General features: G+C 44.6%; 1 protein-coding gene across 1 annotated transcript; it reads left to right on the plus strand.

Moving 5' to 3' along the window:
* Positions 1-7,887: 7,887 nt before the first annotated feature.
* On the plus strand, positions 7,888-114,518 carry HHIPL2 (HHIP like 2). Its single transcript, XM_073628973.1, has 9 exons — positions 7,888-8,214; positions 39,888-40,537; positions 54,456-54,599; positions 55,957-56,288; positions 71,087-71,213; positions 74,142-74,287; positions 79,672-79,753; positions 103,372-103,454; positions 113,202-114,518. The coding sequence occupies exons 1-9, from the start codon at positions 7,888-7,890 to the stop codon at positions 114,101-114,103; spliced, it is 2,793 nt and encodes a 930-aa protein (XP_073485074.1). The 3' UTR covers positions 114,104-114,518.
* The last annotated feature ends 29,661 nt before the right edge of the window (positions 114,519-144,179 follow it).

Consider the following 144,179-nt stretch of genomic DNA (forward strand, 5'->3'; position numbering starts at 1 on the left):
GAACTCCTAAACATATCCAACAAGTCGACCACATGTTAGGTATCTATTTACTTGACATAACATCATCTTTCACATTATACAAAAAAATGGGGCTAACTTTAGGTTTTTTTTTTTTTTTTCTATTCATGAAACAGTTTTTTTCCCAAAATATAAAACAAGTTTGAAAAATTGTTGCACACCACCATTTTATTCTCTAGGGTGTCTGCTTAAAAAAAAAAAATATATAATATATATATAATGTTTGGGGGTTCTGAGTAATTTTCCAGCAAAAAAATTATGATTTTACATGTAGGAAAGAAGTATCAGAATTGGCCTGGGTGGCAAGTGGTTAATTACAATAAGTAAGTAATATACAAAAAATTATTGTTTTTAACGTAATTTACTATATTTTCAAAAACTGTACTCAAGCAAGTGGATTAACGGACAAATTACTGAAATTTGAGGTTATAATTTCAAACCAGTAATTTCACAGTAAATAGATAAATAATAAAATATTATGTCATAGCATATAGAATAATAATATATTATTTAGCTTGATTAAAACAGTAAGCAAAAAAAGGAGCTGCGCTCTTAAATGACACGTGAACCCAAATATGATAAAAAAAACATATATAAATGAATAAAATGAGAAATTTTGACTGATGATAAGTCCCAAAAATAATAAATCATGTGACATATATAAAGTCCTCCAATGTTGGACTTATGCCGCGTACAGATGATCGGACTTTCCGACAACAAAACCGTGGAATTTTGTTCGAAGGTTGTTGGCTCCAACTTGTCTTGCATGGTCACACAAATGTTGGCCAACAATTACGAACGTAGTGACGTACTAGATGTACTACAAGGTTTTTCAGCTCTTTAGCGCCACCCTTTGGGCTCCTTCTGCTAATTTCGTGTTAGCAGAAGTTTGGTGAGTGTTGATTCGCGCTTTTCTTTTTGCGTTTTTTATTCTGTGCTATTATTATTATTATTATTATTCTTGATATCACTTGAAAAAAAAAGCCTTTGAAAATTAGTTTGCAATAACTCCATCAGTATCACCAGTAAATGAGCCTCATTATTATCCCATTAAAGAAGAAGAGAATTGTGTGCTGCATTTGGAGATGTCCTAATTTGCCACGTCACTGTAACATTGCCACGAATGTTAATTCTCCATTACGAACGCTAGTTTACAAGACCGGCCGCTTCTGCTTCTGAGCATGCGTGGACTTTCGTGCAATGGACTTGTGTACACACAATTGGAAAATCCGACAACAAAAAATTGTTGTCGGAAAATTTGAGAACCTGCTAGCCAACATTTGTTGGTGGAAAGTCCGACAACAAATGTTCTATGGAGCATACACACGGTCGGACTCCTCCAACAAGCTCATATCCAACATTTGTTGCTGGAAAATCCGATCGTGTGTACTGGGCATTATTCTGTGAAAAATTCAGTAGTATGCGAGAAAAAAAACAACAAACAAAAAAAATTATATGAACAAAAAACAAATCCTGGAGTCCTCAATGATTGTAGCAACACAATAAAGTGAAATCCTCTCCGACTTTTGAACAACAACGTGAATCCACCACCAAATAAAGTGCAAGCTTACCATCTGCACAAGCTGTTCGAGCTTGTGGCTAATACCCAGCCAGGGCCTTTAATCCTCCCTGTGCCTCCGATGGCAGATGAAATGAGCGTTACTGGATACTGTGGATACGTTCAGCGGTCAGCGGCCAGCCATCAGAGACAGCTCGATGCAAGTGTTCATAATGGTCAAAAAAAAAAAGATTCTTTGCACGCTTTAACAGCGGAACTCTTGGTAATATGAGAGTAATATGGATCGTCTCTGATTGGCAAGTCGATCCATATTACTCTAATAAAAGTACTGCTGTTAAAGCGCGAATGTCTAGGTGCAGGTCGGATCAATCGCGCAAGCCGTCATAGCTGTATGTCGGCTCCTTTAAGCAGGATAGCACGCGCGCTGCATTACGTGAATGCCGATGCTCGTGGCCGGCGGTCGCGCACAATCGTGGGCACGAGAGGCAGAACAGGGTTGTGTGTGTGTAAACACACAAATCCCTGTTGTGTGAGGAGAGGCAGATCGTGAGTTCCTAATAGCAAGGAACCACGATCTGCCATATCCTATAGTCAAATGCCATAAATCTATCCCCTATATAACTTTTGCGCAAACCAAAACCAAATCAATAGACGCTTATTACCAAAAATATGTAGAAGAATACATATCGGCCTAAACTGAGGAAAAAATTAGCTTTTTTTAAAAAAAAATTGTGGATATTTATTATAGCAAAAAGTACAAAATATTGTGTTTTTTTCAAAATTGTCGCTCTTTTTTTGTTTATAGCGCAAAAAATAAAAACCGCAGAGATGATCAAATACCACCAAAAGAAAGCTCTATTTGTGGGAAAAAAGGATGACAAATTTGTTTGGGTACAGCAATTGTCAGTTAAAGCGACGCAGTGCCGAATCGCAAAAAATGGCCTGATCATAGAGCAGCCAAATCTTCCGGGCCTGAAGTGGTTCAAGGCCCTGGTTGGGTATTAGCCACCAGCTCGAACGGCTTGTGCAGCTGGTAAGCTTGCACTTTATTTGGTGGTGGATTCACGTTGTTGTTCAAAAGTCAGAGAGGATTTCACTTTATTGTGTTGCTACAATCACCCATCTCTTCATTGAGGACTCTAGGATTTGTTTTTTGTTCATGTCATTTTTTGTTATTGTTTTTTTTCTCGCATACTACTAAATTTTTCACAGAAATAGTCTAAAATTGGAGGACTTCATATATGTCACATGATTTCTTATTTTTGGGACTTAACAGTCAATTTTTCTCATTTTATTAATTTATATTTGTTTGTTATCATATTTGGGTTCACACATCATTTAAGAGCGCAGCTCCTTTTTTTGCCTTTTTTTTATATGTGTGTGTTTCACTTTGAATTGCAGCTAGGGTTATTGGGTTTGTACACAGCGCAGTTTTCTTTTTACAATTATGATTAAAACAGTACCTTTTCAGCAGTAGAAGATTCTCCCTCTTAACTGTGTGAGAAAAACATGGGATTATGGGTAAATCTTATACCCATAAACCTATGTTTTTTCCTTCAAGTTAAGAGGGCTGGACTCGAAGGGAGGATTTGTCTTTTAGACACATGCCCCCTTCTATGACACTGCAGTGAGAGGACAGCCTCCACTGCAGCATTTTTATTGGACAGCTTGTTGCAATGGTGCTTTACTATTGGTCCAAGGCTCCAAGCTGTCCATTAAGCTCAGTCCTTCTGACAAGAAGTGAGGAGAGGCACTCTGAGCTCAACCTCTCAGTCTGCTGCAAACAGAGTGTGCCAGCCTGTATTTAAACTGGTGCTCTGTATGTAGCTTCTGACATGCTGTGCAAGGAACCCTGTATCTCCAGAACTATAGGTGGCAGGAGCCCCACATTTTGACCAGTGGTGGGGTAGGACTTAAGCTACCCACCCCCCAAACCCCAGGTTGCCGAGCTACCACTCTTGAAGCTCATTCGTTTTTTTTTGGGGTATTTTTTTTTTTTATGTTCATGGCAGGTGAGGCTCTGCTCCCCTGCCTCCCCTGACTGCACGTCCCTGCTTTACATCCTTTTCACCATGTCTATGTGTGTCCCCAATCCCAGAAGGAGGACATAAGCATACAGTTCTTTAAGCACTCATACTGCCAAATACCATCTTCACCAAAACTGTCCAGCAGCACCAAGTTCTTTTCTAGATAAGGCTTAGAAGAAGGAGATACTAATCCATAGAGTTTTCAATATTACTTAATAAATTGACCTCCACCTAAAATCCGTACTTGATTTTCACCCATCAGATCATCCCCTGCAGCTTTTACCTTTTGTACCACCTCCCCCTCCCTTTAGATTGTAAGCCCCATGAGCAGGGCCCTCCTATTTCTTCTTTATTTAACTGTGTTGTAATTGTTCTGTCCCCCTTTATATTGTAAAGTTTTGAGCAAATTGTTGGCGATATTAGGGTTGCCACTTGTCCAGGATTCACCCGGACAGTTCGGGTTTGGAATCATGTGTCCAGGTTTCAGACTGCCTGTAACCCGGACACATTATTTAGACTGGACTGTGGCTTCCCAGCAGGGTTGCTGGCTGCAGTTGTCTAAGCTGAGAGTGTCTGTTATACTCTTTAACACTGCTCAAAGCCAGCGCTAACAACCCCCCCCCCCCCCAAACACACACACAGACAAGAGAGGAGAGGGGGCGTGATCTGCGCCTCTTTCCCCCAAACCCCTACCCCCTGTGCCGCAGAATGGGAAAGTAAGTTGGGGCCAGAAATTTGAAGTCCAGAAGCCTCAGATACATCTGGATGAGAGGTGCTGACTGCCAAGGGATGAGTGAGCTCACCATCCATACCTGTCTGTGACTGAAGTCTCCCCCTTCTCTCTCCTGCCTCTGAGTGAGTACATAAAGGCAAATCAGGGTTCTCAGAGCACAGCTTACATCAGATTTCCCCTTTACACCAGAGGCAACAGTGTTTCCCCTTACATCAGAGTCTTCTCTGTATATCAGAGTTCTCAGTGTTCCCCCTTAAATCAGGGTTCCCAGAGGATCCCTTATGTTAGAGTTCTCCCTTACATCAGAGTCTGCAGAGTCCCCTCTTGCAGTGAAAGGGAACTCTGCGAGTTCAGATGTAAAAGGGGAACTCTATGGACTCTGATGTAAAGTGGGGCTCTTGTTCTTAACTTCATATGATTAGAATGGTTATTTAAAAGCAAAATATATGTATAGATTATACTATAAAAAAAATTGCCGTGCGCCGCTAAAGTGTTCAGGGTTTGACTTGAAGAAAAGGTGGCAACCCTAGGCGATATATAAATCCTGTATAATAATATTCTTCATAGCGGTAACACAGATGTATTATTACTTTTTCATATTAACATACATAATGATACAAAGGCAGTACTTCACTTCTATGGTGGTTCTTCAGCACCTTCCCCTCCAGTGGGTCATATCTGTCCTGTCCCTTCCCTGAGGGTTGCAGGACCTTAGAAGGCATCCTTCAGCTAGGGGATCCCTCTGACTGCTGAGGCTACATGGCAAGTAAATATGCCTTGACCGAAGCCTGAAGCTGCTACTTCTTCTTCTTACTACTTTTCCACACCTAAATAAATACCAATGGAAGCTGGCGGAGTACGTGTTTCTAGCAGCCTGGCAGACCCTGGCTAGGGCCTGGGGACGACAGTCGATAAATTTAGCTGAGGTCAAGCAAAGGTTCCTGGGGACCATGGCACATGAGAAATTAACCTCTATACTTGCCAATATCAACATAAAGTACCTCAGAGTCTGTGGACCATGGCTGGATCATATTGAGCACCTGAGCATTGACCCCTTTCATCTTTCTTTGTGAGCACCGGACATAGACCAGTGGGATGGCGCCACCAGTTGGACCCTATAAAATATCCTTTTTTTCCCCTTCCTATTCCCGGCTTGTCCACCTCCCTCTTTTCCTCCACTTTTCTTTTTTTCCATCTAGCTACCATTATTTTGCACATGAAACCTCACCAATTGGACACCTTGGGAGCTCCTTCTTCCTTATTTCATATTGCTGCTTATTGGCTGGTTGATGGAGGACTCGTCACAGGTTTCCAAATTTTGAACCATTGCAACAAGTTGTGTTTCACAAGCCACCCATGAGAATCTTTGTCGTCCACTGAACTTATACTCTTCTTGCTTTAAAGTGTTTGTAAAGAAAAAAATAATAATAATAAAAAAATAACAAACACATCATACTTACCTGCTCTGTGCAGTAGTTTTTCACAGAGCAGCCCTGATCCTGCTTTTCTCACATCCACCGCCAGTGCTCAGGGCCCCACCCCCTTGCCGAGTGCCCCCCATAGCAAGCTGCTTGCTATGGGGGCACTCGTGTGTGCTCGCTCCCGAGCCCGCTCTGTGTCTCTATAAGACACACAGAGTGTGGCTCAGCCCTGCCCCAGCTCCCTCCTCACTGGCTGTAATTGACAGCAGCAGCCAATGGCTCCTGCTGCATCTCAGGCAATGTGGAGACCCGAGAGAGCAGCTGCTCTTGTGCACATTGCTGGATCGAGATCAGGCTGGAGTAAGTATTGGGGGGGGGAGACTGAGGAAGGAGGTAAAAAAACCTTCAGCCTATGGAACCACTTTAAATTGTGCATAGCTTTACTCCCTTTGGATGTGTCCTGCCACCCTCCTACAAATGTTTCAGCGAATCACACTGCTTGATTTGTTTTTTACAACTGGTAAACATTGTAGTGACACTTCATTCATGTCACTGCAAAGCAGCAAAATGCATTGCTATGCAGTGACATGCAATGCCATCCAGTTCAGTAAAGAAAAAAAGCTGACATGCTGCATTTTTCCATCCCACACCACACTAAACATCACACCAGCATTGTAGTGTGAATGGGGCACATAGAAAACAGTTATTTTCTATGTGACCAATGTTTATCCAGTGTGGAAAAATGCAGGTCACTCTAAATAGCATGAACAAGCTCTTAATAATTGCTTAACACTTTGTCAAGCCCTCCTTGTTAATGGGGGTTTCCAGGTTCCAATAAGCCCCCCACCAACAGACCCCCACAACCCTGGCCCCATCAACATGGGGACAAGGTGCTTTGGGGTGGAGGGGGGGGGGGGCAGAGCTGTTGCTGGGTCTCAGCCAATCAGGAGGGAGAGACTACCAATTCACTTGTGGAGATCGCTTGACAGATATGGGGCTCAGGTAAGTATTAGGGGTGCTGGGGAGGCTGCTACATACAGAAGGCCTTTTATCTTAATGAATAGAATGCATGAAGATAAAAAAAAAACCTTCTGCCTTTACAACTCCTTTTAAAAAAATCCATACCAGGCCCATTGAAAGGGAGACCCATGCCGATTTTTCTTTTCATTTATTTTTCATTGCCGGCATTCTTATTTTGCACATTCAGCTGTCAGTGGGGAAACCCGCTGACAGCTGATGAGTAATCGGTTGCTAAGGATGCGGCGACCAGCTTCCCGGCCCGCTCCTTAACAACCAGCACAGAATTTGAATCGGTCGATCAATTTTAGACCGATTCAAATAATTCTGAAAATTTGGAATTCGTTAAAAAATAAAGAAGCAAAATTAAAGAAATGTTTCCATTTTGCACATGTATAACGACTTTTTGGAGCACAAACAAAACGATCACATTGGTCAAAGACATAAAGTCACACTCATCCAAAGTCGCATCAAAAGCGCATCAAAGTTGCATCAAGTTTTAGAGTAAAGTTGCAATGGAACCTTTGTTAAAAAAAAAAAAAGTTCTGTTTTTATTTTGCACTGGTGTTTTCAAGGCAGTTTATAAAAAAAAACCCATGCAGACCCAGTTATAGAAACCCCTCTATGGATTATCACTGTCAAACCTAGTGGACACATTTTTGGAGCTTTCTCATTGTACTGATTGAAATGTCAGAGAAGCCACAGCCATATAGAACACACATGCAAAAAAAAGGTGAATATCACAGAGGAATGTTCTTTGCCAGCTGTGAATCAAGTCAGGAAAATGTAGATAAAGCATCATAGAGGGCATTTCAGGTGTTTCCAGTTATTGGCATTGATGTTAAAAATTTGTGTGGGGAGAAAACTTTGGAAAAGCAAAAGCTGTGGGAACGTGTAAATGCAGATGGAGCTGGATGCTGAGGAAGGAATGAAGTGTGACAAACTGAGCAAATGCTAGAAACTGCAACAGATCTTTGAGAGGGTTCATGATGAAAATGGATGAGCAGGACATGTAAAGATCAGGAATGGATGAGACAACGTGGAGACGAAGATTCTGGAGTGGTGAGGGAGTGCTCAGGGCTGGTATAAAAAGAAGCACACACAAGCTGAAGTGTGGGGGCCACAGGATGTGAGTAGTAGATGTCAGTAAAGATGACTACATGCCTGGCAGCTCTTGGATGCTCCTTGTTGTTGTGTCCACACTGGGGAGAAGGAACTTTCTTCAAAGGTATTTATCTTCTATCATCCTTTATAATCCTCATCCAGACAGGAGTCTTCAGTCATCCGCAGTGCCTGGATTCTGGACCCCCATTCAAGCCCCCTGTACACTTGGAGTTTTGCTCCTTGTATCAAGAGTTTGGATGCTGTGACCAGCAAAAGGACAACATCATAGCGGAGAAATACTGGTCGGTCATGGACAACTTTGACTATAAGGAGCAGGAACTGTGTGGAGATTATGTCAAGAATATTTTTTGCCAGGTGAGTTCTGCTGTTCAGAAGGGCCAGTCCATTCAGAGCATTTTAAGTTTTGGTTGGAAGCTAAAGAGCTGAGCCAGTCAACACCCCATGGGAAATATGTCAGTAAACTCACTTTTGTCCAACATTTATGCCCATTATCAGTATTAATTTTGACGTCAAATTGCGATTAGTTTTAGTCATAGTCTTTTGACTAAAATTACATTTTAGTTTCAGTCGTATTTTAGTCATCTGAATTGTTTTATTCTTAGCCGTATTTTAGTCGATTAAAATCTCCAGTACATTTTAGTTGACTAAAATCTAATGGATTTAAATTGTAATGCATTATTTAAGCATTTCTCTAGAATTGCCAAACATATTATATAGTCCTGTTATTATTGATGGTATTAAGGCTTTAACATGCACTACAGACACTGATTTACCTGTTGTGATATATAACAAGTGCTAATTTTGACATCAAATTTTGAGTTTTAGTCATAGTCTTTTGATTAACTAGTTGCCGCCCGCCCACCGTCAAATGACAGCGGGGCGGTGCGGCCCTCGTTCTGGGACGCCGTCATACGAAGGCGTCCCAGAACAGCCGCTCTCGTGTTGCTAGGACACGGCGGACCCCAATCTCTGTAAAGAGCCGCATCCGTGGCTCTTTAACCATGTGATCACAATCACAGCCGGTCACATGTAAACACGGAGATGCCGGTAATCGGCGCTCCTCGCCTCACACTGACAGAGTGTGTGGTGAGTAGAGCCAATCAGCGGCATCTCCACGCAGGGGGACATTTACACATGTAATCAGGCACTGATCATCAGTGCCCTGATTACAATATAGCGCCAACAGTGTCACCAATCAGTGCCCACCAGTGGCAGCAATCAGTGTCCACCACTGCCCACAAGTGCCACCAATCAGTTCCCATTAGGGAAGCCAGTCAGTGCTGGCTATCAGTGCCGCCTATCAGTGCTGCCCATTAATGCCCATCGTTGCTGTTGATCAGTGCCCATCAGTGTCGCCCATCAGTGCCACCCATCAATGCCCATGAATGCCCATCAGTACCGCCTATCCATGCCACCTATCAGTGCCCACCAGTGCCATCTATCAGTGCCCACCAGTGCCACCTAACAGTGCCCATCAGTGCCGCCTATTGGTGCTCATCAGTGCCAAATATCAGTGCCACCTATCAGTGCCCATAAGTGCGGCATATTAGTGCCCCCTCATCAGTGCCACCTAGTCAGTGCCCATAAGTGCTGCCTCATCAGTGCCCATAAGTGCGGCATATTAGTGCCTCCTCATCAGTGCCACCTAATCAATGCCAATAAGTGCCGCCTAATCAGTACCCATAAGTGCGGCATATTAGTGCCCCCTCATCAGTGCCACCTAGTCAGTGCCCATAAGTGCTGCCTCATCAGTGCCCATAAGAGCCACCTCATCAATGCCCACCAGTTCAGCCCATCAGTGCTGCCTCATCAGCGCACATCAGTGAAGGAGAAAAACTACTTAGTTACAAAATTTACTGACAGAAACTAAGTAAAAAAAAATTTTTTTTCATAATTTTTGGCCTTTTTTTTTTTTTTTTGTAAAAAAAACAAACAAACCCAGCAGTGATTAAATACCACCAAAAGAAAGCTCTATTTGTGTAACGAAAATGCTAAAAAATGTGTTTGCTTTGTGATAGATAGATAGATAGATAGATAGATAGATAGATAGATAGATAGATAGATAGATAGATATGAAATGTGCTGCAAATTGAAGGAATTTTCGTCCATAATATAATCCAGATCCTTCTACAGATCAATAGTAAAATCTTTTTTTTCACAATGAACTGCCCTACATACAGTATGTCCACAACGTGAGATGTGTACATATGATTTTCCCACATATCTAACAGCGGTATTCAATAAACAAATCCCATATTGTGTGCATCCGTCAGGATCGTGTCATTCCTTATGATGATGGAGCAACACTCTAGATGCATCATGCTGGTTCTACACCATCAACTTGTGTGATCTGCATAGTTTATGTGGATTGAGACTTGGCCCGATGCCCACCGTAGATTCCATTTGCAGCTGAACGTTCCATTAGTGAGTCTCACGCACAGTTCAATATCATGGAAAAGACATAGGTGTACAACGATTGGCTGCTGATACAAAATGTATTTTTACACCATCTGCTATAATGTGTCTATGGTGAAACAGCATTGCCACCCTAGGACAAGAAGTGTGTTAGGACTACAGAATACCTCCTCCTTGTCTTATTTCCAAAACGTGAGCGGGAAGGTGGGTCTGTAGTCCACAGTGAGAACATGGGACAATACTAACTGATAACAGTGTAGTTACTATATAACAAATTGCTTTCTGAGGTATATTATAAGAAAGGTTATTGTTAAGATTTACATACAGTTTTAGAACACATCCACAAAATCTGTTTGTGAAATTCACAGACATTAGAAATGATTTTCTAATAGGTTGAGAATCTTCACTTAAAAAACAAACACCTGTGAATAATTACCTTAAAGTGGCTGTAAACCCTTCTATATACCCAGTGAAGTGACTGGCCACAGGAGATTAAATAAATTCCCCTGCATAAATTGTACCTGTTTATCTGAAACCCTCTCTTCTCAAAGTGCTGACTTGTCTGAGAGTTCAGAAAAAAGGGGATGGATAGCTGAAGTTACATTCTGCAGAGCTCAGTGAGGAGAGCTCTGAGAGCTGATTGGAGGAAAGGGACACACCCCCCCTTCACACAGCACACATGAACAGAGCTGAGGCTCTGAGCTAGGGATCCGTCCCCTGTCACCATTTTTCTCTTGGTGTCAGGAAAGTTTCTCAATTATGTGAACACACTAAGCAGAACACATCATGGTTTTCTAGCTATGCTGGGAAATCAGCCTGATCTCCTCCAATGATCAGTTGTCCCGACACGCCCTCCAACCCCCCCGCACAGCCATTGATATTTTTTTATCTATACACAAATATTTTGCCTCTCATTTCAGTTTTGCACTGAATGGGTTATTTTACAAGGTGATCATTTACAATCACTTTTAGGCCTCATGCGCACTGGATGTTATAATAACGTTATAAAAATGCCAGTAGCTTTGCAGTGAATTTTTCAATGTTTTTCAATGTTTTTGCAATAGCCTTTTTCAGCGTCTTTTAGAGTTAGCTAAAAAAAAAAAACTCTGGTAAGCCACGTTTTTGAGTGTTTATCGGCATTTTTTGGACATTAGAGCGTTTTTACAGCTGAAAAACTCCTCTCAGAGCGCACTAGTTTTGGGCTTTTTTACAGCCAAGAAACGCCCCCGCCAAAAACAATTGCTAACAGCCTATATGTGCATGGACACATAGGATAACATGATGGAGAGTTTATTGACTGTAGAAAAAAACGTCTGAAGCCAAAAACAGCTGCTGTAAAAATGTCCAAAAACGTCCAGTGTGCATGAAGCCTAATGAGTCATCCAAAGAGTCTACCATGGATTGCAGGCCAAGGATTAATGGCCTGTACAAACGATCTGAATATCGTACGACAGATCGTACAACTTTTGACACTTAATAGTTGCAAGTAGAAATTGAATAGGTTACAAAAATTCACATACGGCAGAAAAAAAAAAAAAACGGAAGTGATGTCATGTGTTGCAATGTATTTGTATTGTATTTTTGGACAACAACTGTACTGACTAAGGGCCAGTTCACACCACATGCAGTCCAGTGCGTTTTTTTTCTGCATCAAAAATGCATAGAAAGTAGGTTTTGGAACAAAGTCCCTCTGTCCCTCTTTCCTTCTCATTGGTCCCTCATTTTGGTCTGATCTATATAGTTGCATATAAAATGCATTATTTTCCCAGTGCTAAACATTTTATCCAATTTCTAAATCGCTGCATTTGTAAACTTCAAAAGCCACTATAAATTAATAGTAGTGGTAAAAAAAGCATTTGTGGGTTTAACTAATACTTTTTTTTGTATAATTATGCTTTCAGGGGGTGTGGCAGGGGGTGTGTCCTATGCCTATATACTTTTGCTAATAAGTTTCCCTCGTTCCCATCTCAAAAAGGTGGGAGGTACGCATGTTTGATATTTGTTGGCTGTAGATATATGACTGGACTTAAAAATTAAGGATTATAAGGTTTTCCAATATATTTCCCTAAATCTATAAGGAAACCTGAGGAACATTTTTATCATTTCAAGTACTCTCTGATGGACACGTGGCCATCTCATATATATATTTCTTGTTCAATATTTTTCTTGTTCAATATACTTTATTGGCCAGCTACAGTAGTTTGGCTGCCCAAGCATACCTCTATGAGGTGAGAGTCCATCTTAGCATTCTCCATGACTTGGATGTCTCCGAAAGTCCCAGGTGTCTTCAGCGGACTGCAAGGTGCAGCAGTCCCAATACCACTAGCAGAACAGAACCAACCAAATCGACTAAGAAGAAGGTCTTGGACCTTAAGCTTCCCCCTTTTATAGCACAGGTGGGCTGGCTGGGATCAAAAAGCTTGGGAACTGAGCTTACAACAGTTAACCCTTTCTTCTAGCCTGGGCCAGCGGCTAACTTACAGGTACCTACATATTTCAACCTGTCTACATGCATGTCATTAGTAATCATTGCATGTAGTGAGAATATATGCAGATGGCACAATAGAGCATAACCACATGTCACATGAGGAATCGGGAAGGAAAGGAAAAGGGCAAGGAAAGGATCAGCGAGAAGGGGAAGGGTAGGGCATGAGTCAGGTCGGAGAGGGTTCTGGGCGACTGAGAACAGAATGCAGAAGTATTAAATGTATCATAAGTCCAGCAGCCCACAATCAAAAGGCTTGGGAGGAGTTCTGTGACCCAAGGGTCCCAAATTTGCAGGACTTTGGCATTGTGTTTTGGAGTAGGACTGTCAAGTTTTCGTTTATCAAGGTGCAATGCACTTTTGACTTAACTGCTGAGAAGGGGATGTTCAGTGATAATCAGGCCTTGGCCTTGGCTTTAACCAGCTTAGTGGCATTCAGTAAATGGGTCATAAGAGCGAATTGGGAGTTAGTGGTTCCCACTTTATATATATTTCTGAACATCTGGAAACACTTTTTTCCAGAGACGTCATTGAAAGCATACCAATATGAAGGACAATTATGTTTATGACCAGTATATATGAGTTTTATTATAATATGTCTTTATTCTTGTATTCTTGAGCATTTATTGATACATCCTGGCAGATATGATAATCGTTTACATATTTTGGAGGTTCTAAAGAGGTTGTATAGTGGTATCTGTGATAAGGACATGCATGCATGAGGTGCGTTACCCAATATGTGTCTCCTAAGGAATGTGGTAGTATAGTATCTTGATGTAAATTGAAGCAAATTTACTTTCAAGATGTGTGTCAGGTATTTCCACTGATCACTAGTCCAATCATAGAAATAGATAGATAGATAGATAGATAGATAGATAGATAGATAGATAGATAGATAGATAGATAGATAGATAGATAGATAGACAGCACAACAAATCTGGTAACATTTTATCCACTCTTGATGCAAATTCCCAAGATGTGGCAGACATTTCCACAGATCAATGGTCCAGTTATCATTTAAAACTCAACGTAAACCAGTTTCCCATCTCCAGCATTGATCGAAGTTCTTATTACACTGACAAATGTCTCTATGATCTCCCCCACCACAGCAAAGCTTACAGATGTCTAACACTGTATGTGAACTTCTGTTTCCAGATGTCAGCCATTCTCCTCTGTTATCTGTGGTTTTGACCTTAAGAAATTTGTTGCGTCAATAGAATCAGTCTGCTGGCCAGACAGTAAGGCCTTGTTTAGATGCACGCGGTTGCGGAACGGTTACATACAGTTTACTGGAGTTGTAGGCTGTAGCTCTGCTCTAGACATTTGTAGGACTTTTGCACACTAGCGTTTGTATTTTGCTACTGACCTGTTGTTCGCAAAATTTCTGAAGGATCTGAGCTTCTGTGTTACAGTCCTATAAACAAGGCATATTCTGTTTACCTGATATGTAGTGGATTAATATCTTTACAAGCAGATGGCAATGCAGTGTGCATGCATTGCATCTGTTTGCCAAACACAAATGGTAAGCACATGCTAAAGGCACATATAATACTATTCAGTATTCACGTTCTTGGCAAGTATTGTTCCAACCATCTGTATAATAAAGAAGTTTGCTTAAAGGACCTGTTTACCCCCAAAGTAATATAATTTAGGTACAGGTAAAGCCTCATAGGCTGAAAGAGTCCCTAGTTTCGTATTCCTTTGAAACCTCAACAGTAATGGTTGGTGAATTTGCTTGAGTTTGATTTGCAGGTACATTTAGGAGATGTAGCACCCTCTAGTGTGTGCTAGGAGTGAGTCTAGGCAAACCATACTCTGACTCAGCAGGGGCAGTCGGGTGGAAGATGGAGATTCAGTGTTAAGGAGGCTGTTGGTGGCCCCCAGGGGTGTCCCCTAGCCTTGGCGGGGGGGGGGGGGGGGTGATCTGCCTGGGCTCGGGTGCTGGAAGAATCCTGCTAAAACACACAGGAGGAGGTCTTCCCCGAGGCACAGGAGCAGGAGAGGACAGAGTGAGCAGTCACTCTGTGGGGACTAACAAAGGGGGGAGACTGCCACATGTAGCCAGTCTCCCTTGAAGACAGCGGTGGGCTTAAATCTTCAATCCTTCCCTGAGTGATCTCCTGAGAGTCAGCCATGTGGGCTGGTGAAGAGTCAGTTGGGAGGATTGGTGTGGAGAGGCAGGCAGGAGGGCTGGTGAAATGGGCAGCTGGAACCAGGTGGGTTGGCAGTGCCTGAAGAGGTGGTGCTGGGATCAGTGGCCACAGAGGAGAAGTTACATGCTGCTTCACTACATTTGAGCTACACTAAAAAGGGGCCTACGGGTTCCTGCCTGTAAGGGGCTGTTACTAAGATCTGACTGGGAGCCTGTCAGATCATCTTAGAGTGATTCAGCTGGGGCAAGCAAGTGTGTGTGTGTGCAGGAGGAAAGTGAAGGAGACTGTATATAGATATATACAGATGCATCTCATAAAATTAGAATATCATCAAAAAGTTAATCTATTTCAGTAATTCGATTCAAAAAATAAAACTCATGTATTTTATATAGATGAGTTACACGCAGAGTGATATATTTCAAACATTTCTTTCTTTTAATTTTGATGATAATGGCTTACAGCTAGTGAAAACCCAAAATTCAGTATGTCAGAAAATTAGAATAATACATAAGACCAATAAAAAAAAAAGGATTTTTAATACAGAAATGTTGGCTTACTGAAAAGTATGTCCATGTACATTATAGTATGCACTCTATACTTGGTCGGGATCCTTTTGCATGAATTACTACATCAGTGTGGCGTGGCATGGAGGTGATCAGCTCGTGGCACTGCTGAGGTGTTATGGAAGCCCAGGTTGCTTTGATAGCGGCATTCAGCTTGTCTGCATTGTTGTATCTGGTGTCTCTCATCTTCCTTTTGACAATACCCCACAGATTCTCTATGGGGTTTAGGTTTTCAAAATAACAGAGTGACAGAGATCAGAATAGACACAGCTCTTCTTATATTAGCAACTAAACTGTAGGTCATTGTCATAGATTGCAAGCTCTTGGGCATAAGGATCAACATTCTGACAGCTATTCAGGCCCCCCCCACTGACAACGCTCTTTCAATCCGAGCTCCAGTGACACATACATCATAGCGCCCAACTGTCCCTGATTTCGAGGGACTGTCCCTGATTTGGAGCAATGTCCCTCTGTCCCTCTTTCCTCCTCATCTGTCACTCATTTTGGTCTGATCTATATAGTTGTATATAAAATGCACTTTTTATCTATCAAAAAGTGTTTTCCAGCACTAAACCTTTCATCTGATTCCTAAATTGCTGCATTTGTAAATTCGAAAAGCCAATATAAAGGAATAGTAGTCGGTGTGGCAAGGGGTGTGTCCTATCCCTGCATACTTTTGCTGATAGGTGTCCCTCATTCCCTTCTCAAAAAATTGGGAGGTATGCATACATGCATATGCACGGGGCCTGCCCCCCTCTCCAGAGCAGCCTAGGGTGTGTTAGTGGCGAGGGTGGGACTGGATGCAGTACTCCCGCTGATGTCATATATCAGCTGGCACGCCGCTCGAGTCTACAATTTTTCTTGACCCGAAAAAAAAATTATGCGCATGTGCGGTGAAGCCGTGCTAACAGCTCTTTTCTGACGTAGCCTCAACGGGAGCGACGCGGTTGAGGTGCGAACAGCTGTTTTCTGACGTAGCCTCAACGGAAGTGACGCGGTTGAGGCTGAGCACGTGCACAAGAAGAGGTTTGTTGTGCACGTCAGATTGTCACGTAAAAGCCATCAAATACACCAACTGCTCTCGCCACCGCATCGCGCCTGAACTTCACAGGCTAAAAGAATCCTTTCAAATACTGGAAGTGAAATCGCAGCAGTGCGCCTGCGTGGGAAGACTGACATCCCCTGTCTGATCTTCCGATCGGCTCTTTCACATATAAAGCAAAGGAGATAATTGGAGGGTGCAGAATAAACACAGCAGTTGGAGTATTTGATGGCATTCTTTTAGTGTGTGATATGCAGGATGCGCAGGCGCGCTGCGGCGGCAAGAGCAGTTAGTCTATTTGATGCCTCAGTCGCGCTGTGGCAGTGAGAGAGGAGTTGGTCTATTTGATGCCTCAGTCACGCTGCAGTGGCGAAAGAAGTTGGTCTATTTGATGCCTCAGGTGCACTGCAGCGGCAGGAGCAGTTGGTCTTTTTGATGACTCAGGCACGCTGCGGCGGCGAGAGCAGCTGGTCTTTTTGATGCCTCAGGCACGCTACGGCGGACAGAGCAGTTGATCTATTTGATGCCTCAGGTGTGCTGCGGCGGCGAGAGCAGTTGGTCATTGTGATGCCTCAGGCGCGCTGCGGCGGTGAGAGCAGTTGGTGCTTTTGATGCCTCAGGCACGCTGCGGTGGCCAGAGCAGTTGATCTATTTGATGCCTTAGACGCACTGCGTGGCGAAGAGGTTGGTCATTTTGATACCTCAGGCGCGCTGCGGTGGTGGAGAGCAGTTGGTCTATTTGATGCCTCAGGCGCGCTGCGGCGGTGAGAGCAGTTGGTCTATTTGATGCCTCAGGCGCGCTGCGGCAGCGAGAGAACAGTTGGTCTACTTGATGCCTAAGGCGTGCTGCAGCGGTGAGAGCAATTGGTCTTTTTGACTCAGGCGCGCTGCGGCGGTGAGAGCAGTTGGTCATTTTGATGCCTCAGGCGCGCTGCGGTGGTGAGAGAGCAGTTGGTCTATCTGATGCCTCAGGCACGCTACAGCAGCAAGAGAGCAGTTGGTCTACTTGATGCCTCAGGCTCGCTGCAGCAGCGAGAGCAATTGGTCTTTTTAACTCAGGCGCGCTGCGGCGGTGAGAGCAGTTGGTCTATTTGATGCCTCAGGCTCGCAGCGGTGGTGAGAGCAGTTGGTCTATTTGATGCCTCAGGCGCGCTGCGGCAGCGAGAGAGCAGTTGGTCTTTCTGATTACCCAGGCACACTGCGGCAGCGAGAGAGCAGTTAGTCTACTTGATGCCTCAGGTGCGCTGCGGCGGCGAGAGCAGTTGGTCATTTTGATGCCTCAGGCGCGCTGCGGCGGCGAGAGCAGTTGGTCTTTTTGATGCGTCAGGCACACTGCGGTGGCGAGAGCAGTTGATCTATTTGATGCCTCAGGCGTGCTGCGGCGGCGAGAGCAGTTGATCTTTTTGATGCCTCAGGCGCGCTGTGGCGGCAAGAGCAGTTGGTCTTTTTGATTACCTCAGACGCGCTGCGGCGGCCAGAGCAGTTGATCTATTTGATGCCTTAGGCGCACTGCGGCAGCGAGAGCAGTTGGTCATTTTGATAACTCAGGCACGCTGCGGCGGCGAGAGCAGTTGGTCATTTTGATGCCTCAGGCGCACTGCGGCGACGAGAGCAGGTAGTCTTTTTGATGCCTCAGGCACACTGCGGCGGACAGAGCAGTTGATCTATTTGATGCCTCAGGCGTGCTGCAGCGGCGAGAACGGTTGATCTTTTTGATGCCTCAGGCATGCTGTGGCGGCAAGAGCAGTTGGTCTTTTTGATTACTCAGGCGCGCTGCGGTGGCCAGAGCAGTTGATCTATTTGATGCCTTAGGCACACTGCGGCAGCGAGAGCAGTTGGTCATTTTGATGACTCAGGCGCGCTGCGGCGGTGAGAGAGCAGTTGGTCTACTTGATGCCTCAGGCTCGCTGCAGCAGGGAGAGCAATTGGTCTTTTTAACTCAGGCGCGCTGCGGCGGTGAGAGCAGTTGGTCTATTTGGTGCCTCAGGCTCGCAGCGGTGGTGAGAGCAGTTGGTCTATTTGATGCCTCAGGCGTGCTGCGGCAGCGAGAGAGCAGTTGGTCTTTCTGATGACCCAGGCACACTGCGGCAGCGAGAGAGCAGTTGGTCTACTTGATGCCTCAGGTGCGCTGCGGCGGCGAGAGCAGTTGGTCATTTTGATGCCTCAGGCGCGCGGCGGCGAGAGCAGTTGGTCTTTTTGATGCCTCAGGCACACTGCGGCGGCGAGAGCAGTTGATCTATTTGATGCCTCAGGCGTGCTGCGGCGGCGAGAGCAGTTGATCTTTTTGATGCCTCAGGCGCGCTGTGGCGGCAAGAGCAGTTGGTCTTTTTGATTCCTCAGACGCACTGCGGCGGCCAGAGCAGTTGATCTATTTGATGCCTTAGGCGCACTGCGGCAGCGAGAGCAGTTGGTCATTTTGATGACTCAGGCGCGCTGCGGCGGCGAGAGCAGTTGGTCATTTTGATGCCTCAGGCGCACTGCGGCGACAAGAGCAAGTAGTCTTTTTGATGCCTCAAGCACACTGCGGCGGACAGAGCAGTTGATCTATTTGATGCCTCAGGCGTGCTGCAGCGGTGAGAGCGGTTGATCTTTTTGATGCCTCAGGCATGCTGTGGCGGCAAGAGCAGTTGGTCTTTTTGATTACTCAGGCGCGCTGCGGTGGCCAGAGCAGTTGATCTATTTGATGCCTTAGGCACACTGCGGCAGCGAGAGCAGTTGGTCATTTTGATGACTCAGGCACGCTGCGGCGGTGAGAGCAGTTGGTCTATTTGAAGCCTCAGGCACGCTGCGGCAGCGAGAGAGCAGTTGGTCTTTTTGATGACTCAGGCGCGCTGCGGCAGGGAGAGAGCAGTTGGTCTACTTGATGACTCAGGAGCGCTGCAGCGGCGAGAGCAGTTGGTCTTTTTGATGACTCAGGCGCGCTGCGGCGGCGAGAGCAGTTGGTCATTTTGATGCCTCAGGCGCACTGAGGCGGCAAGATAGCAGTTGGTCTATTTGATGCCTCAGGCGCGCTGCGGCAGTGAGAGCAGTTGGTCTTTTTGATGCCTCAGGCACGCTGCGGCGGTGAGAGCAGTTGATCTATTTGATGCCTCAGGCGTGCTGCGGCGGCGAGAGCAGTTGATCTTTTTGATGCCTCAGGCGTGTTGTGGCGGCAAGAGCAGTTGGTCTTTTTGATTCCTCAGGCGTGCTTCGGCGGCCTGAGCAGTTGATCTATTTGATGCCTTAGGCACACTGCGGCAGCGAGAGCAGTTGGTTATTTTGATGACTCGGGCGCGCTGCGGCGGTGAGAGAGCAGTTGGTCTATTTGATGCCTCAGGCGCACTGCGACGGTGAGAGCAGTTGGTCTATTTGAAGCCTCAGGCGCGCTGCGGCAGCGAGAGAGCAGTTGGTCTTTTTGACTCAGTCGCGCTGCGGCAGGGAGAGAGCAGTTGGTCTACTTGATGCCTCAGGAGCGCTGCAGTGGTGAGAGCAATTGGTCTTTTTGATGACTCAGGCGCACTGTGGCGGTGAGAGCAGTTGGTCATTTAGATGCCTCAGGCACGCTGCGGCGGCAAGAGAGCAGTTGGTCTTTTTGATGACTCAGGCACGCTGCAGCAGAGAGAGAGCAGTTGGTCTACTTGATGCCTCAGGCGCGCTGCAGCGGCGAGAGCATTTGGTCTTTTTGATGACTCAGGCGCGATGCGGCGGCGAGAGCAGTTGGTCATTTTGATGCCTCAGGCGCGCGGCGGCAGCGAGAGCAGTTGGTCTTTTTGATGTCTCAGGTGCGCTGTGGCGGCGAGGGCAGTTGATCTTTTTGATGTCTCAGGCGCGCTGTGGCGGCGAGAGCAGTTGGTCTATTTGATACCTTTTACGTGACAATCTTACGTTCAGATTGCACAGGAAGACTCACATCCCCTGAACTGGCAAGATAATGTACAGAACAATGTGTGGATATGTATGCGAGTGTGAATGTTCTGCACATTGTTCCGTACATTATCTTCCCAGTTCATCATGTTCATTGCTTTGAATCTCGTATGATAAAACTCTGTATTTTTGCTTAACTGTCCATGTATCTCCTTTGGTTTAAGTGTGTGAGACAGTCGGGAGATGTGACAGGGGAGGTTAGTGTTCCCACGCATGCGCACTGCTGCCTGATGGAATTATTTTCATGTGTTACACGAAGACCGCGCAAGTGCGGTGCGGTGGCAAGAGGAGTTGGTGTAGTTGATGGCTTTTATGTTGCAATCCGACGTGCAGAAGAAAGTCCTTCTCGTGCCCGTGCTCGCGCATGTGCAGTATAAGCGGTTGGAGTTTTTGATAGGTTGGAGATTATGACAGAACACCGGCAGCACCTGCCTTCCCGTAATTGGTACTCACCCCCGGGAAGGAAAGCATTCCCAATGCTGCTGACTCAGTGAAATCTCACTGAAATACAACTTCCTGCCGCACAAGGAGCGGAGAGCCGCAATATCCCCGATCTGATATACCCGATCTGATAGGTTTAATTTCTCTGCCAGGCGTGACCATATCAGATCATGTCATTTGATTGGAAGAACACAGAGACCGCTTGTTTCTCCTCATTGCTGAACTCCGCCGTGCTGTTCAATGCCCGATCCTTGTCCGGGCGGGAAAATTAAAGTAGGTGGGGGGCTGTTTTTGCTGGGCAGTACACGGCGCGGTGGGAACCGGACAGAGGCATTAGTGGAGTCAAGTACCGAAACGTGTTCCGGTACTTGGCTCCACTGCGGGACTCAGCGCATATTTGCGGGATTTACTTGAAATCCAGGGCCGGTCCCGGTGAATCCAGGCTGGTTGGGAGGTATGTTACATATACCCAGTGAAGTGACTACTGATACAATGAGATGAAACAAATCCTCCTACATAAGTTATAACTGTTTATCTGCAGCCCTATCTTCTCTACAGCCATTCAAAGTTCATATTTACAGCTTGTGTGAGCTTTCAGAAAGCAGGGTTCGCACAGGCTGGGTGCTGGAGCTCCCTCCTTTGTCACCTTTTTTACCTCTTGGTATTAGAAAAACAAGTACACGCTATAGAGGGACATGCTTCAGTCATTTTCCATGTCTGAGGTTTACAACCACTTTAATGTTGACATGTCCCCCACAGAGTTATGAGAAGAGTGAGTTTTAATAAGAGGTCCTCTTTAGATCATTTTTGGGAAGCAGACAGTCTGGAGGCCCTTAAGATAATGTTCTGGGTTTACACATGACTTTACAAGGACGTATATCGTTTGATGGACCCTTTCAGGTCTTACAACGTCATACAACATTCACACAATGATTGTGTTTAGCTGCATAATCCTCCACCTATGCGCAGACCTGATTACAGGAGGTTTGTAACATCCACTAATCTTCTCCATATAAGCTGTAAATAAATCTGAATTTGGCACAAGAACATGAATTCCATGTGTTATACAGTACTACTACAGATAAACTTCTTTGATGAGTTATCAGTGATTGCTGTGTTATTGCATTTTCTTTTTTTTCTCTCTATATTGATCATATAATAAAAAATCTAATGTGTTCCATTCACAACAAATTTAAATTGAGGCCAGCCATAAACAAAGCATTAAAACTGTTATTTAGCGTTTTCTTGTTGAGAGTGAAAAAATTCTGTAGAAATATGACAGTTGTAGCACAAAAAAAAATATTTCATAATAAAAATCGGGAAATAAAATTCATACTTTACACAGATTATTAGATATTGTAGGCAAAGTATTCTGTTTTAAAGAAGAATTCTAGGTATGGAATTTAATACATATAGTAGTTACATTGGTCCAGCTTAAACCAATGTAACTATGCATAAACCATACCTGTGGGATACCTCTATATTGCCCTGCTACATCATGAACAGAGGGGGTCGGCCGCTTGGCATGGGTGCCATTTAGAGTATGTGTTGAGTGCAAATTGTTCTCTGATAGGAAGAGGTGGAGAGGCGGGACAGTGCCAGTGCCACACTCTCCACCTCATCCAATCAAAGAATGCTTTGGTTTGTCCCAACTGTTCCTTTTTCGGGCAGCTTGGTATGTCAAATAAAAAAGGAATTCATATGCTGAACCTGAATACAATATTCTTTGGTATAGAAATCCTTTAAAGTATCGATGGTTAAATTGTAAAATCAAATACTAATTTACACCCTGAATTTCAATGACACTATATTATCAAAAGTATTGGGAAGCCTGTCTTTACACGCACATGAACTTTAATGGCATCCCAGTCTTTGTCCGTAGGGTTCAATATTGAGTTGGCCCACCCTTTGCAGTTATAACAGCTTCAACTCTTCTGGGAAGGCTGTACACAAGGTTTAGGAGTGTGTCTATGGGAATGTTTGACCATTCTTCCAAGTGTATTTGTGAGGTCAGGCACTGATGTGGATGAGAAGGCCTGGCTCACAGTCTCTGCTCTAATTCATCCCAAAGGTGTTCTATCAGGTTGAGGTCAGGGCTCTGTGCAGGCCAGTCAAGTTCCTCCACCCCACTCTCGCTCATCCATGTCTTTATGCACCTTGCTTTGTGCACTGGTGAGCAGTCATGTTGGAACAGGAAGGGACCATCCCCAAACTCTTCCCACAAAGTTGGAAGCATTGAAATTGTCCCAAATGTCTTAGTATGCTGATGCCTTGAAGTGTTACTAAACCCACAACAGTAAAAGCAGTCTGTATGTGCAGTAAAGAATGCTTGTTATACTCACTGTGGAACCTAAGGGGTTAATCCTGTGCATTGTGTAAAAAGGTTGTTTGATCCTGTCTTCTCTGATCCTCCCTCCTTCCACAGTCCCCAATCCATCTCCTGATGGGACAGAGGCTAGTGGATAAGCTGCAATGGCGACCCTAGGGGGGGGAGGCAGAGGGGGCCCTGACCCCCCCAACATTATGCTGTGCCCCACCATGTGCCCCCCCAAAAAAAAAAAATTTTTTTTTTTTTTTTTACAAAAAATCAATGTCTAAGAGGGAGAGAGTCCCCAGTCAGCTCCTGCGGGTGATTCCTCCCCCTCCCCTGCTCGCTGAAACTGCATAATGCGAGCGTTCACACAACCATGGCCGCCTGATCTGCTCCTTCACCTGCATCCTCATTGGCAGGGAGAAGAGTGAGTTGCAGGAAGGACTCCACCAGGACTTTCAGTTACTGAAAAAACAGACTGATTTCTCCCGTCCTTAGGACAGGAGGACCAGCCTGTAAATTCCAAGAGATGCCAGACCAGCGCTGTCAATAGCAGGGGCAGGACAGCAAGAGGAGGCTGGGGAACCCCACAGAACACCAGGGCCGGGAGGCAAGACAACCTTTGCAACCCTGATAGTTCTCCCACTGCTTTGGATCCTTATATTTTCTTGATATGCTGGTGACATATATCTCTTGTTTTCTGCCACCCTGGGGGACCCCAATACAGTAGGAAGGGATCTCACTGCAGAACATGTGAAAGGGCCCGTTGTGGGGTCGTAGTAAAGGGCCCCAGGATATATATATTTATATATATATATATATATATATATATATATATATATATGCATTTTATAGTTGCCCCCCTACTTTTGTCCCTGTCCCCCCATGTGCCCCCCCTAAATTTGAAAGCTGGAGACGCCACTGATAAGCTGCACATGCTCAGTTTGGTGTGTATTGCTAAAGCGTTTTTTTCTTTTTCTTGGGAGAGTGCATGTGATCAGCACAGGGCCGATCAGCACTTTTCAGACAGAGGGTCAGGGATCCTGCAGCCTCGTAGGACAATCAGGGGAGAACAACAAGCTTTATTTAACCAGTGATTTGCTGGACATTGAAAGACGTCACAAGACTATAGTGAATGCAGGGTCCTGGGTTTATTAACTCTTTAAATCTTAGTTGGTATATCTTCAAAGAACTCTGTTCCACTGTCAGCTTCTGCTAGGCAGGGGTCTCAAACTGATGGCCCTCCAGCTGTTGCAAAACTACGAGTCCCATCATGCCTCTCCCTGTGGGAGTTGTACTTGTAACTGTCAGCCTTGCAATGCCTCATGGGACGCCAGTTTGAGTCCCCTGCGCTAGAGGGTTAGTTTGTTTTTTTTCTTCCCTTGGGAGGGTGCATGTGATCAGCACAGGGCCAATTAGCAATGTCCAGACAGAGGGTCAGGGGTCCTGCAGCTTGATAGGCCAATCAGAGCAGATTGAAAACTCCTCCTACAAGCTTTAACCAGACACTGAAAGAAGTCATAAGTCTGATATAACTGCTGATGAGAAAAGGTATTTAGCAGTTTGTATTTACTAAAACTATTGCATTTCCATGTTCTATGTACTGTGGGAAACCAGATATAGTAAATGCAGGGTCCTGGGTTTAGTAACACTTTTAAGAGTTCTCTTCACTGGGACTTACGGGCCAAGCTCAACCCCTGAAAAACAACCCCACACCATAATCCCCCCTCCACCAAATGATTTGGACCAGTGCGTAAAGCAAGGTCCATAAAGACATGGGTGAAGGTGTTTACATGCAGCTGCTTCAAAGCTCACATTGTGTAGTGGTAATCCATACCTCACAACATTTTGAGATTGGAATAAGGGACACATACTAACAAACGTATGAAGGCATAGGACACGCCCCCTGCCACACCCCCTAAATGAGAATTAACCAAAAAAAGGTTAATTAAATCCACAAGTATTTTTTTTTTTACCACTACTATTCCTTTATATTGGCTTTTAAAATGTAAAAATGCAGCAATTTAGATATTGGATAAAATGTTTAGCACTTGAATACACTTTTTGAAAGATAGAGCATTTTATACACATCTATATGGATCAGACCAAAATGAGGGACAAATGAGGAGGAAAGAGGGACAGAGGGACATTGCTCCAAATCAGGGACAGTCCCTTGAAATCAGGGACAGTTGGAAGCTATGGTAATAAAAGCATGTATAAATAATAAAAATGGAAAGCATTGGTCGGTGGGATGGATCAGAATTTAACCAAGGGCCCCTAAGTTGCGTCATGGAGCAAAATCATGTAAAAAAAACTATTTACTACAAAGAAACAATAAAGAAAATTACTGAATTAAATAAAGATGTGTTTACAATTAGTACATGCCTCTCCTTGGATGTAGTATCCTGAATCAGAGGGGTTAATAGAAAACATACATTTCCAGCTCAACATGTGGCAAAAGTTTGGTGTAACTGTTTTCCCAAATATGATCTTTGATCCTTTAATAGGAGACTCACTTTCATTGTAGGAAATCACTTAAAAAAAATATGGAATATAAGGTTCATCATAATCCTGTGCATTTTCTACACGGGATATAAACATAACATTTATTATTGTTTCTCTAAAGCCCTGTACACACGACCGGTTTTGCCGTCGGAATAAACTCCGAAGGTAACTCCGAAGGTAACTCCGACAGAATTCCATTCAAGCGGTCTTGCCTACACACGGTCAAACCAAAGTCCGACTGTCCAGAACACGGTGACGCACAACACGTACGACGGGACTAGAAAAAGGACGTTCAATAGCCAGTAGCCAATAGCTTCTGTCTCGTACGTGCTTCAGAGCATGCGTCATTTTTGGTCCATCGGAACAGCATACAGACGAGTGGTTTTCCCGATAGGAATTGGTTCCGTCGGAAATATTTAGAACATGTTATATTTCTAGGTCCGTCAGAATTTTCTAAAAGAAAAGTCTGATGAGGCATACACACTATCGGAATAGACGATGAAAAGCTTCCGTCTGACTTTTTCTGTCGGACATTCCGCTTGTGTCTACGCGGCATAAGAATTTTCATATATTTTTTTTTTTATTTTTTTTATTCTTGTTAGCAGGTTTTGTATATCTTATAGTGATGGCTGTGCAGTGCCCTTATTATCATACTCTGTCCAATCGTAGAGTGTAATTCCACTTTTGTTGAGAAAAAAAAAAAAAACAATTCCCACTGGGTGATCTATGTAGAGTAAAATCATTTTTATAATGCTTGTTGAAGATTCCTACTTTTTTCTGTTCTGAAGAAATAGCTGTGTTTTTCACCTTGTCCTTTCCAGACTGGTTCCTGAATGGAAGTGTCAGCACTCATTATAACCACCTGGGGCAATCTCAGTGTCCTGATGAGGAAAACTATGGCGTTTGCATCCCTTTAGAAGAAGTTAACCTTTATGGCCTGTTCACCCCAGAATGCATTGCAGGAAACCTGAGTTCTGTGCGTGTTTCCTGCACAGCGTTTAAAACACACTGCAGTTGCAATATGCAGCGGGTGTCAATACTTAGTTAAAGGGTAACTCCAGTTTCATGGGTAAAAAAAAGAGCAAATAAAAAGAAAAAATAATATAGCGTATACAATTGCGACTCAAATCATATTGTATTTGAATGTTATTAAAAATGACCTTTCCTTTTTAATCTGCAGCTCTGTAATTTTCTGTGAAATGCAATGCAGTATTGTTCCCTGGAGGTGTTCTGTACACAGAATGTGTACAGAACGCCCCCTAGAAACATAATTTTATGTTTGTGTGATTGGCTCACTGATTTTCCCAGAAGTCTGCACTAAGTCAGATATCGGACATCCCCTGCAAAAAAAGGCAATTTTTGGTGAGATACTCCCAATAGGAAATCAAGTCTAAAGTGATGCAGACCCTGACAATTTCCTCACTAGAGCCGTGCAGGTGCAGCAGCTGATTGATAATTATGAAACCACTCCCATTAGATTTACTTGCCACATGGACACAGACAAACACACACGGATTTCTTCAGAATAACAAAAGGTAGGAATCTGCAACAAAGTTTGCTAAAATCCTTGCACTGTAAATAAATCACCCAGAGGGGAATGTTTTTTTCTCAACAAAAGTGGAGCTACTCTTTAGTCACACCCCAGATGCAGAAATACCATGCAATCTGTTTGCAGTGTGTTTTTTTTACAGTAGTGCATACACTCCTTTTTGGTGTGGTTCAATGTGATTCAGCCCATTCAAATGAATGGGTTCAAATCACACCTCGTGTTAATTGCACAGGAATTCGCAGCATGTTCCTGTGTGATTCCTGGTGTGAACTGGCAGTTAGGGAGTATCATCAAAACTGAAATTCCTATTACAGAGGATGCCTAAGATTTTAAATGTATCTTGGCGCAGACTTCTAAAAAAGTCAGTGAGCCAATCACAGGCAGGTAATCAGGAAATTCGATTTCTGGGGGCAATCTGTGCACCAACAGTATACAGAACACCTCCAGGTTGCCACGTTGCAATTAATTTTTTGGACAGTTTTAGAAAATAACACGGCTGCATTGAAATTGAAAGTTAATTTTTTAATAACATTACATGGCCTTTGCAGCAGTTGTATTTGCTATATTATTATTTTTAACTAGAGTGGAGTTCTCCTGTAAGTCGACAACAAACTATCACTATCTTATCTGTCTACTTTATCTTATTATTATTATTATTATACAGGATTTATATAGCGCCAACAGTTTGCACAGCGCTTTACAACATGAGGGCAGACAGTACACTTACAATACAAATCCATACAGGAGGGATCAGAGGGCCCGGCTCGTTAGAGCTTACAATCTAGAAGGGAGGGTCAAATAGAAACAAAAGGTAATAACTGTAGGGGATGAGCTGATGGAAAAAAATGAAAATACAGTTGTTAGGTGTGGGTAGGGTAGGCTTCTCTGAAGAGAAGGGTTTTCAGGGATCGTCTAAAAGCTAATAAAGTAGGAGATAAGCGGACAGATTGGGGTAGGGCATTCCATAGGATTGGAGAGGCTTTGGAAAAGTCCTGGAGGCAATCTTAGTCTTCAAACTATATATTGTGACAGACCTAGCCGGGAAAGAGACTTTTGGAGGGGACTGTATGCTAGCCTCTTGCCGATCGATCGGGGGCCCTTGCATTTGGGGGAACGGTGCTCTTTGTGAGCTGTATGTCTGGGGACCCTGGATTTGCCATATTGGAATAGTGGCTGATTCATAATGCTGGGACAGATACTGTTAGGACATGCTGATGTAAATTCCAACACCTGTCTGTCTATTGTCTGCTAAAATGTGTATTGTAAATAAGTCTACTATGGGATCTAAGAGTCATTAGATCCCCATTGTTATTTGTGTTAATTAACTCTGCTATTGTGTGAAGAAGAGTCTATGTTGATTGTGATAATGTTGATTGGATTTTCTGAACTACAAGAAGGACAGTCTGGCCTAATGGTCATGTCTGAGTCATCTAGGCTGTCTAAAGGGATTAGTTAATTAGCTCATGTTAATTAGGTTAATTAGGTTACAGCTGTATTGTTAGAGTAATATGAGCAGGAGGTCTGCACCTCCACGTTGAGTGTATAAAAGCCTGTATTTTGTCAATAAAGATAGATTCCTGTTTGAACTTACATACAGCCTGCCTGGTGTTTGTTCTGAGCTATCACAACTGGGTTAGAACGGCACATAGCTGAAGTTCTAATCCCGGAGCACTGGATGACCGAACCATCAGGCGTTGCAATCTGATTCTATATAGAGTGTTGGGAGAGTGGAACCGAGCGAAAAAGGGGCTTGTTACATTGGTTGGCAGCAGTGGGATTTACTCTCCAGTTACTGGGACACTCCAAACCAGCCTGCAGGAAAGCCATGCTGAAAGACTTACTTGAGAGCCGTGGAGGGAATGGTGGGATCGTGCTTCCTTGCCGTGAACACATCCAAACCATCACCTGGATCCAAGGTAGCAGGATAGCAGGAGAGGAGAGATACCAGCCACCATGGATGAGAAATTCAGAAGGAGGTTGCGAGAGGAGATACAGCACAGAGGACCAGTATCAGAGCAGGTCCTGCTAGGATGGTTTGATTCTGTCCGCTGTGAGCTCTGGAAGGAAGCGCTATCCCATGAGCAGCGACACCAGGGAAAAGTTCTCCCCTCCGTCCATGTGAGGTACTGGTCGCAGTATGAAGTGCAAATGCTGTTTTTGGGGGAACAGCCGAACCATCAGTGGACAGCCGAGTTAAGCAGGCTGATCCGGGCAGAAATGCGGTTGGACGAGAGCTACAGAGCCCTCCAGTGGTATGTAGCCCAAGTGTGCCCATGGACAGCGGATGACAGCCCCACGGAAGGCTTTGACTACGATGGCCTGGGATTGTTACACTGGAGGCTGTCCAGGGACCCTGACTTTGGAAGTGATCGGGAGTGGCGTTTAGAGGAAATAATGAAGCACAGAGAGCGGAGACTGAATGTCTCAGAAGTGCACTGGGCACTGGAAGATTTGGAGTTTCTGGCCGTTCAGGAATGGAAGTTGGAGATCGCCTACAAACAGCTGTTAGACTCTGCTCAGCAGCAGGGTGGTGCTCCCTTTGCCTGGAACTATCATGAAATGCCAGTTGACAACTCTGAAATCCTGGCTGAAGAGTTGACAATGTGGCAGAGTAACGGTGTACTTTGCCAACCTGCCCCCGCAGCTATGGAGGCGGAGGTCTTATGGCGGATGCAACAAGTGCTGACTGACCTTGATGAACCTGTTTCTGCATTGGATGATCTTGAATGGAGGAATGTGCCTGTCCAGCAGAATGCCAGAGAATCGTCAGTGGAAAATCTGAAGATTGCCGTCCCCAAACCTGAAGTGCTGACATCAGGGCAGAGCTCTGCTAACCTCTGCCCAGCACTGATAGCATCTTCTGGGTTCCACGGAGAGGAGATGGTGAACCTTTATCTCCAGACACCAGTTGCAGAGACAGGGGATTTGATAGACTTTTCTGCTGAGGAAGAACAACCTGGTGAGCCTCCAGCAGAAGAGGAGCTGTTATTAGGGCCAAACTTCACTATGCTCTGCCCAGCACCAACAGAAGTATCTGTGAAGTTACAAGGAACTTCCCCAGCTGAAGCGCTGGCAACCGGACAGAGGGTCCAAGATCTCTGCCCTACACCTGCGGTGGTTCCGGAGGCTCAGGGTGAGAAGGAGGTGGTCACTTCCCAGCAGCAGATCAGGATACAGGGGGAGAAGGGAGAGGAGGTGTTCGTCGTCCCTCCCCAACAGTTAGCCGGAGCAGATGATGTGGGGTTTCCAGCAGAAGGGCTGGCAACAGGGCCGAGTACTGCTGGACTCTGCCCTCAACTAACAGAGGATGGATGTCCTGTGAAGGTGGATGGGACTTCAGTCTCCACCTGTATACCCCAGGGATGCTGGGCAGTCGGCCCAGATCCACAACAGCATGACGGAGTGAGCCCAGACACCCTGTCTTCTCTCCAGCGGCAGAAAGGACTCCAGGGAGAAGGGCCAGTCCAGGCCTCTCCCCAGCGGCAGATATGGTCTCTGAGAGAGGCAGAGGTTGGCTGGGTGAGTAATACTTTGTTTGGAACAATTTGTTTGGGGTACTGTGTGGGTACAGGCATTAGAGGACTGGAACTACTGACTAACTTCGGAGTCAACCCGTCTGGGGTCTCCTCCTGTGTGATGCCCCGTACACACGGTTGGACTTTGTTCGGACATTCCGACAACAAAATCCTAGGATTTTTTCCGACGGATGTTGGCTCAAACTTGTTTTGCGTACACACGGTCGCACAAAGTTGTTGGAATTTCTGATCGCCAAGAACGCGGTGACGTACACCACGTACGACGAGACTAGAAAAGGCCGGTTCAGAACCAAGCGTGGCACCCTTTGGGCTCCTTTTTGCTAATCTCGTGTTAGTAAAAGTTTGGTGAGAGACGATTCGCGCTTTTTCAGACTCGTGGCTTTCAGATCGTTTTCTGCCGTTCAGTTTGTGCTTGTGGGTTTATATCTGCTCTTCAGTGCGTGCAGTCAGTTCGTATCGGAGTTTTCTGTGCGATCTTGCCCGCTCGTTGCTGTTTTTCAGGTCGCTCTTCACAGGCCTTGCTGTTCTTCAGTGCGTTCTGTTACTTCGTTCTGAGCAGCCGACCGCTTTCTAGCCATGTTTCGTATGCGTACTCCTCGTAGAGTTCGTGCTGTGCGGGGGCTTGGTGTTGGGGTCCTGACCTTGACACAAGTCCAGTCCATGAACAGGGTGGGGAGGAGTTCATGGACCAAGAATTGGTTGCTTCAGCGTGACCAGTTCTGTCATATGCCTTTGATCCGTGAGAATAATCCTGATGATTTCAGGAACTTTCTCAGGATGACGGACCCCGTGTTTCACCGTTTGTTGGCTTCGCTGACCCCCTATATTAGCAGGCAGGATACCTGCATGAGGCAAGCCATCACTCCGGAGCAGAGGTTGGTCGTTACCTTGCGGTATTTGGCCACAGGGAGAAGTCTGCAGGACTTGAAGTTCTCGACAGGCATCTCCCCCCAGGCTCTGGGGATCATCATCCCAGAGACCTGCTCTGCCATCATCCAGGTCCTGCAGAAGGAGTATATGAAGGTAAGATTTTTATCCTTTTATATCACATTTTATTGTATTGAATGTTTGATAATATATTGTATTTCTTCCCTCATTCCCTAATTACCATGATTGTAATATGCTGTGAATGTCCCCTTTGTTCTCATGCATGCTGGATTAGGTAATTATTATTTTATGTCCTTCATACATATTTGCCCTTCACTAACCTCCCCAGCATGGTCTTTCCTGCCCTATATTCACCTCATGTAGTCACTTAACAATGTATTTTATCGGCTCCATAGTAGTGCTTTACCCCAAACACCCCCTAAAATGTTTGGAAATGTTATTTTTGATTTAAATTCAGGCAGAGTGCCAGAGGCTTTTTTTTGTGGTGTCCCCAAATTTTTTTTAACCCTCCCCCCCCAACTGCTTAGAGCCCTTGCACACTGGGGCGGGGGCGGCGTCGGCGGTAAAACGCCGCTATTATTAGCGGCGTTTTACCGTCGGTATGCGGCCGCTAGCGGGGCGGTTTTACCCCCCGCTAGCGGCCGAGAAAGGGTTAAATACCACCGCAAAGCGCCTCTGCAGAGGCGCTTTGCCGGCGGTATAGCTGCGCCGTCCCATTGATTTCAATGGGCAGGAGCGGTAAAGGAGCGGTATACACTCCGCTCCTTCACCGCTCCGAAGATGCTGCTAGCAGGACTTTTTTTACCGTCCTGCCAGTGCATCGCTCTAGTGTGCAAGCCCTCGGGGCTTGCACACTGGAATGAAAGCAGCGGCACTTTCGGGGCGGCTTGCAGGCGCTATTATTAGCGCAATAGCGCCTGCAAACCGCCCCAGTGTGCAAGGGCTCTAAGTCAGCTGATCCCAATTCTCTATCCTCAATCATCTATCTGCTGACTTTGCCAAACCCATACACACTATACCCATCTCTTTACTGGTCAGATTTATGGATGAATTCCCCAAAGCATGTAGTGAAAGGGCCTGCCTGTATACTTTCCAATGGTACTGTTTACAGTTTTTGTATCGTATTATTATCTTGATAGGTAATAGCAGAATGTTCAAATGTCCTCAAATGTGTACAGTGTGTATTTATATCTTTGTATTATGACACTTCTTACCTGTCCAGTGGTCTGCCAATAGTGTAACTAAGGAGGGGCTGTTCCAAGTAATACCCTGTATTTAGGCATTCATCTCTCAATGAAGTGAAGAGGGTTACCTGTCCAAGAGTTCCCCCCCCCTATAATGTTAGAAATGGCCCATGAGAGGGGGGGAGGGGGAATATGATAGGTGTACCTTATACTTTGTTGTTGTTAAATTCCCCTTAGTAAATGCTATCTGGAGGTTGCCCCATAATGTTTGTGTCTAATCTGCTTGCCATGTTTCTGTGAAAAAATAGTAATGTTTATTTTTTTTTCCTCAACAGTTTCCTTCAACGCCACAGGAATGGCAGACTGTGGCCTCCCACTTTGCCCAGTGGTGGGACTTTCCTAACTGCGGAGGGGCAATTGATGGAAAACACGTCCACATCGTCCCACCACCCAACTCGGGGTCGTACTATTATAATTACAAGGGGTTTAATAGTATAGTGATGTTGGCGGTGGTGTCGGCTAATTACGAGTTCTTGTATGTGGACGTGGGGAAGAATGGCCGGATGTCCGATGGTGGAGTGATCGCCCAGACGGAGTTCTACAGGCGTCTCCAGAATGGCAGCTTGGACTTGCCACCTCCAGAGGACAATGTTGAAGGTCTCCCATTTGTGTTTGTTGCTGATGAAGCATTTGCGCTGGGGGACCACCTGATGCGGCCATTCCCGATGAGGACCCTCACCCCGGAACAGAGGGTTTTTAATTACTGGCTAGCCAGAGCCCGAAGAGTGGTGGAGAACACATTTGGAATCCTGGCCAGCCGGTTCCGATTATTTCTGACACCCATCCATATGGCGGAGTATAAACTGAACCATATAATACTTGCCTGCTGTGTTCTCCATAATTTTTTAAGAAAACATTCAGCCAACTATGCTGGCTCAGTTGGGCCTGAGGCCGGAATCCCTAATCCATCAACACTGACGGCGCTTGAAAGTGGCCGTCCTGGCTTGCCCTCTCTGAATGCCCGTGATGTCCGGTTATGCTACCTGGAGTTCTTTGTGGGTAGGGGGGCTATCAATATGCCAGACAATCTGTGACACCTTTTTCAAATAAAAAACAACCAAAAGAAATTCTTTGTGGACATTTACTGCTTGTGTTTGTTTTAGCTGACCCTGACAGAAATGTGTTGAGTGCAGAAAATGTCGTGATTGGGTAACCTTATAAAAAACAGTGTTGGCTGGTACTTCCTAAATGCAAAAACACATTTCACTACAAGTGCACTTGCAACTGCACTGAACCTGCACTTGTAGTGCAAAGAGGATTTGCCCTTAGGAAATAACCCCCATTTTTGCATAAAACAGCAATTACATCACCCCAAAAGTGTTGTAGTGTTGAGACAATAATCCACACATTCTTGAGTAAGGCACTTTTTTATACCTGCACAATCACATGTGCATTTCCCAAAGGTTTTTAAAACAAACCAACATGTTTGTTGTATAACAATGTTTGCAGTAGCATTATCAAAAATCGAAATATCCATTTCAGATAAAACAGGCCTGTGTAAAACCAACAAGAAAGCCAAAAAACTTGAACTTACAAAGTTCACATATGGTAAAACCTGAAGGCTATATCAAACATGAGTATTTATGAACTGTGTTTGATATAGCGTTCAGATGGGGGGAAATCACCCCTGGAAAAGCCAAATTTGGAAGATGCACACCAATTTACGAATGTCAACATGTGCTATCTGCCATCAGGGGGGATCAAGGGACGTGTTTTGGGGGAGCAAGCCCTTCCTCAATGCTACTTTATAATTGAGGAAGGGGTTGCACCCCCAAAACGCGTCCATTGATCTCCCGTGATGGCAGATAGCACATGTTGGCACACTGTGTGCATCCTCCAAATTTGGCTTTTCTAAACATTGAAAACATTTTGTTACGATAAAACAGGTGATTTTGTGGGGTTTAAATTCACCCCAAAACATCAATTATGTTATTATTTTTTTTAATAACATCAGTGATTTGTTGCTGGATGTTTTGCAATTGGAGATTACACCCCATGATCTCCCCGATCAGTATCTGGGCACTTTCAGATGTAAAGCGTTCTGGATCACGATCACCTAAAAAGAGATAAAGAACAAAAAAAAAGGTCTCAAAAATCTGCCACCATCCATCTCTTTTACCTGAGCCTGTGGTCGCAGACACTCACCTGTTGTGGTGCCAATCTCCACCACGTCTTCTTCTTCCTCCTGCTCTTCTTCTTGTGTTGGTATTTCCCCTTCTTCCAGAGGGGGGGGGGGGTCTCTGGTCTCCTGGGATGAGGGGTGTCCGAGTCTTTTCTCCCCTATGTAAAACAAAAATGGTATAATTAGCACACAGATATTTGATGGCAGAACTAGAAATAGGAAACATTGCTTGGAAGTGGGGTACAATTGTCTATTTTAGCAGAGTTCCAAGATGTATATTTTTTATTGCCCTTTGTCAAGCTGCAATACTTTACCTGTTTGGTACAAGCTTCACAGATGGAGACCCCCCTATAGTATACACTGGAGCACCTGTGTGGCCCTCCTAATAAAAATGGTGTTCTGGGTCCCACACTAGTGCTCCAGTGTCCAGATGTGAAAACAGCTGCTCAGTGTCCTCTCCTTACACACAATCTAGTTTGCATTTCATTCTAGTAACAAACCCATCTACACAAACAAATATTTGGCATCCAAGTAGGCCTCCAAAAATGTGTGAAAATGCATATGGCCTAAACAATGGTGTTCTAGAGGCCGAAAGAAAAATGTTTGATACGAACGAATAATGTGTCCATGAACATTAAAGTTGACCTTTTTAAACGTTACAACTAATAAAAGCATATGGAGCAGAACGAACGTAATAAAGACAGAAAGAATAGCAACACAGCACAACTACTTACTTTTTTGCAGCACTCTCCGGATCTTTCGGTACTGCTCTGGCTCTCTCAACTTCAGGTCCGACCACCGCTTCCTGAGCTGATCTTTAGACCTTCGTACCCCGAAATTCCGCTCTAGACTCCTGACCACTTTCGCCATGATCTTGGCCTTTCGGATGTTCGGGTTGGGGTAAGGCCCATATTTTCCGTCATAGTCGGACTTCCTCATGATGTCGACCATCTCCAACATCTCCCCAAATGACATATTTGTGGCCTTAAAACGTCTCCTTCTGGATCGGGACGTGCCTGGATCCGCCCTTTCCTCCTCCTCGTTGCTACAATTAGCCAGCACCTGTATGTCCGCCATCATGCTCTTCCCCCACTGCGCCGAACGAAAAGGGGTGGGGAATACACTAGAAAGAACGTCAGGGGCGGGCGGAGTTACACGCATGCGCAGTGTGTATAAAGCGTAACACGCGTGCGTATTACGTTTGATCTGTGAGCGGAGGAAGGAGCATTGGACGCGCCGATCGTAAGAACGAAGGTAAGAGACAAACTTGTGCCTATACTGCTTCTAGATTGAGGCCTATATTGTAACAAGATTAGGAGAGTTTTGTGTGACATTAGGCTTTGTCTTGTGTTGTGTCTTGCAGTGAACATGGATATCTTAATGAAAGATAATGACTTCATTTCAGTATTCATAGAGATGCTAAGGGAGCTGCCCTGTCTGTGGGAGATTAAACACCCCCATTACAAGAACCAAGCAAAGAGGAAGGCAGCACTGGAGCAATTGTGTGAAATTGTGAAGCAGGTGATCCCCATGGCAGACATCACTTATTTAAAGATTTTCATTGGTGGCCTGAGGAGCACATATCTGAGGGAGCGCAATAAAGTCCTGGATTCGCAGAGATCCGGAGCAGCAGGTGACATCTATGTCCCCAGGATGTTGTACTACGATAGGCTGCACTTTCTGGCAGGCCAGACTGAACCCAGGCCATCCCTCTCCAGTCTTCCTTCCACGCTTCCTTCCCCCCCAGCTGAGGCTTCTGACGCCCAACCTGGGCCTTCCAGGCCACATGTGGAGGAGCCCAGATTGAGCCAGGTATAGCATTCCTCTAAATATTTCTGCTTGTCCAATCAATGATGTGAACTATATGTTAGTTGGGAGTACTAATTAAGGATTGTGATTGATGATGCAAAAACTAAAACTATGTCCCTTTTTCATACACAGGGAAGTCTCAGCCAGGAGGTGGCCGGGCCAAGCCGGCTGGCTGATATCAAGGTCCCTCCACCCCCCCTGAAAACAGAAAGTGGCAGTAGGAGGAGTGCCCTAGAGGAGGCTGCTATAGCATTCTTTTGGAGGGCTACAGAGGTCCCGGGAGCACCACACACCAGGCAGGAGAACATTGCTGCCTTCATTGCATATAAAATGCAGAGGATGGAGGAGGGCCAGAAAGCCATGTGTGAGGCCCTCATATCGGAGGCTCTGGAGAAAGGTATGAGGGGCCAAATTACACCTCACACACAGCTTTGGGATGGTCCTCCTCCTCCTCCTGCAGGTCCTACTCCTCCTCCAGGTCCTACTCCTCCTCCTGCCACATCTCCAACTGCACAGCCACAGCCGGGAATGAAGCGTGAAAGGAAGACCAGACAGTGAGGACCCTGGATCCAGTCTGTTGGGCAAAAAAATGCAGCCTCTTGTGGTACCACAGCCTGCGGACACACATGTCATCTGCTGCTATCCAAGTCTCTGTGAATCCCGGACCAGACTGCCCTCCCTTACATATGGACTCCTCAGGCCACCAATTTTGATGTTGAAGAATTGATGTCTGCCGTGGGGGTCCCAGGCTTCGCTAATTTCTCTTGTTGATCCAGTGTTGCCTTCCTCTTTGTTTGGTTCTGATCCCTTAATAAAGGATTTTTGTTTTGAATTATACTCTCCTATGTGTTTTACTTCAAAAAGGACAGTTTGTTTGTGAGGATTCAGGTACATTTCAAATATACAATGTGAAATGAACAAGGGACACCAACAACAAACAATCTCCTTGAGATTAAATAATAAAAGATATCAATGGTGTTGGGGTAACTTGACACACAAAACACACCCAAAAATATTCTGGAGTAAAAATAAAAATAACATTGAACAAAGATCAGCCTTGGAAAAAATCCAAACATTAAAGAAAAAAAAGGCTTAAAATCCAAAATAAAAAAACATTAAAAAATATAAAACTGTCAGATGTGACAACTAATAACAATATATTCAGGGAATCCCACTAAAAAACACAAATAAAAGTTTGTGAGAAGTGTGTGTGAATACGAGCAGCAAAACTACTTAATTCTTGTCACATTATAAAGAAGAAGAGAATGCGCTGTATTAAACCATTTTTAACATTGCAGCGTGACGAAAGTGCTGTATCCATTGCGAACGCTAAGTTTACCAGAACGAGCTGTCCTGTGTCAGAATTTCTTCTGAGCATGCATGGCACTTTGTGCGTCGGAACAGGCCACACACGGTTGGAATTGACGCGATCGGATTTTGTTGTCGGAAAATTTTATCTCCTGCTGTCCAACTTTGTGTGTCGGAAAATCCGATGGAAAATGTCCGATGGCGCCCACACACGGTCGGAATTTCCGACAACACGCTCCGATCGGACATTGTCCATCGGAAAATCCGACCGTGTGTACGGGGCATGAGTCTCCTGCCGAAAGGGGAGAAATGTGACAGACCTAGCCGGGAAAGAGACTTTTGGAGGGGACTCTATGCTAGGCTCTTGCCGATCGATCGGAGGCCCTTGCATTTGGGGGAACGGTGCTCTTTGTGAGCTGTATGTCTGGGGACCCTGGATTTGCCATATTGGAATAGTGGCTGATTCATAATGCTGGGACAGATACTGTTAGGACATGCTGATGTAAATTCCAACTCCTGTCTGTCTATTGTCTGCTAAAATGTGTATTGTAAGTCTACTATGGGATCTAAGAGTCATAAGATCCCCATTGTTATTTGTGTTAATTAACTCTGCTATTGTGTGAAGAAGAGTCTATGTTGATTGTGATAATGTTGATTGGATTTTCTGAACTACAAGACGGACAGTCTGGCCTAATGGTCATGTCTGAGTCATCTAGGCTGTCTAAAGGGATTAGTTAATTAGCTCATGTTAATTAGGTTAATTAGGTTACAGCTGTATTGTTAGAGTAATATGAGCAGGAGGTCTGCACCTCCACGTTGAGTGTATAAAAGCCTGTATTTTGTCAATAAAGATAGATTCCTGTTTGAACTTACATACAGCCTGCCTGGTGTTTGTTTTGAGCTATCACAACTGGGTTAGAATGGCACATAGCTGAAGTTCTAATCCCGGAGCATTGGATGACCGAACCATCAGACGTTGCAATCTGATTCTATAGCTGCAGAGGAGTGTCAGGAGAGTGGAACCGAGCGAGAAAGGGGCTCGTTACATATATCTTTTTGAGATTTTTGTTTAAATACTTTACTATCTACCTCTCTCACTTGTAATTAGCTCACAGCCTATCTGCCCCCCTCTTCCCTGCCTGTAGCTGCTTTCTTGTCCCTTTGTTTCTTACTTTCCTCTTCATTGCCCCTGTAACAACATTACAGGGGTCACCAAGGTCTTTACTCTTCCAGGGCCAGTAGGAGGAACCACAGAGGGCACTCTACATAATTTTTAGATGCAGGGCACCCTCTTGGATCTCTGCTCCTAGATCCTCCGGTATGTGTCCTGTGCTGATTGGCAAGAAGGGTTATCAACGAGGGCAATGCTGATAACCTGCCTCCTATGTGTATGTCACAATGCAGCTGCACAAGTTGACAACTTTTTTGTGAATTCACTGCAGGCAAATAGCAGTGTGACCCCGCAGCAAAAGGACCATGGACTGGCAGGTCCACCAGGTATTTGCATTAAATAATGGAGTTAACCAATAGTAAAGGTTGCATTTGTTTTTAATAGTAGTTCTAGTTTTACATTAATATATTTTTCACAGAGAAAAACTACAACTGAGCAATTATTTCTCAATAAAAGAATATGGCAAATTTTGTATTCCTGTATTGTTGAAAATGTAGAGGTGAAGCCAAGCCCTAGCCCTGTAGTTAACCCTGTTGACCCTGTGCTAAACTACACTTATATTTCATTTGATTTTTCCTACAGGAGTGTTCTCCATATGCTGCTCATCTGTACGATGCTGAAGACCCGCGAACCCCTCTAAGGACCCTCCCTGGCCTGTGCTTCGATTACTGCTATGATTTCTATTACAACTGCCAATACATTATCACCCTTCTCACCAATAACTCCGCCATAAGGGAGTCAGCAAAAGACATGGACCTGTTTTGTAATCTTATGGAACTACCTGATCCAGATTACTGTTTCCCAGATGTCATACAAAACATGGACCTCAATAACAGGCTTGGGGCGGTGGTGGAGGACCAGGAAGGATGTCTTAAGATGTGTTTAGTGGAGGTGGCCAATGGCCTTAGAAATCCTGTCCTTATGATCCATGCTAATGATGGAACTCACAGGATGTTCATAGCGGAGCAGGTTGGGATAGTTTGGGTCTACTTACCAGATGGTGGGCGTTTAGATGAGCCCTTTCTGTACTTGCAGGACAGCGTGGTGTCCACTGCATGGCATGGAGATGAAAGGGGTTTCCTTGGCATGGCTTTTCACCCACAATTCCGCTACAATGGCAAATTTTATGTTTACTATTCCATCTTGGATGATGAGTATGTGGAGAAAATCCGAATCAGTGAGTTTCGGGTTTCACGTTATGACATAAATAGAGCAGATAGGAGAACCGAAAGGTAAGCAGAATTAGATAAATATGGCAAAAAAGAAGAAATAAAAACGTTTTAATGCTTTTTAAACAGATATACGGAAGAGAGAATCTTGATGTATGTAACTGTATCAATATGTTAATGTTGTAAAAATCTTTTTCTATATGTGGTCTATAATATATACTGTATGTAGATCGGGGAAGTATCGTATGAACAGTAACCTCTTGATGCACACATAATGCATTTGTGCAGCAGAAAAGAGTGTGGAATTTAAGGCCCACATGCTACACAAATTTGTCTATGGATAGCGTCTATGCCGCTCCCAGCTCAATGACAGTCATAGACAGCTCTCAGTCTCTAGTCCTGATCACAATCCAGCAGGACAGGCTCCTCATCATGTGACCACTTTGACAGCCAATCACAGTTGTTATGTGATTGAGACGTAAAGACCCACTTAACCTCCCTGGCGGTTTTCCCGAGTGTGGCTCGGGGTTAAATTTCAGTACCATTAGGGGTAACCTCAAGCCACACTCGGGATTGCATTGCAAGATCCTGGTGCGCTGTGCTTACCTTGTCACCAGGATCCTGTGATGTCCCCCCGCTGTGTCTGCGGGCTCTGTCCTCCGCCCGAAGCCTCTGTGTGCCTGGCTCCGTTCCCTGCGAGCATCACAACGCACGGGGGCGGAGCCCGGCGGCAAATTCAAAAAATTGAAAAATCATAATACATACAGTACAGTGTAATCTTACAGATTACATTACTGTATGAAATTATTTCACATCTCTTTTGTCCCCAATGCTTTGTCCAATGCCCTGCATGCAGTTTTATATTATATATATTGTTCTTTCTGCCTGGAAACTGGAGATTGTCTATAGCAACCAAAAAGTGTCTCTTTACATCAAAAGTGGTTTTAGACCAGCTAGAAAACAGCGATAGTAAATTAGAACACTTGCAGAATTGAGCGATAGTGAATCGTGGGGAAATTAATTTTATTATTATTATATTATTATTTTTTATAATTATTTATATTTATTTATTATATTATAATTTATTATTTTGTGTTTCAAACTTTATCATACCCGGGATATTTACTAGACTCTTGTGTTATTGCTAAGAACTACAGGCCTACAATATAAAACTCCAAATTTCTATGCAAAATAATTGTACCGCTTTGAGACGCAAAAATCTGACATAATCATACCGCCAGGGAAGCTACAGGGATGGTGGGGCTGGGCAGGATGAAGTTAAAGCTGGACTCAAGGCTAACAGCTAAATACATGATTTACAGCCCAGACCTGCTGGCAGGGAAAGAGACCCATTTTTCTCTCCTGCACTAAAGTCACACTTACAGGTTTTGTCCTTCCCCCAGCCTGTGACCTAACAGTGAAGGAGAAACCGTAGACTGATGAGCAAATCTTTCTATCACTCTGATTTCTCCTCCTATCATCACATCCCTTAAGTTGGCCATACATTATACAATTTTCCTATTCAATTTCCTTTAGATTTACCTTCAACTATGAAGTGCAAGGGCCTGCCTGATTGCATACAAATTGAAAGTGTTTAGGTTGACCTCATGTTATATGGCTTGGTAAATCTAAAGGAAAATTGCACAAGAAAGTTGTATGGCCAGCCTTACACTCTTCAGAATGAAAGGCAGAGAAACAGCATGAGGAGAATGGTGTGCTGCTTCTACCTCTTCCTGCTGAGCTCTGCTACACAGGGGATTGCAAGAGGCTTATATCAAGTCAAGTTTAGGTTAATTAACAGTAAAGGAGAAGTAGCACACTGATGAGCCTATGTGTCAATCTGTTCTCTCCTGCTCTTGGCATGATCCTTGTTAGCATATGAACACTGCAGCACAACTAATTGGCTCCCTGTGTTGCTTCTTCTTCTCCCACTCGGAGCTCTACTGTACAGGAACCGCCAGAGACAGATACCAAGTCAAATTTTAATTTTTATTGTGCATTATAAAAGTACATTTAATGTTGTGTCAAAGTTCACCTTCAGTAACATGTTACATGTTACACCTGAATTTAGAGTGTAACATTCAACATGTTACTGTGCACCTCTCATTCTGCCCAAATGGGAGGTTCGGGTAGACAGCTGTAGTCCTAAGCGTCTGCAGGAGCCTGACACTGTACCCACAATCTGCTGATGGTGTATGCAATGCTCTGCAAGCTCCTAAGAGAAAATATAGTTTCACATTTTTTTTTAACCTGCAAATAAATGTGCATTTATTACACTTTAAGTGAATGCAGAGCTGCATTAACCACCTGCCAACCGCATAACGTAAATTTACTGCAGAAAAGTGTCTCTATTGCGCAAAACTATGTACCTGTACGTGATTTCATGCAATAGCCTCCAGGGGGCGCGCGCGTGCCACCAGAGACCTGATCACGTACTGATTGGACAGAGGGGGAGCCAATCAGCGGGTCTACCGGACCCGATGTCCGCCTGTCACCTGCGATTGTTCCTGATTGAGGCAGAACGGCAGTCTGCCTTTGTAAACAAGGCAGATCGCTGTTCTAACAGGGAAGAAGATGGAGATCTTGTGTTTCTGCTAAGCAGGAACACGGAGTTCTGTCTTCCCCCAGTCAGAGCAACCCCCCCCACAGTTAGCAAGCACTCCCAGGGAACACTTTTAACCCTTTGATCGCCCCTGATGTTATCCCTTTCTTTGCCAGTGTCATTACTGCCGTAACAGTGCATATTTTTTTAGCACTGATCACTGTATTGGTGTTGCTGGTCCCCAAAAAAGTGTCAAAAATGTCAGTTAGGTGTCTGATTTGTCTGCCACAATGTCTCAGTCCCGCTATAAGTCACTGATCGCCACTATTACTAGTAAAAAATAATAAAATAAAAATTCAATAAAAATATACCATTGTTAGTAACACTATAACGTTGGCGCAAATCAATCAATATACATTTATTGGGATTTTTTTTTACCAAAAATATGTAGCAAAATGCATATTGGCCTAAACTGATGAAGAAATTCAGAAATTCGATTTTTTACATTTTTTTTATTGGATGTGTTTTATAGCAGAAAGTAAAAAATATTGTTTGTTTTTTGTCGCTCTTTTTTTGTTTATAGCGCAAAAAATAAAAACTACAGAGGTGATCAAATACCATCAAAAGAAAGCTCTATTTGTAGGAAAAAAAGACATCAATTTTATTTGGGTACAGCGTCGCACAACCGCGCAATTGGGTGGGTAAAACATTTTGGGGCTGAAGTGGTTAATCTGTGTATTTCATATCCGCCTGTAGTTCAGCTTTAAATACAGGCTCTGCTTCCTTTGGACCTTGTTGTTCCTCTTATTTCACTATAAAAGCTTTTTCCAATGATGTGAATTACTCACAATGCTCACATGCTCTTTACCTAGACTTTTGCCCAAAGGAGCTGTGTTTCTAAAGTCCCATACAAACTATTAGATTTTCTGCAGATTTCTGTCTTCAGATTTACCAAAAATCATGTAGTACAAGGGCCTTCCTGATTGCGTACAAATTGAAACTCTTAAGGTTTGACCTCATATTATATGGTTTTAGTAAATCTGAAGACAAAAGTCTGCAGAAAATCTAATAGGGTGTATGGGGTGTATGGAGTCTTTCAGAAATTGGTATATTGTGCACAACAGTAGCAGTCTTTTCCTTTTTAGAGATTTCCACTATGCTGTTGTTGTGAAATGAGTTGAGGATCTTGGAACCCATTCACTCTATGTAGCATTGCGGTGCTTTACAGTGCGTGGCCCATGCTATGCTCCTGCAACCAATACATTCTGAATGGGCATCTGAAGTAAAATTGATACAATAAATATTGTTGTACCTGTATATTAATTTGTCTAATCCCTATAGTTAGTTAGTCTACATTAAACTCTAAGCACATGTTACTGTTGATATCACAATAATACAAGGTTAGCTATGAAAACCAAGCACACGGTTTATAGGTAATAAAGTCTTATTTATTTCCCAAGGAAATAAGAAAACGCTAACACGAAAGTATTAGAAGATATTACAATATTACGAAGCTTACAATCAGAATACAATGCAAGAATATACTTATCACATCCTCTAGAAAAGACTCTTTAGCTGGTCTCCAGATGTTGAAAGAGAGGGCCAGAGCCATGAGGCTTAGGCCAAAGCCATGATCCAAAGGGAAAGGGGAAGAGGCTCAGGCCAAGGCCAGCATCGGAAGAAAGAGCTCTTTGCTTGAAACAGCCCTTTTTACAAACCTCAGTCACACCTCATCCAAACCCCCCCTCCCCCATTGCCAACCCCAATCGATCTTGACAAATCAGAGTGTTCACAGGGCAGTCTTCCTCAATAGATTATATTACTGACTGTCTTGCCGTAATTGGCCTCTGGGGGCAGCGTTTGTCCATGAATCACCACTGTCCGACCTGAGTCAAATCTTCATAGATATCTGGGTCTTTGATCTTCTGTATCTCAACTCATCAATTATCTCTGCCAGTCATGCTCTCTTTGAAGCTCGCTTGCAGAGCAGTTAATCAGGAATTCTCATAGACAGATCGGAGTCAGTATTGTCATGCACAGTTAGAGGCTTAATTGGCTATAAACTCAACTTGGGGGGGGGGCATCCTGTCCTCCAGGGAGTGAGAATACCTTCATCCTTTCAAAAACCATGGTTGATTTTGGGAATAAAAACAGATATGTAGAAAATCCAGAAATATGACATTGGACCATGTCGACTCCCAACAGCATCAGTGCAGGAAAAATCTCTCCTGATCTATTAAATTATTTAAAGCTACACATACCAATCAGTGGCGGCTTGTCCATTAGGGACGCCCGAGCACCGCCCCCCTTTATCCATACCATCTCCTATACGAATAGATAGAGCTCATGCTATAAGTGTCAGAAACCATGAAATCAGGCCGAGACAGAAGCACAGTTAAATCACACTTGTTTAATAATAAAAGTAAATAGAACAAACGTAGTCAAAACATAGCCAAAGTTCAGGAACCAGAACGGATAGTCAGACAAGCCAAACGTCAGGGAGCCGGAGATGAGCGTAGTAAAACAGCAAGCAGGATCTGGAGCCAGAAGAGATGTCAGCCAAAAAAGTCTTTAACAGGAATGCAGAAGAGCGTCTTTAACCACTTGAGCCCCGGACCATTATGCTGCCTAAGGACCAGAGGTCTTTTTCCAATTTGGCACTGCGTCGCTTTAACTGCTAATTGCGCGGTTATGCAATGCTGTACCCAAACGAAATTTGCGTCCTTTTCTTCCCACAAATAGAGCTTTCTTTTGATGGTATTTGATCACTTCTGCAGTTTTTATTTTTTGCGCTATAAACGGAAAAAGACCGAAAATTTTGAAAAAAAATGATATTTTCTACTTTTTGTTATAAAAAAAATCCAATAAACTCAATTTTAGTCATACATTTAGGCCAAAATGTATTCGGCCACATGTCTTTGGTAAAAAAAATGTCAATAAGCGTATATTTATTGGTTTGCGCAAAAGTTATAGCGTCTACAAACTAGGGTACATTTTCTGGAATTTACACAGCTTTTAGTTTATGACTGCCTATGTCATTTCTTGAGGTGCTAAAATGGCAGGGCAGTACAAAACCCCCCCAAATGACCCCATTTTGGAAAGTAGACACCCCAAGGAAATTGCTGATAGGCATGTTGAACCCATTGAATATTTATTTTTTTTGTCCCAAGTGATTGAATAATGACAAAAAAAAAAAAAAAAAAAAATATTTACAAAAAGTTGTCACTAAATGATATATTGCTCACACAGGCCATGGGCCTATGTGGAATTGCACCCCAAAATATATTCAGCTACTTCTCCTGAGTACGGGGATACCACATGTGTGGGACTTTTTGGGAGCCTAGCCGCGTATGGGACCCCGAAAACCAATCACCGCCTTCAGGATTTCTAAGGGTGTAACTTGTTGATTTCACTCTTCACTGCCTATCACAGTTTCGGAGGCCATGGAATGCCCAGGTGGCACAACCCCCCCCCAAATGACCCCATTTTGGAAAGTAGACACCCCAAGCTATTTGCTGAGAGGCATATTGAGTCCATGGAATATTTTATATTTTGACACAAGTTGCGGGAAAGTGACACTTTTTTTTTTTTTTTTTTTTTTTTTGCACAAAGTTGTCACTAAATGATATATTGCTCACACAGGCCATGGGCCTATGTGGAATTGCACCCCAAAATACATTTAGCTGCTTCTCCTGAGTATGGGGATACCACATGTGTGGGACTTTTTGGGAGCCTAGCCGCGTACGGGGCCCCGAAAACCAATCACCGCCTTCAGCGTTTTTAAGGGCGTGAATTTTTGATTTTACTCTTCACTGCCTAACACCGTTTCGGAGGCCATGGAATGCCCAGGTGGCACAAACCCCCCCCAAATGACCCCATTTTGGAAAGTAGACACCCCAAGCTATTTGCTGAGAGGCATGGTGAGTATTTTGCAGCTCTCATTTGTTTTTGAAAATGAAGAAAGACAAGAAAAAACTTTTTTTTTTTTTCTTTTTTCAAATTTCAAAACTTTGTGACAAAAAGTGAGGTCTGCAAAATACTCACTATACCTCTCAGCAAATAGCTTGGGGTGTCTACTTTCCAAAATGGGGTCATTTGGGGGGGGTTTGTGCCACCTGGGCATTCCATGGCCTCCGAAACTGTGATAGGCAGTGAAGAGTGAAATCAAAAATTCACGCCCCTTAGAAAGCCTGAAGGCGGTGATTGGTTTTCGGGGTCCCGTACACGGCTAGGCTCCCAAAAAGTCTCACACATGTGGTATCCCCGTACTCAGGAGAAGCAGCAGAATGTATTTTGGGGTGTAATTTCACATATTCCCATGGCATGTTTGAGCAATATATCATTTAGTGACAACTTTGTGCAAAAAAAAAAAAAAAAAAAAAAAATTTGTCTCTTTCCCGCAACTTGTGTCGCAATATAAAATATTCCATGGACTCGACATGCCTCTCAGCAAATAGCTTGGGGTGTCTACTTTCCAAAATGGGGTCATTTGGGGGGGTTTTGAACTGTCCTGGCATTTTATGCACAACATTTAGAAGCTTATGTCACACATCACCCACTCTTCTAACCACTTGAAGACAAAGCCCTTTCTGACACTTATTTTTTACATGAAAAAGTTTTTTTTTTTTTGCAAGAAAATTACTTTGAACCCCCAAACATTATATATTTTTTTAAAGCAAATGCCCTACAGATTAAAATGGTGGGTGTTTCATTTTTTTTTTTCACACAGTATTTGCGCAGCGATTTTTCAAACGCATTTTTTGGGGAAAAAACACACTTTTTTAAATTTTAATGCACTAAAACACACTATATTGCCCAAATGTTTGATGAAATAAAAAAGATGATCTTAGACCGAGTACATGGATACCAAACATGACATGCTTTACAATTGCGCACAAACGTGCAGTGGCAACAAAATAAATACATTTTTAAAAGCCTTTAAAAGCCTTTACAGGTTACCACTTTAGATCTACAGAGGAGGTCTACTGCAAAAATTACTGCCCTCGATCTGACCTTCGCGGCGATACCTCACATGCATGGTGCAATTGCTGTTTACGTTTGACGACAGACCGCCGCTTGCGTTCGCCTTAGCGCAAGAGCAGGGGGCGACAGGGGTGCTTTTTTTTTTTTTTTTTTTTTTTCTTTATTATTTTTTTGCTTTTTTATCTTATTTTTAAACTGTTCCTTTCATTTTTTTTTTTTTTAAATCATTTTTATTGTTATCTCGGGGAATGTAAATATCCCCTATGATAGCAATAGGTAGTGACAGGTACTCTTTTTTGAAAAAATTGGGGTCTATTAGACCCTAGATCTCTCCTCTGCCCTCAAAGCATCTGACCACACCAAGATCGGTGTGATAAAATGCTTCCCCAATTTCCCAATGGCGCTATTTACATCCGGCGAAATCTAAGTCATAAAATGCTCGTAGCTTCCGGTTTCTTAGGCCATAGAGATGTTTGGAGCCACTCTTGTCTCTGATCAGCTCTATGGTCAGCTGGCTGAATCACCGGCTGCATTCTCAGGTTCCCTGTTGAGACAGGAGAGCCAGAGAAAAACACGGAAGACGGTGGGGGGGGGGGGGGCATTCCCTCCCACGGCTTGTAAAGGCAGTCTAGAGGCTAATTAGCCGCTAGGATTGCTTTTACATGAAAGCCGACCGCTGGCTGAAAAGAATGATACCAAGATGATACCTAAACCTGCAGGCATCATTCTGGTATAACCACTCAAAGTTGTGAATGGCGTACCTGAAGACAAAAAAATGGTTAACAATAAAGCACAGTAAACAATAAAGTATAAATAATTACATACCTGAAAAACAAACATGATAAAACATAATAACAATAACAATAACAATAACAATAAAACACTGCAGAATAGAATACAGTAAAAAAAGAGCAGAACAATAGAGAGAGAGAATAGAGAGAGAGAACAATAAAACGACAACTATTTTTTTTTATTTTATATATATATTTTTTTTTTTTACACTTTTTTTGTAACTAACTTTTATAACTGTAACCGGTTCCAGGTTCGGGTCTCTCAAAATGCGATGGCATCTTGGGAGACCCTGTGAAAGTGTGCCTAGTCTGTGCAATGCTGTACCCTACGCTAATACTCAACTAGTGTATGGTAGCGTTCAAAACATTCACCAATGCAAAGACCAGGATTGTCAGGACAGAAGGGACAATAATAGCGGGTGTCACGCCTATATCCGCGTTTGCTGCAGACACAACATCTTTTTGGGGGGGGTTCGTTGGGTAGGGGTACTCGGGAGCACATAAAAATGCCTCTCATGCAGCCGACTGCATTTCGTTGGGGGATGTGAATGGGGGAAGTACGGGCGCTGCAGAAGTGGTGGGTTCCCAATTAGGATTGGCGAATGCAGCAGGAAGGGCACTATGGGCACGACGGGCCTGTGTTTGTCTTTTTGGTGGCAGCGGGACACTACTTGTGCTTGTCACCTCACCAGCTTGAACTGCACTTATGGGACTCGCCACGTCACCAAGTGTTACTGCAGTGCTGGTTTGACTACGACCGGGGTGTACTAGGCCGCTGGTGCTTGCCAGTTCAATAAAAAGCTTCCAAAAAAACTGTTAGCGATCGCAGGGATCAGGCCTGACTCTGCGAACGCTGCAGTTATGCGTTTAGTGTTTTGTAAGTGACAGTGATCGATCGATACTGCACTTGGGTGGGCTGGACTGGGCCGGGCGGAGGGGCAAAACGCAGGTGCTAGCAGGTATCTGGGTTGATCCCGCTAACACTGCGTTTTTGGGAACCCTATACTGCTGGGGACGCTAGTATAGATCTAATCTGATCGGATCAGATATTGATCCGTTCAGATACTATACCACTAAAGGAGGCGTATGCTGCGTGCGTGGGTGTTAGCGGTACTGGCGCTAACCTGACGCTGCCTGGGGCCGGTGCTTGCTAGTTCACCAAAATGCTACCAAAAAAACTGTTAGCGATCGCAGGGATCAGGCCTGACTCTGCGAACGCTGCAGTTATGCGTTTAGTGCCTTGTAAGTGTCAGTGATCGATCGATACTGCACTTGGGTGGGCTGGGCTGGGCCGGGCGGAGGGGCACAACGCAGGTGCTAGCAGGTATCTGGGCTGATCCCGCTAACACTGCGTTTTTGGGAACCCTAAACTGCTGGGGACGCTAGTATAGATCTGATCGGATCAGATATTGATCCGATCAGATACTATACCACTAAGGGAGGTGTACGGTGCGTGCGTGGGTGTTAGCGGTACTGGCGCTAACCTGACGCTGCCTGGTGCTTGCTTGCCAGTTCACCAAAATGCTACCAAAAAAACTGTTAGCGATCGCAGGGATCAGGCCTGACTCTGCGAACGCTGCAGTTATGCGTTTAGTGTTTTGTAAGTGACAGTGATCGATCGATACTGCACTTGGGTGGGCTGGGCGGAGGGGCAAAACGCAGGTGCTAGCGGGTATCTGGGCTGATCCCGCTAACACTGTGTTTTTGGGAACCCTAAACTGCTGGGGACGCTAGTATAGATCTGATCAGATCAGATATTGATCCGATCAGATACTATACCACTAAGGGAGGCGCATGCTGCGTGCGTGGGTGTTAGCGGTACTGGCGCTAATCTGACGCTGCCTGGGGCGACGCATATCACCGCCGGGCGATCAGGGGGCTAAACCTTTATTAGGTAATAAACGGCGGGTGCCCTGACACTATAAAAAATAAACGAACTAACCTGCGTCACCCGTAACGGTTATACGGTGATCAGTGGTGAAAGGGTTAACTAGGGGGCAATCAAGGGGTTAAAACATTTATTAGGAAGTATATGGGGGTCCCTGTCACTATAAAACGCTGACGGCGAACCTAAATATTTACCTCACTAACTAGCGTCACCAGTGACACTAATACAGCGATCAGAAAAATGATCGCTTAGCAACACTGGTGACAGGGGGTGATCAAGGGGTTAAAACTTTATTAGGGGGGGTTAGGGGGGTACCCTAGACCTAAAGGGGGGTAATATTCACTGCCCTAACACTGTAACTGTCACAAACTGACACTATGCAGTAATCAGAAAAAAAAAAAAAAAAAAAAAAAAAACCTGCTGGTGTCAGTTTGTGACAGGGGGGGGGGGTGATTGGGGGGGGATCGGGGGGCGATCGGGGGGGGGATCGGGGTGTTTTGTATGCCTGGCATGTTCTACTGTGTGTGTAGTGTGTTGTGCACTCACATTGATGTCTTCTCCCCTCGGCGCTGGAACGGAAAATACCGAGCCGAGGGGAGATGACATCATTTCCTTTGCTGCTGTTTAGCATACAGCAGCAAAGGAGTGTTCCCATTGGCCGGCGGCGATCGCGAGGGGGGGCCACGAACGGATGGCCTCCCCCTCATCTCGGATCGCCGGGGAACAGAACGGGACCGCTTCGGGCACCGGGGGGGGGTCCGATCGGACCCCCCACCCGCGAGAGGCAAATCACGTACATGTACGTGATTTTGCCTGCCCGTGCCGCCTTGCCGACGTAAATCGGCGTTAGGCGGTCCTTAAGTGGCTAGAGATGTGACCAAGGCGAAGGCAGAGATCCTCTGGACTGGACGGCTTAAGTAGGCAGGACTAACGAGCAGGATATCATCAACAGCTGAGTAACTGTGGAGAGATAGGAGCTGGCAATTAGCCGACAGCTGAGCAGCCAGCTCAGAGAAGGAAGGACCTGTCCAGCCCTGACAATGAGTGAATCTATCCACAGTCACCGTGGCCACCCCCTATTCATGCATCCGGCCTCTTTCAGGATGCCAGGCGCGTGAATTACAGTGGCGGGGTTTTTTTTTTTTAAGCACCTGATTAGAGCTATAGGCTCTAATAGGCTACAAAATAGGGTGGGCTTGTGGCGCAGAGCATTGCGCCATGAGCCCACCCAGGTGTTACAACAGGAAGCCGCCGGTGAAGCCTGGGAAAAGCACTGCCCACCATAGATGGGGTAAGTGCTCCATACCCGAACAACGGTATCAGTGATGGCCCCCCCCAGAAAAAATTACCACCGGCCACTACTGATACCAATGCATATTATTTACAGTGGTGTGCTGTAGTGCAGGTGCCTTCTGTGTTGGGGTACCATTCAATGAAATGCACTTTAATGCATCATGCTTGGTGTGCTACTGTGCATTGCACCAGTTGCATTCATACCACGTGTGGAGCTGTATTTAGACACCATGCTACCCTAGGGATACTGGGCTGATGACACTTTTTTGTACTGGCAATATCATCAAGCGTGCCACGTGATGTCATGTTTTGGTAAAATTATAGATAGAATAAGATTTAGGAGTAAGCAGGTCTTTTTTGTTTTTATAGGACTTCTTTTTTTTTAATGGTACACAGACCACCAAACAATGGAATAGAGAAATGGGTTCATGTTTCCTGAACGTTAAAGAGCCTAAATTTTCCACTTCCATCACCAAAACCCCCTTTCCCCTATAGTTCTCTATTGGAAGAAGCACAGGGTCTTCTTTACATATAGTACTTATTTTTAATGGTACAGACCACCAAATAATAAAATGGACGGTTTCATGTTTCCTTAACTTTAAAGAGATAAAGATTCCACTTCCATCCCTAGCACCCTCTTCCCTCTATAGTTCTCTTGATGAACTTAGCCATAAATGTCTATAGGTGACCATAGGAGTGAAACAAAGTAAGGAAAGCGTCACAGTTTGTAAATCTGATGTCTGGTGCCTGGCTTTCGTACTCTCCTTAGCTTCATTTAATCCTACACCAGAAGCACCACAATTTCAGGAGTTGTCCAGCATTGACCGTCTGCTATCACAGCTTTTGAATGCTTCATTGTTTTAATTTTCTTTAAAGTTTTTAGTATAACATCTTAGATTGTAAGCTCTAAGGAGCAGGGCCCTCTGATTCCTACTGTATTAAAGTGTATTGTTTTTGTACTGTCCACCCTCAAGTTGTAAAGCGCTACGTAAACTGTTGGCGCTATATAAATCCTGTATGATATTAATAATAACATTTTAAAAAAAATGTCACAGTTCAGCTACCAGAGGATACCAGCCTGGCACTCTAGGTATATGGGTCGCTAGCTTCTAAACTATAGAGCTGGTCAGTGTACAAACATCAGCTATACTGATTGCAGCCTATGTGCCTTCCAATACTAAGATTGTGTTTCAAGTGGAAAGACCCCCAAAAAATCCTCCGCTTTCCCCATCAGTATTCAGCCCCAAAGGGATCCAGCCCTAGGATCCCTGTCCACTTATAAAGTGATCCCAAGATTCATTACCCATGTGAAATGTAAGAGTTAAAAAGCTGCCACTGAATTAAAAAAAATATTGGATATACAAAGTTGCAAGCAGAAACACAGAAAAATCAAGGATTTGAATTGCTTGCTTACTATGTTTTTCCTTTTCATGAACATTTTTTTATACACTTGAAATGTACGTGTGGCCTTGCTAGGGAGTTTAACCACTCCAGGAAATGACAATTCCCTGGCACGGCCATAGTCCCCCCGCCTCACTCCCCAGAACTTCATATGCCTATCCTCTTTTGGTAGTTTTTAATTACTTTGTCTGCTGGCCCAGCTCCTCCACCCCTCACCTCCCTACATAATCTTATATGTAGCTGGTATAGTGGGGTAGGGGAAGGCTATAGACTATGACTAGAGTGGTAACTCTTACTATGCTGGGGCTGCTGACATCACATCCTCATGCTCACATCCAAGATGGCGGCACCAAGCTGCGTTCTCACAACTTTCGGATGTCTACACAAGGGAGGCATTTACAGGTAAATACCATGCATATAATACAGTAGAGGCATATATAACCTTACAATACCTTGGAGCTATCTTTGTTCAGGCATCATGAGATCCCCACTCAGAGATGACACAATCATGTAAATCCTGGATAGAGAGCAATACATACATGGCATAACTTCTAATCTCCAACCCTGCTTATTAATCCATCTAAAAGTTAAAGAAATGTCTGTGCCTCAGTCAGATGCTACATTTTGTAATGAAAAATTATATCTTTGCATTTGAAGAAAAGGAAGAGTATGCAGCATACTCATCATGGTAACAAATATGATTATTGCAAGCTTCACCAGAATCTGGTGGGATCTGAGTGCTTTTTGACAGTTTTATAGAAGAATGGTAAAGGAAATAAGGAGAGAATATGAAGTCTGCTATTGAAGACCTCACTAAAAAGAGCTGACTATCTGTATTGCTGATTTTGTTTCACTGACAAGGACCAAGCTACCTGGAGTCCTGACTTTAGTGTGACTTTCTGAATGCTTGTGGGTTGGGGCCTCAAAAAGCATTCAAACCAGAGACATCCAGGCGAGTAGCATTTTTAAAAGATGATCAGCAATGGCAGTCCATAGTTTCCTTTTAAATGCCAGTTTGGGGAATGCACAGCCCAAAGTCACTCTTGTCAATGTTGTCTTCTGTCTACATTATCTCCTGCATAGGTATATTTTGGAGGTTGTGCAGCCAGCCAGAAGTCACAATGGGGGTCAGTTGCTGTTTGGCATAGACGGATATCTGTATATATTCACTGGAGATGGAGGAGAACTGGGTGATCCACATGGAGAATTTGGAAATGGACAGAACAAGTAAGTCACAGAAAATTATGTAGGACATTTCTAAGACATCTAAAATATAAGCGCAGCCTTTTCTATTTCTGCTGGAGAGGCATTGTCCTATTGTCGGTAAATGAGCTTAGTCTTGTTGGATCAGGCTTTGGGGGTCTGATGATCTTGTTTTAAAGGCCAGCATGATAGCCTGGAGCTTGGCTACATAGGGATCCAGTATTTTCATTAGAGGCAGGAAGCTCTGAGCACTTGGAGCTTACACAGAGGTAGCTCTTCTCGCTTCAGGCAGCTAGGCATGAACCCAATAGCACACAGCTTTTATGGAAGACCCAGCTACTGTTGGGAGCACTATTCCCATTGCCACTAGAGTACTGTAATTCAAGTGGAGTGACCATAACTCTCCAGCAGCTCGCCTGTGGTACAGTCCTGGGATTCTTCCAACCACTTACCTGTGTTACCAGCACTGAGATTCCACAAGCTGTTCACCTGGTTTATGAGCCATACCCCAGAATTGTGAGAGACGCTGGTACAAAGGCTAAGCACAAATAGCTGTTTATGTATTGTACTGTTTACTAAAATAGTGGCCTTCTCAAGTATCTGTGGCTACAGCACCATATATAGACTGTGCTGTACTGCCACATCGTGTCTTTATTGAGTTGTTGAGACATTGCTACTACGAGCATCTGTTTTTACAGATTAATAATCTGTTTAACGTTATTCTGTACTATATGCACACCCTTTTGCTATTTTGACTCTGTTTGCATTTTTTATCCAACTCTACACCTGTTTAGGAAAATTCAACTTAAAGCTACCCTCTGATAAATCACTTGAGTCCTCTACTTTTTATAAAAGTATAAGCTGCTGGTGGGGTCTCTATTTAAATGAACCTGATGCTTTTCTGCACATTCGGTCACACCCGTCATGTACTGCAATGTGTGATCCTGCTTGCCCAATATCTTGTGGACTGGAAACAGGGAAAGGCTGGCCACATCCTAAGGAGATGTGTTGGAAACTCTTCTTTTCCTGAGTTCCTCTCATGGCATGATTTTTTCCTTAACTGTCACATTAGGCCATTGGGATGGGAATGGGATTGGGTCATGGAAACTACTCTAAGACTTTCAACAAATTTGCAGGGAGACAACCTGATCAAAAATCACATATGTGTCTCCTCCACACTGCATCTCACATAACATGTTACCTTCTAATCAGTTCCAGGAGCTTTTTCTTTTTCTAGCCTTTAGATTTCAAAAGTCAGCTTTTGTTCAGGTTTTGTTACCCTGCATAAATTTAAGAGTCCACTTTACACTTAATTACAAACTATATGAATATGTCATTTTTACACTGTTGACATTCCTTCCATGCTTTGAATCTGCTGTAGGAGTGCCCTGCTGGGTAAGGTTCTCCGGATAAATGTCGATGGGGAATACGCTCCTGGAAAAGCTTATGGAATTCCGAAAGACAATCCATTTGTGTCTGAACGTGGTGCTGCTCCGGAGGTCTATGCCTATGGGTGTCGTAACATGTGGCGGTGCTCTGTTGATCAAGGCGATCGGGTGACAGGGAAAGGAAGGGGAAGAATATTTTGTGGGGATGTTGGCCAAAGCAGATATGAAGAAATCGACATCATTGTCAAAGGTGGAAATTTTGGATGGAGGGCCAAGGAGGGCCCTGAATGTTTTGATCTCATGTTGTGCTTCAATTCTTCCTTACGTAAGTCCTCTCATTGGGTTTTCCTTCAGCCTGCATATTTCTGTCTTCTGAATGTGTTCTGGATATAGCAGATGACATATTGCAAAGTCCTATCGTGTATGTGGGTGCAAGAGCTACAGTATGTCTTTAGAAAATGGACATCATCCCCGTGCATAATATGTAGAGAATTATAACAAATCTCCAATTATCCAAACATGGGATTTTGGAGTGGGGGGAGGTATTAAGTGTCACTACCGTCAAAATATAAAAATAAATACAGCATTATTTATATAATATAACATATGAACTTGTTAAAAAATGATCCATATCCAAAAGCGTATAAAGTATAGGATCCACTAATCTCTACAAAGTGCATCATCGTGACTATATACTCTTTTGGATATGGATCATTTTTTAACAAGTTCATGTGTTTTATTGTATAAATAAAGCTGTATTTATTATTATATTTTGTCAGTAGTGACACTTAATACATCTCCCCACTCCAATATCCCATGTTGGCAATTTTGTTGCCTACATTTTTAATCAAAGGTGGAGTCTGGTAAGCTGAGTCAACTCCTTATAATGTCTTGGAAACTCCAACAGTGAGACCTCCCTGCTTTAAAGAAGTCGTAAGATCACTCAGTCGGTCCAGGCTGGGGATAGATCCAAACTTTATAGTCGGATCTACCCAGGTGCTTGGACCAACAGCTGGCTCAGCCTGTCAGCTTCACCGCTGGGAGACTGAGCCAGCTGCTCCCTCCCCCTCCCCAGTGCTCCAGGGAGTGCTGGAGGGCAGAGCAGAGGGTCGGTGACTGACAATCACAGCTCTCTGCTTAGAGTGAAGGGGGAGAACTGAGTGATCAGTTATGTTTGATCGCTCAGTTCTCAGTGCAGAGGTGGCAGGGGATCGATACTGCATCCACCTTCGTGAGTATAAGGATTTTTTTTATATATAGATACAATAATTCTCTTTTAATTACTAACTCTGTTACTGTCTACCTGGGGTTTTGGATGTTCTAATCCAACATCATGTGTCCAAGCTCCTTCTATTTATTTCTCCATAATGTAAAATAAATAAACAATCTAGAAGGCATGGTGTGCAAATTTGGGAACAGTACAGAGATCTCACCAACAGTCCCTAAGAGACACTATTAGGTGGATTAACTCTTCTTATGCCCCATACACACGGTTGGACATTGATCGGACATCCCGACAACAAAATCCTAGGATTTTTTCCGATGAATGTTGGCTCAAACTTGTCTTGCATACACACAGTCACACAAAGTTGTCGGAAAATCCGATCGTTCTGAACGCGGTGACGTAAAACACGTATGTCGGGACTCTAAACAGGGTAGTAGCCAATAGCTTTCATCTCTTTATTTATTCTGAGCATGCGTGGCACTTTGTGCGTCGGATTTGTGTACACGCGATCGGAAATTCCAACAACGGATTTTGTTGTCGGAAACTTTTATAGCCTGCTCTCAAACTTTGTGTGTCAGAAAATCCGATGGAAAATGTGTGATGGAGCCTACACACGGTCGGAATTTCCGACAACAAGGTCCTATCACACATTTTCCGTCGGAAAATCCGACCGTGTGTACGGGGCAAAACTCTTCAATTACTCAAACCTGGAATATCAGTTTTGGGTGGACTAACCTTTTAAATACAGTATATATACCTGGTATAACTTTAATCACTAGCCAAACAAAGAGGGGTTCTTTCTTAAGGCTGTAAAGTGGGGCTATGCAAATCAGTGTATAGTGATAGCTAGATTGTATGAGAGCAACACACATGTTCCTGTGCCTGGTAAGAAATATAGTGATTTCCACTTACACTACTATAACCATTTCTAAAAAATAAGATGAGATAATTTTTTTTTTTTTTTTTGTCAAAAGATTTTATTGAGCGTTTACAAAATAACAAGTAAAAACAGACATACATCTCAGTGAATCAGTTTGCGAATGCTCAATAGGCATCTGTAGGTAGTACATGAGATATAGGAACAGATAACAGAAAACGAATAAGAGCATAACGTCCGGTCAAATAACAAAGTAAATATCACCATATATTAACTATGGGTGTTAGTTCAACGAGATCAGATGTAGTATGTGGTAGTGAACCAAACCGTTTTATGGCCATCTCCGTTTCCGTTCACCCCTAAACGGGATCTTCGCTGTGAACGAAAAGGAGGGCTGGGGTGAGGTGTAGGATGTGATTAACTATAACTGTTTGGCGAGGCACGGTAGGGTTCATAGATCGGGGATGGGCACATCTAGGGAGTAATAAGAACCTAATGTGAGTCGGTCGTGTGAGGGAGCCCTCTAGGTGGCGAAAAAATGGGGGTAGTGTGTGCGATAAAAAAAAAAAAAAAAAAAAATGCTATGACCAAGTCTGATGCGCATGGGTATGTCAGCTCCATGTCGCACGAGTGGGGGGGGGGGCTAATAAGAGATAGAGGGGCGGGTGAGTTTTGGGGGAGGACAGTAGGGGACGGGCCGCAGAGAGTCCTCAGATAGTATGAGTAGGAGAAGGGGACAAGGTCGAATGTGTGTGGGAATGTCTGTAGTGAGTCCAGCATGCCCAGGTGGTCTGGAATTTAGTGGGTGTGTCGTTAGCTTGAGAAATGAGTTGCTCCATATTCGCTGTCTTGTCCACCCTGCGGGTCCATTCCTCTACCGTGGGAGGGGCGGGGTTTCTCCAATGCACAGGGATACACAAGTTGGCTGCGTTGATCAGATGTATAGTTAGAGATTTTTTGTAGGAGGTGGGGGATCCTGGGGTGTGGTGTAATAAGTATCGGGCGGGAGAAAAGTCCGGGGTGTATGTAGTGATTTGGGAAATTAGCTGATGGATTTCTAACCAAAATGGTTGTATAAGGGGGCATTCCCACCATATGTGGAATAGGGTACCGCGAGAGACATTACACTTCCAACATGTTGGAGGGACTGAGGGTTGAAAGTGATGTACCTTGTCGGGGGTCCGATACCATTTCGAGAACAGTTTGTATCTATTTTCCTGCGTCGTAACGTTAATGGAGCCTTTATGCATGAGTGTGAATATGTGATCCCAGTCCGTGGGAGTGAGGTCTAAAGATAGTTCGTTTTCCCACTGTCGTACAATTTTGTCCTCCTTTACCTTATGTCCTGAAAACAGTAGGGAGTAGTTTACGGAGATTAGGTGGCCCTGAGGTTCTGTGGAGTTGCAGAGAGATTCAAGTTGAGTGAGATCCCTGTGCCAAAGAGAAGATTGTCTGGATGACTGAAGGAAATGTTTCAATTGTAGATATTTATAAAAAGGTATGTCAAGGTTAGGCATTGCAGTCGAGAGAGTGTGGAAAGGGAGGAGAATCCCATTGTGATAAAAATTCTGCGCTCTAGTTTGCGAGATGTGCGTCTCTAAGGTGGGGTCTTTGAAGGTGAGTCCAGGGGGGAAGTCCGGGTTACTGTCTAAAGGAGTCATGGGGCCCGGTGAGGGTAAGAGGGCAAGCAATTTGCATGCTCTTCTGAAGAGAGAAAGTGTGGCACCAATGAGAGGGTGTGAGGTGAGATCTCCGGGTACACTTGTGTGGGTCATCCAAGGAGCGTTGGGGATGGGGAGGCTTGCGAACGAAGCTTCCAAGGTAATCCAGTCCTTTGAAGGGCGGTGCACATGCCAATCCACCAATCTGGTCAGGTGGCAGGCCCAGTGGTATTTTTGGAGATCTGGGAGACCCAGTCCCCCCATTTGTTTGGGAAGAACTAACCTGTCCCAACTGAGGCGTGGACCCTTGGAGGCCCACACGAATGTCCGAGAGAGAAGTTTATAGGAGGCGAAGAAAGATGTTGGGAGCTTGATCGGGATGGCTTGGAGGAGGTAGAGAAGTCTGGGTAGGATATTCATTTTTAATATTGCGATTCTGCCCAGCCAAGAAAATGAGCCCAGATTCCATTTCTTTAGGTCACCTTGGATGGTTTTGATCAGTGGCAGGAAGTTTTTGGCGTAGAGGTCCTTTAGATGGAATGTAATTTTGATCCCCAGATATGTGATTTCGAATTTCTCCCAGACAAACGGGAAGTTACTACGGCACAGGTTTACCGTTTCATTTGGCAGAGTGATATTAAGGGCTTTGGATTTTTTAAAGTTTATTTGGAGATTGGATAAGGTTTTGAAAAGAGCGAAGTCCGCAAGAAGGTTAGGGATAGTCGTTATAGGGTCCGTCAGGAAGAGTAGTATATCGTCGGCGTAGGCCGCTAGTTTATACTGCTTTTGTTGGATGTCAATCCCTTTGATAGCAGGATTGTGTCTTAGTTTACAGAGTAAGGGTTCCATTGTCATGATGAAAATTAGGGGTGACAGGGGGCACCCCTGATGGGTCCCATTGGATACAGAGAAGGCGTCTGACAAGCCACCATTAATCCGAAGTCTAGCGGTTGGGGAAGCGTATAGGGCTAGAATCATTTGTAGCATGCGTGGTGGTAGGCCAGCTGCCCGTAAGGTGGCTTCCATGTAGTCCCAGGCGACTCGGTCGAACGCCTTCTCTGCATCCAGGGAGAGAAAGAATCCTTGAGTGGCTGTTTTGGTAAGCCAATGGTGAATGTTGAGTGCCTTAGTGGTGTTGTCTCTGGCCTCGCGGCCCGGGACAAAACCTACCTGGTCTAAACACAAACGTCAGGGAGATGTTCAAGCCCGTGATCGGTTGATTGAACTGAGGGAACTCTTTTCACGCCTCCTTGACCGTCGAGCGCGCAGACAACTACGCTACCTTTCACATAAATACTACGAACAGGGAAATAAGTGCAGTAGAATGCTCGCTAGAGCGCTCCGGCAGAGAAGACTGACAGCTCACGTGCACTCTCTCCGGTCCCCTGACGGTACGGCTACACTACACTCCTCTGGGATTGCCTCCATCTTTAGAGATTATTATGCGGACTTATATCACCTAGATAAGGAGATCTCCCACACAGGGCGGACAGCGAAAATGAAAGCTATTGGCGACTACCTCGCCTCAGCCGGACTTCCCTCCCTGACACCCGAACAGCAGCTAGACCTTGACGCCCCCGTCTCCCCTCAGGAGATCATCTCGACAGTGAAAGCCTTACCTAATGGGAAGAGCCCTGGCCCGGATGGATATTCCAAAGCATACTATGTAAAATTTCTCCCTTTGCTACAAAATCATATGTGTAGGTATTTTAATTCTTTAGCCACAAACCACCAGATCCCCCCTGAGGCATTATTGGCCCACATCACCGTAATCCCGAAGGAAGGCAAGGACCCTACTCTCCCACAAAGCTATCGACCAATATCACTTCTTAACGTCGATATAAAAATTTTTGCTAAGATCATGGCAAATCGACTTAAATATGTCTTGCCCTCCTTTATCCACCCTGATCAAACGGGATTTATCCCAGGTAGAGAGGCTAGGGACAACTCCATCCGGGCCATGCAGCTTATACAATGGGCATGTTCCCATAGGAATTACACCCCGTACCTTATTCTGTCCACGGATGCCGAAAAGGCTTTTGACAGAATAGATTGGTCATACCTTAAGGCGGTGCTGGAGGCTTGGGGACTAGGCCCTCATATGCTTAGATGGATCATGGCACTTTACGCGACCCCCAGTGCGAAGGTCAAGGTAAATGGCCACCTATCCCTGGGGTTCCCATACGGAATGGCACGAGGCAGGGGTGCCCCCTCTCCCCCCTCTTGTTCGCTCTGGCTATGGAGCCACTGCTTCGAACAATACGGGCGAGTGCTGACATCAGAGGGGTGACGGTGGGGTCAACGGAACACAAACTGTCGGCCTATGCCGACGACGTGCTCTTTCATTTGACCCAGCCCTTGGTGTCACTGCCAAACCTTATGAGGGAAAAACTTTTGGTCAGGTGTCCAATTTTAAAATACATTTTTCGAAATCCGAAATTCTGCCCATCACCATCCCTGCGAAGATGGCTAATGACTTACAACAAGCTTTCCCATTTAGTTGGGCTACAACGTCGATTAAGTACCTGGGTATACAACTTACCAATCGATTTGATAATATTTACTCAGCTAATTTTCCCACCCTTTTGAGCATGGTGCGTAGAGACTTACAGAATTGGGCCAAGACCTCCTTCACATGGCTGGGCAAACTTAGCATACTCAAGATGAACATCCTTCCAAGGGTGCTCTTTTATCTACAAATGCTGCCGGTCCCTCTCCCCAGGAGCTTCTTTACACAGCTTCAAAGCCTAATGATTAATTTCATCTGGCATGGCAAAAGGCCAAGACCGGCTGCGTCTTTATTACAGAAGGCCAAGGAAATGGGAGGCCTGGGCCTCCCGGATATAAGGCGATACTACAGAGCCATTGCGATCCAACATATCCTCAACTGGCGGCATCATGGGGGTTCAAAAATATGGGTCTCCTTGGAGAAGAGCTTGGCAGGCCGGGACTTGTCTTACGCGCCTTGGCTGCCGCGTGAATACAGAGGACTCTCACAAACGTCCTCCCCGCTAACTACTCATATCCTGCGGGTCTGGGATCGCACGAATGCTTTGTACGCTTTGGTGCCCCCCGGCTCCCCACTGGCACCGCTGGGGGGGTTCAGGTGGTTCCCTCCTGGGGAGCAAAGGACCTTTTTTGGTACATGGGTTACAGATGGTAATTATAGCTGCGGCAAATTTGTAGATAGGGGTAGTCTGATACCCCTAGATGCCTTGAGGACTAGCCATGGCAGATTCCCCATGGATTGGTGGAGACACCAGCAACTCCAACACTTCATTGCAACAGAGGGAGCTTCGATGAGAGGGCTAGACACCATTACCACACTAGAAAGATTTTTCATAGAAGAAGAACCAACTCCCCATCTGATCTCTGAGTTATATAGGCTACTGGGTTCAGTTTCCGCTGCTTGCAAGCCGGCTTTCATAAGAGAATGGGAGCGGGACCTAGGGATAGAGTTCTCACCAGAACAGCGCCTACACATGTATAAATTAGCACATTCTAGCTCCATTGAGTCCAGAACGCAGGAAACTAACTACAAGCTTCTAACTTGTTGGTACCGGGTACCAGCCATCATAGCACGTATTTACCCCTCGGTTTCTGACCGCTGCTGGCGTGATTGCGGTCAGAAAGGCACCCTCCTTCATGTGTGGTGGGAATGCCCAGTAATTAGGCCGTTCTGGACGGAAGTACAGGCTACCATTAAAAATGCCCTGCAGATTGAGATCCCGTTCTCCCCGGAGCATTTTCTCTTGCACCTCCCCGCCCTCCCTCTGAGCCATTACAAAAAAAGCGCCCTTCCTCATCTATTAAACGCTGCTAAAAGGCTGGTACCTCTCCACTGGAAGAGTCCACGGATTCCTACCTTAAAAGAATGGTTACAGAAGGTGGAGGATATCAGAGAGGCGGAGGAATGGGTGGCGAGGTGCAGGAATAGGAGTGAGCGCTTTGATAGTATCTGGGCCCAGTGGCGGAGATTCACCATTGACACTAATCCTGTGTCCTCTAGCCTGGAAGTCGCGCTGTTGGAGTTAGCGGAGCCCTCCTTGAAGCTAAGGAGGCCTGTATGTGGTGACGTGCGTACCTCTCACCGCCCTATTGATTGCACCCAGTGTAGACCTTTTTCTTTCCTTATGCATGGTTCACAAGGTCCACAGTTGAAGGCTCATATGAGACGCTAGGCGTCTTTAGTTTTTTTCTTTTGTTTAAAAGGCAAGTTTTGTATCTCCCTTATTAAATGTTATAGAGTCATTACCGGGGCAGACCTATGGGATAGGGGCTCCGTCTGGTGATACAGGCACCTTTCAAAGGCATTGACCCCGGGGGATGCCCATGGGGCGCCTCCCTCTTGGTAGAGGTTAGCTGGAGGCATATGGCCCCCCTCCCGAGGGACCCGCCCGGTGGGCATCTCGGGGGCCTTAAAGCAGGGACGAGACCCCCCCTCCAATACAGAATGGAGGGCTTTTAAGACGGGTCCGGCCAGGAAGTTGCCATGGCGGGACCCCCCCCTGGGACTCATTTTTGACTGTCTCACAGTGCAATACAGTTTGGAGAAGATTTAATCCCTCATCCCCTTCCCCCTCCTTCCCTTACCCCTCCGTTTTATACTCTGACTTGTGATTGGTTTGATAACCTGTTTTTGTCTGGAACGTCTAGGTCTGCACTGTAAGAATTGCACTGTATTGTGGTAAGAATGACCATAGACTATATGTTTGTATGTTCCTTTTAATATATAAAATAAAAATAAAGATTATACAAAAAAAAAAACCTACCTGGTCAAGAGAGACCAGGGATGGAATAAAGGGGAGAATACGGTTGGTCAAAACTTTAGCGTATAGTTTTAAATCCACGTTAAGGAGCGATATGGGGCGGTAGTTGGGAACTAATGTGGGGTCTTTGCCCTGTTTGGGAATAAGTGTAATGTGGGCTTCCATTAAGTCTTTGTGAGTGGTCGAGGTTGTTGTAAGGTCATTAAGTGCTTTGGCTAAGTGTGGTATAAGAATATTTGGGAATGATTTGTAGTAGGCTGTCGTGAGGCCATCCGGTCCCGGACTTTTGCCTGTCTTCATTTGTTTTAAGGCTTCGAGGAGCTCGTTTGTTGATATTGGAAGGTCTAGTTTATGTGAATCCTCCGGGGAGAGCGGAGTAGGGCCGAATTGCGCTAAGAAGTCAGTAAGTGTTTTCGTGCGATCAACCGATGTGTCTGTCGTATGAGTAGTCGGGAGGTTATATAACTTGGTAAAATATTGGATGAATTGTGCTGAGATGCCTTCATTGGTGACTACAGCTTCACCATTGGGATTGGTAAGCTTGTGGATGACATGAGAGGCTTTTTTGGTTTGAAGAGCCCTCGCCAGAAGTTTACCGGCTTTGTTGCCGAATTCGTAGTATAATTTATGTGATAGTGCGAACTTGCGTTTAACCGTAACGGTCAGTGCTTCTAAGAATTCCTCCCTAGCTTGGGACAGTTCCTCCAGAGAAGCGCTGGCTAGGGAAGCTTTGTGAGTCTGTTCTAATGTGCAGATGCGGGCCGTTAACTCTGCCATGCGGGTGTTTCTAAGTTTGTTTCGATGTGCAGCTATGGCTATCAGTTCTCCGCGGATGACACATTTGTGCGCTGCCCATGTGACTGTGTGTGCTGTGTCTGGGGCTGAGTTATCTTGAAAAAAGTTGGAGAGGCAAGTGGTTAGTCTTTGTACGTTCATCTCGTCAGTCAATAAAGAGCCGTCTAGTCGCCAGATGCGTGTCTTTGTGTTGGGTGAGTTCAAACGTAAGGTCATGGAGATGGGGTTGTGGTCTGAGAGTACGGCCGGGTCTATGGTTGCTTTAGCTAGGTGTGAGAGGTCTGTCTGTGAAAGAAAGAAGTGGTCAAGTCTGGAATACTTATTGTGTGGAGTAGAAAAGTAAGTGAAATCTTTTTCTTTGGGATGTAATGTGCGCCATGTGTCGTGAAGAAGTAGGTTGTGAAACTGTTGCTTGATCGACCTCAATGCCCTGTAGGATAGGGAGGAGGCCCCATTGGACGTGTCAATAGAAGGGGTTAAGGGTACATTGAAATCGCCGCCCACGATGAGAGTCCCTGATTGGAAGCTAGAGAGTTGCTGGAGGGTATCACGAAAGAAGGCGACTTGGCCCATTTTGGGGGCATAGATGTTAGCAATAGTAATATGCAATTGGTTCAAGGTGCCTTTGATGAAGAGAAAGCGGCCTGACGGGTCATTTTGTACGTCAGATACTTGAATTGGGCAGTGTTTAGAGATGAGTATAGAAACACCTTTTGATTTAGCCTCCGAATTGGAGGAATTAAAGGCTGTGGGGAAGAAATGATTTTGTAGTTTGGGGATGGAGTCCGTCCGGAAGTGAGTCTCCTGTATGAGTGCGATATGCGTTTTGGCTTGTTGTAGAGAGTGCAGGAGCTTGGACCGCTTTTCGGGCACATTAAGTCCCCGTATGTTAATGGAGTGCAGTTTAAGGGAATGTAGCTGCTGGGACGTGTCTATGGGGACGTTAATGCTCTGCTGGCCCGCCATTGGATGCAGAGGGGGAGAGGTAAGAGGGGGATAGGGGAGGGAGGGGAGGTGGGGTCCGGTTGGCTGAGTAAGGATGTGGTTTGTGGGTGTATGTATCCGGATGAAATCCGAAGAGGTGTGGGAGTACGTGTCCAACAACCTCGGGGGTTAGTAATCGGCGTGAGACGGAGTGTGGGCAGTGAGGGAGCCCCAACTGGTGGGACTACTCCACTATCCGAGACCGTGTGGGGGTTGACCAAGAACCCTGGCAGTGAGGGACCAAAAAGGGGAGAAAAGCAGTGAATGGGATATGAGCCGCCACCACAGGATGGTTTGTCGTGATTAAGTGGGAGGTATTAGTTATGTGTTGCCCGAAAGGGGCTAGAGACTGTCCCAACGTGTGTGTACATTAGCAGAACGGTTTGTTGGAATTACTGTAATGTGTGTAAAAGCCCATGGTGGTAGTTAATGCGGATGCCCGCATAGGGGGGACTTATGTATCAAATACCCTCCTTGGTCCATTCGAGAAGGCACTATATCAGCTCTGCCCCCTTCCCCAGGATAGTCGCCGTCCCCGGAGAGGGGGGGAGAGGGTAGCGGTATAATCCGGGGGTAAAAATTGCGGCATACCTAGCGCACAGCAGGAATTGTTACTATGCCTAGGAGACGCATACATTATCTTAACAAAACATTTCTAACTGACAGCACTACTCAGTAAAAGGTTTGTAATCAGTAATGTACAGTGTACAAATAAGAAATTTAATCAGCAAAGGCTAGCTAAAACTCCAATAGTATATTTAAAGATAACAGACTAATACACTAGGAGCTGTACTGAGGACCCTGCCTTGAAAACCAAACTGATAAGAAGACTATAGTGGTCCGTATTCGTCTGTGGAGAAGAGACCGTTGCTCGATGCATCTGATCAGCGTGTCCTGAGCCGGAGGTGTATTGTCGTGGAATGTCAACTTCTGGAGTTGCAGAAGAAGGGTAGTGTCGTTGCGGTGAGAGAGGCAGCGCTTGTGTCCGAGGTCCGAGGCATGTAGCAGAAGTGTGGTAGCAGGCTGATCAGTAGGTTTTCACTAGGTAGGCGGCGTGTCAGAGAACGTAGTGAGTGAACGTCACGGGTTGGGATCATAGGACGCATAGCCTTATGGGAGATGTAGTTTCCAGCCAAGCTTAGAGCGGTATAGTGTCTGTAGGTTGTGTCCAGAGAGCCTAAAGCCGCTGAAGAAGAGGTGGGCGGGAGATTGAGAACTGCAGCCATCCATGCGGGTGGTAGAGTGTAACAAATTCTGGGAGTGCCCGCAATAAGTCCTTGGAATGTCTGTAACATGAAGGGTTGGCGCCCAACATAGTCTCCAGGCATCTCGCATCTTTAGTATTGTAGCGGGATGCACTAGATTGGAACCTTGAACAAAAATAAAAGTCCGAAAAAGCAGAAAACTGTGTTAGATAAAATAAAACTTGAAACTAAGGCAGATTCAAGTCGCCCAGATTTTAGCGGCTTCTGCGCGCTCTCCTGGCCCTTGGTGAGGTATCGAAGCTTATGTCTCCAGGACCGGTCCGTTAGCCGGTCTGGGTCCTGAGGATAGAGGGAAAGCGTCTTCTACGGTGTCTAACATTTTGAGTGTCCATAGGATCTTCTCTCATCTGCTCATGATCCACTGGTGTAGTGCGAAATGCGGCATACCAGTTAGGGACTGGTACAGGGGCGATACCAAGTGTGGCACAAAAGAAAGGCAAATCTTCCGGTACTTTAAGGAATGCTGTGCGGCCATTATGAGAGGCAGAAAGACAGAATGGGAACTTCCATTTGTAGATTATGTTTTTCTCCCTGAGTACATCTAGGAGAGGCCGCAGGTCTCTTCTGTGTTGCAGGGTTATGCCAGAGAGGTCTTGATATATTTGAATGTGGGCTCCTGCATGCAGAATCTGCTGACAACCCCTGGCCTGCTTTAAAATTTCCTCCTTTAATTTGTAATCCACTATGCAGCAGATTATATCTCGCGGGGGGTCATTCTCTCTACCTTTTGGGCGCAGAGCTCGGTGTATCCTCTCCATGGCTATAGGCGTTTGCGGGGGGCCGGCGGAGGAGGTCATTGAAGATGTGAACTACTGCCTGGGAGATTTGCTCCCCCTCAACGGATTCTGGAAGGCCCCTGACCCGGAGATTGTGCCTCCGACCTCTGTTGTCGAGGTCTTCCAGGTGTCGCTGCATGTCCCGCATCCGCAGCGTGTGAGAATCAAGGCAGTTGGTAACCGAGTGGATGGCGGTGTCGTGGCGATCGATCACTGTCTCAACCGTTTAAACGCGGTCAGTCAGGGCGTGAAACTCTAGCCGCAGTTCAGAGATGGCGGCTGATAAAGTGTCCTTTATATCCTCAGCTATAGAACGGAGATCGTGGATACTGATCGGCGGTTGGGGACTAAGTACAATCCCTTCTCCGCTTCCACCGGAGCGGGTGTGGAGAGCGTCTGGAGGGGACGGGTTGTTCAGCGGCAGCGGTTGTGCTCCGGAGTGTACAGGGCCCTGTTGAGCAGGCGCCATGTTGCCTCTGCCGGCCCTGAACATCTCCGGGATATTGTGGCTTCGTGAACCGTTTAAGTCCCGGGGAGACCTAGAGCGGGAGGCAGATGAGGCTCGGGAAGCAGTACCCATTGTCCGAGGGATTATTGGCGTGTAAATACCTCCAGGCTTCTTTAGGAATCTCCTGTGGTGGACGGAGCTCTGAACTCAGACGTCCGTCTCCATGCCAGGTCAGGCCACGCCCCATAAGATGAGATAATATGTGGAGCCACTACTTCTGTTGACCCATAAGTAATTACATCCAACCCCCACAGTTACTCTATGGTTTCAGGATATGTTCGACTGAGTTCATTAAAGGTCTTGGGAAATCAAAGGGAAGTAGATACACTATATTACCAAAAGTGTTGGGACACCTGCCTTTACACGCACATGACCTTTAATGAAATCCCAGTCTTTGTCCATAGAGTTCAATATTGAGTTGGTCCACCCTTTGCAGCTATAACAGCTTCAGCAGAGAAGAGTGAGGGAATCCAATGAAATGGGGTACATAACAGTACCAACCAGTATTTATCCACACACTCAAAATGGGCAGGGCTCAGTGACCAAAAAAGCATATGAAAAAATTGTGCACTGTGTCAGAAAGATGACCCAGTACTAAGTGCCACATAGATGAGCCCTGGGAAATTATTACCAGACTAATGTAATATTGAATTAAATATGATTTATTGAAAAAAGATCAATTGTTAAAAATATAGCAGTTCCACACCTAAAACTATAAATAAATAAATGTAAAGGTCTGGGAATAGGGACAAACAACAAACACACACAAGACAAACAATGGACTTATGAAAGCAACACTGTGTAGCGCAGCTGTAGACTGTTAATCAGAGCTTCCATGAACTTCCATGGGCTCTTCTTCATAGCTAAAATGCCGAATACTGGCTCCAGAGACGGCCACTCACAGATGGTAAGGAGCGGAGAACCGCTATGGAAAGGACTGGCTGGCTGTCATATAAATAGTAACAGCTCCCATGTCTCCTATGTCCGAGACATAGACATACTCCTTAGTTTTAGTGAAGGGATCTCTTATGGTGTCAGCATACTAAGACATTTTGGACAATTTAATTCTCCCAACTTTGTGGGAACAGTTTGGGGATGGCCCCTTCCTGTTCCAACATGACTGCGCACCAGTGCACAAACAAGGTCCATTAGGGCGGCACAGGATATATTCCTGGCCAGCAGAATACAATGGTTACTGCTATAGCCACTGGCAGTAACTGTATGTAGACAAATTTGACATGCTGGTTGTACCCAAGTTGATCGATCGATCAACATGGGTAAAATCAGCCTGCCCATGCATGATTTGAATTTGGGCTGGTCCCTGTTGAACTGGCCGTAATTTGAACTGTCTATTGCTGGCTTAACATAGCAAGGCCAGAAAGACTTTTTTTTTATTACAATTTTTTTTTTAAGTCACATATAAAACACACACATTAATGAAGCTCTTTGTTAATTAATACTTATACTTATTTATGCAAGCAGTATAAGTACCTAAATTTGACTTGGTATCAACCTCTTCCAGTCCCTGTACAGTGTCCAGAGGGGAAAAGGGGTGAGGAAGAAACAGGACAAGGGGCCAATCAATTGTGAGAGAGAGTGACCAAGAGATGATCTCATGAGTCTGCTGCTTCTCCTTTCACTTGTTTCACTGGGGTGGAGCAAGTGTTACTGAACTGCAGCAGAGAAAAATCAGGTCTTCTTCCTTGCAAGATGGGTATGTGTTGTGTGGCAGTGCTGTGTAAAGCTCAGAACTTAATGGACAATTATACAAATAATAATGGTAGGTAAAATAGCTTCCATATATTTATGTCACTTGTGCATTTAGCCTGGAGTTCAGCTTTAGGCCCCTTGAACGTGTGGCCATCTAGGTGTGTTCCATTTGGGAGGGATGGGTGCAGCACCCTGCCGCCAGTCAAAGTCTATGGCAGACTGTGGCTGGATGGGGCTGAACGTGTACCGAGTGGCACTTGTATTTAGGACCCTGTATGTTCAAAGATGAAGGTCTGGAAACAGATCTTCTGAGTTGGGAGAAAACACTGTTTTTAAATTGAGAAGAAGGTCAATTCCTCTGGTTCATCTCTTTGGCTTAGCAGAAGGTGGTACTACTTTTATTTTTATTTTTTATTTATAATATTGTTTAGAAAATTACAGATCAGATTTTTTTTTCCTGCTAAAGAAATTCATATTTTGTATATTTCTTTTGTAACTCTTTTTTGCTGTGACTGTGCATTCATGACTATTTCATTTGGTTTGTCTTTTATAGGTGATATTCTACCAATTTTTTCTTACGGTCACAGTGTTGGCAAGTCAGTGACTGGTGGGTATGTCTACCGGGGCTGTAACTCACCAAATTTAAATGGCCTTTACATCTTCGGAGATTTCATGAATGGGTAAGAATTGAGCCAATATGGCCTGTAGATAGCGTAATAATACCTATGTCCAGTGGTGTATTTAGGTTTTGTGCTGCCCTAGGCCTGACTAAGCTTGCGCACCCCCTAATTTAACTATGACCCACCCCTTCCTGTCAAGGCCACACCACTTCCTTTTTAAGATCCGCCCTGTCATCTTCATGGGAGGACAGAGGGACGCCGCGGGAGGAGGACAGTGAGGGATGCGGCATCTTTTCATTTGGGGGGTAAGGGGATATGTGCTGGGTGCTTTGGGAGGCTCTTGCACTGAAGTCGTGTCCCTCCTCTGTGGCGACTCCTCCTCCTGGCTGTGTACACTAGAACATTAGAGCCGAGAAGGAGAAGGGAGGAGGAGCCGAGGAGTGTGTGTGGCTGACAGTGGGGAGAGAGGTGTCGGCTGCCACGGAAAGCCCATCGCCGCTTGTGGGACTCCGGGTGGCAAATGTCCTGGGTGCCCACGCTGGCGCATCCCTGTCTGGCCAGTTACCAAAACTCAGTGCCGGAACTTGTGGGCTCCGGGACAGTGGCGTCACTAGGGTTGGCCTAGAGGATATCAGGTTAGGCACTTCCTAATGGCTCAGTCCCTGGGAACAGTAATGGATAATGGCCAACAGGCTCTCTTACCAGACCCGATGAAACCGCAACAGTGATCCCTCTGGCTGGACGTTCGCTCACTCTGGGTTGCCCAGGCCGACTCAGTAGTGTAGCATGTCTCTACCCTGGCAGTGGCTTCATCTTTCTCCTCCTCTGGTGGTGCGGGTACAGCATGGCTCTCTTTGGTGGTGCAGGTACAGTGTGGCTCTCTGGTGGTGCGGGTACAGCGTGGCTCTGGTGGTGCGGGTACAGCGTGGCTCTGGTGGTGCGGGTACAGCGTGGCTCTGGTGGTGCGGGTACAGCGTGGCTTTCTGGTGGTGCGGGTACAGCGTGGCTCTGGTGGTGCGGGTACAGGGGTACAGTGTGGCTCCCTATCTGGCTTCCCCCAGCACAGTATTCTTTTTCTCCTCCTGTAACACCCCCCAGCAGAGTGCATGCATGCTGGGGGCTGTAGCATGATGTCTGTGGACACACAGGGATGCCACTCTTCAGGGACTACTTTTCCCATGATGCCCCCAGAGTCTTCTGATTGGCCCTCTGCTGTGGCCAATCATGGGGAGGGAAACAGCGGTCAGGAAGCTGAGCGGCGGTGCGGCAAAACCTATTAGAGCCGCTCCCTCTCTCTTCTCCCTTCAGCTGACAGAAAGGGGAGGGGGGGTGAGCGGGGGAGATACACAGACAGCCCGCATCTGCTCCATTTACCAGAGAACTCGGCAGCTGCAGAGAACTCCCCCGCTCGCCCCCCTCCCCTTTCTGTCAGTCGAAGGGAGAAGAGAGAGCGGCTCTAATTGGTTTTGCCGTGCCGCCGCCCAGCTTCCTGACCACTGTTTCCCTCCCCATGATTGGCCACAGCAGAGGACCAATCGGAGAGAGAGAATCACGGCTTTACGGGGGCAGCTTGACGGCTCCTGCTTACACTGCTTTCTGGCCCCATCTGCAGCCGCGACGCCACTGCGCTGCTAAGCTTTACTCTACTGATGTGCCCTGCTGTGCGGGAGGAGGGCGCGGATGCCATTTTGGTGGTGGGGGGGCGGCTTTTTTGCCGCCCCCCGCAAAGTGCCGCCCTAGGCTTGGGCCTTGTTGGCCTAGGCCAAAACACAGCACTGCCTATGTTACCTATTCCAGGGAATCAAAGGTGACATCTTGGCTCAGTCAACAAATTGGTTGTCTGCACTGTAAAGGCTGTAAGTCCACCTCCACTGAACATTAATATTTCAGTTTTGAGTAGTTTCTGAATCTTATGCTTTCCTTTATCTTTCAGGTTTGTAAGTTAGTTCTTATTTTCTCAAAGTGAGCCTGTGCTTTGCCCATGGCCATACTTTCCTTTTAACCACCTTTGCTTTGTTCTTTTGGTTCTGAGTATGAGAAGCAAGCGACCCATTTCCCATCCTCCTACGAGGAAGCGCTGGGTGCCTTTGCTGCCAATCACTATGCATCAATATTGTCAATCGGAGGTGGGGAGAGGGTCCTATTTCGTGTGTAAGTTCTGACCAGAACAACAAGCGCTTACACAGGGCGTCTACTCTTTGGGGTGAACATGACAGGGGAGTGAAGGGACCTAAGTATAAGCAGCTCTAGGGACCGGGATTTAAATTAACTCGTTGACTTGCTCTGCATGGGCAAAGCACGTGTTCACTTTGAAATTGGTATGGGTGTTTTGAAAAAGAACATTTAGTGTATAAACCCACACGGTTTTCAAATTGGGAGCAGTGGCTTTGTCCATGCTGCCACTGCATCCCAATTGGCATTAATGGGACTGCCTGCACAGAGATGCATGGAACACTTGTGCATCCCCATACTGGAAACCACAGCCCTCGTGTGGACGTACACTTAAGTATGCCCATGTGAACTAAGCCTTTGTCTCATTCCCAGAGTTTAGCTTTAAAGTTTTTTTCAGGGAGTGCATCTGCTTTAAATTCAATCTACCTCTTGACCTTGCCTTTTAAACCACAAGGGAAACTGATGTCATTGTAATAGATACACTAATGTGGTGATAAATATTTTAATGGCTATACTAGCATTATTACTGAAAACTGAACATGCTTAATCTATTTATCTATTAGTAAGATAAATGAAAAAGTTTGGTGCTGGAATACATTGTTCTGAAAGTTCTGAGGGTCAAAAACATCTTCTATACAATTCACACATCAAAATACCCTTGGAACCCCAGTGATTCCATCCCCATCTCCACCCATTTGTTACATGCATCATTGATAGGTCCTCCCTAACCTAGAAGACAAATACTTTCATCATCCATCTGTAGAAGAAAAAGTTGTTTTTATTATATTGCATTAACATTTTGTTTTTTTAACAAAGTCGGCTTATGGCATTGCATGAAGACGAGAAAACCAAGACATGGACAAGGCAGGATATCTGTATGGGAGATAATTCAGTCTGCGCTTTCCCGAAGCTAATAAACAAATACACCAAATACATCATTTCCTTCGCAGAAGATGAAGCAGGTAACTCGTTAAACCAGTGGTTCTCAACCTTACTAGTGCCGTGACCCCTTGATAAAATTTCCCAAGTTGTGGGGACCCCTAACAGTAAAATTATTTTTGTAGCGTGGGTTGTCAGCACCCTAGGCAAGACAAGTAATTTGCACACCTAATCCATGGACATTTAGCTTTCCCTGAGTACCTTCCACTCATACAGTATTAAAACCCCTTATGCTAAGTTTTAGAATATACCACTCTCTTTCCCTTTTATCTATCTCTATGCTAATTTCTTGTCCCCCCCCATCCCTCTCTCTAGCCATCTTTCTTGTTCTCTTATTCTTTCTCTCCCTTTTTCTTTGTTCCTCCCCCTCTTTTCCTCTCCCTTCCATGTATTCTCTATTTTTATTCCTTCTCTTACTCCTTGGTGGGGGAATGGGATGAATGCCAGTGCTGATGGGGAGTTGGGATGAGTGGTAGTGCTGGTGGGGGGGGGGGGTTGTGGGATCAGTAGCAGTGCTGGGGGGAGTTCTGATCAGCCAACTTAGGTGCTCTTGATAAAGGTCATCTGCTGATCTGAGAACTGTAGTGGGGACTTTTAATGGCAACTATAATCACAGGTAGGGTTACTCAACGTCTCCGACTTTGTGGTGTCTCATAGCAGTGACACCTATGCCGAAATCAGGAGATGGGGTCTCCCTCCAGCCCCTCCCACTTCACATTCCTCATCAGTTTGCTAACCTCTAGTCTCTGTCCCTCAGGCATGCCGTGAACTGAATGGGCGGCTGCGAAGAGGCTGAGTGGGTGGCCGCGGGCTCCAGGAACAGCCCAACTGGGCAGTCACAGGTTCCAGGGACAGCCCTGCTGGGTGGCCGCGAAAAGGCTGGGAGAGCAGCGTAGGCTTCAGGAATAGCCCAGGATTCAGTGACCCCTGGCAAACCGTGGGTCCAGACCCCCAGGTTGAGAACCACTGAATTAAACAGACAAAGCTAAACCATTATGACATCATTGTCTCAATAACAAATCAGATTCCTTCTTCTCTAAGAGAAAACAAAATGTGTTGCTTTAGCCAGCATGTGGGCAGGTTGAAACAGTTAGGTGCTGCCCAGCAGGAAGGTGAGAGTTAATTCCATGACGGTTTCTTGACCTTTTTTGGCACAATCCTGTCTGGGTCCGGCCCCCTTGTCCTGTGTGATATAAATTGGGTCAGTGGTCCGGCTCAGAGAGGCTTCTTGGGAAAGAGACAACCAAGTCCAAAAATTTCCAGCGCAGCGTAAGGGATTGAGAACCTGGAATAGCAAAAGGATATTGTGTGCTACTGTCCATGTGTAGAGACTTTGAACTTGGAGTTCACCCTGAAGACACCAGAACTGGAGTATGCCTCTGAAGGACTTACACTTGTGTGAGAGAACCTCTGAAGGACTATGATTATTCGAATGCACTTTTGCAGGTATGCCGGGGCAGCACATAAGCTGGTAGTTATAGTTAGGAAATTAGGAATAATATTGCCTTTATATGTTGGACTAAGAAATTTCTATTTTGAACTTATTCAAGTAAAGTATTGAATGATGTCCATGTCTGGTCTGAAGTTATTTAAGAGGTGTATTGCAAGTAACTGGCACACACACAGTTAACCAGTGGGCACATTGGGGTATGAAGGTATTCTTGTGGAATGGAGTAATATGAAGACACAAGTGGTTCCCTGGAGCAGTGTTTCTCAACCTTTTTTCAGTCAATTTACCCTTTAAAATTATGCACAATCCCGCGGCACCTCATTCCTAAATGTAAAACAACTAAGCTAATAGCTTTATATAACGCAGCAACATCCACACATTTAGGACACCCAGTGTTAGAGGTGATTTATTCTTCCAAAGCAAATACACATTTGCACACTGGTACTGACTAGTATTCCAATGTATCTCTTCTCCATCAGTTTCTCTCCTTCATTTAGGGCAAACATGGATGCTGTGCAAGCGCCCCAATGTCCTCCTTATCAACGGATAATGTGTCAGGACACTGGTGGCTGGAATGTTGTAATGGTGCACAAAGAAAACTTGTGGCTTTGTGTAACTAAAGGCAAGCTTCATCCTCCCGCTAGCTTGTGTACAATTTTTGAGCAATTTTTAGGCATTTTGCCAAGGCACCCCTAAGGAAACCTGAAGGCACTAAGGTTGAAAAAGCCTGACCTAGAGTAACGGAAGTTTAACAAGCAGCCAGTAGCGTATACCTGTTATAGGTGGCACGGCCTCTAGCAGCAAGAGAGATTTTGTTGGGACCCCTGCTACCTGCAGTCTGTCTCCCAGAGCAACAGAAGCATATTGCACCGAAGAGGTTCCCCATCCTTTACGGAGGTTCAAGAGTTAAGTTGAGTGTATGTGTGGCGTCCATGCAGGGTGCACAGCGGGGCCCACACCACTACTGGGGATTTGTAGTAGAAAACGCCAGACAGGTGGTTGAGGGCCCCTCCTAAATACAAGTTATGGTGAAGGTGTACATTTTCACAGAGACCCGAGAGTTAACTGGAGAACAGTTAGGGTGCTAGTGTACATGGTGTACGTTCATCTCTAATTGTAGAGGTCTGCCTTAAAGAGGAAGTAAACCCTGGTAAACCCTTACCTGACACCGAAGCCTGCGCTGTCGTCATTGCCCCCACGAGCAGGGAGCTTCCATCTTCACCCCTCTTCCTTCCGGGGCCGCAAACTCTGGCTCTGTGACTGGCCGGAGTCCCGTGATATCACTCCGGTGCATGCGCGCGCATGACCCCTATTACAAACGGCACGATGTGCCCTTTCTAAAGGGCGCATGCGCGGTAGTCATTGGCAATCATCTTTTTAGTAAATATCTCCTAAACCATGGAGGTTTAGGAGATATTTCAAGCACCTACAGGTAAGCCTTAATATAGGCAGCCTCATCCTTGTCCCAGGACATTGTTAAAGACGGCACAAAGGTACCCCATGTGTGCAGTAAAAGGACCCTAACGTACCCCAGAAGAACCCACGCAGGGTAGGCCTTCCATGTAACCCAGCAGCTGGTGCCCAACAAGTTAAGGGGAAACATGGAGGACATGACAAACAACCCCACCTGGCCAGCCTAAAAATGAGGCCCAATCAGAGTTCACTAAAAGAACATATATGGTGTGTATATATATATATATATATATATATATATATATATATAAAACCACTACTAGAAATGACCACCAATGGGGTAGTATGTCCTGAGGTTGCTGCATAACACCTGTATGTGTTCCCACATATGACAAACAAATATAATGCCAATAAAAAGTGAAGCACTACCTATCTAACAAAGTGAAATACCAAACATAACACAATACTCAAGGGACAGTGAGTGTACCAATTACTGGTATTTGTAATACTTGCAGTGTTACAATAATGGTCATAACCCCTAAATAATAAGCCAACATAATAAGTAATATCTGTGTATGGTTCAGTGACAATAACAGGCAATAATAATAAATACACAAATGAATAAACAAAATACCTGTGATAATAGAGTCTCTACTGGCTATGACACAAATGACATAAGGTCTATGTGATCAGCTAATGGATGTGAACTAAAGTCCAGAAGGTTAACATGCCAAGCAATCTGTGATAACACTCCTTAAAACATATCAAGTTTCTGTGAATACTGTGTTCTTCTAACACAAATAGCATGGGCCCTCCACCGGTCACATTATGCGCTTACCTCATAGGAAGACCCAAAAATATCCATAAAAGCCTTCCCCTTACGGGTATAGCTCCAATGGCTGCCAACTTCCCAGTTGTTCCTGGGAAGCTTGCTTCCCTTGTATGGTTTACCTTGTGGGGCGTGGTCTGGAGCTGCATGGAATAGGACGTGCAGTGTGAGAGCTCCGCTCGAGCAACATCCTAATACCTGATCCTGGGGGTCACCTTCCCCACACACAGACGCTAGAACACCTCAGGCTGCCTACCTGATCCAGTGCCATCATGTCTCCGCCAAAAAAGTCGAGTGCCATCGCCAAGCTTGGCAAATATCGTCACGGAGAGCGGGACCCTGAGGAGGAAGGTGGCATCCCCCAGCTCCCAAAGGAAGATGATCAGGCCTCCGGAGACACTGCCAGGGAACTGGAAGCCATCGCCCTGTGCCAATACACGCTCACCTCCAGGATTGAGGAGGTAAAGGTAGATATCTCCCTGATCAGGCAAGACATCCACAAGCTGCGGGAGCGTATATCCGAGACTGAGCGCTGCGTCGGCCACATGGAGGATGGCATACACACACTCCAGGTTACTACTGAACAGCTGCAATCCCAGCTAAACGCAGTCCTCTCCAAGCAGGACGACATGGAGAACCATCTTCGCAGGTGTAACTTACGCTTCATGGGACTTCCTGAGCGGACTGAGGGCGCAGATCCCCAAACCTACCTGGAGAACCTGCTAATCAAGACATATGGCAGAGAGGCCTTCTCCACAATGTTTGTGGTGGAGCGCACCCATCGCCTGGTAGCCAAACCCCCGCCTAATGGCGCCCCACCACGCAATTTAATCGCCAAGTTTTTAAACTACCGTGACTGGGACACCATCCTCCGGCTCACCCGGGAGCGAGGCAATATCCCCCTCGGCAATGTGACAGTGGCAGTTTTCCCGGACTTCTCGGCCGAGGTCCAGAAGAAAAGAGCGAGGTTCACCGAGGCAAAACGACAACTGCGAATACATCATCTACCATACGCGATGCTCTTCCCTGCACGGCTCTGGGTGGTGAGCGACGGCAAAGCACAGTTTTTTGAGGAACTGCAGGCTGACATTTCCTGGCTGGAGCAACGCAGTGCGGCCGGCCCGGCTCACGCATAGGCCCTCATCCACCTTGTATGATTTACCTCATACACAATGTGCTCATAAAATTAGAGAAACTGACGAATTGTATAAAATCTTTTCTTTCATTTAAAAAGATTCAGAATGACACTCACACTTGTAGGTGCACTCCCTCCAGTGCACTCAAGTAAATAGCTACACACTTTGGGAGTGTATGGCCCCCTTAATAGTCATTTAGATATTTGCAAGTACTCGGCTCTGGAAGATGCAGTGTATATCCTATTGGTGTGCAATGACGTCACAAGGCTCTGACCCGACACGTTTCATCACTCGCAGCGTGACTTTCTCAAGAAAGGCATCAGGGTGGGACCTTGTCGCACTTCACTCATTATACTATATATGGTATATATTCAGCAGTTTTATTTGAATGGCATAATTATTTCAGACCCCTTAAACTTTATAAAATGGTCAGCAACCTCCAGTGACCAGATGAGTTAGCCTGTTTATAGCAGTCATGCCAAGCAGGATTTTTGCTAGTCATGCAAACACACATACTCAAATACCCATATGTATGTGCACATAGAACTAAACTTACTTTTTCTTTCATATTCTTAATAGGAGAACTGTATTTTCTGTCAACATCGGATCCAATCTCATTGTCCCCCTATGGAACCCTGTACCGTTTTGTGGACCCATCAAGGTTAGTATCTATAGAGAATATTCAGAACTCAATATGTACTGTTTGAGTTATTAAAGGTGCAAAACATTTGTGACGTATTATCCTGATTGAGTGGCAAAAGTATAGATGCTGAATCGCAGTTACTTGTCGCTACAATATACTGTATGCTCATATATTTGCGGTCCCCTGGCTTGCCTCAGATACATTTATTCATCTATAGTGGACATGTACACTCTATGCAGGTGCCCAAAGAATTAAACATATTTTATCTTGCCTAGGGTAGTTCAGATCCCACCTGTTTACAAGTATTCACATAACTCAGTACCCAACTCCACCCTCCTTTACCATTAAATAACGACACTAATGCCCTGTATACACGGTCGGACATTGATTGGACATTCCGACAAAAAAATCCATGGATTTTTTCTGACGGATGTTGGCTCAAACTTGTTTTGCGTACACACGGTCGCACAAAGTTGTCGGAATTTCTGATCGCCAAGAACGCGGTCACGTACACCACATATGACGAGACTATAAAAGGGCAGTTCTGAACCAAGTGCGGCACCCTTTGGGCTCCTTTTGCTAATCTCGTGTTAGTAAAAGTTTGGTGAGAGACGATTCGCGCTTTTTCAGACTCGTGGTTTTAAGATCGTTTTCTGCTGTTCAGTTTGTGCTTGTGGGTTTGTATCTGCTCTTCGTTGCGTGCAGTCAGTTCGTATTGAACTATTTATTGCGATCTTGTCCACTTGTTACTGTTTTTCAGGTCGCTCTTCACAGGCCTTGCTGTTCTTCAGTGCGTTCTGTTACTTCGTTCTGAGCAGCCGACCGTTTTCTAGCCATGTTGCATATACGTACTCCTCATAGAGTTCCTGCTGTGCGGGGGCTTGGTGTTAGGGTCCTGACCTTGACACAAGTCCAGTCCATGAACAGGGTGGGGAAGAGTTCATGGACCAAGAATTGGTTGCTCTAGCGTGACTAGTTCTGTCATATGCCTTTGCTCCGTGAGATTCGTGAGAGTAATCCTGATGATTTCAGGAACTTTCTCCGGATGACGGACCCCGTATTTCACCGTTTGTTGGCTTTGCTGACCCCCTATATCAGCAGGCAGGATACCTGCATGAGGCAAGCCATCACTCCGGAGCAGAGGCTCGTCGCCACCCTGCGGTACTTGGCGATGGGGAGAAGCCTGCAGGACTTGAAGTTCTCGACAGGCATCTCCCCCCAGGCTCTGGGGATCATTATCCCAGAGACCTGTTCTGCCATCATCCAGGTCCTGCAGAAGGAGTATATTAAGGTAAGATTTTTATCCTTTAATATCACATTTTATTGTATTTAATGTTTGATAATATATTGTATTTCTTTCCTCATTCCCTAATTACCATGATTGGAATATGCTGTGAATGTCCCCTTTGTCCTCATTCATGCTGGATTTTTCTTTAATTTTTTATTTTCTCCTTCATACATATTTGCCTTCACTTACCTCCCCAGCATGCTCTCCTGGCCCTATATTCACCTCATGTAGTCACTTAACAATGTATTTTATCAGCTCCATAGTAGTGCTTTACCCCAAACACCCCTAAAATGTTTTGTAATGTGATTTGTGCTTTAAATTCAGGCAGAGTGCCAGAGGCTTTTTTTTTGGGTGTCCCCAAATCATTTTGGACCCTCCCTCCCCCCAACTGCTAAGTCAGCTGATACCAATTCTCTATCTATCCTCAATCCTCTATCTGCTGACTTTGCCAAACCCATACTGTCAGAGTCCTGGATGTGAGGCCGGATTGCAGAGGGGGCGCCCCTTGCGACTAAGTGCAGCGTAACCCTGGGAGTGAGACAGGGAGTATGGTGCCCAAAGGTGCACGGGTTGCCAGAGTGCTGTTGCTGAGTAGCAGATAGCAGGGAGCTGCTGGGGTGCGCTGGTAAGGTTGAAGGGCAACCGTGCAAGGAGGGATTCCAGGTATGGAGCCGTGAAGCAACCAGGAGCGGAGTCAGAGCCAGGCCAATGGTCATTCAGCACAGGAATCAGTCCAAGATGAGGTACAGCAGGATAATCAGGAACAGAGAAGGTAGCCGACGCGGGGGTCAAACACAGGAGGACGATCAAGGTACAGATGCGGAGCCGAAGAATAGTCAGGTCCAAGCCGGGGTCAATGCAGGCGGAATACTGGAGCAGTCAGGCAAGCCGAGTAGTAACAGGAAGCAGATATCACAACAGGAACAAGGAACACAGGAAGCTGATGATAATCCAGCAACCAGCATGCACCAGCAGCAGGCTTAAATAGGCAGAAGGGCGCCACCATGAGGAATACTGGCAGAATTACCCGTCCTACGGTTATCACCCTGACAGTGCCCCCCCCCCCCCAGGGGCAGCCTCTGGATGCCCAATCTAGCCCATTTTTCAGGGTATCGGGCTTGAAACCTCTGCAACAGTCTAGGGGCATGAATGTTATCTGCTGGTTCCCAAGAATTATCTTCTACAGAGTAACCTTTCCATTTAACAAGAAATTGAACAGTCCTACCTCTCCGACGGCAGTCCAGAATGGCTTCTACTTCGTATTCTGTTTCATTGTCCACCAAGATTGGAGGCGGCGGAGCTTCTTCTCTCCCTGGAAAAGGACTGGAGACAACAGATTTTAATAAAGAAACTTGGAATCCTGGGTGTATTTTAGGAACTTGGTAAAGACAATTCAAATGCCACCGGGTTAATTTCCTTCTTAATTGTGAATGGACCGATAAACCTTGGTCCTAACTTCTGGGAGGGGCAAGGAAGCTTAAGATTTGTTGAGGAAAGCCACACTCTATCTCCAACTTTAAAGACGGGATCTCTCCTCCCCTTGTCATAATGTTTTTTATAATTCTCTTGGGCCTTCTGCATAGTTGCCTGGAGAGTTAGGTAATTAGCCTGAATGGCATTTATCCTGTCCTGGACTGCGGGGACTGAGGTCTCTGGTATAACATTAGGCAAGAATGAGGGATGGAAACCGTAGTTGGCCCAGAAAGGTGACTGATTGGTGGAAGCATGGATTGAGTTGTTGTATGCAAACTCCGCACACGGGAGTAGCAAGGACCAGTCATCCTGGGAGAAGGAGCAGAAGCAACGTAAGTACTGTTCTAAAGTTTGATTAGTTCTTTCGGTTTGACCGTTGCTTTGAGGATGGTAAGCTGAAGATAGGCACACTTTAATAGAAAGCATTTTGCAGAGCTCCTTCCAGAACTTAGAGGTGAATTGCACCCCTCTATCGGACACAATGTTGCTCGGTAGGCCGTGAAGTCTGACAATCTCCTTTATGAAGATCTTCGCCGTGTCAGCAGCAGATGGTGTACCCATCATGGGCAAGAAATGCGCCATCTTGGACAGGCGGTCAACGACTACCAAGATGGTTGTAAATTTCTCAGAGGGTGGTAACTCTACTATGAAATCCATAGATATTTCTTTCCATGGTTGCTCCGGCACAGGCAATGGGCGTAGTAGACCCTAAGATCTGATGTTAGACCCCTTGTTACGTTGACAAATGGTGCAGGAACTGACACATTCTCTGCAGTCAGGCTTCAGAGTGGGCCACCAAAAAGATCGTTGAACAAGCTCCAAAGTCTTTCGTACCCCAAAGTGACCAGCAAGTTGGTGGTCATGTAAAGTCTTTAGGACCTGGGCTCTGGCTTGTTGTGGAACAAAAATTTTGTTCTGATACCAAAGAAAACCTTCCTGGTTTCTTAAAGACAGTGCTTCTGGTTCAGAGCATTGGGAAGAAGCTTGTTTCAGTGAGGAACTCAGGTCGGTTTGAATCATGAGAAAATTCTGTGGAGACAATATAGTGCTAGGAGTAATTTCTTCGGGAGTGTCAGGAAACATCCGGGACAAGGCATCGGCCTTCCCGTTCTTAGACCCCGGGTGGAAGGAGATATGAAAATTGAATCTGGCAAAAAACAAGGCCCATCGAGCTTGTCGGGGTCTCAATCGTTTAGCAGTGCGAAGATACTCCAGGTTTCTGTGATCCGTGAATATCATGATGGGATGCTGAACACCTTCAAGGAGGTACCGCAATTCCTCCAGGGCAGTTTTAATAGCCAAGAGCTCTCAATCTCCCACATCATAATTCCTTTCAGACAGACTCATCTTCTGCGAGGAGAAGGCCACAGGATGGAGTAACGACTTAGGACCCTGACGTTGGGGTAAGACTGCCCCTGTGGCAACTTCAGAGGCGTCAACCTCTAAGATGTAAGGGAGGGCCGGATCAGGATGTTGCAGGATAGGTGCGGAGGTAAAGAGGGATTTGAGCTTATCAAAAGCTGATTGGGCTTCTGAAAACCACAGGAACACAGTATGTAAACGGGTAACTTGGGTGATTGGTGAGATGATGGAGGAAAAGTTCTTTATAAACCTCCTATAAAAGTTCTCAAACCCCACAAATCTTTGTACTCCCTTTTTATCCGATGGAGTTGGCCAGTCCAAGATTGCCTGTACCTTTTGCGGGTCCATGGCAACACCACCAGTGGAGATAATTAGCCCCAGGAATTGTATTGACTCCTTTTCGAAATCACACTTCTCTGCTTTTACATAGAGTTTGTGCTTACGTAGAATGTGCAGAACTGTCCTTACATGTGTACGATGGAGCTCCAGGGTGGTTGAAAATATCAGGATATCATCCAGGTAGATGATGACGAAGTAATCCAGAAATTCTCGAAAGATATTGTTTACGAAATGTTGGAATGTGGCCGGGGCGTTGCACAATCCAAATGGCATCACTAAGTACTCGAAATGTCCAAAGCGAGTTCTAAATGCTGTCTTCCATTCGTCACCCTCTCGGATGCGAACGAGATTGTAGGCTCCTCGAAGGTCAAGCTTAGTAAATATTCGGTCAGTACGGAGTCTCTGGAAAAGTTCCGGAACTGGAAGAAGAGGGTAACGTTTTTTTATAGTGATTTTTTTGAGCTCCCTGTAATCCACACATGGTCTAAGGGATTTGTCCCTTTTTTCGACAAAAAAGATTCCGGCTCCAGCAGGAGAAGAGGAGGAGCGGATGAAACCTTTCTCCAGGTTTTCATCAATGTATTGTCGCAATGTTCCTAGTTCCATCTCCGAGAGGGGGAATATGCGACCGAATGGGATTTCGGCTCCTGGGAGTAATTCAATTGGACAATCGTATGACCGGTGTGGTGGCAGGACATCAGCCTTTTTCTTGTCAAAGACATCTGCAAACTCCTGGTAGGCCGGTGGAATACTCTGGTTGTTGACAGGTACAGGTTGAACTGACAGGCAACTGGCTACATTACTGGTTTCAGGGGCAAGACAGTGCTGTAGGCAATAAGGTGAAGTGAATGAAATTTCTTTCCTGATCCAGTTGATCTGGGGGTTGTGAGCTTGGAGCCATGGGGTACCCAAGATGACGGGGAACATAGGTGAGCTTAGAATGTCAAAACGTATGAATTCCTGATGACATAATAAAGAAAGAGCGACCAACTCTCCTAGGGAAGAAAAAAGCCGTGCCACATCCAAAACATAAACAACAGAAAAGAAAGGGTTCCCCTGTATGGATTTTCCCGGCACTTGCACAAAATTTGTATACAGTAGCAGAGTACGGACTCATATAAAGAATAAAAAAGTATATTTATTAAGGAAAAAATTCATTTTCTAAAAACAGTGTGGATATCATACATAGCAAAAACATATTACATAATAGACATGGTTCATATAAATCAGTCAACAATGATAACGTATACAGAATAAAAATCTCTCTTCAAATCCGACGCGTTTCGGGGTACATAGTATATCGGTCCTTCTTCAGGGTCATAATTGAAAAGAGGGATTCATCTGAGTTAATTGAAAAAAAAATATGATAAATCAATTAATTGTTATGTAGAATTATCAGTGGAAATCCGTTTAGAGGTTAAATGATCAGTTGATCACTTACCTGAAAATGTTATCAATGGTTACTCTGGGGAACAGTTTAAAAACCACATAAGAAAAGCGAGGCGTATTGCGGGGGATAGTATGCAAGTATATAGATGTAGATACAAGTGCTGCTCCTTCAGTATTGTGAATTCAAGTAGAAGTTAATATACCACAAGTCTCCACAAGGAGGCACAAGGAGGCACAAGGTTTCACCTATTCCTGCCCCCCACGGACGCGTGCAAGCCAGAGCGATATATGACCATCAGGAGTAGTAACCAAAAGAGGAACGGTCTCTTGTGTCACAGGACCGGAACTAGGCAGGGTGCCATCAGCCAGGAGAACTTCCAATCTATTGTTCTTGGGAATTAGGGCCAGACCGAGCTTTACTGCTAAGTCCAAGTCCAAGAAACAACTGCATGCCCCGGAGTCGACTATGGCCTGAAGCTGAACCCCCTTGTCGGCCAACTATAGCGTGATGGAAAGGATAAGGAGAGAAGTGGAAGTTCCGGACATCTGGAAGTACACTGGAGAGTTCTTGGGCACCTTGCTAGGCCTTATGGGGCAGTTGCTCAGGAAATGTCCCTTTCGGCCACAATAGAGACAGAGATTGGCTTGACGCCGACGCTGTTTTTCCTCAGGAGTCAGTGCGGATCGCACCAAACCAACGGGCTTAGCGCCGATCTCTGGTACCAGCACTTTGGGAGTCTGAGAACGTTCAGCCTGGCACTCCCGAAGGCGTCTATCCAACTGGATGGATAGTTGAATGAGCCCCTCAAGGGTAGCAGGGATGCCGACCCTGGCCAACTCATCCTTAAGGGATTCAGAAAGCCCCAGGCGAAACTGGTATTTCAACGCAGCCTCATTCCAGTCTGTATCGGCAGACCACCGGCGGAAGTCCACAGTATAGTCTTCCACCGGGCGCCGTTTCTGTTGAAGAGAATGCAGAGCGGCCTCAGCGGTGGCTGTACGCTGGGGGTCTTCATACAATTGCAACAAGGCCGCAAAGAACATTTCCACTGAACTAGTAGCTGGGTCCTTCTGTTCCCATAACCTGTGGGCCCATGCCTGGGGTTCGTTGGTCAGCAGGGACATAAGAAATCAACTTTGACAGTCTCAGTGGAAAAGGTACGGGGTTGCAGAGCCAGATATAACAAGCAGGCATTCTTGAAGGATCTGAATTTCTGCCGGTCTCCAGAGAAACATTCAGGGGTAGGTACCCGCGGTTCTGGGGGCAAAGTCAGTACTGAAGAGGCCGTAGCAGGGAGATTGGTGGAGGAAGAACCAGGATCCAAAAAGGCAGATGGTAGCATAAAATGTTGGAGTTTTCCTTCTAATTGAAGGTATCCTTCCTGAAGGACTTGGACCAATCGTGTAAGGGTAGCGGCCTGTTGGTATAAAGTCTCTATATTGGGGACGCACCTCCGCCGGCCTCAGTCATGTCTGGATTATACTGTCAGAGTCCTGGATGTGAGGCCGGATTGCAGAGGGGGCGCCCCTTGCGGCTAAGTGCAGCGTAACCCTGGGAGTGAGACAGGGAGTACGGTGCCTAAAGGTGCACGGGTTGCCAGAGCGCTGTTGCTGAGTAGCAGATAGCAGGGAGCTGCTGGGGTGTGCTGGTAAGGTTGAAGGGCAACCGTGCAAGGAGGGATTCCAGGTATGGAGCCGTGGAGCAACCAGGAGCGGAGTCAGAGCCAGGCCAATGGTCATTCAGCACAGGAATCAGTCCAAGGTGAGGTACAGCAGGATAATCAGGAACAGAGAAGGTAGCCGAGCCGGGGGTCAAACACAGGAGGATGATCAAGGTACAGATGCGGAGCCGAAGAATAGTCAGGTCCAAGCCGGGGTCAATGCAGGCGGAATACTGGAGCAGTCAGGCAAGCCGAGTAGTAACAGGAAGCAGATATCACAACAGGAACAAGGAATACAGGAAGCTGATGATAATTCAGCAACCAGCATGCACCAGCAGCAGGCTTAAATAGGCAGAAGGGCACCACCATGAGGAATTCTGGCAGAATTACCCGTCCTACGGTTATCACCCTGACACATACACACTATACCCATTTCTTTTGTGGTCATATTTATGGATGAATTCCCCAAAGCATGTAGTGCAAGGGCCTGCCTGAATACTTTCAAATGGTACTGTTTAAAGTTTTTGTATACTATTATTTTCTTGATAGGTAATAGCAGAATGTCCAAATGTGCTCAAATGTGTACAGTGTGTATTTATATCTTTGTATTATGACACTTCTTACCTGTCCAGTGGGCTGCAATAGTGTAACTAAGGAGGGGCTGTTCAAAGTAATACCCATTATTTAGGCGTTCATCTCTCAATGAAGTGTTGAGGGTTACCTGTCCAAGAGTTCCCCCCCCTATAATGTTAGAAATGGCCCATGAGAGGGGGGGGGGGATCTGATAGGTGTACCTTATACTTTGGTCTTGGCAAAGAATGTTTGTGTCTAATCTGCTTTCCACGTTTATGTGCTAAAAGACAGTTTCCTTCCACGCCACAGGAATGGCAGACTGTGGCCTCCCACTTTGCCCAGCGGTGGGACTTTCCTAACTGCGGAGGGGCAATTGATGGGAAACACGTCCACATCGTCCCACCACCCAACTCGGGGTCGTACTATTACAACTACAAGGGGTTCAATAGTATTGTAATGTTGGCGATGGTGTCGGCTACTTACGAGTTCCTGTATGTGGACGTGGGGAAGAATGGCCGGATGTCGGATGGTGGAGTCATCGCCCAGACGGAGTTCTACAGGCGTCGCCAGAATGGCAGCTTGGACTTGCCACCTCCAGAAGACAATGTGGAAGGACTCCCATTCGTCTTCCTTGCGGATGAAGCATTTGCGCTGGGGGACCATCTTATGCGGCCATTCCCGATGAGGACCCTCACCCCGGACCAGAGGGTTTTTAATTACCGGCTGGCCAGAGCCAGAAGAGTGGTGGAGAACACGTTTGGAATCATGGCCAGCCGGTTCCGCCTATTTCTTACACCCATACACATGGCGGAGTACAAACTGAATCATATTATCCTGGTGTGCTGTGTTCTACACAACTTTTTACGACAACATTCTGCCAACTATGCTGGCTCAGTTGGGCCTGAGGCTGGAATTCAAAATGAACCAACCCTGACGGCGCTTGAAAGTGGCCGTCCTGGCTTGCCCCCCTGAGTGCCCAAGATGTCCAGCTAAGATACCTTGAATTATTTGCGGGTAGGGGGGCTATCAATATGCCAAACAATGTCTAAAACCTTTTTCAAATAAAAAAAAGAAGAAAATTCTTTTGTGACATTTACTGCTTGTGTTTGTTTTAGCTGATCCTGAGAGAAATATGTTGAGTCCTGAAAATGGCGTGATTGTGTAACATTACAAACCAGTGTTGGGTTTTATTTACTAAAGGCAAAGACACTTTGCACTACAAGTGCACTTGAAACTGCACTTGTAGTGCAAAGTGGCTTTGCCCTTAGGAAATAACACCCATTGTCACTGAAAACAGCAATTAGAGCACCACAAAAGTGTTGTAGTGTTGAGACAATAATCCACACAATCTTGATTAACAATCTTTTTAATACCAGCACAATCACATGTGCATTTGTAAAAGGTTTTTAAAACAAACCAACATGTTTGATGTATAACAATTTTTGGGGTCACATTAGAAAAAGTAGAAATGTCCATTTGAGATAAAACAGGCATGTTTCAATCCAACTAGAAAGACACAAAGTTCACATTTGGTAGAACTTGAAGGCAATATCAGACATGAGTATTTACAAACTGTGTTTGATATTGCGTTCAGATGGGGTGAAGTCACCCCAGGAAAAGCCAAATTTTGAAGATGCACACAAATAGCTGAATGTCAACATGTGCGACCTGCCATCATGGGGGATCAAGGGACGTGTTTTGGGGGGGCAACCCCTTCCTCACAGCTACTTTATTATTGAGGAAGGGGTTGCACCCCCAAAAAGCGTCTATTGATCTCCCGTGATGGCAGATAGCACATGTTGACACACGGTGTGCCTCTTCAAAATTTGGCTTTTCGACAATTTGACAAAAGAAGGTAAAAAAATTGTAGCACACGAAAAAACAAAGGGATTTGGAGGGCTTTTAAACTCTCCCTAAAACATCAATGATGTTCTTATTTTCTTGAAGAACATCATTGATCTTTTTCTTGATGTTTTCCAAGTCCCTATTACACCCCATGATCTCCCCGATCAGGATCTGGGCACTTTCAGAGGTGAAAGGATCTGGATCTTCAACATCACGATCACCTAAAAAGATAGAAACCAAAAAAAAACATGTATTATAAATATGCGGGCATCCATCTCTTACCTGAGCCTGTGGTCGCAGACACTCACCTGTTGTGGTGACAATTTCCACCATGTCTTCTTCCTCCTGCTCTGCTTGGCTTTGGGGGATTTCTCCTTCTTCCAGAGGTGGGGGGTCTGTGGTCTCCTCGGATGAGGGGTGTCCTCCGAGTCTTTTATCCCTTATGTAGAAAAAAAATGGTATACTTAGCACACAGATATTTGATGTCAGAACTATAAATATGAAACATTGCTTGGAAATGGGGTACAGTTTTTTTTGTGGGCAGAGTTCCAAGATGAAGCATTTTTCTTGTCCTTTGTCAAGCTTCAATACTTTACCTGTTTTGTAAAAGCTTCACAGATAGAGACCCCCCTATAGTATACACTGGAGCACCTGTGTGGGCCACTAATAAAAAGATTGTTCTTGTGTCCCACACTAGTGCTCCAGATGTGTAAACTGCTGCTGAGTGTCCTCTCCTTACACAGAATCTAGTTTGCATTTCATTCTAGTTACAAACCCATCTACACAACCAAATATTTGTCAGACAAGTAGGCCCTAAAAAATGTGGGGAAATGCATATGGCCAAAAGAATGGTGTTTTCTAGGCCGAACGAACAATGTTTGATACGAACGAACAATGTGGCCCATGAACATGAAAGTTGACATTTTAAACTGGATAACAGTTAATAAAAGCACATGGAGCCGCACGAACGTAATAAACATAAAAAGAATCGGAACACAGCACAACTACTTACTTTTTTGCAGCACTCTCCAGATCTTTCGGTACTGCTCATGCTCTCTTAATTTGAGGTCCGAACACCGCTTCCTGATCTGATCTTTCGATCGTCGTACCCCAAAATTCCGGTGCAAACTTTTGACCACTTTCGCCATGATCTTGGCCTTTCTGATATTGGGGTTGGGGTAAGGTTCATACTTCCCGTCATAGTCGGCCCTCTTCAGGATGTCGACCATCTCCAACATCTCCCCAAAGGACATATTTGATGCCTTAAATCGTCTCTTCCGGGATCGGGACGTTTCAGGCTCCGGGCTTTCCTCCTCCTCCCCCTTGTTGCTATAATTAGCATGCACCTGCTGTGTCTCCGCCATGTGCTCTTCCCCCACTGTGCCGAACGAGAAAGGGCGGGGAATAGACTAGAAAGAACGTCAGGGGCGGGTGGAGTTACACGCATGCGCAGTGTCTATAAAGCGTAACACCCGTGCGTAGTACGTACGATCTGTGAGCGGAGGAAGGAGTATTGGAGGCGCCGATCGTGAAAACGAAGGTAAGATCTAAACTTGGGCCTATACTGCTTCTAGATTGAGGCCTATATTGTAAATATATTAGGAGAGTTTTGCCTAACATTAGGGTTTGTCTTGTGTTGTGTCTTGCAGATAAAATGGATGGCTTCAATGACCACAATTTCCTCCCCCTGTTCATAGACAAATACAGGGAGCTGCCCTGTCTGTGACAGGTGAGACATCCCCATTACAACAGTAAACAAAAGAGGCAGGCAGCGCTGGAGAAACTGCTGGAGTTGGTGAAGCCGGTGGTCCCCACAGCAACCATCCCTTATTCAAAAACCAAAATTGGTGGCCTGAGGAGCACATATCTTAGGGAGCGCAAGAAAGTCACGGATTCCCAGAGATCAGGAGCAGCAGCAGATGACATTTATGTCCCCAGTCTGTGGTACTATGAGAGACTTCGTTTTCTGTCAGACCAGACTGAAGTCAGGGAATCCCTCTCCACTCTTACTTCCACTCTTCCTTCCACCCTATCTTCCACCTCAGCTGAGGCTTCCGATGTCCAACCTGTGACTTCCAGGCAGGAAGAAGTGGAGGAGCCCAGATGGAGTCAGGTATAGCATTGTTCTACAGATTTCTGGTCAATAAATAAATGATGTTTACTAGATGTTATTATTGATCACTAATTGCTGATTTCATAAAGTGTTTTACATATCAATAGACAGTAGTGGGCACCAAAAAGTCGGACAAGAAAGAAAAATGCTGGGCTCAGAATGATAGTCTGTTATATTTGTTAACATTCAATTTGCAACAGTCATGAGATGAAAATTGTGTGTGATTGATGAATAAAAAAATAAAATTATGTCCCTTTTTCATACACAGGAAGACCTCAGCCAGGAGGAGGTTGTGGAATGTGGCACACCGGAGGAGGCGGGGGTAAGTGGCAGCCAGGAAGAGTCAGGGATTAGTGTCAGCCAGGAGGAGGCGGGGCTAAGTGGCAGCCAGGAGAAGCCTGGGACCAGTCGCAGCCTGACAGAATCGCAGGTTCCTCCCCTCCGCCTTCCATATAAAAGACTGAGGAAGGCGACTCACATGCAGGATTCAGCGCTCATGCTCATTCAGGAGGCTTCTGCGTCCCTCAGAGCCTTACCCACTCCTGAAGAGGCCTTTGCCTGCATGGCTGCCACAAAACTGCAGGGCATGCAGGAGGGTCAACGCAAGCTATGTGAGGATCTTCTGTATAAAGTTCTAAGTAAGGGGGTGAGTGGTGAACTAACACCCAATACCCACCTGAGTGAGTTGGCCCCTCCTCCTCCTCCTGCTGCCACAACTCCACCACCAGAGCCACAGTGTGGAAGGAAGACCAGAGAGTGATGACCCTGGGTTCAGTCTGGTCTGGCAAAATATGCAGTCTCTTGTATGACCACAGCCTGGGGACACAGATGTCACCTGCTGCTTTCCGGATCTCTGGGACTTCTGGACCAGACTGCACTCCCTTAGATATGGACTCCTCAGGCCACCAATTTTGCTTTAAATTAATTGATGTGTGCCCTGGGGGCCAAAGGCTTCGCCAATTTCTGCTGTTTCTCTAGCGTTGCCTCCCTCTTTGTTTAGTTGTGAGCCCTTAATAAAGGGATTTTTGGTTAAATTATACTCGCCTATGTGTGTTTTCCTTCAAAAAGGACAGTTTGTTGGTGAGTAGGCAGGTACATTTCAAAAATACATTGTGAAATTAACAAGGGACACCAACACCAAACAATCTCATTGAGATTAAATAATACAAGATATCAATGGTGTTGTGGTAACTTGACACACAAAACACACACAAAAATATTATGGAGTAAAACACCAAAAAAACAAAAAAAAAAAACATCAGCCTTGGAAAAAATACAAACACAAAAAAAAAATTAAAAAAATGCCTTGACCAAAAAAAAAAAAAAAATTTAAAAACCAACAAAAAAAAATTTAAAAACCAACAAAAAAAAATTTGGGAAGATGTGACAAATCTAAATATATTGAAGGAATCACAATAAATAATAAAGAAAGAAGTTTGTGAGAAGTCTGTGTGAATATGAGCAGCAAAACTACTTCATTCTTCTCACATTATAAAGAAGAAGAGAGTGCGCTGTATTAAACTATTTGAAACATTGCAGCTTGACGAAAGTGCTGTATCCATTCCGAACACTAATTTTACCAGACCGAGCTGTTCCGTCTCGGAAATTCTTCTGAGCATGCGTGGCACTTTGTGCGTCGGAACTGGTCACACACGGGCGGAATTGACGCGATCGGATTTTGTTGTCGGAAAATTTTATAGCCTGCTCTCAAACTTTGTGTGTCGGAAAATCCGATGGAAAATTTCCGATGGAGCCCACACACGGTCAAAATGTCCAACACGCTCCGATCTAACATTTTTCATCGGAAAATCCGACCGTGTGTACGGGGCATAAATCCATATTGGAGTTAAATGGCTGGTTTGGCCTTATATTAAACAAAACTGTAAATAACATAAAACATAAAACAGTCAGAACAATCCAGATCAAAGAATGGTTGCAGATCTTTGCTGATACCATCTTCCACAACTTTGGAGTTTGTGGTACCATTAATCTAGGTTCTGTCCCCAGCCGCCAAACACTGCCTTGAGGACTATGTTTTCAAAGCAAGATTCATGTTGCCTCCACATTTACCAAAAAGCCAGTAAACAAACCCAGCAGTGGGTAGCATATATTTTTTAGGGCAGTCACAGCCAAAGTACCTATCATTCAACATCATGTCCCTCACTGTCACCCACAGTCAGTATAGAAGGGTGCATGGCCAACAGCTTCTATCTTTGAAGGTGTGAATGCTTTTTTCTCAACAAAAGTGGAGTTACTCTTTAACAGAATGTTGTTGTACACTAATCAGCCATAACATTATGACCTTTGACGGTGAATAACATTCATTATCCTATTACAATGGCAAGTGAAAGGGGGTGGGATATATTAGGCAGCAAGTAAACATGTTGTCTCTGAAGTTGATGTGTTGAAAGCAGAAAAGATGGGCAGGCATAATTATTTGAGTGACTTTGACAAGGGCCAAATTGTAATAGTTAGACAACTGGGTCAGAACATCTCCAAAACTGCAGTTCTTGGACATTCCTGGTTTGCAATGGTCAGGACTGACCAAAGTGGTCCAAGGAAGGAAAACCAGCCAACCGAAAACAGGGTCATGGGCAGCCAAGGTTCAAAGATGCACGTAGGGAGCGAAGGCTGGTCTGTGTAGTCCGATCCAATAGAAGAATCCAATAGAATTAATGCTGGTTCCGATAGAAAGGTGTCAGAATACACAGTGCATTACAGTTTGTTGCATATAGAACTGCTTAGCTGCAGACCGGTCAGGCAGGGTGCCCATGCTGACCCGTGTCCACAGCCAAATGTGCCTACAATGGGTACGTGAACATCAGAACTGTACCATGGAGCAATCTAAGAAGGTGGCCTCTTCCGATGAATCAAGTTTTCTTTTACATCATGTAGATGGCTGGGAGTGTGCATTGCTTACCTGGGGAAGAGATAGCACCAGGATGCACTATGGGAAGAAGGTAAGCCCGCAGATGTAGATACCACAGCATACCTTTAGAGATCTAGTGGAGACCCCGTCTCTATGTGTGAGGGCTGTTTGGTTGGCAAAAGGGGACTTTATATGAGGTGGGTGCTCATTATGTTATGGCTGATCATTGTTTGTGATTACCTTTAGGGGTAAGAAAAAATATTTTGCCTTGATAAAATGTAAACAAAACTAAACACTTTATAGGTGTGTTCTGGATCAGCTAAGGATTCTGAGGGCTTAATGAGCAATCATGATTATTCTTACTCAAGAGTCTAAACATTTATGTTTAACCAGTTGAAGACATTGGGCATACTACATCCCCCAGAAAACTTCATCCAAGTGTTTTCTTTCTGCCCTGCTGGGCTTGGCTTCCACTCTTGCATCTGCCAGCAAATATCAACCGTAAAAATGATAGTACAGTGTCACTGTGTAAATACATCCTCTGTAGAAGCTGCTACTATCATCTGTCACAGTGGTTATAAACATTGTTAGGATGTGAGATAGAGAGATACAAAGTAACATTTGTATTTAATGTGTTTCACTCGTCTGCAGATCAAAGGAATGAGCCCTCAGTCAGTATAGAGCGTTGCGTGTCTAACATCTGTGCCGTATAAAACCAAACTAAAGAACTAGCCAGCGCACCTTAAACACTCAGAGCAATGTATCAAAACTGGAGCAGACAGTATCTGGAGCAGGGGCGGATCCAGAGTCAAGTCTCGGGAGGGGCACTGCCAGAAAATAAATTTTTTTGCGGGCAATTTATCAGGGAAATGGCTGGTGTTGGCGCTTCAACCATCACGGCACCATGGTTATTATGGTGTCAGGATGATTGAAGCGCATTATTTCCATTCTTACATTGTAATATACAATGAAATAGTTAAACTCACCATAACGCAGAATCAGTGGGAGTCACTTTCCACGTCGCCTGCCACCAAATGCGGATTGTCACTTGCCACACGCTGCAAATTGTCACGACACCTGCTACACGTTGCGGATTGTCACTTGCCACTTCCTCAGAGCCGCCCGCACTGTCATCCTCAGAGCCGCCCGCACTGTCATCTCCAGAGCCGCCCGCACTGTCATCCTCAGAGCCGCCCGCACTGTCATCCCCAGAGCCGCCCGCACTGTCACCCTCATTCTCGGAGGGGGCAATTGCCCCGTTGCCCCCCCCCTGGATCCGCCCCTGATCTGGAGCAGCGGTGCATGGCAACCAATCAGCTTCTATCTTCAAATAGGGCCCTTTCACGCTGATCAGTTTTTGATGCACTTTTAAGGGCTTAAAAAAAAAACTGAAGAAAATTGCATGAAGATGTATCCCTTTAAGTCCTCTGGAATTCTTCATGCAGCAGGTGCGCTGTGCTTTGAAAAGTCCTGCATGCTGCATTTTTTTGGTGCAGTTTTTCAAAAGTCAATGGGAAGGTATCAAAAGCGCATCATGCCCTGTACACACGATAGGATTTTCCGATGGAAAATGTGTGATAGGACCTTGTTGTCGGAAATTCCGACCATGTGTAGGCCCCATCACACATTTTCCATAGGAATTTCCGACACAAAGTTTGAGAGCTTGCTATAAAATTTTTCCGACAACAAAATCCATTGTCAGAAATTCCGATCGTGTGTGCACAAATCCGACGCACAAAGTGCCACGCATGCTCAGAATAAATTAAGAGACAAAAAACTATTGGCTACTTCCCCATTTATATTCCCGACGTACGTGTTTTACGTCACCGCGTTCAGAATGATGGGATTTTCCGACAACTTTGTGCGACCGTGTGTATGCAAGACAAGTTTGAGCCAACATCCGTCGGAAAAAATCCAGGGATTTTGTTGTCGGAATGTCCGATGTTTGTATAGGGCATTAGTGTGAAAGGGCCCTTAAGCTGAACAAAAGCGCATCAGTTTGAAAGAGCCCTTAAGCTTTGAAAATAAAAGATAGAAGCTGTTGGCCATGCACCCTTCTATACTGACTGTGGGTGACTGTGAGGGACAGGATGTTGAATGTTAGGTACTTTGGCTATGGCTGCCAAAGTGACTGGCTTTTTGGTAAATGTGGAGGCAACATGAATCTTGCTTTGAAAAGCTAGTTATTGCTTTCTGAGGCACACTGGAAAGTCTTTAGCTGCCTTAAAAGTTTGTATTAGGGTTATAGAGTACTGGACAGAGTAGTCAGTTGGAAATTTAAGGTTAAGAGTTAAAGGGGTTGTATTCTATGCATTAAGGTGAAAAACCTCCTGTGATGCAGCAGCCCCCAGAGCCCCCCTTTTACTTACCCGAACCCGGTCTTTCCAGCGATAGGGACGAGCACTCCCACTCCAGCCGGTGTCTCAGGTCCTGATTGGATAGATTGATAGCAGCGGGAGCCTTTGGCTCCCGCTGCTGTCAATCAAATCCAATGATGTGTGAGCCGGGGCTGAGTTCCGCTGTCTGTTTAATGGATGCAGCAGCAGGACACAGGAGCGTGCCCACACAAGTGCCTCGAGGGAGAGCGGCTCACCAACAGGGCACTTGAGAAGAGGAGGTGCCAGGAGCGCCGCTGAGGGACCCCAGAAGAGGAGGATCGGGGCCACTCTGTGCAAAACCAACTGCACAGGGAAGGTAAGTATGCCATGTTTGTTTATTTTTATTTTTAAAAGAACCTTTACATATCCTTTAATTCCTTGTACTGCTGCCCCTTTCCCTCTAAAAGCTTTCATCCACAGCACTGGTATTTTGTAGAGTACTGACTAAGCTAAGCTATCATGTTACTGGTCCTTGATTTTGGCATACTGTATGAAAGGATCAACGATAGCAGTTTCACAGTTAACACTGTCAGGTGCCACAGAGAGAGGTCACTAGGGGTCCCCATCAAAATTTTGCTATGCGGCTTCATGAACTGTAGTTACACCACTTCTGACAAAGAAGCCCAAAGTAGCACTTTTAGTCTGTTGAGCTGGCTTATGTTGACCACAAACTTTTTGATAGATAGCTATAGATAGGTAATAATGGCAATACTGGTGGCCCTTAGAGGAGATGGTCCCTGTTAAGACCTTAGTCAGAATGGGACTCACAGTGCATGACACATGATGGGCATTATATGACTACCTGCTCCCCACCCGGATCTGCATCTGGCAGAGGAAAGTCTTTCTGCACCAACTTCGTTGGTGGCCTTGAGAGGTCATGTGACCAAAATGCTGAGAGCCGCAAAAGAAACTGATGCTGGAAAATTTATAAAAGTATGTTCCAAGCAACCATGTCCTTTAGAAGCACCCATGTTTCACTATGCCCATCAACCACTGTTACACCATGGCACATAGTTCGTGGCACACTTTATTTAGCTTACAGTTGTTCCAGTGACAGATAGATAGATAGATAGATAGATAGATAGATAGATAGATAGATAGATAGATAGATAGATAGATAGATAGATAAATAGAAGCTTCTGAATTGAGAGACGGGCAGAGAGACGGTGCCTTGTGGATGTTGGTGCCCTTTTAGGGTTTCTGTATGAATAATTTTGAATTACAGTTTAGGCTCAACACAGCTCAGTGATTACAAAGCACAATCTAACCCATCCCACCTGTTCCTTGTATATTAAAGCAGTGTAAATATCCAGTACATCCATTTTTTTTTTTAAATCAAAAAGGTGTTTATTGAACAAATTTCCATACATAGCTTCCATTGTACATACATCGTGCAACAACATACCATTATTTACTATTACATTCCAATCATCCTGAAATATTTCAATGCTCTATTACTTTATGGTCACTAACCATCAATAAAACCTCATGGGCCCCCCCCGAGACATTGCAATAGTCTTGACATTACCAGCTCCCTAGGACTCAATCCAGGGGTGTCTAACCATGGTGCCCAGATCCTCTCGAATCTATTGGGGCTGCCTCTGTGTTGGTAAATGTGCTTTTCCATAATCAAAGTGTTGCCCATATGAGTAATCCATGATCTCACTGAAGGTGGAGAGGTCGATTTCCAGCCAAGCAGTATAAGCTTGCGTGCCTGGAACAGTGCCCTAGTGAGTGCTATTCTAGTCATCTCTTCCGGGACCTTATCCTCTAGGACTCCTAGGATGCAGTGAATTGGGTCAAGGGGAATGGTGGTCTGGAACACTCGGTTGAGTGTTTCCATGACCTCACTCCAATACCTATGGAGCTTCGGACATCTCCACAGTAGGTGGATGAGGTCCCCCTGGTGCCGCTCGCATCTGCCACATAAAGGATCAGTCCTCCTACCCATCTTGTATAGTTTAAGTGGGGTGTAATGCACTCTAAGTATTATATATAGTTGGGATACCTTCTGGGCCACGTTGAGAGAGCATATATTAATAGACTGTAAGATTTCTTCCCATTGCTCTCCCGTAATTGGGCCTACATCTTGCTCCCATAGGGATGGTGCCCTGGTCGGGTGTGCCTTCAAGAGTTGCATCAGTAGCATTTGATAGCAATATGAAATGAAACCTTTAGTTTCTGTGCTGGACTGTATCAGATGAAAGATAGGGGTGTTGGACAATGTCCAGGGAGTAGCACTACCTTGTGTGTCCACCGCATGTTTGAGTTGGATATATGAATAATACATGTTATTTGGGAGGTTGTATTTATTTTGTAGCTCTGAGAACGTCAGCAGCCTGCCATTGCTAAATATGTGTGATAAAAGGATAACACCAAATGAGCGCCATCTGGGGCCCTGTTGCAGCTTTGCTAGCTCTACGTATGAAAGATTCCCCCATATTGGGCTGTATTCTGTGAAGCCTGTTACCTCCTGCAGCTGTCTTCCCTTGTTCCAGACTTTCTGTATTAAAGTAAGAGTGGGCGTTAGTTTATTGGATTTGTGAAACAGTTGTGCCTCAAGGCCTAGCGGGATTGTTTCCGCTCCTGTCCCAATCAGCATTAACTGCGCCGATGAGCCAGGAGGGTCCCGGTTCATGGAGCCCACCAACTGCTGCAACTGAGCTGCTATGTAGTACAACCAAGGGTTGGGTACTGCCAGCCCTCCGCTGTCCTTAGGGTTTTGCAGCTGTTCCAGCTTAATTCTTGGTGTGCCTGAATTCCACAGCAATTTGCATCCAGTACATCCATAATGGAATATAAGTGCCCGCTGGACCATATCTGTCCTATTTCTGCTTTCTGATATTTTCCACTTGTTGAGAAATGTACACATGTTCTCCATTGGAGGTACTTATTACAGCCATAACTGTCTGCTTCCTTTGAAGGGTCCATTATCCTGCATACTTACTTCCTTTCTGTGTCCATGTTTTCAATTAACAGTCAAGGCTGTACACACCACTTTTATGTAAATACAGCAGGGATTATGAAGATGGGGGGCAGGGTTGGTTTTAGATGATATGGGGCCCTGGGCAGTCATATTGGAGCCACGTTAGCTGAATACGGCAGGATTTCCAACATGACCCAGTTCAAAACGTGCTGAATGTTCCACTCCCATTCATCTTTCTACCCTTATTTTTTTTTTTATAATGTGACCATATTGCAAGAAATTGTATTTGAACAAAAATCTTCTGCATTTATTGTGTTTTGCGCATTTTATTTAAAGTAAAGCCTCCCTTGTGCAGACATCTAAAAGCCCTGAGACTGCTGCTCGGTGCTGACATCTTGGGCATGATGTCAGCAGCCCCAACCTTCTCAGAACTATCATACAAGTGACAATCTATAGTAATTCCCCACGCCAATGCTGATAGCTGTTATCTAACCTAATTAGGTGCCGGTGAAATTGTTCTACTTTAGAAGGTTTAGAAAGAAGGGTGCAAATGATGGAGAGATTTCTAGAGCCTGGACAAATCAGTCAATTATAAGAAAAGCATACACTAGTGCTAAACAGACTCACATGGAAATCATTTAGAAGGAGAAGAAACAACAATATAAAAAGAAAAAAGTGAGTAGGGATCTCCAGTCTACCATCTTCTTTACCCATTATAGCCTAGAATTTGAGAAAATAAAACAAACTGTTTTCAGGTATTTACCATTTTTAAATGGTGACAAGGGTATGAAGCAGGTATTATGTACAGGGAGTCATTTTGTAGCTAGGAGAGCACCTACCATTATAAATATGTTATCTTCTAGTTTATTCGTTCTAAAATCAATCCAGTCACATGGTTGAGCAAGACAAGCATGTACAAATTAGCTCATGGTCGTTGTTTGAGTTGTGTCAACCTTGATGATCCACACTCGGTTAGGTCATATAACAATGGTAACCTTATATGTCCAGGTATGTGGTGTATATCATTTCTTGCATAACTTATAAGCAATTTACAGGTAGAACAAGACGTCTGTGTGACCGGCTTAGAGACCATCTTTCTAACATCAGAACTAACAAAAAAAATAATGTAGTAAGACATTTTGTAGATTGCCATATTCAGGATTTGCTGTTCTTTGGAGTACAAAAAATAGAGTGGATCATGCCACCAGAGGAGCTGATAGCTTATCTCTCTTGAGCAAAAGGGAAGTTTATTGGATATTTAAAATGAATGCTAGGATCCCCAGGGGATTCATTTTGAGTAGTATGTGACACACTTTTATGAATAAAATATCCTTCCCCCCAATCCCCCTCCTCAGGTTCCTATATCTTAATTTGTTCCTTCCACAGTTTTCCCACAGTTTCCCCCATTCCATTCATTGTATATCTCTTTTATTGAACATAGAAAACACACTCTTTAGCTCTTTCTCTTAAAGTCCTTGTCCACTGTTTTCAGGAATGGAACATATGGATTCTTTGGTTTTTAAAATTAAAAGTTTTTTATGTCTTAACAGGTTTATAAATATTCTTGACAGTTAGATAATAAAAAGTTTTGATAGATTTTTTTTTATGGATATATTTTTGATGTATTTATGGTTATGCACATGATATGTAATTTGGATAAACTAATGCAGTGTTTCTCAACCTTCTTTCAGTCAAGGGACCCTTTAAAATTATGGATAGTCTTGAGGCACCCCATTCTAAAATGTAGAAAAAACTATTCTAATAGCTTTATATAATGCAGCAACATCCACACACAGGACACCCAACGTTAGAGGTGATTTATTCTCCTGAAATACATTTTTGCACACTGGTACTGACTAAAATTCCAATGTTTGACTTCTCCCTCAACTTATCTCCATCAGTCAGCTAATGTGACCCCAGTGCTGAGGGAGAGGGGCAGAGGAGGGTCAAACCAGGATGCCGTGGAGGCAACAGATGTTATTAACTGATGTCACTGATTGTTATGATGCCAGTGTCTAGAAAGGCTTTGTGTAACTAAAAGGCAGGCTTGATCCACCTGCTGGCTGTCGGAAACCATGAATCAGACTGAGACAGAAGTACAGTTAAATCACACTTGTTTAATAATAATAAAAAAGTAAACAGAGTAAACTTAGTCAAAACATAGTTAAGGAACCGGAATGGATAGTCAGACAAGCCAAAACGTCAGGGAGCCAGAGAACAACGTAGCAGTACAGCAAGCAGGATCTGGAGCCAGAAGGAATGCCAGCCAAGCAAGTCTTTAACAGGAACACAGGAGAGCGCCTCTAGAGATGTGACCAAGGCGGAGGCAGAGAACATCTGGACTGGACGGCTTAAGTAGGAAGAAGTGACGTGCAGGATATCAACAGGTGAATCACTGTGGAGAGATAGGAGCTGGCAATTAGCCAACAGCTGAGTGGCCAGCTCAGAGAAGAAAGAGCTGAGCCCAGCCCTGACACTGGCTTGTATACAATTTTTGATACCTTTTTAGGCATTTTGTCAAGGCACCCTGGTTGAAAAGGTCTGAACCAATGTATGGACTTACATATATTTGTAATTTTTTTTCATATGGCTAAATACATCACTTTAGACAGGCTAAACCACACTGTGCTTCTTCCATAAAGAAATATTTTGTTCTTAACCGATTCAACCCAATATGTGTATATATGGAATTCTCTGTCTGATTTCCCCCATCTTCATATCTAAGCTTATTTAAGTGAAACATGTAGGAAGTGCATGCTGGGGTGAGGACTTTTTTTTGGCTGTGACGTCATCAGAGTGCTGTTGAGTGTCTGTTTCATTGCTGCTGTAAGGATGCAGTTTTTCGTGAGGTGGAGAGATGGAGGACAGTTAAGAAACTTCTTCGGGTCCTTAAAATTGTGGGGGCCCTGGGAAATGGTCTACGTCACTAGGCTCTCTGTCACTCAAGTAACAAGCAGAAATCTCTGATTTCTATGTATACTTTGTTTGGTGAATCTTTTAAGGGCCCATTCACATTTGTGAATGTATTCCCACTATATAGACAGTCCAAAATCCAGGTTATCCCTATGGGCATAGTTCATGCCATTACAGTACAGTGCACTGCAATGAAAAAACGTACAGCAAGCTTCAATTTTTTACACTGTAAATGTGCAAAAACAAGTGCAGATGCATGTAACCATGCTGAAATGCAATACAGAGCAGCACACATAAAAGTCCAAAGAAGAAGGAAGTGGCCCCAAAGAAAATGTAAGTAGACAAATGCTTAGAAAAAATGCACTCTGTATGGCCCTGAATTGACCTGGTCAATTTATTAAGTCAATTATTCATTTCTTGTGCATTTGGCAACATGAGCTCCAAATAGAGCCATTTTTGCTGGGAACAAGCCCACTTTCTACCTGTATAATTCTATTTTCTTTTCAGGAGAGCGCCCCCTGGGAAGTGTAACTATAATCCTACTCCAATAAGGACCAGAAGCAAAGTCACCCCATTTGTTCCACGTGAACGTAAGTAGATATAAATACCCATTTCTGTTATCCATATAGCCTATTTTCAATAGCTGGTCAATCCACTTTTATTAAAACGGTAATAAACTTTTTAAAAATAGGCCCCCTGCAGGTTTATGCATCACTCAATAGCATATTATGACAAACATCCCTTTCAAAGGGAGCCCTCCAGCACTGAGCTGTCACTGAGCACTTATGCCGCGTACACACGGTCGGACTTTTCGTCTACAAAAGTCCAACGGACGCTGACGGACTAAAGCTGGCTGGTAATCCGATCGTGTGTGGGCTTCTCCGGACTTTCAACGGACTTTTTTAGCCTCAAATCCGACGGACTTTAGATTTGAAACATGCTTCAAATCTTTACGTCGTAAGTACGACGGACCCCGAAATCCGCTCGTCTGTGTGCTAGTCCGACGGACAAAAACCCATGCTAGGGCAGCTATTGGCTACTGGCTATGAACTTCCTTATTTTAGTCCGGTGTACGTCATCACGTACGAATCCGTCGGACTTTTGTGTGGTCGTGTGTAGGCAAGTCCGTTCGTAAGAAAGTCTGCCGCAAGTCCGCCGAAGGTACGTCGGAAGTCTGTCGGACAGGCTGTCGGACTTTTGTAGACGAAAAGTCCGACCGTGTGTACGCGGCATTACATTTTTGCCAAGTCTTCATTTAGTGTGCATGCTCTCTGTCTATTTAAATGGCGAGTGTAAAAATGTGGAGAGGGTGTAAAAACCTTCTCCTCTCAGACACGTGTTATGTCAACAGTGTCTTAGGCGTTTTGTTCAAAAGTTCAGTAGCCAGGCTGTCTTAAAACAAAGTGTGAGTTTATTTGGTCACACTTGGCAACAACTTGAAAATATACAAAGTTAAATTCTTCTTACAGCTTGATGTAGTAAAACAAAAATAATAAGAACAAAAACTTGTATCAAGAATGTTCAAGAGATGTCTCAGCTCCGTTTGTTCTTTTCTATGTCAGAGAGATGTCCACTCTAGCAGCTGTTTGTGAGGTAGGCTGTATTTAGGCCTAATGTAAACAATATGTCATCTTCAATGTAAGAATGCGTGTGTCCTTCTTCTTTATGTGTGTGAAAAAGTAGCGAAGTCCTTCTGTGTGTGAGTATAGGACATGTGTTGTGTTGTGTCGTGTAGTGAAGTGTAGTGAAGTGTGTGGTGCGTGTGTCGTGCGTCCTGAAGTGAAGTGTCACTCTGTTTTTATACTATTTCAAATCAACTAGTCAGCAGACTAAAGCCATAGCCATATACGGCTAGAACTAAATATGAAATGATCATATTCGTGATTATTCTAAATATTCTCTTTGCCAACAGCTGACACGTCTCTTAAACCTCTTTGATTGTCAGTAACACACAACAGATTCTTATAAAAAACTCAAGGTGAATGACCTTTCCAAATGGCCAAATTCTTGTAATGGATATCTTTTAAACTACAGAAATGCAATTCTGTACCAAACCTTACAAATGCATATTAAACTATAATTGGATACATATATAAATATATACTACTTCACACAAACTCAATCTAACTAACTAATTAAATAACTATATCAAATAACTAACTATATTATGGATAATATGTTTTTACCTTTAAAAAGATCTTTACAATAAAGTTTATGACAGATATACTGAGTATATTCTTATCTGTGAAACTACTGACCTACTGACCTTTTAGTCATTAACTTTGCACATGAAGAACAACTGTTACAAAAATGACATGCACACAACCTAGCTATTTCAAGATTTGTCTTATGCTGAGCTGAGTGAGCTTTTTCAAAGTCAAAGCATAAAAGGGAACCCAGACTGCATACTTACAGATCTTGATTATAAAGCCGAATTAATATAATTATTCTACAATCCCCCCTGAATATAATTTATTATATTAACTAAATCACGCACACTCCATTTGTGGCCCTTTCATACACATTCTGAATCAGTTGCTCCAGATGTACCACAGCCAATCATAGGATCAGATAAGCCAGAAGTAATTTTCCGACTAAAAATACCTGTCATAATTTTTTCACCTTTTTTCATTTCTTCCTTAATCAATTTATAAAATCGTTTCATTCTAACCATAATACAGATTTGAAATAAAATACATAATATCATGATAATAAATATAATAACTATAGGATGCAATAATATATTTCCGGGAGCAGTTGTCACTGAGGTATTTCCTCAAACTGAAACATTCCTGCTGATTACATCCTACCCATTTAGTTCTTATTTTTACCAATTATTTTTATTATTTATTACCAATTCTTTAGAAACAAAAAGTATAATTCCAATGTACCTTAAAAATAACAAAATAATCTTTCCAATTGATATCCCAATTGACATCTGTTTGCATCCCTGGTACCTTCAGATCTATAATTCTTAACCATAACTTTAGCTACTGGAATAAATTACTAAACATACTCATTAGAAGTAGAAATCTCATTCAAGACATCATTTCTATTTAAATTTAGCAAAGGCCTAGCCATAATTTGTGAACAAACTTCTGAAATACCTGTACCTGTTGTTTGCAAAGTTTGCAACCACACTTCTTTCTATACAACAGATTATATAAAAATAATGGAGTATGCTGATCTCAAAAGACATCCTGTCATTAACTCAAAAAGTTAACAAACCTAATGTTTAAAAAAATAATAAAGTTTTTAAACTAAGACTATAACAGGTAAATAAGTCACCCAATCTTTACCTTATTCTTGAATCATCTTACCCTATTTAGACTTTATAATACTATTCATACGTTCTACAATACCTGAGTATTTAAGATGATAAGAAACAAAAACTTTACTAAATACCTAAAATTGCATACATATGCTGCAAAATTTTAAATCATAATCTGATTCCATGGTTTGAAAGCCAACCCCAATGGAATATGACATAAGTTCACAACAACTTAGCTTTTGTTAAAAATATTATTTTTTCTAGAATAACCTCAATTAATTTATCAAAAAGAAACATTAACTAAAAAAAAACAAATCCTAATATCCTCCTTTAGTAGGTGGAAAAAAACTAATATAATCAATCTATATAGATTTGCCAAATCCCTCAATACTTTGTAGTATCAGGTTACTCTTTCCTATTGGATTGTTCAAATAAAACATTATTCAGAAGTTTGATGACAAAGTGTTCTAAAATGAGTAGTTCAGAATTTCTTTCATTAGCTTAAACAAAAAAAAATCAATCAGTCAGTCAGTCAGTCAGGTACCTGGATATGCAAAAAGAAATATTTTCATTTAAAAATAACTCTATTCATTATTGTTGAAATCAATTATTTTTTACCATACATATTATCTTCATCAGTCTGTACTGATTCTAAGACAAAATGTCATAGTCCCCCTTTTTATCCTGTGACTAATATTAAATCTTGTAAAAGAATAATCTTACCAGATTATTGTATTTTTTCCTTTACACTGACAATTTAGGTTGGGCTTTCCCAAATATTCTATTTCTGAAAGAAATTTGATCATGTTGAAATTTCTTTTCAGAACCAACCATCCCTCTCATACAGTATGATTGAATGAACCACACATGCCTGACACTCTGACTGCTAAACAAACACATGGCAGTCTTAAGATCAGCTTTCAATGCAGACACTTACAGAAAGCTTAATATTGTCATTCCATTGTGCCAATATTTGGATCCATCTATAGAAGCACAAGAAATTCTTTCCCAATAAATGTCCACCAAAAGTTGAAAAAGTGACTTTTTCATGATTAATTTACACAACTGCGGTTCTATCCCTCACATTGCATCTATTTAATCCCCATGTATTTTTATATACCACTACAACTGATCTTTTTAACATCCAATTGCCACTAGACAAAGCTGTGTTTGTTGACACCTTCTGTTTTCTTTGTAATAACACCTTTAGTGTAACATAAGATGTTTTCAAAATGGTGCAAAACCCACAATGTCTCAGATCTGTAGCATTGGACAATGTTCCCTTAACACATTTTTTTTATAAATACCAATGAAATTGTCTCATCATCCACATACACTTGAATATAAAATGGCTGAGAGAGATCTCTATATTAATCAAAAAATTCTAAATTAATAAGGGCTTTCTTTAGATCTTCAAATTATTGTATATAAGTTCTCTCTTGTAATTAAAAATATTTACCCTACAGTAAGCCTATATAATTCATTAAAATTTACTCAGACAAATACTTTGTCTAGAAAAATCTCAATGAACTCTTGATAAAAGTTATTAGGACCCAAAAAATCTTATTTTTTTAAAAACAATTACTTTAATAAGTAATAATACCTTTTTAAAAATGTATTTTTTCTCATCCATGAACCCTCTTCCAGATATTTGGAAGACTTTGATCCACAGAAGTGAAAACTGTCATGACATGATGACTAGTCTGTGTAACTTGATCTGCATTTCTCTGTTGGTAATAGGCTCCTCGTATGTCACAAACTCTTCAGAGAATGATCTGTTACAGTCAATCTTAGCTATCATGCTTTGTATACAACACACTGTACAATTCGGTAACAATCTAGTTTTTCGTTTTTAAAATGTTTAACCTTTTTAACACTTTTTAAACATATTTTGTTTGTACATCTGCCAAAAATCATGTACACTATGTTATATGACTTTTCTGATTATAGTAATGACAAAAAAATTGTTTAGAGGAAAATCTCGTGAAACTCACAGATTGGGTCCTGCCCAAAAACTGCGATAGGCCTTTTCCCCGAGAAAACTCCTCCATCAATCAAAGTCCTTACTTTTACCAGAAATACTAATTTACAAAGACTATTAACAATTGCTATTTTTACAATTTTTTTAGATTGAACAAAACTTTCATATTTTTATATTTTCTCTGGGTAGTCTTAAGTAAATTAGAACAATCTACTACTTTTCATTTAATAACCAAATCTAAGTTTGGAATTTTTGTAAAAATTGTTCAATCCTTAACTTATTATTTCTAAGACACTAAACACCATGTTATTTTCCATAATCTCAATTTCATACAGTTCTTTCCACAATCATAATCTATACTTTTTTCTCTGAAAACTTTTTTTCCTGCCCCCTATATATGTGTTTTAAAATGACCACGTGTAATAACACACATTTTCTGTTGTTCAGGGCTAAAATATTCATAAACATTTACATGCAGCATTAAACTTAGTTTCCATGTTAAATAACTTCTTTACACTCTGGCATTAATTAATTACCTTACTACTGCATGTATTCCTGTTGGTACAGGAAAATACTTCTGAGCCTTGAGATGTTAACCATCCCATGTTACCCTTTTTATATAAACAAACACACTCACCCCTTGTTAGTATGATAGTCCTGTGCGCACTTAAAAAAAAACAAGAGATGAATAATGTCCTTTAAATTTGTTGTTCGTTGCCTTTTCTTTCGTTTGTTGCTTTTTCTTTCTTTTGTTGCGTTTTCTTTCTTTCGTTGCTTCTTCTTTCCTTTGTTGCTTTTTCTTGGAAGAATCATTTTCTTGTAGCTTTTTGCCTTGTTCCTTGTATTGTGTGCTGTAGTGTGCTTCAGTGTGCTTTAGTGTTCTTGCCTGTTGATTTTTCTTTGCCTGTTTCTTGGACTTTCCATCTTCAAACATCAAAATCAGACTTTCATCTTCGCTTACCAAATAGTACATACATCTGCCTGTTGTACCTCAATGGTAGCTTTTTCAAATAACGTGAAGTCTCAGTTCTTAGGAACTAACCTTAGCAGAAATCTTCACGTACGTAACGTTACGTTTTCACAAAGTCTTGGATTTCCAACCATAGCTTGAAGCATACCGTCCAAATGGCCTTGACAATCAACTTCGTAGGCTGGGTCTTCCTTTTTTTTTTTTTTCAAAGTTACAAACTTTGGCTAGAGGTGAGAAAACAGACATAGAAAAACTCACCCTCAACTTTTATTGAACTGTTGTCCACATCTGACGCAAACGCCTCCGTCTAGGTTCTTTACTTAGTTTCTTCTTGGAGCTTGTTGTTCCTCCATATTTGATTATCAGATGCCATATCTTATTTAGAAGAATTTCTCGTCTTTAGCTTGCTCAGTTCCTTGAACCTTTCGTCCTCGTCTGATGGAACACAAACGCCGCTTTCTAGGTTCTTTGATCGTTTTTTCCCGAGACTTGATCAATCATGAAAATGTGTGAGTCTCCCCCCTTTGTCAAGGAGCAGGGAAAAAAACTGGACTGGCTGGCAATCGCCAATGTAAAAATGTGGAGAGGGTGTAAAAACCTTCTCCTCTCAGACACGTGTTATGTCAACAGTGTCTTAGGCGTTTTGTTCAAAAGTTCAGTAGCCAGGCTGTCTTAAAACAAAGTGTGAGTTTATTTGGTCACACTTGGCAACAACTTGAAAATATACAAAGTTAAATTCTTCTTACAGCTTGATGTAGTAAAACAAAAATAATAAGAACAAAAACTTGTATCAAGAATGTTCAAGAGATGTCTCAGCTCCGTTTGTTCTTTTCTATGTCAGAGAGATGTCCACTCTAGCAGCTGTTTGTGAGGTAGGCTGTATTTAGGCCTAATGTAAACAATATGTCACCTTCAATGTAAGAATGCGTGTGTCCTTCTTCTTTATGTGTGTGAAAAAGTAGCGAAGTCCTTCTGTGTGTGAGTATAGGACATGTGTTGTGTTGTGTCGTGTAGTGAAGTGTAGTGAAGTGTGTGGTGCGTGTGTCGTGCGTCCTGAAGTGAAGTGTCACTCTGTTTTTATACTATTTCAAATCAACTAGTCAGCAGACTAAAGCCATAGCCATATACGGCTAGAACTAAATATGAAATGATCATATTCGTGATTATTCTAAATATTCTCTTTGCCAACAGCTGACACGTCTCTTAAACCTCTTTGATTGTCAGTAACACACAACAGATTCTTATAAAAAACTCAAGGTGAATGACCTTTCCAAATGGCCAAATTCTTGTAATGGATATCTTTTAAACTACAGAAATGCAATTCTGTACCAAACCTTACAAATGCATATTAAACTATAATTGGATACATATATAAATATATACTACTTCACACAAACTCAATTTAACTAACTAATTAAATAACTATATCAAATAACTAACTATATTATGGATAATATGTTTTTACCTTTAAAAAGATCTTTACAATAAAGTTTATGACAGATATACTGAGTATATTCTTATCTGTGAAACTACTGACCTACTGACCTTTTAGTCATTAACTTTGCACATGAAGAACAACTGTTACAAAAATGACATGCACACAACCTAGCTATTTCAAGATTTGTCTTATGCTGAGCTGAGTGAGCTTTTTCAAAGTCAAAGCATAAAAGGGAACCCAGACTGCATACTTACAGATCTTGATTATAAAGCCGAATTAATATAATTATTCTACAGCGAGGCTGTGATGACCTCACTCCTGCACGTGTGCATGGAGTCATTATTATGGCACGGCACACTCAGTGTGCCCTAAATGCAGAGCGTACTGTGCATGCACCAGTGACGTCATTGGCTGAAGCTAATTGGCGCAAGTTTGGGAGATATTCATGGTACCTACAGGTAAGACTTATTATAATCTTACCCATAGGGACAATTTAAATTTTAGAGTTTAACACCACGTTAATTGCATTCTCATTTAATTTATTTGTACAAAAAAGAAGAAAAGGTTAAAAACATTTTAAAGGAGAAGTTCATTTTTGGAACATGTTACATATTCTACTCATATTTAGGGTGGAACAAGTAACATGTTCCAGTTCCTGCAGCCTCTCCTTCCGATCCCCCCTGGCTGTGACAGCGGGCAGAGGATCTTCTCCCTGCACCCGCTGTCAGAATTTAAAAACAGCACGTGTCATTTATTAATAGAGTTCTGTGAATGAACGAGCTACAAGTACCGTCGGCCTCTGCGGCCAACAGCTTGTAGTTCCCAATGAACTGCCAGGGCGCTGGTGAACGCTCTCATAGTTAATTGATTCTTCCTTCTTTTAAGTAACTGTCTGCCTGTATCAGAAGTATGGGCAGACAGTATACTGAGAATCTGCAGGATCCAGGCATTGCACCCACAATTTGCTGATCGCAGGTGCAATGCATGACGGGCTGCAGAATAAAAAAATAATAAATGCACATTTTGTTACCTGCAAAAAGATTTCCATTTAATTATTTTTTTTTGTAAAAGGTGAACTTAGCCTTTAAATTCATTACAGGGCTGTGCATAATTCATCACATAGTTGCAAAAAAATAAGCATTATAACACCCTCTTTTATGTCCTTTTCCATATATAGACACCATCAAAAACAAAATCTATAGTTTTTTGTTGTGAAAGGGACTGTTCTCAAAACATGTTCTTTTTTATGGTTAGTGTACATTCCACAGTTTTCATACCTATTTCATTTCATGAACCTATATTTCCACAGAATCTGACAATATTTTTGAGATATGAGGCTGAAGAATTTGGATTCACACATGCCCTTTAGTAATACTAAAAATATTTTATCCAGCACCTCTCCTGTTTGGAAGGTAGATAATTGGGCAGCACAGTGGTGTAGTGGATAGCACTTTCACCTAGCAGTAAGAAGGGTCGCTGGTTCAAATCCCAACCATGACACTACCTGCCTGGAGTTTGCATGTTCTCCCTGTGCCTGCGTGGGTTTCCTTCGGGTACTCCGGTTTCCTCCCACACTCCAAAGACATGCTGGTAGGTTAATTGGATCCTGTCTAAATTGTCCCTAGTATGTATGAATGTGAGTTAGGGACCTTAGATTGTAAGCTCCTTGAGGGTAGGGACTGATGTGAATGTACAATGTATATGTAAAGTGCTGCGTAAATTGACAGCGCTATATAAATACCTGAAATAAATAAAAAATAAAATAATTCAGTTCTCATTCAATGTATTAGAGGTTTTGTTATTTATCCATGTTCCTGCTCAGACACACTATCATAAAATTCATAGTGTCATGTCCATATGTACATCTGTTCCGCCTCAATAAGCAGCAAAGTGAGTCACCACATGTACATTATACTGATGCATTTCATCTTAACTGCAGAATGTCAAAGAGGAGCATGGGTTGGCATCACATCTATACACTCTGTGCAAGATGTTGTGCTGATGCCTCCCTCAGGGGGTGGGCCATGACAACTTGCACTCACAATATGCCCTCAATCTTCCGGGCTGATATGAAGACATCTTATGACAAAGAAGAGGTTGCTGTGGACAGTGCTGGAGAGGAGGAGAAAATTGGAGCCATATCTGCTATTTTATTTTTACAAGTGCCGTGGGAGCCCTTTTTTTTTTGGAAACAAAAATAAAATGGCAAGCATTATGTTGTGTATCAGACAGTACAGTGTTTTTTTTTCTTAATAATAATAATAATAATAATAATAATAATAATAATAAAATAATGATAATAACAAAAGTTTAAAAATGTAAAAAAAATCAAACATTTCACCAAAATAAAACCCTTTTATTTCCCTTGAAAAACATAAAAATAATCTAGGTGGGAATATTACTCACATAACCCAGAAACATAGGACATATTTATAAATCAGTGAATCTGTTATTCACCAAACATTCACTGTAGATAAATCTTTCTGGTATATGCATTTTAAATGACAGTGATTCACTGGTAGTGAATGTTCGGTGAAAGTCACATTCACTCTTTTATAAATATGCAACATGCTTTTGCTTATTTTGGCTTCAATGTCTAGGGGGTCAATTAAATATTGGTCACAAAAGTTCCAATTAATACGTAACATGGATTATATGGTCTTCTATTTTTTTCCAGGGACCGTTCTTGAAATTCTTAATGAAGAAATTGAAACACAGCAGAAACCAGTCAAACAGCCCCCCAGACCCTCCAGGCCCCCCAGGCCTCCACGTACAACTAAACCTCCAGTCAAATTGACAACTACTAAGAAACCTTTGACAACGACATATGTGTCACCTACTGAACTAACAAAGGCACCTACAGAATCCACTGACATAGAGTGTGATCCATCTGAAAGGACAAATATTTCAACGGTCATTACTGGTGTTCCGACAACTGTAGCACCCACCGAGAGAACAAAGGCACCTACAGAACCTATTGTAACAGAGTGGGACCCAACTGAAAAGACAAATACCTCAACTTTATTTACCACCCAAACCCCATTGATGACACCGATAAGGCCTAAAAAAGTCACCATCACTGCAACATCACCAACCAAAGATAAAAAGAAGGAGGTTAAACCAAATGTTAAACAGCCTACACCTACCAAAAGCATGAAAAAGCCGACAAAGAATATTCTTAAAAAACCGTCACCAACTAAATTTTCAACAAAGCCAACCAAAGCCACCAAAGCTTCCCTTATTGAAAGTACAACCAAGAACCCAATTGGAACAGAATATACAAAAATGACTAATAGGACAAATTTCAAAATGCTTTTGACCACTAAGGTGCCAAAGAGGCCAACTTCAACTAAACCTCCAAAAACAAAAACAAAAGACAAAAAATCGAAACATCCAAAGGTTATTTTCAACAACAATGGCAAAAAATCAGGGAAATCTAAAGATTTAAAAGATAAGACCAGAAACCACAACCAGAAGAAACTCAGATTAGAGCATTCAGAGGACAGAAACATGTCATTTCCATTGAGAAGAAAGGCAAAGAAACAAAACTCAGATACAAAAGTTGACAAAAAAGACTGAAACCATGCAGCATTTACCTCCATTTTCTTAAGGCAGAACTCAAAAATCCCAAGATAAAAAATGAATAGTCCATTAATAGATAAAATACCAACACCATATTTTTCTACACTATTTACTCCAATCCAGACATTTTACCTTCAGCACTTTTATTCTGCTGCTGAATTTCCTCAGTTTGATGGCCAGCATCATTCAACCCACTTCCTCAGTGCCCAGGTCACCCTGCTAACTAGCCTGTTACATTGGCTTATTTTGCTGCTTCTTCCTCTCACACTCCTGCCCTGCTGTACAGGGACTACAAGATGCTGATACCAGTTCAAATGTCAGCACTGCTTCTATTTAAAAAATATATTTTATTATGTATTATTGATTACAGGGCAAAATTAATTTATGCCATTCTATCTACCTGGAGATCAGCTCTAATGTAGCTTGAGTTTTAAAAACCAACTATACCACATACCAAATAAATCAATATACTAACTGAGCAAATCATAACCCGGAGTGTGATATGCATTGGTCGGTATTGGTATCATCAGTTGATTTATCATCTTCTTTTCATTATTGTTGGAAGGCACTATGGTTTAATATCATATTTCTGGAGTTTCACTTCCTGGTTGAAAGCACCAGTGGTCGGTATAGGCACGCTACAAGACTCTGTTCCACTCTACAGGACTCTGGTCCGGCCGCACCTAGAGTATGCTGTCCAGTTCTGGGCACCAGTCCTCAGGAAGGATGTACTGGAAATGGAGCGAGTACAAAGAAGGACAACAAAGCTAATAAAGGTTCTGGAGGATCTTAATTATGAGGAAAGGTTGCGAGCACTGAACTTATTGTCTCTGGAGAAGAGATGCTTGAGAGGGGATATGATTTCAATATACAAATACTGTACTGGTGACCCCACAATAGAAATAAAACTTTTTCGCAGAAGAGAGTTAAACAAGACTCGTGGCCACTCATTAAAATTAGAAGAAAAGAGGATTAACCTTAAAATACGTAGAGGGTTCTTTATTGTAAGAGTGGCAAGGATGTGGAATTCCCTTCCACAGGCGGTGGTCTCAGCGGGGAGCATCGATAGCTTCAAGAAACTATTAGATAAGCACCTGAATGACCGCAACATACAGGGATATACAATGTAATACTGACACATGATCACACATAGGTTGGACTTGATGGACTTGTGTCTTTTTTCAACCTCACCTACTATGTGTATAAATTGCACACAGAAGGGAAATTGTCCCTTTTCGCTCTTGGCTCTTGCCTGATGGTTCTCTGATGGTTCTCTGAGCCTCATGGCTCTCTGTTACAATTTTGAGCCCAGCTTACGAGACAATATCTAGAGGACAGCCTTGTGATAAGTATATTTGATGTACTAATGTTATATGCTCCATAATATTTTCCTTTAGTGTTTTCATGTTAACATTTTCCCATTTTCTTGCGAAATAAATAAGAGGTTGTTTTACTAAGCAGTGTGTTTGTTTTCATAGCTAACCTCAGTGGCGGCCCATGCACTGTGGACGCACGGGCGCCGACCCTCATCCATTTGCCCTGCCCCTTTCAAGACGCCAGACGCATGGATTCCTATGGCGGGAGTGGGAGGGGGTGGTACTTTTTGAAGCAGCCAGAGGCTCTGATAGGCTTCAAAATAGGGTGGGCTCAGGGCGCAGAGAGTGCGCCCTGATCCCACCCAATTGTGTGATGATAGTGAATTAATTTTTGCTATTTGCACACTAACCTTCCTCCCCGCCAATCAGGAGGCAGGGCATCAGACATGTTTCCTGATTGGCCAAAGCACCGGGCCACCCTATTGGATGCCTGGCGCTTAGGAAGAGGAACGGAGGAGACACATGCTGGAGCGGAGGTCGCCGCTGCTCTGGTGCACTGGGGAGGAGCTGCTGCAGTGCTGCGATAAGTCCCACCGGCTCTGTCAGAGCCACACAGGGGGGTTGGGGGTGCTGCCAGAGCCCCAGCGAGTGGGGGGGTCGGTTGGCACAGTGGCTGCAAATGATGGGCACAAGTGGCTGCATATACTGGGCAAAAGTGCCTGCATTTGATGTGCACAAGTGGCTGCATATGATGGGCATAGGTGGCGGCATATGATGGGCATAAGTGGCTGCTTACGATGGACAAAAGTAGCTGCATATGATGGGCACAAGTGGCTGCATTTGCTGGGCACAAGTGGCTGCATATGATGGGCACAGGTGACTGTATATGATGGGCACAAGTGGCTGCATATGATGGGCACAGGTGGCTGCATATGATGGCACAAGTGGCTGCATATGATGGACCTAAGTGGCTGCATTTGACAGGCACAAGTGGCTGCATTTGACGGGCACAAATAGCTGCATTTGATAGGCACAGTGGCTGCATGTGATGGGCACAAGTGGCTGCATATTATGGGCACAAGTGGCTGCATTTGACGGGCACAAGTAGCTGCATTTGATAGGCACAGTGGCTGCATATGATGGGCACAAGTGGCTGCATATGATGGGCACAAGTGGCTGCATTTGATGGGCACAAGTGGCTGCATTTGATGGGCACAAGTAGCTGCATGGGATGGGCACAAGTGGCTGCATATGATGGGCACAAGTGGCTGCATTTGACGGGCACAAGTACCTACATTTGATAGGCACAGTGGGTGCGTGTGATGGGCACAAGTGGCTGCATATGATGGGCACAATTGGCTGCCTTTGACGGGCACAAGTAGCTGCATTTGATAGGCACAGTGGCTACATATGATGGGCACAAGTGGCTGCATATGATGGGCAAAATTGGCTGCATTTGATGGGCACAAGTAGCTGCATTTGATAGGCACAGTGGCTGCATGTGATGGGCACAAGTGGCTGCATTTGATGGGCACAAGTGGCTGCATATGATGGGCACACATGGCTGCATATGATGGGCACAAGTAGCTGCATATGATGGGCACAATTAGCTGCATATGATGGGCACACGTGGCTGCATTTGACGGACACAAGTGGCTGCATTTGACGGGCACAAGTGGCTGCATATGATGGGCACAAGTGGCTGCGTATGATGGGCACAGGTGGCTGCATATGATGGGCACAAGTGGCTGCATTTGAAGGGCACAGTGGCTGCATATGATGGGCACAAGTGGCTGCTTACGATGGACACAAGTGGCTGCATTTGATGGGCACAAATGGTTGCATTTGACGGGCACAAGTGGCTGCATTTGACTGGCACAAGTGGCTGCATATGATGGACACAAGTGGCTGCATATGATGGGCACAAGTGGCTGCATATACTGGGCACAAGTGGCTGCATTTGACGGGCACAAGTGGCTGCTTATGATGGGCACAAGTGGCTGCATATGATGGGCACAGGTGGCTGCATATGACGGGCACAAGTGGCTGCATTTGAAGGACACAAGTGGCTGCATATGATGGGCACAGGTGGCTGCATATGATGGGCACAAGTGGCTGCATATAATGGGCACAAGTGGCTGCATATGATGGGCACAGTGGCTTTATATGATGGGCACAAGTGGCTGCATTTGATGGGCACACATGGTTTCATTTGATGGCCACAAGAGGCTGCATATGATGGGCACAAGTGGGTGCATATGATGGGCACAAGAGGCTGCATATGATGGGCACAAGTGGGTGCATATGATGGGCACAAGTGGCTGCATTTGATGGGCACAGTGGCAGCATATGATGGGCACAAGTGGCTGCATATGATGGGCACAAGTGGCTGCATTTGATGGGCACAAGTGGCTACATTTGACGGGCACAAGTAGCTGCATGGGATGGGCACAAGTGGCTGCATATGATGGGCACAAGTGGCTGCATTTGACGGGCACAAGTACCTACATTTGATAGGCACAGTGGGTGCGTGTGATGGGCACAAGTGGCTGCATATGATGGGCACAATTGGCTGCCTTTGACGGGCACAAGTAGCTGCATTTGATAGGCACAGTGGCTACATATGATGGGCACAAGTGGCTGCATATGATGGGCAAAATTGGCTGCATTTGATGGGCACAAGTAGCTGCATTTGATAGGCACAGTGGCTGCATGTGATGGGCACAAGTGGCTGCATTTGACGGGCACAAGTGGCTGCATATGATGGGCACACATGGCTGCATATGATGGGCACAAGTAGCTGCATATGATGGGCACAATTAGCTGCATATGATGGGCACACGTGGCTGCATTTGATGGACACAAGTGGCTGCATTTGATGGGCACAAGTGGCTGCATATGATGGGCACAAGTGGCTGCGTATGATGGGCACAGGTGGCTGCATATGATGGGCACAAGTGGCTGCATTTGAAGGGCACAGTGGCTGCATATGATGGGCACAAGTGGCTGCTTACGATGGACACAAGTGGCTGCATTTGATGGGCACTAATGGTTGCATTTGATGGACACAAGTGGCTGCATATGAAGGACACAAGTGGCTGCATATGATGGGCACAAGTGGCTGCATATACTGGGCACAAGTGGCTGCATTTGACGGGTACAAGTGGCTGCTTATGATGGGCACAAGTGGCTGCATATGAGGGGCACAGGTGGCTGCATATGACGGGCACAAGTGGCTGCATTTGAAGGACACAAGTGGCTGCATATGATGGGCACAGGTGGCTGCATATGATGGGCACAAGTGGCTGCATATAATGGGCACAAGTGGCTGCATATGATGGGCACAGTGGCTTTATATGATGGGCACAAGTGGCTGCATTTGATGGGCACACATGGTTTCATTTGATGGCCACAAGAGGCTGCATATGATGGGCACACGTGGGTGCATATGATGGGCACAAGTGGCTGCATTTTATGGGCACAGTGGCAGCATATGATGGGCACAAGTGGCTGCATATGATGGGCACAAGTGGCTGCATATGATGGGCACAAGTGGCTGCATTTGATGGGCACAAGTGGCTGCATTTGACGGGCACAAGTAGCTGCATGGGATGGGCACAAGTGGCTGCATATGATGGACACAAGTGGCTGCATTTGACGGGCACAAGTACCTACATTTGATAGGCACAGTGGGTGCGTGTGATGGGCACAAGTGGCTGCATATGATGGGCACAATTGGCTGCCTTTGACGGGCACAAGTAGCTGCATTTGATAGGCACAGTGGCTACATATGATGGGCACAAGTGGCTGCATATGATGGGCAAAATTGGCTGCATTTGATGGGCACAAGTAGCTGCATTTGATAGGCACAGTGGCTGCATGTGATGGGCACAAGTGGCTGCATTTGACGGGCACAAGTGGCTGCATATGATGGGCACAAGTGGCTGCGTATGATGGGCACAGGTGGCTGCATATGATGGGCACAAGTGGCTGCATTTGAAGGGCATAGTGGCTGCATATGATGGGCACAAGTGGCTGCTTACGATGGACACAAGTGGCTGCATTTGATGGGCACAAATGGTTGCATTTGACGGGCACAAGTGGCTGCATTTGACGGGCACAAGTGGCTGCATATGATGAACACAAGTGGCTGCATATGATGGGCACAAGTGGCTGCATATACTGGGCACAAGTGGCTGCATTTGACAGGCACAAGTGGCTGCTTATGATGGGCACAAGTGGCTGCATATGATGGGCACAGGTGGCTGCATATGACGGGCACAAGTGGCTGCATTTGAAGGACACAAGTGGCTGCATATGATGGGCACAGGTGGCTGCATATGATGGGCACAAGTGGCTGCATATAATGGGCACAAGTGGCTGCATATGATGGGCACAGTGGCTTTATATGATGGGCACAAGTGGCTGCATTTGATGGGCACACATGGTTACATTTGATGGCCACAAGAGGCTGCATATGATGGGCACAAGTGGGTGCATATGATGGGCACAAGAGGCTGCATATGATGGGCACAAGTGGGTGCATATGATGGGCACAAGTGGCTGCATTTGATGGGCACAGTGGCAGCATATGATGGGCACAAGTGGCTGCATATGATTGTTATATCCTCTGAGTTGTGAGAGACACAAGACTCTGGCCTGGAACAATGGATGTTTATTTCAGTACACACTGTACACTGCAACATGCATCTCAGGACAGGTACATCTTATATGCTTCCTTACATGTGCTCTAAGATGGCTACTCTACCCCTTGACCCTTGTCATCACTCCTGGGTGGAGCCAGCCTTAAAGTAACAATACATGTGGAACCTTTCAGGTATAACACCTTCCATCCATCCCTAAAAAAAAAAAAAAAATTACAACAAAACGAGAAAAGGCACAAAACATTAACTAATAACTGTCCAATAACAGTCCTCCAAACACAGGAGATGCGCCAGATATTTCCTGCATCCAGATGTGAGACCAAGCTTCCAGGGACAGTTGCGGGGATACAATGTCATCGGATCACTTTCGGCGGCCCCGTCGAAAGTCTCGTAACCGGTCTGGAAGCTGAAACCGATCAGGAGGGCGACAGTGTCGTTGAGGTCGGGCACCCAGCGACTCGGGACTGGAGGAAACAGGGCTGGCCGGAATGGGCACCGGCGGGGCCAAGAAGGGATCCACCAGCTCAGCGGGTGAACAGACCTCCGGACCAGGGCTGGAGGGCTCTGTTGGAGCTGAGTTCAAAAGTTCAGAGTCCCCCCAATCATCAGTCCCCATGCATTCTGATCTGCTGGGAGCAGATCCTTGCGACACTGGTGATTCAGCTGGCGTCAGGGATTCGGGCAATTGAAAATGAGGACGCAGTTGGTCTGCATGCCGTCTGCAAATGGAACCATCTTCCAGGCAGACCCTATACATCTTGGGTCCCAAAGTCTCTGCAATGACAGCAGGAAGCCACCGGGCGTTGGAAGCCCCATAAGATCGGGCCCATACCTTTTGTTGGGCTGTGAATCGAGGGAGCTCACCATGTTTGACCATCTTGTCTTGCGACTGCAGTACATGTTCCTGGACTGTTTGAGGACGGAGCATGTCCAAAACAGTCCATGGCTGCCGACCCAGAAGGAGTTCTGCTGGAGTTTTCTCGGTGGTTGCATGTGGTGTGTTTCTGTAAGCAGAAAGGAAGGAGTCCAGCTGCTGGGGTGACAGGGACTGTTGTTTACTTGCAGCCACTGTAGCTTTGAAATAGCGTTTAAAAGTCTGCACAAACCGTTCTGCTTGACCATTAGTAGCCAGGTGGTAAGGTGCAGTCAACTTGTGCTTGATGTTGTGGGCAGTCAGGAAACGCTGAAACTCCTGACTGGTGAATTGTGCACCATTGTCAGTGACGATCTCTCTGGGGTATCCAAACGTAGCAGCGAGATGTAACAGTATGGAAACCATTGCCTTAGTCGTTGGCTGAGTAACAGGAATTACCTCAGGCCACTTTGAATGGGCGTCCACTATGATCAAGAAGGTGTGTCCTCTGATCGGGCCTGCAAAGTCCAAGTGTAGGCGAAACCAAGGAACCGTGGGCCAAGTCCAGGGCTGGACACACCCTCAAGGAGGGTCTCTTGCAGTTTGTGCACATCCAGCACAAGCATTTACATATGTTGTGATATCTGAGTCTAGGTTTGGCCACCACACATAGCCTCTGGCTTTTTGTTTCATACGTGTGCCCCCGGGATGACCAGTATGTAGCAAGCCCAGAATGTGTCTCCGGAGGGTCTGTGGAATGATCACTCGGTCTCCCCATAAAACACAGTTGCCAGCCACAGTTAATTCCATATGCCTACGAAAATAAGGTTCATAATCCTGTGTGACGGTTGCAGGCCAACCGGACCGTACCCAGGAGAGTATTGTTTTCAGAAAGGTATCCTTGGCTGTATGGGCTGCTATCTTCCCAGAAGACAAGAAGGACAGGCTGGTGTAACGACAACTCTTGACCGGTGGAGAAGAGTCCATCGACTTCCCTGTCAGTCGGGACATTGCGTCCGCATTCGCATTGGCATCATGACCGCGATACTGGATTTTGTAGCTGTATGCTCCCAAGAATAGGGCATAGCGTTGGAGGCGGGCCGCAGTAGTCTAAAAGATGCCTTTGTCAGGGCTAAAGATCTGAAGGAGTGGTTTATGGTCTGTCAGTATGGTGAATTCCCTACCATACAGGTAAAGATGAAACTTCTTAATTGCCCATATCAGCGCTAGAGCCTCTTTGTCAATGTGTGAGTAATTGTTTTCTGCTTTTGTCAAAGACCTGGAGGCAAATGCCACTGGTTTTTCTGACCCATCTGGTAAGATGTGAGATAGTACAGCACCCAGACCATAGGGTGAGGCATCACAAGCCAAGGTGAGAGGCTTCTGGAGGTCATAGTGCACGAGCATGCGTGACGCCAACAGCTTCCGCTTAGAGACTTCAAAAGCCCGTTGGCATGCAGCTGACCAGTCCCATCTTGAATGTTTTTCCAAAAGCTTGTTCAGCGGAAACAAGGTGTGTGCCAGATCTGGCAGGAATTTGTGGTAATAGTTTAGCAAGCCAAGGTATGATCGCAACTGCTGGACGTTGGTTGGGGCTGGAGCTTTGACTAAAGCATCAACCTTGGCTTCCGTGGTGTGTATACCCTCTGCATCCACAAGGTGGCCACAAAACTCCAATTTAGGCACCATGAATTGGCATTTTGCTAAGTTCACTTTTAGACCCTGTTCTTGGAGTCTCGCCAACACAAGCTCCACGTCCCGCTTGTGTTCCTGCTCTGTCCGTCCTGTGATGAGCATGTCATCTAGCAGGCACTGTGTGAAAGGAATGTCCGCCAAAATCTCGTCCATTTTTCGTTGCCAAATGGCTGGGGCGGAGGCTACACCAAACACCATCCGATTGTATTCATACAGTCCCTTGTGGGTGTTGATGGTTAGAAACTTGCGGGAAGAAGGATGGACCTCAAACTGTAAATATGCTTGTCTGAGATCAAGCTTGGTGAACTTTTGGCCCCCTGCAAGAGAGGCAAAAATGTCATCTACTCTGGGTAGAGGATACTGGTCTATCTCCAGTTGGGAGTTCAGTGCCATGCGGAAATCGCCACAAATGCGTAAGTCCCCATTCGCTTTCTTTACTGGTACAACTGGTGATGCCCACTCGCTGTGCTCTACCTTGGAGATGACACCTTGTTCCTCCAGCCGACTTAGTTCTGCTTCCACTCCTGCTCGCAGTGCGAAAGGTACTGTCCGAGCTTTGAAGAACTTAGGCTGTGCGTTGGGTTTCAGCTTGAGTCTTACACAGTCGTGCTTTATTTTCCCCAACTGGTCATCAAAGACCTTTGGGAAACGCTGCTTCAGGGACACCACCCATCCCTCATTATCTCCTAATGGAATTGTAACAGTGTTACAGGGATTTATGGTGATGTCTGGCATACCAAAGTGAGCAATCCAGTCCCTCCCAAAGAGAGGGGGTCCCCCATTTTCTAGGATGTATAATGGCAGTCTCTTTGTCTGACCCTTGTACAATACCTGTACTTTCGCATAACCCAGTGGGTGGAGTATCTGCTTTGAATATGTCTGCAGTTTGATTGGTGTTGGGCGGACAGTTGTTTGGGTCTGAAGTTGTCTCCATTGTTTCTGGGTGATAACTGAAACTGCTGCTCCTGTGTCTACATCCATCTTGAGTTTCTTTCCCTCCACAGTTACCTCTACAGTCATTGCAGAGGGTGCTGAATGCATATGATGTATGTCTAATCTGTGGAGCACTTCCTCATCCTCTGACTCAGATGATGATGTATATCTTCCCACCATATATGTCTTTGTCTTGGGGTTCAGAGGTTGTTTATCTCGCACCTTCTTGCTACGGCAAACTCGTTTAAGATGGCCTGTCCTACCACAATTATGACAGGTCTGATCCTTAAACCGGCAGACTTTGTGGTCATGGTCTGTATTTCCACAACGGTAGCAGGCTGACTCCCGGATTGGTGGGGGTCTGTATTTCCAGTTTGCGGCAGTTGGCTTGACTGCTGTTCTGAAAACTTCCTGTTTCACCTCTTCTTTTCTGCCCTGGGGGTTCAATTCCTCTGTATCTTTCACAGCCATTTCCATCACTGAAGCTATTTCAATTGCCTTTGTAAGGGTAAGATCTTTCTCTGTTAACAGTCTCTTTTGGCTAGACTCACAATTCAGTCCCATTACAAACTTATCTCTCAGTGCAGTAGGTAGATACTCCCCAAAAGAACAGGTAGAGGCTAGTCTGCGAAGGGCGAGCACATAAGCTTTAATTTCTTCACCTGGCTGCTGCTGCCGCTGATAAAACCGAAATCTTTCTGCAATCTCTAATGGTTTAGGCTGGAAGTGATCCTCTAACAGTGTCAGGAGCTCTGCCAATGTCTTAGTTGCTGGCTTTACAGGGAAAAGGAGATCTCTAAGAGTGTCATATGTCTTAGCACCAACCACTGTCAGGAATACTGCTACTTGCCTGTTGTCTGGGATGGCATTTGCACTGAAATACTGTTCCAGTCTCTCAACCCAGGAACTCCAGGATGTCTGTTCCCCATCAAATTCACCTAATGTCCCGATCAATGACATTTTCCTGCTGGGCTCTGTGATTGCTTTTATCCAGATGACAATCCACACTGCCTTTGTCTCTCTCTCAGACTGATAGACACTTTGTAAATCCCATCCTCGTCGCCACTGTTATATCCTCTGAGTTGTGAGAGACACAAGACTCTGGTCTGGAACAATGGATGTTTATTTCAGTACACACTGTACACTGCAACATGCATCTCAGGACAGGTACATCTTATATGCTTCCTTACATGTGCTCTAAGATGGCTACTCTACCCCTTGACCCTTGTCATCACTCCTGGGTGGAGCCAGCCTTAAAGTAACAATACATGTGGAACCTTTCAGGTATAACAATGATGGGCACAAGTTACTGCATTTGACGGGCACAAGTGGCTGCATATGATGGGCACAAGTGGCTGCATATGATGGGCACAGTGGCTGCATATGATGGGCACAAGTGGCTGCATATGACGGGCACAAGTGGCTGCATTTGATGGGCACAAGTAGCTGCATTTGATAGGCACAGTGGCTGCATGTGATGGGCACAAGTGGCTGCATATGATGGGCACACATGGCTGCATATGATGGGCACAAGTAGCTGCATATGATGGGCACAATTAGCTGCATATGATGGGCACACGTGGCTGCATTTGACGGACACAAGTGGCTGCATTTGACGGGCACAAGTGGCTGCATATGATGGGCACAAGTGGCTGCGTATGATGGGCACAGGTGGCTGCATATGATGGGCACAAGTGGCTGCATTTGAAGGGCACAGTGGCTGCATATGATGGGCACAAGTGGCTGCTTACGATGGACACAAGTGGCTGCATTTGATGGGCACAAATGGTTGCATTTGACGGGCACAAGTGGCTGCATTTGACGGGCACAAGTGGCTGCATATGATGGACACAAGTGGCTGCATATGATGGGCACAAGTGGCTGCATATACTGGGCACAAGTGGCTGCATTTGACGGGCACAAGTGGCTGCTTATGATGGGCACAAGTGGCTGCATATGATGGGCACAGGTGGCTGCATATGACGGGCACAAGTGGCTGCATTTGAAGGACACAAGTGGCTGCATATGATGGGCACAGGTGGCTGCATATGATGGGCACAAGTGGCTGCATATAATGGGCACAAGTGGCTGCATATGATGGGCACAGTGGCTTTATATGATGGGCACAAGTGGCTGCATTTGATGGGCACACATGGTTTCATTTGATGGCCACAAGAGGCTGCATATGATGGGCACAAGTGGGTGCATATGATGGGCACAAGAGGCTGCATATGATGGGCACAAGTGGGTGCATATGATGGGCACAAGTGGCTGCATTTGATGGGCACAGTGGCAGCATATGATGGGCACAAGTGGCTGCATATGATGGGCACAAGTGGCTGCATATGATGGGCACAAGTGGCTGCATTTGATGGGCACAAGTGGCTACATTTGACGGGCACAAGTAGCTGCATGGGATGGGCACAAGTAGCTGCATATGATGGGCACAAGTGGCTGCATTTGACGGGCACAAGTACCTACATTTGATAGGCACAGTGGGTGCGTGTGATGGGCACAAGTGGCTGCATATGATGGGCACAATTGGCTGCCTTTGACGGGCACAAGTAGCTGCATTTGATAGGCACAGTGGCTACATATGATGGGCACAAGTGGCTGCATATGATGGGCAAAATTGGCTGCATTTGATGGGCACAAGTAGCTGCATTTGATAGGCACAGTGGCTGCATGTGATGGGCACAAGTGGCTGCATTTGACGGGCACAAGTGGCTGCATATGATGGGCACACATGGCTGCATATGATGGGCACAAGTAGCTGCATATGATGGGCACAATTAGCTGCATATGATGGGCACACGTGGCTGCATTTGACGGACACAAGTGGCTGCATTTGACGGGCACAAGTGGCTGCATATGATGGGCACAAGTGGCTGCGTATGATGGGCACAGGTGGCTGCATATGATGGGCACAAGTGGCTGCATTTGAAGGGCACAGTGGCTGCATATGATGGGCACAAGTGGCTGCTTACGATGGACACAAGTGGCTGCATTTGATGGGCACAAATGGTTGCATTTGACGGGCACAAGTGGCTGCATTTGACGGGCACAAGTGGCTGCATATGATGGACACAAGTGGCTGCATATGATGGGCACTAGGGATGAGCTTCGAGTTCGAGTCGAACTCATGTTCGACTCAAACATTAGCTGTTCGCAAGTTCGCCGAACACCGAACAATTTGGGGTGTTCGCGGCAAATTCGAATGCCGCGGAACACCCTTTAAAAGTCTATGGGAGAAATCAAAAGTGCTAATTTTAAAGGCTTATATGCAAGTTATTGTCATAAAAAGTGTTTGGGGACCTGGGTCCTGCCCCAGGGGACATGTATCAATGCAAAAAAAAGTTTTAAAAACGGACGTTTTTTCAGGAGCAGTGATTTTAATAATGCTTAAAGTCAAACAATAAAAGTGTAATATCCTTTTAAATTTCGTACCTGGGGGGTGTCTATAGTATGCCTGTAAAGGGGCGCATGTTTCCCGTGTTTAGAACAGTCTGACAGCAAAATGACATTTGGAAGGAAAAAACACATTTAAAACTACCCGCGGCTATTGCATTGCCGACAATACACATAGAAGTTCATTGATAAAAACGGCATGGGAATTCCCCCCAGGGAAACCCCGAACCAAAATTAAAAAAAAAAAAAATGACGTGGGGGGGTCCCCCTAAATTCCATACCAGGCCCTTCAGGTCTGGTATGGATATTAAGGGGAACCCCGGCCAAAATTAAAAAAAAAAAATGACGTGGGGTTCCCCCTAAATTCCATACCAGACCCTTCAGGTCTGGTATGGATTTTAAGGGGAACCCCGCGCCAAAAAAAAAAAAAAAAAACGGCGTGGGGTTCCCCCAAAAATCCATACCAGACCCTTATCCGAGCACGCAACCTGGCAGGCCGCAGGAAAAGAGGGGGGGACGAGAGTGCGGCCCCCCCCTCCTGAACCGTACCAGGCCACATGCCCTCAACATTGGGAGGGTGCTTTGGGGTAGCCCCCCAAAACACCTTGTCCCCATGTTGATGAGGACAAGGGCCTCATCCCCACAACCGTGGCCGGTGGTTGTGGGGGTCTGCGGGCGGGGGGCTTATCGGAATCTGGAAGCCCCCTTTAACAAGGGGACCCCCAGATCCCGGCCCCCCCCCGTGTGAAATGGTAAGGGGGTACTTACCCCTACCATTTCACTAAAAAACTGTCAAAATAGTTAAAAATGACAAGAGACAGTTTTTGACAAATCCTTTATTTAAATGCTTCTTCTATCTTCCTTCATCTTCTTCTGGTTCTTCTGGCTCTTCTGGTTCTTCCTCCGGCGTTCTCGTCCAGCATCTTCTCCGCGGCGTCTTCTATCTTCTTCTCCTCGGGCCGCTCCGCACCCATGGCATGAGGGGAGGCTCCCGCTCTTCTCTTCATCTTCTTCTTCATCCTCTTCTCTTCTTCATCTTCTTCATCTTCATCTTCTCTTCTTTTCTTCTGCGGGCCGCTCCGCATCCATGCATGGAGGGAGGCTCCCGCTGTGTGACGGCGTCTCCTCGTCTGACGGTTCTTAAATAACGGGGGGCGTGACGGGACTTCCCTGTGGCATTCCCCGTGACGTCACAGGGAAGTCCCGTCAAGTCACCGTGCGTCAGAGGGGGGCGGGGTCACCGGGTGGCCCCGCCCCCCGTTATTTAAGAACCGTCAGACGAGGAGACGCGGTCACACAGCGGGAGCCTCCCTCCATGCATGGATGCGGAGCGGCCCGCAGAAGAAAAGAAGAGAAGATGAAGATGAAGAAGATGAAGAAGAGAAGAGGATGAAGAAGAAGATGAAGAGAAGAGCGGGAGCCTCCCCTCATGCCATGGGTGCGGAGCGGCCCGAGGAGAAGAAGATAGAAGACGCCGCGGAGAAGATGCTGGACGAGAACGCCGGAGGAAGAACCAGAAGAGTCAGAAGAACCAGAAGAAGAAGAAGATGAAGGAAGATAGAAGAAGCATTTAAATAAAGGAATTGTCAAAAACTGTCTCTTGTCATTTTTAACTATTTTGACAGTTTTTTAGTGAAATGGTAGGGGTAAGTACCCCCTTACCATTTCACACAGGGGGGGGCCGGGATCTGGGGGTCCCCTTGTTAAAGGGGGCTTCCAGATTCCGATAAGCCCCCCGCCCGCAGACCCCCACAACCACCGGCCACGGTTGTGGGGATGAGGCCCTTGTCCTCATCAACATGGGGACAAGGTGTTTTGGGGGGCTACCCCAAAGCACCCTCCCAATGTTGAGGGCATGTGGCCTGGTACGGTTCAGGAGGGGGGGGGCCGCACTCTCGTCCCCCCCTCTTTTCCTGCGGCCTGCCAGGTTGCGTGCTCGGATAAGGGTCTGGTATGGATTTTTGGGGGAACCCCACGCCGTTTTTTTTTTTTTTTTTTGGCGCGGGGTTCCCCTTAAAATCCATACCAGACCTGAAGGGTCTGGTATGGAATTTAGGGGGAACCCCACGTCATTTTTTTTTTTAATTTTGGCCGGGGTTCCCCTTAATATCCATACCAGACCTGAAGGGCCTGGTATGGAATTTAGGGGGACCCCCCCACGTCATTTTTTTTTTTTTTAATTTTGGTTCGGGGTTTCCCTGGGGGGAATTCCCATGCCGTTTTTATCAATGAACTTCTATGTGTATTGTCGGCAATGCAATAGCCGCGGGTAGTTTTAAATGTGTTTTTTCCTTCCAAATGTCATTTTGCTGTCAGACTGTTCTAAACACAGGAAACATGCGCCCCTTTACAGGCATACTATAGACACCCCCCAGGTACGAAATTTAAAGGGATATTACACTTTTATTGTTTGACTTTAAGCATTATTAAAATCACTGCTCCTGAAAAAACGGCCGTTTTTAAAACTTTTTTTTGCATTGATCCATGTCCCCTGGGGCAGGACCCAGGTCCCCAAACACTTTTTATGACAATAACTTGCATATAAGCCTTTAAAATTAGCACTTTTGATTATTCATGTTCGTGTCCCATAGACTTTAACGGTGTTCGCGTGTTCGAGCGAACTTTTTTCCTGTTCGCATGTTCTGGTGCGAACCGAACAGGGGGGTGTTCGGCTCATCCCTAATGGGCACAAGTGGCTGCATATACTGGGCACAAGTGGCTGCATTTGACGGGCACAAGTGGCTGCTTATGATGGGCACAAGTGGCTGCATATGATGGGCACAGGTGGCTGCATATGACGGGCACAAGTGGCTGCATTTGAAGGACACAAGTGGCTGCATATGATGGGCACAGGTGGCTGCATATGATGGGCACAAGTGGCTGCATATAATGGGCACAAGTGGCTGCATATGATGGGCACAGTGGCTTTATATGATGGGCACAAGTGGCTGCATTTGATGGGCACACATGGTTTCATTTGATGGCCACAAGAGGCTGCATATGATGGGCACAAGTGGGTGCATATGATGGGCACAAGAGGCTGCATATGATGGGCACAAGTGGCTGCATTTGATGGGCACAGTGGCAGCATATGATGGGCACAAGTGGTTGCATATGATGGGCACAAGTTACTGCATTTGACGGGCACAAGTGGCTGCATATGATGGGCACAAGTGGCTGCATATGATGGGCACAGTGGCTGCATATGATGGGCACAAGTGGCTGCATATGACAGGCACAAGTGGCTGCACATGACGTGCACACGTGGCTGCATATGATGGGCAGAAGTGGCTGCATATGATGGGCACAAGTGGCTTCATTTGATGGGCACAAGTGGCTGCATGTGATGGGCACAAGTGGCTGCATTTGATGGGCACAGTGGCTGCAAATGATGGGCACAAGTGGCTGCATTTGACGGGCACAAGTGGCTGCATTTGACGGGCACAAGTGGCTGCATTTGATGGGCACAAGTGGCTGCATATGATGGACACAAGTGGCTGCATATGATGGGCACAAGTGGCTGCATATGATGGGCACAAGTGGCTGCATATACTGGACACAAGTGGCTGCATTTGACAGGCACAAGTAGCTGCATTTGATGGGCACAAGTGGCTGCATATGATGGGCACAAGTGGCTGCATTTGATGGGCACAAGTGGCTGCATATGATGGGCACAGGTGGCTGCATATGATGGGCACAAGTGGCTGCATATGATGGGCACAAGTGGCTGCATATGATGGGCACAGTGGCTTTATATGATGGGCACAAGTGGGTGCATATGATGGGCACAATAAGACAAAAAAATACAATAAAAAATAGTTTTACCTTTTTTTATTTTGTTTAGCTACATGACTATGAAATATCCCACATGTATATATTGTATTTTCCATTTTAAGCCAGTAGGTGGTGCACACATCTATAATTATCTACTTTGCTGGTTAAAATGTCTAGAGCTCAATAGCTGAAATTTACACACACATCAATGAGTCAGAGCAGTGACTCTTCCTCTTCTCTTTTGCTGTTTTTAGATGGCTCTGTATAAAGTTTCAATTAGAGAGAGACAGCCTGAAGGCAAATAGCTTTTGGTAGGCTATAATGTTCCCTGGATTTTGTATTATGGCATACCTCCCAACTTTTTGAGATGGGAACAAGGGACATCTATTAACAAAATTATGTAGGCATAGGGCACACCCCCTGCCATGCCCCCTTGAAGGAGAATTATACAAAATGATTTAAAACGATTAGGTAAAGCCAAAAGTGCTTTTTTTAACCACTACTAATTCCTTTATATTGACTTTCAAAATTTACAAATGCAGCAATTTCAAAATTGGATGAAAATCTTAGCAGTGAGAAACACTTTTTAAAAAAAATAAATAGTGCATTTTATATACAACTATATAGATCAGTCCGAAATGGGGGACACATGAGGAGAAAAGAGGGACAGAGGGACTTTGTTCCAAATCAGGGACAGTCCCTTGAAATCAGGGACTGTTGGGAGCTATGTTATGGTGCCCCTGTATTAACTCAGGAAAATTAGAATCACGCTAACCATAATTTGTTAACCAAAAATCAAAACTAATCTCATAAGTGCATCTAATAATAGTGAAAAATCATAAAGGTTCATTGAAATCAAACCATTACCCAAAAACTAAATGTGCATGCACACATTAATAGTAAAAACCAAGCACTGATAAGTCTGTGAATAAAAAATAACAAAAAATAAAAAAAATGTGATTGCACATCAATATAAAAATGTATAAATTATGTCCATAATAAATTCAGGATCAAGGAATGCATGTACGGAAACACTGTATGGCTCCAAGGACATCAAGCAAAATCACAGATACCGGGCAGTCCCCTCCCAACCAATCAGATCATCATGGAGATCCCACGGTGCATAAAAAACATATATAGAAACTCCATCGTGTAAAACTGTTATTTATTCAATGTATTTAGAACGAAAAAAGCACACTCACAATGTTGTAGATAAAAGAGAGCCTGAAGTCTGCTGTGCCGGCCAGAGCACAAGCAGACAACCCGTCCTCTGGGTATACGAAGTACGAGGTGACGTCAGTGCGTCGCTCCACCCTACGCGTTGTTCATCCAGTCTTGAGATTTACACAGCTTTGCCAAACAGCTCAGTCATGTCTAGCAGTAGAAGGGATCTGATCTTTCTTTGCTGCAGTTTTACTTTTAATTCTCATTCCTACTCCCACCCTATGACTGGATAGTAAAACAAGAAGCAGCACAGTAATGAGCTCATCTTTCTGTCACTCTGCTCTTTCCTCCTATCATTATGCTCCTTGTACAGCAACACATCTGATTGGCTCCTTGTACTGCGTTTCCCTTTTAGACTCCAGGCCTGCTGTACAGGGACTGCAAGAGGCTGGTATCAAGTCAGATTCAGGTATTTACATTTAATGATATAAGCTGCAGTCATTTGTGTCTTTATATCTGCCTGAAGTTCAGCTTTAAATGTTCATTTGTATGAGCATAGGGTAAGGGCAGGGGAGTGCCTGGTGTATTTCTTTGGTTTGGCAATGAGGTGTCTCCATAGTTAGTTATGAAGGTAAGTTCAGGGACCCCTTGGCATTAGTAGGCAATGTAGTTGCCTAGATGGAGATTAGACATCCTAGAGTAGTAGTAGGGTGTAACTCTAGGAAGTGCCAGCCCTGCCCCTGCCCATCTTGTGGGACATCTTGGGGCAGAGGTATACTGTATATAGTCTTGGCAGCAGTCTGCCAGCCTCATCATGGGAAGTATATGAGAGTCTATGCCACAGCAAAAATGCAGTCTGTCATGATCTCTCTGTTTTAGCTTCTCCTTGGGGGAAATTAGGGTAGGAATATGCAGGATTTATTGGGACTACTTACATCCTCTTTGCATGGGCTTCAGGACTCCGAAGTTTGGGCTACTTGACTCAACTCTCCTCTCTACCTTCTGTTTGTAACCTGAATGTGCCTCTCAACTAGGATGACTTAAGATAGGGATGCCCTCTGGATACTGATGGTGCTAGGAGAGGCTGCTCTTGGGGTCCATTGCTGTGGGGCCTGAAGCAGGTATAGGATTGACTACTTGGAGGTGCTAGGCCAAGTCAGGAGTCTCCTGGGGTGTACTTATAAGATCCAGTGGGTCCTGTGCCACCTGGTGGCTGTAGGCAACCAACTTATATTAAAGAGAGTAAAAGTATGTGGTATAGTGCTACACGACTCCCAAATGCTACTGTGCTAATCAAATCCAGACAACATGCTATAATAAACAAAATTTGTGAGTGATCTATACTGCACCTCCCCATTTCCTGGGGATATATGTTATAATATAGCTACTTACATATGTGAATTCCTATATATTAGAACAGCCTTTCTCAACCAGTGTGCCGCGGCACACTGGTGTGCCGTCAGAGGTTCTCAGGTGTGCCGCGGGATCAGGGGAGAGAAGGGCTGTCAGATGAGCCCGATCTCCCGATCCCCTGCCGAACTGTACATCGGCACTGTGAGAAGCTCCGTCAGCCTCAAAAGTGAAAGTAAAGTGCAGGGGAGTGTGCTCTGCTCTCTGCTTCCCCCTACAGTGCAGTACCCGGCTGAATGAGGAAACTGGAAAGGTACTGTGCTAGAAGCTAGATTCGTTTTAAAAGGGCTTTATACATGTGTCTGTGTGTGTGTGCATGTGTGTACATGTGTCTGTATGTGTGTTTGTACATGTGTGTGTGTGCATGTGTATGTATGTGTGTGTGTATGTGTCTGTATGTGTGTGTGCATGCGTCTGGTATGTGTGTGCATGTGTGTGTATGTGCGTGAGCATGTGAGTGTCTGTCTGTCTGTATGTGTGTGTGTACGTCTGTATGTGTGTTTGTACATGTGTGTGTGCATGTGTCTGTATGTGTGTGTGCATGTGAGTGTCTGTATGTGTGTGTACGTCTGTATGTGTGTTTTTTCATGTGTGTGTGTGCGCATGTGTCTGTATGTGTGTGTGTGCATGTGAGTGTCTTTCTGTATGTGTGTCTGTATGTGTGTTTGTACATGTGTGTGTGTGTGCATGTGTCTGTATGTGTGTGTGCATGTGTCTGTCTGTATGTGTGTTTGTACATGTGTGTGTGCATGTGTCTGTATGTGTTTGTGCATGTGTCTGTCTGTATGTGTGTGTGTCTGTATGTGTGTTTGTACATGTGTGTGTGTGCATGTGTCTGTATGTGTGTCTGCATGTGTGTGTGCACGTGTCTGCATGTGCGTATGTACAAGTGTCTGTATGTATGTGTCTGTATGCGTGTGTGCACGTGTATGTGTCTGTATATGTGTGTGTGCGTATGTTACTTTTAATCCTGACACCCCCCCCCCATTCCTGTACCATCAGAACTGCTTTTGTAGGTCTTGTTTGTGATAGCAGCAAGGACTGCTTCTGCTCTGAAAAGCAACCTATGCACAGATCGCTTTTCAGAGGCATTTGACAGGCGGTAAAGAGGCATTATGTTGCCTCCTCACCACCTGTTTTAAAGCAGCATAACTACACCACAACCGTGCAATGTACACAGTTGCAGGGTAGTTGCAGTTCAGCCCCATTCACCCTGGGTATACCTCCAGCTGCAGCCACAACATGTGTACACCCCCAGCTGTTGTCTCTGCAGCTAAAGGGGAAGAATTTGGGGGTGGTAAAAACAGCTTAACCATGTGCTTTTACCACCCCTCCAACCCAACATGTGAACAAGCCCTTGGTTCACATCTGTGTTGCTGCGTGCTGTGTGTAGTGCAGCCCATTCATTGCAATGGGCTTCCCTAACCACAAAAATTCTGGGAAGGAAATCCCGACCTTTTTTTTTTTTAAATTGCACTGCACCAAAATGACACACAGTAACGTGAACTAAGCCTTGGACTGGGGTGCCTCAAGACTGAAAATACTTTTTAAGGGTGCCCCGACTGGAAAAAGGTTGAGAAACACTGTATTAGAATTTCATAATGAGAGTTATATAGTGAAGTTAAATAAATGAAAATACCTTGCTGTACTACAAGAGACCTCTCTTCAAAATTTCAAAAAATTCCAATGAAAAAGCATAAAGATCATAAGAGACAAAGCTATATCCAAAAATCAATGTTCAATGTCCTCTGCTAATTGAGTCACTTCCTGGTTTGTCATGGTGGTCCAAGGAACGCAGGAGCAACCCAGACATAAGGTTTTTAAAGTGTTAGTGTGGTTTTTTTTTATCCTTTAAGTGTAATTTTACATACTTATATACTTTTATAAACGGTATAACACTATTGAGGATTCCCTCTTTTGATTTACATCATATGGTCCGCTGGGAGGAGTAAGGAGAAAAAATGGAACAACATCCCCTGTAGGGCACCTGTAGTGCAGTATGACCTTCTTATTCCATAAGGGGCCAATGAATTGTGATGGTCCTGGAGGGGGAGCACGAGTGGCACTATTCTTAAGAAAATGCTCACTTTGCATGCTGAAATTTCACCAGAGACTGTTCATTAGCTGTATATATCTTTGTGGAAGGTGTTTTATAGTTCCAGCACAGAAGTTGCACATTTGCACATGGAGCACAATAGAGAACCAGGGATGTCCCGATGTTCTAGTCGAACGTAACGTAAGTTTATTCGCAGAAGAACCGAACATACTGTATGGGGCATTGGCGACAAACTCAAGCGCCGTGGAGCTTCCCATAATATACTGCGAGATCGCAGTGCATTGACGGCTGCTGATTGGCCAAAGCATGCACCTGACCTACATGCTTTGGCCAATCACAGCGCCATCTGCTGTGAGAGCCATGATTGGCCAAAAGCACTGTGCTTTTGGCCAATCATAGCTCAAGGGGCTAAGTCCACAGGGGCCCCAAAGCACCCTCCCCATGTTGAGGGCATGTGGCCTGGTATGGTTCAGGAGGGGGGGTCGCTCGCTCGCCCCCCATCCTGTCTTCCGGGCTGCATGCTAAGGACCTGGTGTGGGACTCCCATGCCAATTTTTCATTTCAACGTGGAGTTCCCCTTGAAATCCATACCAGACCCTAAGGGCCTGGTATGGACTGTGGGGGGGGGGGGGGGGGGGACCGCACACCATTTTTTTCCCTTGATTTTTTTATCTATGTTCTACACAGCGCACAGATGTGACACTTTACAGGCAGACTAAGGGGACCCCCCCCGGCACGATATTTAAAGGAATCTTTAATTTTTATTTTTCCACTTTAAGCATTATTAAAATCACTACTCTTGAAAAAACTGTTGTTTAAAAATTTTTTTGCATTCATTCATGTCCCCTGGGGCAGTACCCAGGTCCCCATACACTTTTTATGGCAATAACTTGCATATACGCCTTTAAAATGAGCACTTTTGATTTTTCATGTTCGTGTCCCATGGACTTTAATAGGGTTTGCATGTTCGCTAGAACTTTTTGCCTGTTCACATGTTCTGGTGCAAATTGAACTGGGGGGGGGGGGGGTGTTCGGCCCATCCCTATAGAGGACATTGAACATTAATATTTGGATATACAGTAGCTTTGTCTCTTATGATTTTTATGCTTTTTCATTTGTATTTAAAAAAAATTTAAAGGGCGGAATCTTCTAGTATATCAAGGTTTAATTAGTAGTTTAATTTTATGAACTTCACTATATCACTCTTATTATGAAATTATAACAAGCTGAAATTCACTTATGTACGTAGCTATATTTAAACAAATATCCCTAGGAAAGGGCGAGGTGCATTATAGATAACTCACAAATTTTGTTTTTTAAAGCATTTTGTCTGGATTTGATTTGCACGGTAGCATTTAGGAGTCAGGTAGTGATAAACTGCATACTATTACTATTTTAGATATACCTATTGTTGGAGGATATATCCCTCAGTGACAGCTGCTGCCTTTAATACACTCCACATACCATTGCCCAGAATTCTTTTTAACCACTATATTAAAGAGACTTTGTGCTGGAGGACATGAAGCCTAGCACACGACTACCATTTATTTGCAAGAATTTCATTCATACACATTTTTTCATCGCATTGTTTTTCCTTTGCATTATTGTTTAAAAATATGCAGTAATTTGGACGTTAAACATAAAGTCTTGGGGAATTTATCTTTTTGTAGTGAATAGTGCATTTATGTATACAGATGTCTAACACAGATCTAAAGGAGGGGTAGTCGTGGAAGGTAACGGAACAGGACATGATATCTTGAGGACTTATTTATAGCTGTAATGTGGCGCTTGCTTGAATATGTTCAATGAAATTCAATAAACTGATAGGAGGAAATGGATATTCCACAAATAATTGATTTCACCAAATAAAGTTCTATAGGATAACCCTACTCGATAGTAAGCTCCACGTACCAGTGCTACAAGGATCATCAATTAATGTGCAAATAACACAAATAAATAAAATAAAATGTAATATCTCAATCAATCAAAATTAAACAATACTGAGAAACCTCTACTGGGTAGTGAATCCAATTCACCAATTTTGCAAAAAGTACAAAAATGTGCAAATAGGCAAATAAATAAGTAAAATGATTAGAAATATAATTTCATCAATAAAGTGACAGTGTGTGAGTCCATTTCAGTAATTTGCATTTAACAACATTATGGGGGTTATTTACTAAAGGAAAATCCACTTTGCAGTGCAAGTGTACTTGGAAGTAAAGTCACTGTAGATCCGAAAGGGACATGCAAGGAACATAAAAAACAGCATTTTAGCTTGCACATGATTGGATGATAAAATCAGCAGAGCTTCCACTCATTTCAGATCTACCCCTTAGATTTAGAGCGACTGCACTTCCAAGTGCACTTGCAGTGCAAAGTGGATTTGCCTTTCGTAAATAACCCCCTATGTGTTTGTGAACTGAAAATCTAGTGATGATAATTTTGCAGGTACAATAAACTCCCTATGTGGTGTGATCACGCTCCCATACACCATCTACAATCCACGCCGTGTGTGCTAGCAGCTCACCTCACTCATAAGACCTTATAAGTCTGACAATGTTTTAGATGTAACCGGTTCCTCTCAGTGGGTCACTATATCCTTTCCTCTCCTCCAATCAATAGTGCCACTCTTTAAGGCCATGTGAATCTGACAGCGTCCTCTCAATGGGTCACTTTGCACTTTCCTCTCCTCCAATTGGTGGTGTCATTATGTAAGAAGATAAATCCTCATAGTTTAGTATTTTCATATGTAGAATTTATTACTCACATGTAACAAGCAGTAACTGCCAGAATGTATTAAAAATGAGTAACTCACATGTAACAAGCAATAACAGGCATGGATGGATCTTCTGATCAAATCAAAACACCGACCTTCTGGGAGGAGCGTTGATGACGCGTCACTTGGTGTTTTTATTTTATTGAAAGATCCATCCATGCCTGTTATATTGCTTGTTACATGTGAGTTACTCATTTTTTATAAATTCTGGCAGACCCGCACGGTTTCTCAAAGCAGTGCGTTTTCAATGCGGGTGGTTGCAGATGTGAGAATTTCTCTGCAGCCACACGCATGGGTATAACCCAAGCCTTAAAGAGGAAGTAAAGTCTTCTTGTTTAACCACTTGCCGACCAGCCACCGCACGGCTAGGCTGGTCGGCACGCCGAATGGCACGGGTAGGCGAAATGACGTTATCGCTTCACCCTGTGGCCACTAGGGGCGAGCGCGTGCCCGCTGCTCACCCCCAGAGCCAATGCGAGTGCCGGGCTCCCGTCCGGGATCTGTGTGTGTAAACAGGATCTGTGTGTGAGGGGAGAAGAGACTGATCGTGCGTTCATACAAAGTATGAACACCGATCTCTCTCTTATCCTAGCACAGTGGTTCTCAACCTTTCTAGTGCCATGACACCTTGATAAAATTTCCCAAGTTGTGGGGACCCCAACAGTAAAAAAAATTTTTGTAGCCTTTGTTGTCAACGCCCAAGGCAAGACAAGTGATTTGTGCCCCTAACCCACAGACATTTAGCGCTCCCTGAGTCCCTTCCACTCGTACAGTATTAAAACCCCTTATAGTACATTTTAGGATATACCACTCTTTCTCGTTGTTCTCTTTTTATCTCGCTCTATCCTCATTTCTTGTTTTTTTCCCTCCATCCCTCCCTCTAGCTGTCTTTCTTGTTCTTTCTCTTATTCTTTCTCCCCCCTTTTCTCTGTTCCTCCCCCTCTTTTCCTCTCCCTTCCATGTATTCTCTATTTTTATTCCCTCTCTTACTCCTTGGTGGGGGGGGGGGATGGGATGAGTGGCAGTGCTAGTGGGGGATGGGATGAGTGGCGGTGCTGGTGGGGGGTGGGATGAGTGGCGGTGGTGGGGGGGTGGGATGAATAGCAGTGATGGTAGAGGGTGGGATGAGTGGCAATGCTGGAGGGGGGTGGGATGAGTGGCAGTGCTGGTGGGGGGTGGGATGAGTGGCAGTGCTGGTGGAGAGTTGGGATGAGTGGCAGTGCTGGTGGGGGGTGGGATCAGTGGCAGTGCTGGGGGGAGTTCTGATCAGCCAACTTAGGTGCTCTTGATCAAGGACATCTGCTGATGAGAACTGCTGTGGGGACTTTTAATGGCAACTATAATCACAGGTAATGTTACTCACTGTGTCTCCCACTTTGTGGTGTCTCGTAGCAGTGACACCTATGCCAAAATCAGGAAATAGGGTCTCTTCCAGCCCCTCCCACTTCACATTCCTCACCAGCCAGGTGACCTCTAGTCTCTGCGCCCCCAGCCATGCCGTGAACTGAATGGGTTGTTGCGAAGAGGTTGAGTGGGTAGCTGCGGGCTCCAGGAACAGCCCTGCTGGGCGGCCGCAAAAAGGCTGGGAGAGCAGCATGGGCTTCAGGAACAGCTCAGGATACGGTGACCCCTGGCAAATCATCATTTGACCCCCGAAGGGGTCCCGACCCCCATTTTGAGAACCACTGCCCTAGCAAGTCCCATCCCCCCTACAGTTAGATCACAGAGGGGGAACACAGTTAACCCCTTGATCGCCCCTAGTGTTAACCCCTTCCCTGCCAGTGACATTTTTACAGTAATTGGTGCATTTTTATAGCACTGATCGCTGTATAATTGTCAATGGTCCCAAAAATGTGTCAAAAGTGTCCAATTTGTCCGCCGCAATGTCGCAGTCCCAATAAAAATCGCAGATCGCTGCCATTACTAGTAGAAAAATAAATAATAATAATGAAAATGCCATAAATCTATCCCCTATTTTGTAGACGCTATAACTTTTGTGCAAACCAATCAATATACGCTTATTGCGTTTTTTTTTTTTTTTTTACCAAAAATATGTCGAAGAATACATACCGGCTTAAACTAAGGAAAACATTTTTTTTTTTTAAATGTGGGATATTTGTTATAGCAAAAAGTAAAAGATATTGTGTTTTTTTCAAAATTGACGCTGTTCTTTTGTTTATAGCGCAAAAAAGAAAAAAGGCAGAGGTGATCCAATACCACCAAAAGAAAGCTCTATTAATGGGAAAAAAAGGATGCAAATTTAGTTTAGGTGCAACATCGCACGACAGCGCAATTGTCAGTTAAAGCGACGCAGTGGCAAATTGTAAAAAGTGCTCTGGTCAGGAAGGGAGTAAAATCTTCCGGGGCTGTACCTACAGGTAAGCCTATAATACGGCTTACCTGTTGGTACTGTAAATATTTCCTAAACTTGCACCGTTTAGGAGATAATTACTATATACTTCGCCGATGACGTCATCAGCACATGCGCTCTGAAGGAATGGCCGCCCGTGCCGTTTCTTCAAGGCCCTGTGCCATGGACCGGTGGCTCCTACATGCATGAAACTCTTCACATTGCAGTGCATTGTGTTTTTGAAAACTTATGCTTGCTGCATCTTTTATGTGTTTTGGTATTGTAGTCAATAGCAACGCATTCAAATGCAATGTGTTTTAATTCCTGAATTTTCAACTCACATGCTTATCTTTCCAAACAAACACACACAATGGAGACAAGAAGGTTCCATTCCCGACAGGACATACCTATAGTATGTGTTTAGGAAGACTTGTTGGGCACCTTGCAGACTTTGCTGCAGAGATCTGGAAGAGAACCCTGTGATGATATCACAGGGAATAAAACTTAAGAAAAAGAGCCATGTAAGTGCAAAATTCTTTTTAATGATTATAGGGGGGTTGGAGAGTGAGGTTTTAAATATTTTTCTACTATGATTGAAGTTCAACTTTAATTTACTTTGATCAAAAAAACTCCAGTGGAGCACAAATAGTCTTTTGCTGCCATCTGCTGATGTAATTGATTAAAAACAATACAGATGGTCCAGACTTCTATAATATCATTCATCAAAAGAAATGGCAAGTTAACGTAATAGATCCTTATGCAAAAGTAGAATTATTAAAAGCCTCCAGGTTTCTTGTGACTTTAAAGGCATTAGTACACCTTTACCAAAAAAGCTACCTATGCAGGTAAGGTATTTCTGTAGATAAAAACAAAATGTGCACCTTTATTTTATTTATTTTAGGTACTTATATAGCCCCCCGCCGTCAATGTAAGCAGCGCTTTACATATGTATTATACATTCACTTTAGAATGTTAGGTAGAGGTACTTGTAGATACAAGTCTGGCACAATCCCCTATACGTGCATATTGGAAGGGGAAATGTTTCCCACGAATCTCCTAAAATCAAGGGGGTTCATGGGAGATGGGAGATGATATTATTAAAACAAAAAAATATTAGCAAACATTTTAAAGTTTTGTATAAATAAAATGCATTGATTTTAGATTAGTTTTTTGTTTGAATAATTATCAGTATCTGGGCACTTTAAAAATCCCCATCTCCCATGAACCCTCTTGACTTTAGGAGATTCATGGGAAACATTTGCCCTTCCTATATACATTCATATCAGTCCCTGCCCTCAAGGAGCTTACAATGTAAAGTCCGTAACTCACATTCATACATACACATGCCGTGTTTCCCTGAAAATAAGCCTGGCTCTTACATTAATTTTGGACACCAAAAACACACTAGGGCTTATTTTCAGGGCAGGGCTTGCCATGCAGGAATCCCCAGTATGAACATACCAGTATAAGGATCATATAATGCAAAAGGTGCTGCTGCAATATAACTGTGCAAACACCTTTACCGTGTATCGCCGCTCGGCGCTTCCATCGCCTGCCCCAAGCCATCTTCTCTTCTCTGAACACTGCAGGGAGGGGGGCGATATCCCCCGCCGACACCTGGCACTTCCATCACCTGCCCCAAGCCATCTTCTTTGCTCTGAACATTGCAGGGAGGGGGGCCAGAGATCCCCTGCCGACACCCGGTGCTTCCATCGTCTGCCCCAAGCCGTCTTCTCTGCTTTGAACTTTGCAGGGAGGGGGGCTGAGATCCCCTGCCGACACCCGGCACTTTCATGGCCAGCCCCAAGCTGTGTTTTCTGCTCTGAACACTGCAGGGGGGGAGCCGAGATCCCCTGATGACAGCCAGGAGATCAGAGACACACACATAGCACACTGCCCACCACCGTAACAGAGGATTATACTGTGTTTCCCCGAAAAGCACACAAGCACTTCAAACTAGGGCTTTTTTTCGGAGTAGGGCTTATATTGCAGCCCTCCTGGAAAATAACGCTAGGTCTTATTTTCAGGGTAGGTCTTATTTTCCGGAAAACACAGTACTAGGGCCAATTTAGAGAGGTGCCAATCGACCTACCAACATGTCTTTGAACTGTGGGAGGAATATGGAGTACCCAGAGGAAACCCAGGCAGGCACAAGGAGAACAGTTTTGACCAAAGTGGCAAAATGCCCTTGCTACAGATGTAATTACGTACCTCATGAAGCCTGACTGAGAAAGCTCCTAGGATTATGCTAAGAACGTTTGCTAAGGGTTGCCTCGCTGTTCACCTTCACCATCACAGGAGAGAGCTCTCAACTGAGCTCAATACTACTGCATCAAGGAAGACTTTGGATGCATAGAGGGGATCCACATTGGATCACTCTTCAGAGGGCATTTGACAGGCTTGGAGGGACGTTATGTTACCCTGTAAATGCTGTACTGCTTGTAGTTACAGGGAGGCTGTGGTGTGACCCAACAGACTTGCATTGGTTATGTTCCGCACTGGTTTTGTCCACCAAATGTGACATACTATTTAATGTTTGCCAGGGCATGTGTACATCTCTTAGCAGCTGCATGCCCAGGTTCAGGCAAGCAGTTGGGGGGCACTATAACTGTGACTTAACCACCTGGTTTTACTGCCTTCTACCCATGTGTGTAAACAAAGCCTTTGTCTCTGTGTAAAGGTGCCCACCTTGGTAGAGTTGCAGGGATTTTCTTTCTGCCCCCTGATGACTGATGATCTAATGACTGGTGAGGTAATCTTCAAGGAGCTGGAGGAGAGGTAGAGGAAGCACAGATCCACAGAATGGATGAAGCATAAGCAAGGAGATCATTATACTGCAGCTCCTACTCAGGTACAGCTTCCTCTTCAGCAAGGAGAACAATGAGCCACACAGTAGTGACATCACCAGATCTCACTCCAAGTCTCTTGAGCCTACCAGTCTGAGGCAGTAGTGCCTTGGATCTCACACTGCAGATACACAGCTATGAGACTACAGAACAGAATGCACAAGAAGAGCACTGCTATTTTTTTAGATGTTTCCTATGACATAGCAAATCTTCACTTTTTGAGTTCAGTTTCACTTTAATGCAACTTAACCACTTGCCGACCACCCACCACAGATGCACTGCGGCAAGGTGGCTCGGCTGTGCAAATCGCCTACCAGTACGGCGATTCGCGCACTAGCTTTCCTGGGTACGCTCGTGTGCACTCCGATTAGCCAGTGAGGGAGCCAATCCGTAGGTCAGGCGGACTTGATATCCAGCAGACTTGCCCGTGTTTGTTCCCCCCCACAGAGACAGAATGGGGATCTCCCGAAGTAATTAAGGCAGATCCCTGTTCTGTCAGGGGATGACACTGAGATCTGTCTTCCTGCTAAGTAGGAAGACATATCTGTGTATTTCCCCAGTTACACAGTGCCCCATACAGTTAGTAATCACAAACAGGGAACAAAGTTAACCCCTTGATCACCCCTGATGTTAACCCCTTCCCTGCCAGTGTGATTAGTACAATGTCAGTGAATAATTTTAGCACATATCACTGAAATAATGTCACTGGTTCCCAAAAAAAGTGTTAAGAATATTAGTTGGTGTCCGATCTTTCCGCTGCAATGTTGCAGTCCTGCTAAAAATCTCTGATTGCCGCCACTAGTAATAAATAAATAAATATAGATGCCA

This window comes from Aquarana catesbeiana, linkage group LG04 (assembly GCF_042186555.1).
Source record: "Aquarana catesbeiana isolate 2022-GZ linkage group LG04, ASM4218655v1, whole genome shotgun sequence".
Classification (NCBI taxonomy): domain Eukaryota; kingdom Metazoa; phylum Chordata; class Amphibia; order Anura; family Ranidae; genus Aquarana; species Aquarana catesbeiana.

Coding starts and splice junctions, on each gene's coding strand:
- HHIPL2 (XM_073628973.1), top strand. CDS start 7,888: ATGACTACATGCCTGGCAGCTCTTGGATGCTCCTTGTTGTTGTGTCCA. Junction 56,289..71,086: donor GTGCTTCAATTCTTCCTTAC/GTAAGTCCTCTC, acceptor TGTCTTTTATAG/GTGATATTCTACCAATTTTT. Junction 103,455..113,201: donor CCCATTTGTTCCACGTGAAC/GTAAGTAGATAT, acceptor ATTTTTTTCCAG/GGACCGTTCTTGAAATTCTT.